Below are 111,240 nucleotides of genomic sequence, written 5' to 3' on the forward strand. Positions count from 1 at the left end.
ATCTTATAACACTTACATGAAAAAATCTGCAAAAAGAGACCAGAGTTGTGGCAATACAGCTCCATGACATATTGAAGAGAACAAGGACACCAAATAATCTATAAAATTAATAATAAAGATTAAAAACATAAACTTTGGTTATTTTCTGAACAGACCTCGTACTTATAACCAACTACATTCTTTATACGTTTACTTTTGTATTTTAGAGCCGTTTGTCAGACTTATATTTTTCATAAAATATTTTAAGAAAAAGAGAACAGTAACTAAATTTGGTTTAATACCTCTTATAGGTTTGATAATCTAACGTGTATGTAATAATAGATTGTATTGATGAATATAATCTAATAGTATTGTTAGTTTCTTGAGCATCAGACTGCCACAGAGTTAGTATTTTCCCTTCCATAGGAAGGTTGCAATTTGAGCAACCTTGTCCAGTAATAATTATACAGGTTATTAATTCTAGTTACAGCGTTCAAGTCCTAGTAAAGCCAGTTATTTTTACACGGATTTGAATACTAGATCGTGGATACCGGTGTTCCTTGGTGGTTGGGTTTCAATCAACCACACATCTCAGGAATGGTCGAACTGAGAATGTACAAGACTGCACTTCATTTACACTCATACATATCCATCCTCTGAAGAATTATCTAAACGGTAGTTACCGGAGGCTAAACAGGAAAAAAGAGAGGTTATTAATTCTGCTTCCTGGTCACTGTTTTGTGGTTACTGTCTAATTAATATTTCCAGACATAGTGACCAAGGAATGAATCGAACTGTAAGTACAATGAGTCTGAATTTTTTAATTGTAGTTTTCATACAGTGAGGGAACTATTCTACTATACTCCCAGAGGTGCAGGAAAATACACTCATGTGCTTGCCCCCAATGTATGCATGGGTGTGGGGTGGACCCCGATTCAACAAAGATCTGCAATTAATCCTTAGATTTTTGGATTATCAATTCGGGATATGATTTGATAATGCAAGTTTAATTTCAATTGATTCATCATAATTCAAATTAAAACGTGGTAAGGATTTTTTATACACTCAAATTTGTGTCTAACATAGTAAGAAGGTAAGACCTCTTTCCGACTTTCAGCAATTAATCATTGCGAAATATATTGGTAAAAAACGGTCGTAATAAATTAATGGAAACCGGTCACTTTTCCTTTGCTTTCCACTAAAAACTACTTTTCAGTTATCTTTTTTTTTTAATTATCAGTAATTGAGTTACTATTCGCTAGCAACAAAATAATCAAGGGCCGTTTATATACACATTTTTTTACTGATAATTGTATTTAATTAATAAAATTAAAAAATAACTTTATATTTTTGGTACGCAATTTCACCTATAGGAGCGTAAGGAATAAGTTATCTTCAGTCTAATGTTTCCAGCTGATTCTGATTCATTGTGCTCGGTGTGTGGTAGGGTTCGTAGTATATTACTTCTTAATTCGTTGTGGTCTTTGTATATATTACATTTTACTGTATTTAGATTGTTAATCAGTATTTTTTTAAATTGTGATTGCTGGTGCTTACAGCCAGATTTAATGAAGACATGAGCTGTTATTTTTAATGGGAATGTTATTAACTGGTTTAAATAGTTGTTTTTCGTTAAACCTCTTTAAAAAAATTGTGCAGTGCAGCAGTAATAGAATATTTTCTTCACTTAAACGAGAGTTGCATCTTACTTCGATTTGTTTACATGGTGAATATGAATGGCAGGATCCAAAATCAGAATCAGAAGTAGTGAATATTACTTACATTGATAGAGACGGAAAGAAGCACGCTGTACGTGGGAAAGTTGGTGATAATGTTCTTTACTTAGCACATCGTTATGCGATTGAAATGGAAGGAGCATGCGAAGCTTCCTTAGCTTGTACAACTTGTCATGTGTATGTTGAAGGCGATTATTTGTCAAAGTTACCAATTCCTGAGGAAAAAGAAGAAGATCTGTTAGATATGGCCCCATTTTTAAAAGAAAACTCTAGACTTGGTTGTCAGATTATTTTGAATAAGAGTCTTGAAGGAATGTGTTTAAGACTTCCTATAGCAACTAGAAATTTTTATGTTGATGGACATAAGCCTAAACCTCACTAAATGTAATCTGTGATAACAGAAAACATTGTAGTATCTCTAGCATATATTTACAAATAAAATTGTTATTGTTATAGCTTATAGTAATAAAACAAGTAATTCTATTAAAAGAAGAATTAGATAGTTGTAAAAGTGTCTTCTACTTCATTTTGTTGAACTTTTTTTTGTGTTGTAAGAAATCGCAACATTTTATTAATACTGGTAAGTGTTGCAGACTATTAATCTTTAATATCACTACACTTAAATGTTTATCATTTTTTGATGTTTGATATTTTCAAAACAGATTATACTTTTCTTTGCAGTTGGTGGTTTATTCATATTATTTTTTTAACAAAATGGATGAAGTTGTATCAGCTGCAAACAGAGCTGTTCAATTTGACCAGCAAGGTCAAAAAGAGGCCGCAGCTTACTATTATAGAGAAGCTTGCCGTTTATTAGAAGTTATTTGTCAAAGTGATACTTCTGCTGAGCCAGAAGAAATTAAGTCATGGCTTTCAAAAGCACAACAATATAAAGAGCGAGCTGGACAGATAGATATTCTGAGTGAGTGTATTTTTTTTTATAACTTTACTTTTCTGTTTAGGATTATATTATTTTCTTCAGATCTTTGTTTTCTTGTAGTCTTTTTTAATGGCTTCATAATATATTAAAACCTTATTACAAAAGTGCATGGTGGACATAACTCTGCCATGCTACAATTTTTTTTTTTGTCTTCAGTCATTTGACTGGTTTGATGGCGCTCTCCAAGATTCCCTATCTAGTGCTAGTCGTTTCATTTCAGTATACCTTCTACATCCTACATCCCTAACAATTTGTTTTACATATTCCAAACGTGGCCTGCCTACACAATTTTTCCCTTCTACCTGTCCTTCCAATATTAAAGCGACTATTCCAGAATGCCTTAGTATGTGGCCTATAAGTCTGTCTCTTCTTTTAACTATATTTTTCCAAATGCTTCTTTCTTCATTGATTTGCCGCAATACCTCTTCATTTGTCACTTTATCCACCCATCTGATTTTTAACATTCTCCTATAGCACCACATTTCAAAAGCTTCTAATCTTTTCTTCTCAGATACTCTGATCGTCCAAGTTTCACTTCTATATAAAGCGACACTCCAAACATGCACTTTCAAAAATCTTATCCTGACATTTAAATTAATTTTTGATGTAAACAAATTATATTTCTTATTGAAGGCTCGTTTAGCTTGTGCTATTCAGCATTTTATATCGCTCCTGCTTCGTCCATCTTTAGTAATTCTACTTCCCAAATAACAAAATTCTTCTACCTCCATAATCTTTTCTCCTCCTATTTTCACATTCAGTGGTCCATCTTTGTTATTTCTACTACATTCCATTACTTTTGTTTTGTTCTTGTTTATTTTCATGCGATAGTTCTTGTGTAGGACTTCATTTATGCCATTCATTGTTTCTTCTAAATTTTTACTCTTTTTACTCTCGGCTAGAATTACTATATCATCAGCAAATCGTAGCATCTTTATCTTTTCACCTTGTACTGTTACTCCGAATCTAAATTGTTCTTTAACATCATTAACTGCTAGTTCCATGTAAAGATTAAAAAGTAACAGAGATAGGGAACATCCTTGTTGGACTCCCTTTCTTATTACTGCTTCTTTCTTATGTTCTTCAATTGTTACTGTTGCTTTTTGGTTCCTGTAAATGTTAGCAATTGTTCTTCTATCTCTGTATTTAAACCCTAATTTTTTTAAAATGCTGAACATTTTATTCCAGTCTACGTTATCAAATGCCTTTTCTAGGTCTATAAACGCCAAGTATGTTGGTTTGTTTTTCTTTAAACTAATTGTTCTGTATTCTTCACATTTATCTGCCCCTGCTTTCTTTGGTATCATTACTATAACACTCTTTTTGAAGTCTGACGGAATTCCCCCGTTTTCATAAATATTACACACCAGTTTGTATAATCTATCAATCGCTTCCTCACCTACACTGCACAGTAATTCGACAGGTATTCCGTCTATTCCAGGAGCCTTTCTGCCATTTAAATCTTTTAATGCTCTCTTAAATTCAGATCTCAGTATTGTTTCTCCCATTTCATCCTCCTCAACTCCCTCTTCTTCCTCTATAACACCATTTTCTAATTCATTTCCTCCTTATAACTCTTCAATATATGCCACTCATCTATCGACTTTACCTTTCGTATTATATATTGGTGTACCATCTTTATTTAATACATTCAACTTTCCTGTATGCTCCGTCTATTTTACCAATGTTCATTTTACTTTCTTCATCACTAGCATTCTTATATTTTCTACGTTCATCCATCAGCTGCAATATATCGTCTGAAACCCAAGGTTTTCTACCAGTTCTCTTTATTCCGCCTAAGTTTGCTTCTGCTGATTTAAGAACTTCCTTTTTAACATTCTCCCATTCTTCTTCTACATTTTCTACCTTATCTTTTTTACTCAGACCTCTTGCAATGTCCTCCTCAAAAATCTTCTTTACCTCCTCTTCCTCAAGCTTCTCTAAATTCCACCGATTCATGTGACACCTTTTCTTCAGGTTTTTAAACCCCAATCTACATTTCATTATCACCAAATTATGGTCGCTATCAATGTCTGCTCTAGGGTAAGTTTTGCAGTCAACGAGTTGATTTCTAAATGTTAGCTTAACCATGATATAATCTATCTGATACCTTGCAGTATCGCCTGGCTTTTTCCAAGTGTATATTCTTCTATTATGATTTTTAAATTGGGTGTTGGCAATTACTAAATTATACTATGTGCAAAACTCTATAAGTCAGTCCCCTCTTTTATTCCTCTTGCCCAGCCCGTATTCACCCATTATATTTCCTTCCTTGCCTTTTCCAATGCTTGCATTCCAATCTCCAACTATTATTAAATTTTCATCTCCTTTTACGTGTTTAATTGCTTCATCAATCTCTTCGTATACACACTCTACCTCATCATCATCATGGGCGCTTGTAGGCATATAGACGTTAATAATCGTTGTCGGTTTAGGTTTTGATTTTATCCTTATTACAATGATTCTATCGCAATGCGTCTTGAAATACTCCACTCTCCTCCCTATCTTCTTGTTCATCACGAAACCTACCCATTACCTGCCCATTATTTGACGCTGAGTTAATTATCTAAAATCACCTGACCAAAAGTCGCCTTCCTCTTCCCACTGAACCTCACTAATTCTTGCTACAATAAGTATTAATATTTTTATTTATTGTTTAATTTTGATTGTTTAGTTAGGTAAATTTCTCATGTGTTGTATTTTTGTTTTACTCATTCAATACCTTAAGCTTTTTCATTTTAATTCATTTAGTTTTTTTGTTATGCTTTAAAATTATTTTGTTACTTGTGCATTAACCAGCATGCATATTTTGTTTTACATATACAGCTATTGTATAAACGACTATTGTATTGTACGCTATTGTACAGTTATTGTAAAAACGATGTATATATCGTGTTTTAATGATATATACTTGTAATGTTGTGCAATATCAAAAAGTACCTATAATTTGTATATTTAACATCAGTTAGACGAAGTTGGCAAGCGTACGTTATGTTCCTTTAGATTATGTTGATTCCATGAACTGACAAATAGTATGTATCTACATAACCTAATCAAATATAACCCATGCTTGCTAACCTCGTCAAATTAACGTTAAATATATGAATTATATACAACAATAAGTTCAGGTACTTTTGCAAAATGATATTTCTACATATATAAAATAATAGCTTTATATGTGTGTGTAATAGCTGTATATTTAAAAAAATAAGCATGCTGTTTAATGCTTAAATACCATTATTACACACATTTTTTAAAATGAAAAGAACATAAAATCTTATTTCATTAATAACTTCTGATATTTTTTTTATTTTTATAGTTATTGTTCAATTATTATTTATCATAAAACTTGTTTTACAATTGAAAGTTAATTGATTAATAAATCAGTATATTTAAATTAAAAAAAGCAGTTAAAAAAATGTAGTTGAATTCTGATTCGAACCGATTTGCCTTCCCCTTGACCCAAATATTTAAAAGTTCTATTATCTTGACCCAAATATTTAAAAGTTCTATTATCGTGACCCAAATATTTAAAAGAGTTCTAAAACTCTAGAACCAATGAAAATAAGTAACACTTATCATTGAAAAGCTCTCATGAGGGCTTATTACTGCAGTTATGCAAAAGTCCAAAATCCAAATTTTTTTTGGTTTTGGGCATTTTTGGACACTTTTGGTTCAGTCGATTACAATCAAAATGGGAGGTGCACAACTAAATGTTACAACAATCCTAAATCCACATTTTCAACATCTGTGGATAATTGTTTTTGAGTTATGCGAAATGTAGATGTACGTATGTACAACTCGCTAGTCAAAATGGATATTTCCATTGAAATCTGAAAACCAAAATTTTTTTGCGATCACAATATTTCCTTTACTTCGCACAAGGAAGTAATAGGAATGTTAAAAAAAATTTTAACAAGTTAAAAAAATTGCTGAAAAAGCTGTTTTAACAAAGGAATATTTTTTTAATATATTAGTAAGTTACATATAAGGCATTTTATAATTAAAATATAAAAAATGTTACGATGCATGACAAAAATCACAGACTTAATCACTCAAATATTTTCCTTTTTTCAAATTACAGTTATTGAATCGTGAAATCAGTAATAGTATTTTTAATTTTAATAACTAGATATAAATCTCACACTTACTGTTTAAATAAATAAACAATAAAAAATGAATGCTTTTTTATAATATGAAAACTATCTGTGAATGTGCAATTAAATACTTGCGCATAAACAAAAATTGGGAGAACTAATAATTTCTTTTCTAGCATCAGTTAATGAGCACAGAACTGTATAATGTTTAAAAGCATTTTCAGAAGACCATAGATAATTTAATGTTTTTTATGTGTGGTAAAAAGCAATTTTTACCCATTTCTATGCATATTGTGTCAAATACTCACATCAATTTCTGTGCTGATGAATTTCTTATTTTATGGATATTGATTAATATAATTATATAATATTATCATTTGTACCAGTTACACTAATTGGTAAAAGTTTGATATTTTGACATAAGTGAACACTGAATGTCATGTAGACTACATAATGTCAGGAATTATCAGGTAACTCTGACAGGTAATTTTATTTAAATAAATTGTGATCTTACAAAATGTAGTTTAATGTCTTATAAAAATCAGATACTTCAAGTATTAAGAAAAATGTATTTTTATAAATTTTATTTATGTCATAATAAAAATCTATTACCATTTACTTAAAATTGTAATCCCACTCAATTGCATTACACTAGTTTTATTATCATAGAAATTTCTTAACTCCTCCTCCAGTCTGAAAGAAAACCGCCCCATGTTTTTATTGATAAAGCCTTAGGTCAAGGATAGCATTGGTTTGATTTCATCATCTCATCTATAGGAATAAGTGCTCCCCAAAACTTCTTTTTGGCTGGGTGTAGGATGTAGAGGGTATACTGAAATGAAACAACTAGCACTAGATAGGGAATCTTGGAGAGCTGCATCAAACCAGTCAAATGACTGAAGACAAAAAAGAAAAAAAGGCTGGGTGTTTGGGAGCTTGTTGCAGATATGCTGGAATAGTAGTCTTCTCATCTGCTGACTTATAAATGTAGGCTACTCTGTTCCCTTGGATGAAGAAATGAGTGTTGTCTGAAAAAACCAATTAAATAAATAATTTTTCTACATATTTCCCTTTGCCCTTTGAAGTTTTTTGTCTTCATAATCTGTGTCAATAACTTATCTTTAGGTTTCTGAGCAATCCTAACCACTGCCAAAAATCTTCTACGAACTGTCATATCAGAAACATTAGTCCCATTCTCAAGTCCCTATTAAGGTCAACAGCTGACAATTGTGGATTAATTTTGCATTTTTTTATTAGTAATCAATCCTGTGTAGGCATTGTTTTATTTTTCCGTCTACATTTTCCTTTTCTGTTTGGAGAGACAGAACCTGTTTCCCTAAACCTTTTCATGATTTCATTTACAGTACCTAAGCCCACACTACACTCACTGGCTGTGAGTCTGAGTTCATTTGTATGTGTTGGGACAGAGTAACAGGTTTTGTAGGGTTATATCCATTGCATTAACTTAAAAAATATCCATTAATTAACAAATAACAAGCTTAGAAATTCACAAGGTCACCAAAAACTAATTGACAATGAATTATAGAACCAGAAAAACCACTAATTCTGTTTGTATATGAACTAACATATCTGAAACACCAAACAGCGGGCAGTCTGTCAAAGAATGAAAATTCCCTACAACAGAACAAAAATTCCCTTTGTTCAGATTAATTTGTTCATTACTGTAAACATTTTGAAATTTACAAATTCCATATTTTTGAGCATCAAAATTTACCAAAATAACCTGTTAATAAACAGACACAGAAATCAAATTGTTTTCAAATCTATGTGTAATATAGGTTGTTTTTATATTTGTTTGTATAGGACTCTGTGAGCAAGAACAACAGGTAAAAAATAAAAAGCCTCTTTGTGAAATAGAGAATCAGAAGTTACAGCGTTGTCGATTCCTGTCTATTCAAGCACTTGATGCTGATGAAGCTGGACAAAGTGACCTTGCCATTAAATTATATATGCAGGCTGTAGAGCTAAGTCTTGACACTGTAATATTTTTATTGTATTATTATATCAATTTAAAACTGAGTTTTTTTATTATTGTTAGTTTAATAAAATAATTTGTTTAATATATTATTTACAAGTATTGTCCATAATGTTGTAATTTGAAAAATATAATTTAGTGTAATGTAGCATTTTGTATTAAAATTTTTCACTGTAAGTCTTCTAAAATGTGTAGTGTTCTTGAATTTGTGGGTCTTCAAGATGTCGCCCGTTAGCGTCAGATTAGATATGAACATAAATTAATGTCAGAAAATTGGAAACTAATTTTTTAGAATTTAATCTTGAATTTAAACGGTCCATAGTTTTGTCCTCACTGAATGTTTATTTCAGACACTAATAGTTCATTTTCACACTGCTTTTTAATTAATTAGCTTGAGCACCTATGTGTAGTTTATTATATTAGTATTTTGCACTGTAGTTGACCCTGAAAATCAAATTTTTTTTGTATTTGCCTGTTTTTAGAAATAAATAAATTTTTCCTATGTTTATCGGATTAATTTTTTGTTTTGAAGTTACGCAAAATGCAGTAACACAGTTAATTGTACGATCTATTGTTTGTCAAAAACAAAATATCAATTGTAACCTTTAATATTCTGGTAATGGAAGTAGTATTCCAAGTATTTCTGCTACATCAAGTTTTATATAAATACAGTTGTGTAATTTATTTAAATAAATCTTTTTAGTATTTGTATGGGTTAGCATAACTTTTTATTTAGTGTATTATTTGTAAATTTCTAGTATTAACGACTGAATTAATTCTCTCCTAATATTGTATTAGGTGATACCTAATATTATATTAGGTCATTTATTAAGGTCTGTCATTTCTCTCTGCATATGTTTTTAGTTTTAACAAGACAGATTTCTTGTCTTGGCATTACTTGTCAATGACTTTTTCATATGAATACCATTTTTTCTAGGCTCATCCATATTTTAAATAAAAATAGAAATGGAACATTTAAAATATATTCTGTAAAAAAAAATAATAATAAATAAAGAATTTAAATGGTTTAAATTACTCCAAAAATTTCCCAAAAAAATTTTTAAGTTTGTGCCAAATTAGTAAGTTGGAAGTTATTGATTTGATGGCACTTTTAAAAGTCAAAATTAAAGAAAAATTGAATTATGTTTTTAAGTTGATTTTTACTTCAGATTTATTTTATTTGTATGTAAATTTTTAGCTTCAGTTACACAGGTGTCCCACATTTTTTTCAGGACGTGTTGTACAAGTGAAAATAAAGAAAAAAGATAAAGTTATAAATACAAACCTGGAAACAGTTTCTTTTCAAGTATGGCTTGGGAAACATTTTGGTAAAATATTTTGGCAAATCATGGTTCAAAGGGTAGATTGAAGCCTTATCTAATCTTGGAATTTAAAATAGATGGTAAATTAGATGATTTTATGTGGTTTTTGACCTGAATAAATTAATAAAACAAGTCCCAGAACTCAAATTATCAAGTCCCAAATTATTGCAAAATTTGGTGTCACAAAATACATATTTATTAAAAACTATTTCTAAATGATGAATATTCATTTTATATTTTTATTTAATTTCTTTTTTCTTTATTTTTGACAATTGATTGTGACTAGATATTTTACCAAGTTGAAATGATTCTTGTTTTGGTTTAAAATTAAAATACAGTTATTCAATTATATTTCATATTTTAATTTGTTTTTAATAAAAGTTAAGATTTCTTGAACTCTTCTTCATGTTCACTTGACGTTTCTTTTTTATCTCAATTAAATTCCCTACAAATTTTGTTACAAAATTCTATTTATTTACTGATAATTTAATGAAGTTATTGTACATTAAACCTAAAAAATTGTGTTTTCTGGCTCCATTTTTTTGTGTTTTACAAAAAGTTTCTCAAAAATTACTAGACACACAGTTCTGGGGTCGGTTTTACACAAATTTTCAAGTCGAAGACCATATGAAACTGTCAAATTTACCCCTTAATTTAACTTTTAACAATTTCAGTATGGCTTCATTTTACCCTTCAAGCAGAAATCAGGGCAACATAATAAAAGCTTATAATATTTAGCTCATAATAATTTTGCAAGCTTGTAATAAAAAAGCATTTTATGTTTGTTTTATTTTTTTCTTTATTTCCTCTTCAAAACTCATACTGAAATTCTTTCAGTTTCTTCATGACAACTTGTAAAACTAACCATTTTTATTTCTATTTCCAAGATAGTGTTATTTTTTCCACTTGATTAAAGTAATAACCCAAGTATATATGCAACTTTATTATTGAACTAGATTATAATTTTTATTGTTTTATTTGATAACAGAATGTTATTTCTTTTACTTAACTATAAAGGTTTGAATTTTTATTGTCATAAATGTTAACAGTTTTAACTTATTTATATAATTTTGTATAATGAATCCTTTAAATTTCCATCTTTGTTGTCTTTAAATATAATTAATGTAATAATAGTTTTCTTATTTAAATATATTTTATATACGTATTATCAAAGAAGTTTTCATAAAAATAAAAAATTTACACAACTGAAGATGGATTTACAATTCTGAAAAGAGCTTATTGTTGTAAAAAGATAGGTTTTTTTACTACTAGTATTAAATAATATTATTAGTAATTGGTATTGTCAAAAAAAACAAAAAAAAACCCGGTATGTTTGAAATAACCTCTGTATCTTTTTCTTTACAGAAAAAAGAAATATCAGATGCTGAAATTAAAAATAAATTGACTAGTTTAGCTAAACAGGCTTTAGATCGAGCTGAGGCGTTAAGAGGGATAAATAAGATTAATAAAGAGCTATCACTGTATGATATTAAAGAAGATCCAGTTTCACCATCTCAGCCTCGTACTGACAATACTTCAGTAATTAAAGGTAAATAATTTTATTTAAATAACAAAGAATTTTCAAGAATTGTTTGTTAAAAATAAAAAAACTAGTCTAGAAGTTTATTTCAGTTTTTACTTCTAAACCCTAGGTATTTTCAGAGTGAACTGTGTCTACAGCCAGAGTTTTTTTTTATCATTATTATTATTATTATTAATCCCTTTTTTCCCCATAATAATTACTTTTTTTAAAAACACGTTATTTGCACTAACAGCAACTGATTTCTACTGTTTTTTTTTTTTGTTTTTTTTTAACTTAGTTGGGCCTGCACATTATTCAATAATTGTACAAAATGTCACAAATAACCCAAAAGGATGGAATCCTCAATTATAAATAAATGCTATACTGGATAGGATAAATGTAGATGTAGTAGGAATTAGTAAGGTTCAGTGGGAAGAGGAAGGCGACTTTTGGTCAGGTGATTTTAGATCAATTAACTCAGCGTCAAATAATGGGCAGGCAGGAGTAGGGTTCATAATGAACAAGAAGATAGGGAAGAGAGTAGAGTATTTCAAAACGCATAGTTATAGAATCATTGTAATAAGGATAAAATCAAAACCTAAACCGACAACGATTGTTAACGTCTATATGCCTACAAGTGCCGATGATGATGATGAGGTAGAGTGTGTATACGAAGAGATTGATGAAGCAATTAAACACGTAAAAGGAGATGAAAATTTAATAATAGTTGGAGATTGAAATGCAAGCATTGGAAAAGGCAAGGAAGGAAATATAGTGGGTGAATACGGGCTGGGCAAAAGGAATGAAAGAGGGGACCGACTTATAGAGTTTTGCACAAAGTATAATTTAGTAATTGCAAACACCCAATTTAAAAATTATAATAGAGGAATATACATTTGGAAAAAGCCAGGCGATACTGGAAGGCATCAGATAAATTATATCATGGTTAAGCAAAGATTTAGAAATCAACTCGTTGACTAAAAAAATTACCCTGGAGCAGACATTGATAGCGACCATAATTTGGTGATAATGAAATGTAGATTGGGGTTAAAAACCTGAAGAAAAGGTGTCAGATGAATCGGTGGAATTTAGAGAAGCTTGAGGAAGAGGAGGTAAAGAAGATTTTTGAGGAGGACATCGCAAGAGGTCTGAGTAAAAAAGATAAGGTAGAAAATGTAGAAGAAGAATGGGAGAATGTTAAATTAAGGAAATTCTTAAATCGGCAGAAGCAAACTTAGGCGGAATAAAGAGAAGTAGTAGAAAACCTTGGGTTTCAGATGATATATTGCAGCTGATGGATGAACGTAGAAAATATAAGAATGCTAGTGATGAAGAAAGTAAAAGGAACTATCGGCAATTAAGAAATGCTATAAACAGGAATTGCAAACTGGCGAAAGAAGAGTGGATTAAAGAAAATTGTTCAGAAGTGGAAAGAGAAATGAACATTGGTAAAATAGACGGAGCATACAGGAAAGTTAAGGAAAATTTTGGGGTACATAAATTAAAATCTAATAATGTGTTAAACAAAGATGGTACACCAATATATAATACGAAAGGTAAAGTTGATAGATGGGTGGAATATACTGAAGAGTTATACGGAGGAAATGAATTACAAAATGGTGTTATAGAGGAAGAAGAGGAAGTTGAGGAGGATGAAATGGGAGAAACAATACTGAGATCTGAATTTAAGAGAGCATTAAAAGATTTAAATGGCAGAAAGGCTCCTGGAATAGACGGAATACCTGTAGAATTACTGCGCAGTGCAGGTGAGGAAGCGATTGATAGATTATACAAACTGGTGTGTAATATTTATGAAAAAGGGGGAATTCCGTCAGACTTCAAAAAAAGTGTTATAGTAATGATACCAAAGAAAGCAGGGGCAGATAAATGTGAAGAATACAGAACAATTAGTTTAACTAGTCACGCATCAAAAATCTTAACTAGAATTCTATACAGAAGAATTGAGAGGTGAGTGGAAGAAGTGTTAGGGGAAGATCAATTTGGTTTCAGGAAATGTATAGGGACAAGAGAAGCAATTTTAGGCTTCAAATTAATAGTAGAAGGAAGATTAAAGAAAAACAAACCAACATACTTGGCGTTTACAGACCTAGAAAAGGCATTCGATAACGTAGACTGGAATAAAATGTTAAAAATAAAGAAAGAAGCCGTAATAAGAAAGGGAGTTCGACAAGGATGTTCCCTATCTCTGTTACTTTTTAATCTTTACATGGAACTAGCAGTTAATGATGTTAAAGAACAATTTAGATTTGGAGTAACAGTACAAGGTGAAAAGATAAAGATGCTACGATTTGCTGATGATACAGTAATTCTAGCCGAGAATAAAAAAGATTAGAAGCTTTTGAAATGTGGTGCTATAGGAGAATGTTAAAAATCAGATGGGTGGGTAAAGTGACAAATGAAGAGGTATTGCGGCAAATAGATGTAGAAAGAAGCATTTGGAAAAATATAGTTAAAAGAAGAGACAGACTTATAGGCCACATACTAAAGCATCCTGGAATAGTCGCTTTAATATTGGAAGGACAGGTAGAAGGGAAAAATTGTGTAGGCAGGCCATGTTTGGAATATGTAAAACAAATTGTTAGGGATGTAGGATGTAGAGGGTATACTGAAATGAAACAACTAGCACTAGATAGGGAATCTTGGAGAGCTGCATCAAACCAGTCAAATGACTGAAGACAAAAACAAAAAAAAAGCTATACTGATAAGTAAAATATTTTTACAGATGTGCTTACTGCTACTTTTTTCTTTCTTTATGTTATGAGCATAAAATAAAATTATACATAAGCCTACTAAAAATACTAACTAGAAAATGTAGGCAAAATAACAATCCCATCTGGGGGGAGGGAATACCACATTCAAATAAAAAAATAGCATCCATATAAAAGTCAACTATAATTTCCAATAAAAATGAAATCAACTTACCTTATCCAATACATAATATTCTATATTATTCTAAAGTCAAGCCTTACAAGACCCATATCCCTTTGTACCAATATATTGTAAAGACAAAAACCAACTTGATCCACCCAAGTACAGAAATTAAAAAGTAAATGAGATGACAGCATTTTTGTATGGAATGTGGTGTACCATTTTAGATCCTAATAGTACAATAACTGGCCTATATTTCAACTTGAAACATAGCTATATTATGTTAGTAAACATAATAAGTAAAATTATACACTTATATGGTCCTGAGATGGATTTTGTGTTTAATAAAATGATTGAGGAAAAATGTACTTTGTCTTAATAAAAGGATACTAAAACAATATTTTATATATATGCAATTAAATGTAGCATTTCTTCCTTTTATTGACAAGGTTCTCAATTTAAATCCAGTCAGATTGACATTTTTCTGTTTTTAAGTTAAAATACATCATTTCCGATAGAGAATGAAATTGGGTATTAGCCTGTAGTCTCTGAAAGAAAATTAATTAATATTACTTATTCTTCAAATACTCAACCCACACGTTTTTGATTTTCTATTAATAAAAATTATCATTATGATTATCATTAATTAATTACATTATACTTCTTAAATGTTACTGTTAAGATTACTTATCCAGTTCTGATTGACAATAAATTATTTGGTTTATGATAAACTATGATTTTAATGAATTTGTCTGTTTTAATAATTGTTTAACTGTGTATATCTGCAAAAATAAAATATACAGTCCTCTCGATCTGCAAAAGCCTTGTCATCTTTCTGCTATGCTCATAACAACATCAACAGTTCAAGGAAAATATTCAGTCTCTTTACAAATTAATTTTTTATATTGTCATTGTTTGAATTTTATCTTCTCCAAAATTTATAAAAGTCTTTAAGTAAGAATTGAAGCTTGAAGTATGAATACATAAAGGGGAAGATACATTTTGATAATTGTACAGAATAACTATTCATAGTGCCATTTTTCAATAAAAATAAAGGCAAAAATTGTAGATATTATTCAAAATTGTTTAATAATAAGCAAAATAATTTTATACTATTTGTTAAAAAAAAAAGTTTTCTATTCCCACAAGATTGATAAAAGTAACTGGGAACACAAGAAATAAACTGTTTTAAAAAGTTATAAATGTCATTACTTCATCTACAAGCACATACTTTGAGCAAAGTTAAAGACAAGTTAGTGCTACTTAAAATTTCATTTTCTTGAAAAATTCATTCTTGTAATAAAAATATCTATTATTATTTATACCACTATCTGATCCCTTTAGCTTTAAAGTGGTTATCAGTCAGTAAAATTTATCCAGCCATTCACTTATAATTTCCGATATCACAGATCGGCTTATCAAATTTAAATACAAATATTCCATTTTAGTCATATTTTTATGCTTATCTAAATATTTTTTTATTATGACATTATAAATATAGTGATATAAAAAATGTTAATATTGCAGAAAGTTCTGGACATGTTTCACAAAAACCTAGTTTACATAGGGGAAGTAGTGGTCACTTAAAAGTGACAGGAAATGCAACATACACAGAAGAAGAAAAACGTGTTCTTTTAGCGACTTCACGTATTAATAGAAATGAATTTGTGCCTTTTATGAGTGTAGATTTACAAGAAAGGTATGTAATCTATATCTAATAAATAATCATACTAAAAATATAAAATCTGTTTTGCATTTTAGTAAATATTAAGTTGTTACTTATTTTCAGTTTTGTCTATGGTGTTGAGTGTAATTACACAAAATCAGGGCGGTGATAACGCCCAGGCATTTTCACCCACAAACACCAAAAGAAAAAAAAACAAACTTGTTAATTTGTAATATAATGAAAACTAATTAAAGTCATATACTAAAGATTCATTTACAAAATCATGTGCTACTCCTGCTTAAACATACACTTAGTTATTTTATTTCTGTAATATTGTTTGTGCTAAAATTAGTTATTTTCATTTATTTATTTTACAGTTAATTCCATTAAGTACTTTAGTAGAGGCCTCTCCTTCTTCAAATCAGATTTTTATAACAAAAAAAAAACATTAAATAATAATATAAAACTATAAACATTAATGCTTACTAAAATGTAATTAATCTTTATTTTTTTTTATAAAAGAAAATAATTATTATTATTATTATTATAAAAACTCACTCTGAATAAAGAAAGATCTTTATGAAAGTGCTTAATGGAGTTAGTGGAATAGAAAAAGCGGCTATTAAAAAGAATAAATTTTAACAAAGTAATACTCCCCTGCTAGGATGCAGTTGCCAAACTTAACATACAATACCCCAACGGGGAGTCTTACTTTTTAAGACTTTGGGAGTTGACAACCCCACGGCCCTAGCCTCTGCAGCTTTTCTTCTGACCACACACAGAGCTGCAGAACACTTTACACTGTACACAAACGTTATACAAATTACATTTACCCTTACACAATTACACCCTACACTATTTTTTTCTTATACTTACACTACAGGTGGTGTTGCAACCACTTACGAAACGTAACTGTAACCCAAGGTGGAAACTATCATGCCGATAGGTGAATGGGTTTACATAGTGTCTTGAATGATGCCCTCTAGGCACCTGGGCGAACCCAGTTGCATTTAGCTCAAGCTCCAGAATGCTTGCGCTCTGCTGGAGTGGTCTGTTATATTGCCAGTATTTATGGGACCAAAATTACTAATCCACAAAAAATCTCATGATTGTTGGTGGTCCAACTGAAAAAACCACCAAAAATAGTCTAGTGAAAAGGTCTTGCTCGGCATTGTTTGACAAGGATGATAGTTTTGAAGATAATGTTAATTTAAGTGGTGACAAATCAAGTTTGCAGTACAAGAACATCACATTTATAGTTCTTCAAAGTAATCAGGAAGGTGGCTCCCTTCATAAGGTCTCACCTTTCCTGATTAACAAAGTTGTAATGGGTTCAAGTGGTTCCCTGAAGAACATCAGAAAGTTACAAGATGGATTGATTTTGATCGAAATATATAATGACAAGCAGAGTCAATCTGTCTTATATCTTACTGATATGGGTGGTATAAACGTAAGTGTGGCATGCCACAAAACTTTAATATTACCCATGAGGTCGTATTTTGCCTGGTTATGGAAGTTACTGAACTAGCTGATGAGCTTCATCCAGAAGAAGTTATTGATGTTAAACAAATAATGAAAAGGCAGAGCGGAATGGACGAACCAACACCTTCCCTTATATTAACTTTCAATCTTCTTGAACCACCAGAGAAAAATAAATGTCAGTTACCTATTGGTACAAGTATAAACTTTCATCCCCAACCAACAGCAATGTTTAAAATGTCAAGCATGTGTTATCTGATCAAGTTTCTTCACTTACAGCCACTATTTCTGAGCTGATGAAGATGAACAAAAAATCTGAAGTTACAGCTAGTAAAATCAGTGGTGGAATCCCTCTGAAAGTTCCTGACTAAATCTTTACCTTTGCGAACAGGAGTAAATACAGCTAGCGGTACCATCTAATAAACTCTGTGTTAAGGGAAGCCACACAACCATTCCCTCTGGGATGTTGTCTGTGACTTCCCATTTTTCAACATCTCCATCTACATCACCTCATACACTGAAGGATATGGTTCAGTCACCACCCGACCCCAGGACATCAGAATTTTTAAAAATCAAAAATTCAAAAAAGAAAAACTGGATCACCAACTCATTTTTTTAATATATTTATCTGTATTTCTATATGTATAATTATTTTTATTTATGATCAATAAGCAGAACGTTAGAGGTATTTGGTCCTGCATTGAAGATGTTAGAGTGTTGATGCATACTCATGAATTATTAATAATATGCTTCCAAGAAATGAATCTACTACAACAAGACGCGGAAATAGACTATGCCAGATGTGGTAACTGGCTATAAGATACAGTAAGACTCGGAGACTATTTCTGTAAGAGATACCGACTGTCTCGAGGGCAGTAGAAAGAGGGGTGAAGTTGCTGTTTTTGTGCGGATTGAGGTGTTAGTACAAGGATCCCATTAGCTACTCTCCATTCCTGCTGTTGCTGTAAAACTCTTTGTCCTGTTTAAATTACATATCTGCATATCTCACGGAACTCTTCGAGTTCAATGCTTTAGACATATCAAATCTCCTAACACAGATTCCATCAACATCGGGACTTTTTAATGCCCATAATATTTCATGGGACTCATCTTTCTGCTCCTCTCAAGGAAATACAATTAAGACCTAGACCTCTGTCTACTGAATGATGGATCATGCACATTCATGTCGTTACATACATGTATATGTGGTCTAACATCAACCTTACCTTATGCTCACTGCTTTTACGCCCTCATCTTAATTGGTCTGTTTGTTGCGGCTTTAATAACAATGAGGCCAGTTGTTATATCTTTTGTAGTCGACCGCGGGGTGAACAACAGAGCACAGAGATGGATTGTTGAAAAAGCAGATTGGAACAGTTACCAAAAAGCCTTCCCATCACAGTATTTTGATGATGCAGATGCCCTTGATCAACTTACCTCTTTTACGTCCCTGGTTCTTGAGAATGCTAATAGATATATTCCACAAACATCTGGAAACCCTAAACATCCTTCCATTCCTTGGTGGAATGATGACTGCCAAATCGCCATTAAGAAACTATGCCAGACACTGTGCAAATTTAATTGCAGGCCTACAAATAAACATTTAGGTTTATATCATAAGTCTAGAGGTTGTGCCATTGAGTATTCTTGGATGCTAAGAAGAAGTTATGGATGAAATATGTAGACACCATCTCATGTACTACTCCCATGTCTACTGTGTGGTAAAAACTTTGTGCAATTTTCAGATCACCAAAACAGTCCATTCTCAGATCTTGTATAGAGGAGAACTCCTTTCATCATCTTCTGCAGTGGCAAATACCTTAGCAGATTCTTTCCACTCGGTGTCTCTCACGAATTTCTGAGATACAAGATACAGATAGAAGTATTATTGTTAAACGTTGGTGATTCAGTTCGTGAATTAAATGCTCTATTTACATTCAACGAGTTGTCACACACACTTAAAAACTCAAGTGACATCTCCCCTGGACCTGACAACTTTCATCTCAGTATGCTCGTACACCATCCTAATTCAGCACTACAATACACCTACTGAGTATTTATAATAATTTATTTTCTGCGCAAGTTTTCTCACCCGTCAGGTCAGAAGCCATTGTTGTACCAGTACTTAAAACCTGGTAAAGACAAAGCATGTCCCTCAGTCTACCACCCTATCTCCTTGACAAGTGTTGTTTGCAAAGTAATTGAGAGAGAATGGTGAACTGCAGGCTTATGTGGTACTTTAATAAAAGGCAGACATGGTCTTTTATTTCCAGAATAGTGTGGTTTCCACCAAGGAAGATCTTCTATTGACCATTTAGTGTCACTGGAAGCAGCTATTCAAAACACTTTCCTATTCACCAGCACCTCATCAATCTCTTCTTCAGTATCAGGAAGGCATGGTCTGGTCAGTACCAGACCTGGTCACAGACCAGGTGTTTAGAATTAAACATTCTAAAGAATAGAGAGTCAGGGACAATATGCTTGCTTCTGTTAGGGATTTCTTAAATGACCGAACTTTCTGTGTTCATAATGGAGATTCTTTGTTAGGTAGCACCACATTGGACAATGGAGTGCCTCAAGGAAGTGTATTAAGTGCCACCTATAGCCATCAACAGTATTAAGTGTGCTATAGCCATCAACAGTATTACTAAATGTGTGCAGCTACCTGCTAATGCTCTATTTTTTGATAATTTTTCCATATATATTATGTCCTGTTCAACAGCCACAGCAGAGAGATCACTACAAAACACTGTATCTCGCCTTGAAGCTTGCTGGTTACTGGCTTCATCATTTCAACTGAGAAAACAGAATGTGTAGTCTTTTCTCACCTGTGGGATCCTTTTATTCTGCAAGTCTTTCTCAATAGAGAACTAATTATTATCTCTCCTGATGTCAAGTTTTTAAGTTTATTTTTTGATAGCCGCCTTATGTGGGTCAAACAGATCAGACAATTAAAAACAAAATGTTCCAAACTCTTAGATTTGTTGCAAGCCTTAACCACCAATTGGGAAGCCAATCCATTTATGTTGCGTTTTTTATTATTCCTTAGTTCGTTCCCATTTAGATTGTGGTTGTCACCTACTCTTTAGCATGTCATACCATGCTTAAAATGTTGGGTGCTGTACATTATGCTTTCCTTCATCTTGCTACAGGTGCATTTAGATCAAGCCCTGTCATAAACATACTTGACTGTGGTGAACCATCATTTTGGGATAGACAGGACCAGCTTTTATCATCTTATATTGCCCTTCTTAAAGCACATCTGAATCGTCCAAATTTTAATGTAGTCCTTGCTAATCCTTACTTATATAGGTATTAGGACCATCCTTGTTATACTGCATCTATGGGTATTTGTACCTAGTGTTTATTACACCTTATAAATGTTACACAATTTTGATTTTTCCTATGTATCTCTGTTCATATCCTTCATGAAGAATCAGCCTTATAAATTTTATTTTTGACCTTACCATATACAATAAACAATCAACACCGCCTATCGTCTTTCAGCAAATGTTTCACCATGTTCTCTCCAAGATAAACCCAGACGTAGTAGTATACAGAGATGAATCAAAACAGAATGATACTGTTGGATTCGCATTTGTTGTAAATGAACAAACTTATATATTTGGTCTACGTAGTATTACAAGTAGTGTCTTTTCTGCTGAACAATATGCTGTCAATAAGGCTTTGAATATTATCAACCCAAAGTACCATCATATCCTTATCTGTAGCGACTTGTGTAGTGCACTCCAAGCCTTAGAAGGTTTGTATTCTAGACACAAGGGAATTCCAGGAAATGAATGTGCAGATTCCACCGCTAAAGATGCATGTAGTCAACCATCCTTCACCACTCCTGTTAAACATACGATTTTATTAATTGTGTAAAGCTCACTCTTCAGGAAGTGGCAAGGTGACTGGACTGCTACAGCGGATAATAAACTTGGCACATCAAAGACACTGTGTTGCCATGGAACTCCTCATGTAGAAAAATTCGTCAAGAGGAAGTGGTCCTCTGCCAATTGTGGTTAGGACATAACTAGAGTCATTCATGGGTATCTCATGTCAGCAGAAATCACGCCATTATGTATATGATGCAAGGATGCGCTGCATCCTTGTGGATTACATATGTTACGCGGACTTGTGTCATAAATTTTAATTGGCCAGGAACATCCATCAAATTGTGGACAATGATAATGAAGTTTTAGACCGGATGTTTCTATTTTTGCACCATGTTGGTTTTATGCATGAAATTTGATATTGTTGCATATATATTTTGTAGTGGGAAGAGTTTTAATGTGGTTGTTTTTCTTTTAACTTTTATGGTTTTTGTATTGGTTTTTATTTTGTTATCTGAGAAGGGGCTCTTTATATACACCTTTTTGGACTTTGTTAAATTTTATTTATGTTTATGTGAATTTTATATAGTTTTTGTTTTTAATTTTATTTTAAATTATCGTATTGTTAAGATTCCGACTGTGATATTAGTTGTACATATTTAGTGATATTTTATCTGTGTTATTTAAGTTTTATTTCCTTTTTAATATTTTAATTTTAATCCAACTTTAGTTTTAGGTTTTTAGTTTTATTTGTTATAATATGTTTGTTCCAGGTGATGATAATTCAAAAGCATTTTTCCCCCAAAAAAAAATATTAACAAACAATAACAGTTTAACATAATTTATTGCGAACCAATCTTTAATAACAAACCACATTTACTTAAAACTTTTAAGTAACTTTAATTAATAATGGTGTAAGTTTTAATTATACTCTTGTCTTGATTTTATGCTCAGTATTTATCAGCGTTACTATTTATTTCTATAGTTTCTGCTAATATTGCTGATATTTTTTTTGTAATGTAGGCTGAAAATTCAGTCACAATTAAGATATTTATTAAGTATTACATTATAATATCATTGTGAAATGTTGATATGTAAGTATTCCTGTGTGTAGCCAAGCAGTTACAGCAAGGCGCTTGTAGAGGGGAGTAGATGTACAGCTGTAGAGAAAAAAGTGCCTTGCTAGAACAGCTCTGTTATACCTACATACTATTTGACAAAGTGAAGTTTATATTCATGGAGGAGCGCAGCACTGTTGTTTTGTTTGGCTGTAGACAGAGATTGAGATAGACAAAAGTATAATCTGGGCTTAATCTCCTAAAAAAAGATTAAAAGTATAATCTCCTACTGAACAAAAGTGACATGCTTGTCAATCAATTCTGAACAAGAAATGTCCGTTTAAAATAGGTTACTGTATTTTATTTGGTTTTATTAGTAATAACACGTCTACAAATTACATAATGCTTATTACTACATGTCTATTTTAGACTTTTAACCCATAATTCTATGACTTGCACGTCTCTTTTTATCATAATATCATTACTTAAACCAAAATAGTTGATGTAAGAAATTTATACTTTATTTACTTATATCCTTATTGCGACCAGTCTTCAAAATTTGTATGTATGCACATTTGCGCATATGGGTAAATAATTACCAGTTATAATATTCATGTTTATTCTTTATAAGATTTCAGTATGCTATTCCGTTTACTGATAAAGATGGACCATTGGCATTATCACCTAAACAGAAAAGAGATTTTTCACGTTGGGCTCGTCCTGAGGAGTTCTGCTCTGATCCTAAAATGGTTGTTGGTCATTATGTTAGCTGCTTTTCTATTAAACAAACCGTAAGTTTATGAACTATTGTATAATTTTTTAATATATTGCTAGTAATTTTTTTATTTAGTTATAATAACCCAAAATGTTATGTATTGTTTGATGGATTGAAATTATTTCATTTGGTAAGTAAGGAGTGGACCTATATGACATACCTTTACTACTACATAACTCTCATAATGTAAATGATTCAGAAGTAAAGTTGTATCTATGTACTTAGGTATAATTAAAACTTTGAATTTTGAATCCCTTCTTAAAATATCTGATATTTTGAACTACCGTACATCTGGAAGATGACACTTAAAATGGTGGTTGGGTTACTTTCAGCAAACTCCTAAATGGAAGCAAAGTTTGTTTTGTTACAGAAGATAAAAATCCATTCTTCGAAAAATTGGTTATTCTTCAGTGGAAATAAGCATTTTTTTAATGTTAAATGAAATATGAATTTACTTATTTTTAATAAAAATAATAATAAATATTAAAAAATTAAATTTTTTAGTTTATTTCTTCTCTGCTGTAGGTTGTCTCAGACTGTTCATTTGTTGCTTCTCTAGCTGTAAGTGCTCTTTATGAGAAAAGATTTGGAAGACGGCTAATAACATCTATAATATATCCAAGTAATAGAAATAAGGAACCAATATACAATCCTTTTGGTAAGCAAGACATTTTTAAAGCTTCTTAGGCTAAATTTTATTTATTACTATAAGATAATAATAAATATATATATTATTTTTCCAGCTATAGCAATATATGCTACTACAGCTGTAATGGGAAAGCATGTAAATTGGTCTAAAAAATATTAGTCTTTTTTCAGTTTTGTCCCTTAACCTTTTTGGAACTGGTGTCACACTTACACAACTGCAGTAAACTGTCTGCACAGAGTATATATAGTTGCATTAACTTGTTTTAGAACTTTATCATTGAGTACTATCATCGTAGTATTTCAAGCAAAGAAATAGCTGATATTGCTAAGATTCAATCACATTAATTGTTACACATCCAATTTTTTTAAATAGGTTTACTTATCAAATTTTGTTAAAACAAATAAAAAATTCAAGATAACAGGCAAAATTGAAATAAACAGTGCCTTTGAAGCAAAAGCCCTTTTGCTTTAGTTGTGTGAGAACATTGATAGCTAGAGAAAAATTTAACTATTTTGCTACATGAAAAAGCAAAAAATTCAGTATTTTCTTTTTTTTAATTTTATTTCTGGACTAATTCCACAGGGAAAAGCTGTCTCTTATGGGCATAGTTTAGTTAACAACTAATAATATATTAAATTGAAAATTATATTATAAAAACTGACAATACTTTTTAAGCACAAGAAGGAATTTTCAGAGTTACTCCATCTTCAGTTTTTTTCTTTCATTCATGTTTTTACATTTTTGGATTTTATGTTCATTATGTTAAATTATTAAAATTTATTTTAACAGTTTACACTTTGTCATGTTAATGATATGAATATGTCAGTGGTACACAAGGTTTTCATTTAAAGATGTGCGGTTAGAGTATAGAGCTCTAATTTATTAATAAAAGGCTGTGAATGTTATGAGTTTATATTTAGTTAGATATTTATTAATTGATTTTGTCATTTGCCATCAGTAAAATTAAGGGTTTTTTTTCTTTGGAGAGTATAAGCTTGAAATAAGTGCAGAGTACTTACAAAATAAACTTGTTTTAATTTAACTTTGTCAGGTCAGGAGTTTTCATGTAACATAGAAAATTATTTTTATCAGCTTTAGTACTTTTATGAAAGTGAACTTTTACATTGCAAATTAGATGTTTTATATTGTGCATGTCTACATTAGCAACTGAATAGCTCAAAATAACATTCTGTTCCAAACGACAAATTTTTAGCTGTGCTTATATTCAAAAACTTATACAGGTAAAATGAAATAATTACGTAAAAAACTAAATTGAAATCTATGCTACTTTAAAAATATTAAAAAAAGTTATTTTATAGTTTGGCAATACTAACAGCTGGTCAACAGTGAAATTTGTGGACTTATTTTCAATGTATCAGCATTTATGAATGGAAGGGTCATTTCCAATGTTTCGTTTTCTGTTGAATGCCAAGTAAATCATCATTGTTAATGATGAACATCGTGTGTTCAGCATATTCCGTGTAGCCTAGGTACTAGTACAAGGCAAATTTCATGTCACAGTGGTTTGTCAAAAAACAAAATGTGGTGCATCCTATGGAAAGAAAATGTTTATCCTTTCCATCTTCAAAATTTGCAGCCAACAGATTACCCACAGCAGTTAAACTTCTGTCATTGGCTTCTAGACAATGCTGATAAGGTACATTCAATTTTATTTACTGATGAAGTCACTTTATGAAAAACTGAGTTTTCAATTCTAAAAATAATAATTTACAGAGCGAAGACAATCCACATTGTACTGGTGGAAACTAATTTCCAGCATAGATCGCTCATTAATGTTTGGTGTGGCATTATTTTGACAAAATTCTGAGACCATTTGTTTTCAATGAAAACCTTTCAGGAGATGCATACGTTCATTTCTTGAAAAATAATTTGCCAGCTTTTTTGGAGGATAGTACCTTTACAAACTAGATTGCAAATGATTTTCCAGCACATTTTTCTTCAGTAGCTAGAAATCACTTGAATGCTAATTTCTTAAACTGGATTGTACATGGTGGACCAATCAATTGGCCACCATGATCACCTGATTTAACACCTCAAGATTACTTCATTTGGGGCCATGTGAAAATGATAGTATACTGACAAAAATTAATACTAAAGAAGACTTACTCAAATACAAAATGCTATTAAATTTATACAAAACAATCCTGAGATGATACAGAAAGCCATCGGGGAATTATTTTGCATCACGCATGTTGTGTACATTTTAAAGGAGGAAATTTTGAACAGTTGCTGTGACTGATATGTTATTCTGTTATCATTTCATTTTATTTTAGGTAGATTTCATAAGAAATCTATCTATTGTAATGGGTACCATGATTCGGCTTCCGGGAAATTTCAACATATCTTCGCATTTCACATACCCCAGACCCCGAAACCACTGTCATTTCAAAAGTTTATATGTATATATATATATATATATATATATTTCACTTTCTTGTGGACTCAATAACTGCTGTAATTTTGCGCCAATCACTTTCAACTTGATACATAAAATATAACGACCCAAAATCTTAGTTGAGTTCGTTAATGGGCAAAATCAAACCATGGTGGGGGCTTTTTCAAAAAAACAAAATATTGCTATAACTTTCTTATTATGTAAAATATTGAATTCATTTAAGTTTCTACTATTCATTGGATAACAGCCTAAAAATGATCTACATGAAGTTTTTTTATATCACCAACCATTGGCCCAGGGGGCGGAAAAAGTGGAGTTTCAAAGACAAAAAAAAAATTATACCTCCTGTAATTGGCACAGTATCAAATCAATTTAAGTGATCATTAGTCCTCTTAAAATTATCTAAAACTTTTGTCTGAAACAATTTTTGATATGACTAACCCTTTTGGCAAGAAATAACCAAAATATTGCTGGAATTGTAAGATGGGGCTTGTCATATGATAAACATGTGAAACTTTTTTCACATGCAACCATTGTCATATTGAGTAAATTTGAAGTTTTTCTTATCTTTAAGGTGGAAAGCTTTTTTATCCTCTACTTAGCACCAGTGAAATCTACCTCTACCTTCCAGCGTGCCTAAAGGGATTTTTTTGTTTTACTATATTAATAATAATATTTATTAGGAATAGAAATAATAATATGATTTTCTGTCTATTTTTCAACTGTTTTGCTTCAATAGAAAAACAGATTTTTACTTTTTACAGCTGCATTTACATTAATTTTCTCAAAATTAAATTCTCCACAAGTTTTGTTACTAAATTTCCGCATTTTTTAATCATTTAATAAAGTACTACAAACCGAAAAAAAACACTTGTTTTTGATACCAAATTTTGTGTTTTATATCTGATATATTAAAAACTACTAGAATTACAGTTCTGGGTTCTGTTTTATCCTATTTCTCAGCTCAAATTACATAAGAAACCACCAACTTTACTCCTTAATTTGGATACCAAAAATTACAGTAGGGCTTCTTTTTATTAAAAAAGCTGAAATCTGGCGATATCTTCCGCTAGCCATAACCCTGAAAAAAAGCATTTCCAGACTATATTTATATCAACGTTTTCCATTATTTTTACCAGTAGGACATGTCCCGAAAATTTCTCCGTTTTTTCATGGAATACAACATGTATAAACTTCAAAGGAAATAAGGATTTACGTACACTATAATAAACCCGAATCATTATATTGTAAACACTTGCATCAGTGGCTGAATAGAAAAATATTAAATGCCTAGTCTCAAGGTATGATTCTGATTAGCTTCATTTAGTCCCCAATGTTTCAATTATTTTACCTAATAATATATTTTATATGAGATTATTTTTTTGTATTTTTGAGAGGAAAGCTATTTACAATAATGTAATACATTTTAAATTTATTATATTCCATTTTTCAGGTAAATATATGGTAAAACTTCATTTGAATGGTGTACCACGTAAAATTATTATTGATGATTATTTACCATTGGGCAGAAGAGGGGAATTATTGTGTTCTTATTCTACAAATCGTAATGAATTGTGGATATCTCTTTTGGAAAAAGCATATATGAAAGTTATGGGTGGTTATGATTTTCCTGGATCAAATAGTGTAAGTTCTTACATATATAAATTTTTAAAGGGATAAGTTATATTATACTTGAATTTTCTGCTGCATCCTTATTTTTCAGGATTTCATTTTTTTTCAGGTATGATTCTATATTTTTTAATTTTATGTTCTTATTTTAATTTACTTTTGTGTCAAAATTTTAATGGCATAAGAAATAGGATTGACTAGTAAATTTTGAATAGCATTCCCCGTGGTTCCTTTATTGCTAGATGTACACATGCACATATATACAACACATACATTATAAGATTATTATTTATTTATTATATATTCATGTGGACTAGGTTTCCCAAGACATTTATGTATTTATTACATTATAGATTCATGCGGACTTTGTTTTCCAACACAGTTATATATATGAACATTAATGTTTATAGAATAGTGCCCACCTTGGTTTTTCACTATTCTTTACTGTAAGGCACTGATTCAGTTTTCTATTAATTCAAACTTATTAATGTTCACATGTTTCAATTATTATTATGTTCAGTGTTTATTTACATTGTTGTACTCTTTATTAATGAATAATGAATTTACATTGTTGAACATTACTGTATGCATGTTTGAACAAGAGTGAACAGTATAATGAAAAATAATAAATTATAATAAATCTCAGCTGTAAATTAAGCCAACCGAATATATAGCTTTATAAAGAAGAAGACAAGACAGTTTATTTATTTATTTATAAGAAATAAAGAGGAAATGAAACATGAGGCTGAACATACTGCTTGTCAAAAAATCAAATAAAGATTTTTTCCTTCCTTGATGTTATAATAAAAATATTATATAAAGTTTTAGTGTACATATTGCTATAATACTATAATACAAGTAAGGTTTGAATCAATGTTTAAATTAAATTTTAATCACACTCAGCATTAATATTGTGCAGCATAACTGTAAATTTAATGAATAATAGTCATAATGCTCATATAAATTGAAGTTAGTTTACAAACCAACCATTTATCCTGCATATTTTTAAGTGATTATACAACTTGATCAATCTATAATCTGATCTTTTAATCAGTTTGTACCTAAAGTCGGATAGACAGGATATGTTTTTTTTATGTGTTGTTCTTGAATCCAACGTGAAGGTATATTCAATGGCCGGTATAATCTCGATGCCATTGATGATGATCGATGTGTATAAAATTGTCTTGGGCACCTAGTCTGCATAAATCTATCAAATAATAAATAAATAAAATTAATAAGAAATATTAAACTAATATTCAACAAGTGTAACTTTTCCTTTATAAGAAACATAGTTTTCCCCCGCTTCTCTTCTAATTGCTGCTTTCTTCTTCTTCTTCTTCTTCCATTCACTAGGATTTCTTTTTCAGGAGGTTTTCATTTTTTATTTGGACTTAAAGGAAGTTCTTCTCTTTCAAGAGCAGATTCATTTAATAATGTCTCATTAGATGCATCATTGTGGCATAGGCCTAAGTCATTGTTACTGAGTTTACCATAATCTGGCTTATACTACACTTGAGTCGTCTCTGAAAAAAATTAAGTAAATTAGAACCATTTTATAGAAAGTAATCTTTGATTATAAAACATAAAATGTAGGCCTAAATTTATAAGATTACTCTCGGTCTAGTATAAACTTTTTCTTAAAATTTAGCATGGTCCATTATAGCATGGTCCTTTATTTGTTGGGCGAACAATAAAAATGTTAGAACATTTGTTGTGAACAATAAAAAATTGCAGCACTTTAATAACCTCAGTGTAACTTTTTCAATTTATTCTAGAAATATGAAAATGAAATACAACTCTTTTAAAGAAACTATTAGTTTATATAAAGTTAATTTTTAGTTTTTGTAATATATCTTATGTTAGTTCTTTTATTTTGTAACCCATTTTTTTCTTAATAATGTACTTTATGAAACAGACAAATATTCTTAATACATAAAAAGTATAATTTTAAAAATACTATTTAATTTTCATATCATTAAATGTATAAAATTTATTTCCAAATAACCTAAATTTTAGGTTAATATATTTCCAAGGTATTATTTGATCTAGTTTATCTGCCTTAAAATGAATTATATATATTTTAAAACGATTACTTATTAGCATTATTATTTTTTCTTCAATAACTGAAGTTTTAGGTGAAGTTTGTGTTTCTTGTAGGTCAGTTTCTTTTGTTGATATATTTGTCAACATATCTAAAGTTATATCATTATTTAGCCCTTGCAAAGCTAAATTAAGTAACACTTTTCCTCTAAAACTCATAATTGCATTACAAAAGATAATTATTAATGCTGAAACTCAAATAAAACTTAAAAAAATGACAGGTAATGAAATCAAGCTACTTCAGCAAAACAGTAAGCTCTTGAGTGGATGAAAGAATTATGTAACAACTGTAAGCGCACTCCCTACTTGAAGAAGCAGTTATGGGCACATGACTCCTTCATTCTCTATGGTCATAGAGTAGATATGTTACACAGCTCCTTCATCTTTTTCATATCACTGTTGAACCAGCGACCTATGTGGATATAGAAGACCTATAGAGGACCTATGGATTCAGTAAGTCTAAACTTTACTGTTTATTTCTAAACAGTAATTAATTTCTAATTAGGATTAATTAGATTTAATTTCTAATTATGAATTAGAAACATTTCTAATTCATGTGTGTATGCTAAAAAGTTTAACTTGTACATATTTTAATTATTGATCAAAGTATGTATAAAAGTTTATTTATATAACTATCTTTCTTTTATTAATATAGAATATTGATTTACATGCACTCACGGGGTGGATTCCTGAACGTGTATCTGTACACCAGTCAGATGTAGATAAAGATGGATTATTTACAAAATTGTTAACTAGATTACATAAAGGTGATGTACTTATTACTGTTGCAACTGGAGAGATGTCAGATTTAGAAGAACAACGTACTGGTCTTGTATCAGCTCATGCTTATGCGGTATTGGATGTCAGACTTATTCAAGTAAATATTTTATTGAATATTATATTTTTACTTTGCATTTGAAGGTTTTTACTTGCTTTTCTTTAACTCACAATGTTTTTTCATGTTTGTTTTCAAATCTTGTAACCTTAATTTAATATACTTCCTGATATTGATGATTGATGAAATTTTGCACAGTTTCTAAGGTCGGGAGACTATACAATATTCCACCATTACTTTTGCAAACATCCCCCTATATGGGGAGGGTAAATTAAGGATGGAAATTAATGGTGCAGGTGTAAAAAATTGCAAAATCTGCAAAATGTCTGTGCGCAGTTTTTTGGGTTGCAGATGACAAATCTGATAGCTGTTTGACATAAAAAAATGACAAAAACTTGGTAATTTTGAAATCCTAGTTAAGCTACTAATTAAACTCATGCAATTTATGATAATAATTTGATTAAAGTATGACTAAAAAAGTATAAAACAAGTTTTTAAAAAATTTGAAAACTTTTTGTAATATTATTTTTATGTTAAGTTAATAACAGTTAAAAATTCTGTTTTGTCTGTATTTCATTTGTGTAAATTATACTTAAACACTATATAAAAAAAATCTGATGTGGACACCACATGACTTCCTTGTACACCTATTAAATTACATATACTAATTTTTTTTTTTTTTTTTTTTTTAAATGAAGAGTACATAAAATTTTATAACTTCTGATATTTTTTTCATTTTCTTTTGTTATTGTTACTGAATTATTTATTATTTATTGTAATTTTTTTTACAATCGTAGATTAATAATTATTAATAAATCAATATATTTAAATTAAGTCTTGATTCGAACCGATGTGCCTTCCCCTTGTAACTTCCAAATATTTCTGTAATTAAAATTTTATTTGGCTATAACTCTGGAACCAATGAAAATAAGTACCACTTATGATATATAGTTGAAAAGCTCTCAATGAGGGCTCATTACTTCAGGAATAAGTCCAAAATCCTATTTTTTTTGGATTTTGGGCTTTTTGGACATTTTATTCCAGTCAATTGCAATCAAAAGGGGAGATGCACAACCAGATGTTACAACTGTCCTAAATCCAAACTCTCAACATTCTACGACTAATTGTTTTTGAGTTATGCGAGATTGTATGTATCTCGCATACATACGTATGAATGTATGTATAGATGTCATGCCAAAATTAGTCAAAAGGGATGTTTCTGTTGAAATCTGAAGAGCGAACATTTTTGCAATCACAATATTTTCTTTACTTCATACAAGGAAGTAATAAATTAGATGATATGAGCACATGAATAGTGTGTTCATTAGCATTAATTATGTGTCTATGTAGCTTGACCTCAGCCTTGAATTTCAAAACTATTAAATTCCTCTCAAATATGCACTTTTTTCTGTGCAGGAATCTTCTAAATTTTCCTGCAACCAGTTTGTTTGAATGCATGCATGCACGGTAAGTGGCACAATATCTTCAGTTATGTGTTTGTTAATTACACTTTTTGCTTGTTACTTGAAAACTGTCGGATTGAAATCTACTTGCTGCTACTGAAAAGTCAAGGTGATAATCAAAGCCAAAGAAAATGGAAATATTCCAGTCATAAATACAGTCTCATCAGGTGAAAATTGAGGTTTTTTCTTCTACAAAGCAGGGGTCCTATTAAGCTTTTCATGGACACAATTAAGAATTCTATAAGTAAAAGAACAACCCATGTTGGCAGAAAGTTTGGCATATGTTTCATTCAACTAGGAAAGTATTAATGCAGAGGAACTTGACATGAGTATTTAAAAGCTACTCAGGTTTTCCATATCCAAGAAATTCATTATCTATTAGAAAACAGTTTTTGTACAGTTTTCCTCATGTAAATAAACAGATATTATTGCAGTTTCCTCGACACATGATAAACTTTGGCACAATTCAGATGCATATTATGATGATATTTATGTAATTTGTCATACAATATATTCAAAGTTCTCAGTTTTATTGTGATATTGATGCAAGTCATCAACTTTTTTAATGTTTATTATATTAATTAAACAGGTAAACATTAAAATCTGTTTCCCTTTCAAGCATCATAAAATATAGGTTAAGTTTATTCAATTAATATGATACTGCAAACATAAGAGGTCTGTAAATAAAATAATGAAACTAGTTTTTTTGGCAACTAAAGTGGCAACATTGTAAAGTTACTAGTAAACATATGGTTAAATGAACAACTGATTTATATTAGGTATTAATATTTTTAGTCTCTTGTTGCCATGTGAGATGTAAACTTTTTGTGAAACGAGTTTTTGTTCTGCATTAAAAAAATGATTGATACTAATTATGAGCAACATTGTGCAATCAAGTTTTGCATTAAACTTGGTAAGAATGCTACTGAAACTTTTTTAAAATTGAAAAGGGCATATGGAAATGATGATGTGTCACGAGCCCAAGTTTAGGTGGTTTAAAGCATTTTCAGATGGCTGGGAATCAGTTGCAGTCGATCCACGCTCTGGAAGACTGTTAACGTTAAAAAGGGACAATGTTGAGCGAATCAGAGACTTATACTGTTCGATCGGTGATTAACTATCAGAATGATTGTAGAACAATTGAATTTGAGCCATACCACAATCCATCAAATTGGACAAATGAAAAATGTTTATGCAAAATTGGCCCCAAAAAACCTTTATGTTGAACAAAAAACAACAGGATGAAAGTGTGCTGCAATCTTCTAGGGCAGATTGAAACTGATCCTGATTTTCTAAAAAATGTTATTACTGGTGATAAATCTTGGATATTTGAGTATGACCCAGAAACAAAAAGCCAGAGCAAGGAGTGGCACTTTTCAAACTCATCACGTCCAAAAAAACAAAAATGAGCAAATCATAAATCAAAACCATGCTAATTTGTTTCTTCAATAGTAATGGCATTGTCCATAAGGAGTTTTTGCCTACAGGACTATAAATCAGCATGTTTACCGAGAAATTCTTGAAAGACTGCGGAAAAGAGTTGCTCCATGAACCAGCCATCAAAGACAACTGGATGTTGCATTATGACAATGCTCCTTGTCACACTGCACTCTCACTCAATTAATGAGTTTTAGTCAAATAAAAACATTCCTGTAATTCCTGAAAGACCTTATTCACCTGACTTGAGTCCCTGTGACTTTTTCCTGTTCCCAATTTTAAAAAACACCTCAAGGACACCATTTTGGAACAGTAGAAAACAAAACAATGTAACCAACCATCTGCAGAATATATCAGTTTGCGTTCCAACACTGCCATGAAGAGTGGGAAAACCGTTTGAAGCGTTGCATGGCTTCCCAAGCCATGCTTAGATTAATTGCAATAAAATCTTAATTTATGTTCGAGGGATGATCAGAAAGTAAGTTACACCGCTTCTATGAAACAAACACATATTTATAAGACAATATTTTATTGAACAAAAAACCACATATTTTTATCTATTTTTCAACCTAATCACAAAGTTTTTCTAAACACTTTTCATTCCTTGTGACAAGTTTTTGAAATCCACTCCTAAAAATTTCATCCAGTATCCTTCAACCATTTAAGGACTGCTTCCTTCAAACACATGGTAGTCGCAGGGTGCTAGGTCTGTAAGGCGGGTGAGCCTACTCTTCCCACTTGAAATTTTGCAGTAACTCCTTTGTCGCGTGAGCTGAATGAGTAGTGTTGTAAAGAAAAACAACCCCATTACTCAATCTTCCAGGTCTTCAATCTTTAATGGCTTTATGCATTTTTATTAAAGACTCACAGTAAGATTTGTCGTTGTTGTTCCTTGGAACAGCAAGTTCCTCAGAATCAAAAAAGACTCAGCATAACCTTTTGAACATGTGGGAATGTTTTCACTTTTTTGACTTTGGCGAATTTTTATGTCTCCATTCATTTGATGCTCATTTAATCTCAGGAGTGTAATGAAGCACCCAGCTCTCATCCCCTTTGATGATTAGTTTCAGTAACTGTGGACCGGTCCTAGAATAATGTTAAAGAAAAGAAAGAGCAAATGCAAAACATTGATGTTTGTGGTTGTCGGTCAACAGATGTGGCACCCATCGTGCACAAACACACTACCATAACTGATTTTAAATTCACTTGCAATCTCTAATTTTAATGCGCCAGTTACTCAAGATCATTTCGTTCTGCATTACCCGTTCTGTTTGCAGTTGAAGGACACCCGGCATGCAGTTTGTCACTCACACTTGTTCTTGTGTTTCTGAACATTTGGCATCATTTTGTGATCATGGGGCATGACATTGCATTCTCATCGTATACCTCAACAACTTGGCAATAAATTTCACAATAACTGTAATTTTTTGCCCTCAAAAATTGGACTACTGAACACATTTCTATGTTGGATGAAACCTCTAGAGGACTCATCACAATGACAACACTACACGTGTACTGAATGTCATACAGAATTGCTGCCGGGGGAACGTGAAGACAATAACGCAACGAATGCTGCCACCACAAGAGATTTGTTCTTCAGTTCAAGAACACGGCAAGGGTACAACTTATTTTGTGATCCACCATTCGTAATATTTACTTATTTTTATTCATTAGTTATTTAACTGATTAAATAAGTGAATAACTTATTTAATTACTTATTCATTATCACTTATGTAAGTGATGATCACTTATTTAATTATTAATTTTCGTATATGTAGGCTGATTCACAATAATAGTTTTTTTTTAAGCTGAATTTTCAGAATATTAAAAAAGTCAATTCTAACTGGGTCTTCTGGATGATTGATGGTGATACTATTTCATTTACCTGCACATTGGATGATCTGCAGAAACCAGTTTGTTAAATATATTTTCAGCGATTGGTACTTTGCACCCCTTAAATTTCAGCGATGCTATACCATGAGATATTTTCAGTATGCTATTATTGCAAAAGTTATAGAACTATCAATTTGTAAGGAGTTTTTTATTATTATCAATAGGCTTAATTCTTTTTTTTGTTACAGGGCGTGAGATTATTACAGTTGAAAAATCCTTGGTCACATGTAAGGTGGCGAGGAAATTATTCAGAGTTAGATAATGCTCATTGGATTCCTGAGTTGCGGAGAGCTCTTGATTACGATCCAAATAGTGCAGCAATGTTCGATAACGGTGTATTTTGGATCGATTATGAAAGTATTTTACGTTTTTTTGATGTCTTCTACTTAAATTGGAATCCTAAATTATTTAGTCATACGTTTTGTATACATCAGTAAGTTATTCATTAAATTTGAGTAAGACTTTTGTTGTTATAATAATTTGATTTTATTACAACAACTTTGCAGACTATTAATTGTAAAAAAAATTAAAAAGTGAATGATATTCATTAGAGATTAGAGCACTAGGCCTATTTTACTTACCACAATTTTATAGTAGGTGGTCTGAATGAAGGGTGTTAGAAGGTCTTTACCTAGCAGGAACTTCAGTCATGAGGTTTGTTGTTTAGGCATATCAATCTAGATAAGGATAGTTTATTGTCTTGTTCATGACCCTTATCTCACTATTATAATTCAAAAAATTTAATTGAAATAAGAATTAACTTGTTTTTTTATTCTACTTTAATTGTTATTTTTGTTCTGCTATTTCTTCAGCATTAAACTAAACAAATGTTTTTGTTTTCATTGAATTTATATCTTCCAGACAATAACATGACCAACTAAGGCATTAATAATATATTAAATTTTCATTCTTGGTTGAATGTTTTCATATTCAAAAACAGTAAAATAAAGATTATGATTCCTTTTTTTTTAATATGTAGAATATAATATGAAATGAAATATTATATAGAATTCAACAAATATTTTTATTATTTGTAATTTTTTAAATTGTGATTTTAATATAAATTTGTAATTTCTAGGTCGTGGGAAGCTGGAACTGGCCCAATTAAGGATGTATACAACATTGGAGATAATCCTCAGTTTCAGTTGGAAGTTAAGTCAAATGTTGGTGCTGTGTGGATTCTTTTAACTCGTCATATTACATTAATTGATGATTTTCGTGAAAATACAGAATATATTACTGTTCTTGTTTATAAAAATGAAGGAAAGCGTGTTTATTATCCAAGTTAGTATACTTATTTTATCTTAAGTATTTTAAGTTACTTTGGACATTCTGGTTCTTAAATTAATAGAAAGGTTTTACATTAAGTTAGGAGTGCTGTCCATTTCCATTTTCTTTTTCAGTTACATTTCGATACCTGGGAGGAAGTATTAATGCATTTAAGAAATGTACTATGATCTATTATTCTTGCACACTTGCCTTCTATAATATGGATTTAGTTAATTGGAATTCTGCTATATATTTATCTTTGAGGATTTATGTAAAATTTCTTTTTCACAAATGAATTTTTGGGGGAATGTTTTTTTGTAAGAATGTGTTGTTTTTTTTTTCAGATGACCCACCTCCTTATATTGATGGAATTCGTATCAATAGTCCTCACTATTTGTGTAAAATTATATTAAATGAAAACAGTCCTCGTAAATTTACATTGGTCGTATCACAGTATGAGAAGATGCATACAATACACTATACTTTACGTGCATATGCAACATGTCCGTTTACTCTGACTAAAATTACAAATCCGTATAAGTACACCAAAAAGGTAAGTTAAAGGTTTGATAAAATCTATGGATTTGTGAATTTTCTAATTACGAGGCGTGTTTTTAATGGAAGGTCAATTTAGAAATAAAAACAAAACTGAAAAATATGAACAAACTTTATTGCTTAAGCATAAATGCTACATTTATTTACTACTTTTCTACAAAGCAACCTACAAATTCAATACATTTTTCATAGTGTTTCACTAGCTTCTTAATTTTTCAGTTCGTCTTGATTGTCGATCTTTGTGGTGCAAGCCACTGTTTAAGTTGAAAATCATCACTGAAAACTAACCACCTCAAAATCAAGATTTGGTATGTGGTCGGGTATTGTCGTGAAAAAACAAAATTCTACAGAATAGCATCAATGTTGTTGCTCTTCTAAGATTGTTTAACATTCTTCAATATGTGTCAGTATTCAGAGTAGTGCTGTGATAACTAAATTTTATAAGTAACATTAAGCAATTGAAAATTTTTAGGATCAAATAACTTTTCATAAATTATATTAAATGCTTTTTCTAGTGATTTAACTAGCTTTCTGTCATTTTTCACTAAAATGTTATTGCTACTGAGATTATATCTCCCTCCTCCCATAAATCATTCGTTTTCCATTAAAGGTGATAAATGTTGTATTTATTATTAATCGGTTCTTATACTGATACATTTCAGCAGTAGATGTTTGCAAGACGTTGGCTAAAGAGCTGTACATTAGAGCATCGTATGTTTATATATATATTTATAAATAGAGCAAAAAATACAATAATTTCAGATATTCAAAGCTGACCAAAAGAACTTTCTCAGTACTTTATTGATGAAAATAATTTGTTTTATTGCACAAATATTGATGAGCTTATGTTGCACTTAGGACAAGTTCATAAACCTGAGGACTGGCACCTTTTCACAGATTACTCCAAATATAGTTTAAAAGTGGTTCTACTGCACAATGGTAACAAATATCCTTCAATACCAACCACTTATGGTATTAATTTGAAACAAATATTCAACGTGTTGAAAGACGTTCGTGAAAAAATAAATTATAAAAAACATAATTGGTGCATATGTGATGATTGAAAGTTATAGCTATTTTGTTAGGCATGCAGTTAGGCTATACTAAGTACATGTGTTTTCTTTGCGAATGGGACAGCCGAGCTAGGGATAAACATTATGTTATAAAAGAGTAAAAGAAATGAAACAACTTAACTCCAAATGGGAAAAATTATTCATGAACCCTTAAAAAAAAATTAGTTAACCCTTAGTTGAACCCAAAAAAATAATTTTTAACCCCTCTCCATATCAAGCTAGGACTAATGAAAAATTTTGTAAAATCAATGAAGAAGGATAGCCCCAGATTTGTGTACATCAGGCAGAAATTTCCGAATGTAAGTGAAGGAAAAATTAATGAAGGAATATTTGTTGGTCCTTAAATAAGAGAGTTGGTCAGAGATGATGTATTTAACTCGATGTTAAATAATGTAGAAAGTGCAGCTTGGGCTTCATTTAAAGACATTTGCAGAAGTTTTCTCGGCAAACAAAGATCCGACAAATACCACAATATTGTTAATCAGCTTCTTAATTCATACAGCGCTGTGGGATGTAATATCTCTTTGAAAATACATTTCCTCCACTCGCATCTGGATTTTTTCCCAGACAACCTTGGAAATGTAATTAACGAATATTGTAAACGTTTCCACCAAAACATGTCAGTGATGGAAAACCACTATAAAGGGAAATGGAATACTAACATGCTAGCCGATTACTGTTGGACATTAATTCGGAATGTGCCTGAGGCTATTTATAAAAGAAAAGCATCAGCAAAATCATTCTAACACAGATATGGCCATGCAAAATTATAATTTTTACAGATTTGAACTTAATTTTTTAAAATTATTTTTAGTTTTATTTAAAAGTAAGTGTGATAGAGAAAGTGTATTTACAGATCTGTAATGAATGAAAAAAAGCAATTCAAGAAATGGTAACACACATACAGAAACATGAAAAAAAAATTTTTTTTTTGCCTATCAGTGTTATTTTAATAGCGGTCATTATAATGTCTTTTGTCAATTGAACTGAATTCTGGTTTTTACAGTTTAACTACCTGTAAATAAATCCTGACCTTACTTTAAGTTCTATTTTGTGTGTAATCATTGTTTATTATTATTGTTGTGGTGGTGGTCATGATTGCCACAACCGCCACCATATTTGTTTATTATTGTCATTTATTGTTATTACTGTTGTCATTATTATTGATTTGTCTTATTTTTTTACTTATGTTCTTAAACCTATAAATTGTAATTATATAAACATTTTCAATTTTTGATCTCTCAGTATCCAGATCAAGCCATGAACACACGACAAATACCTATTGTGATTAAATATCTACTTTATAAAACATTTACAAAGTTTGTCAAAAAATCGTATCACAGAAAAATTATAAACATAATGTTTTAAAATTACTTTTAAGAAAGAAAATGGTTCTTAGGTTAATTTCTTTCTTTTTCTATAATTATTAATGATGATGACATTTTCAAATTATGTATATTTTCTACATTTTTTGTTTGAAATATCAGAAGAGATTCATGCTGTTTCCTTTAATTATTTTAATAGCAATAGTAGAACAAGAGTTTTTTGTTAATATAGGAAAAATCTTCTTTTTTTTACATAATTGTTGATAATTCTGTTCTTTCATATTTTATCAATTTTATGATGGGTCAGCTAGTGGTAGAACACTTTTTTACAATTTTTTTTTAACTGCAGATATCAAATGGTGAATGGAAAGGAGTTACTGCTGGAGGATGTAGAAATCATCCTTCAACATATCCAAATAATCCTTGTTATAGATTGGTTCTTGATAATTTTGATGAGAACAATTTTCTTTTATTGGATCTTAAAGGACCAAAACAATATCAGTTGGGATTAGAAATTATTCCAAAATCACTGAATGATCCAAATAAAACGGCACCATTTGTTTCACAGTCTTCAGGACCGTACAGGTATAAAACTGAAAATTTATTCACTACTGCTGAAGTTGATAGAAATTTAATTAATGAAACATCAATTTGTCATTGTTATGAAATTTAATTGAACTGTTTACAGAGAAGTAAAATTCAAACTTAAATGTGTTGTTTTCTGATTAATTATAAAGTATTTAGATAAGGTTGTAAACCGTTTACTTTAAAATGTATTTACTTTATGCAATTAACTCTGATGAAGTTTAAATAAAGTAAATAATTATAAGTAATCATTTATTATATTATAAGCAGTTATTTATAATATAATTTTATTATATTATTTATTAAACATTTAACTTGTCTTGAATTTTCTTTTTCCTGTTTAGCCTCTGGTAATTACCATTCAGATAATACTTCGGAGAATGAATGAGGATGATATGTATGAGTGTAAATGAACTGTAATTTTGTTCAACAGTCTCAGTTCAACCATTCCTGAGATGTGTGGTTAATTGAAACCCAACCACCAAAGAACACCAGCATCTACGATCTTGTTTTCAAATCCATGTAAAAATAATTGACTTTACTAGGACTTGAACGCTGGAACTCTCGACTTCCAAATCAGCTGATTTGGGAAGACGCATTCACCACTAGACCAATCCGGTGGGTCAACTTGTCTTGATCTAGTTCAAGACAAGTTGACAAGTTAACTGCTGTACTTATAACAAATGATTATTATAAGTAATAATAATCAAAGGCTGGTAAAAGATTACCACCCTATTTGCTTGAAACTTGGTATTTCACCAGTATTTTCTAAATTCAATTTCAGTTAAGTAAATTGACAGTCCTTTTCTTGATGATTGGAAGGTTGGTGATTTTGGTCTTTAATCCAAATATTCATCTATTAAATTATTTGACATGACCCTGTCTTTTAAAAAAATTATTTGATGACATACTAGCAGACTTTAGATGAAATCTAAATCTAATATGAATGGCTTCTTATTTTGTCTCTTTTCCTTTAAAGTAGAAATATTGAAAACCAATTAAAATTTAGAGAACCCCTAAAAAATATTAAAATTGTTAAATACATTAATTCAATGCTTTTTACTCATATTAATTTGTCATTTTTCTTCTTCATTCTGTGCCTATGTCTGTTTTTTTTTTTTAGCTTTTATGAAAGGATTCATAAAAGCTGGTTGGTTTTATGACATATTTGTAAGTTATTAAAAAATTTAATGTAAACACAAGAATTTTAGTCAAAAAATGATTTAATAAATGGAATAATCTAATAGTAATAGTTATAAAAGAGTAAAAAATATTTTTTTTAAAACCTGTCTTACACAAAATAATTTTTTTTTGAATAAGCATAATACTAAATTTATGCTGATGTTATTGAAAGTTTGGTTCTGGCAGTTAATGTATCGTAGTCACATGCAGTTCTCAGAAGGAAAGCCAGGCGTCAAATTGCCAAACATATATGACCTTCTCTTTCTCATTGCCCTTATCTCTCTCACCGACACATTGTCATGGATCTAGCAATTCTTTTTTCTGAAAGTTAATTGTTGGCCATTTCCCGAAATATTTTTAATTTAATTTTTTTGGCATTATTTTTTCTATGTAGGTCTGTTATATAATATATATATATAATAATTATTTATAATAGGCTATAATGTATTATTTAATTTTTACATTAACAATTTACAATAGTTATTAATATTATAATAATCACTACAATATATTATTTAAATTGGGGAAAACTACTACCGTACAATAAAAATAATTATTATAAATAAATACTGACATTATTCATCAGAAAGTGGTTGAATTCCGTCGACTTCTTCATCTTCAAAGCCACTATCGAAACTGGAAGATGAAGCAGATGATTCCTTTTAAATTTATAATTAAATTGTCTATGTGCAAGGGAATTTCTCATTCTATGGCTTCATATAACTCCATTAACATATTGTACACTTTTCTCCAGTCTTGAGAGGTTACACTATTTATTCCTAGCAATGAAATTTCTTCTATTTCTATCATGTAAACTTTTTATTATTTTTTACATATCTTTTGATGTGACCACACATTTTCAATAGCATTCAAGTGATAATGATAGGGAGGCAATAGGATAACTTTGTTACATGTTTCTTTGCTACTTCATAGATAGGTCTTGAAAGTTTTTCTCTGAATAATTTCCAAAAGTTATCCTTTGATCATTGATCATTGATCATTGATCTGCATTGACCCCACGTGAAACTAGTCAATCAACTCATGATTCCAGTTAGCATTATTTGGTAATTTATCCAATTGCACTGAGTGATTTGAAGCATTATCCATTACTATGATGCTACTCAGTTTAACTTTTTTCAAAAGCGTTTCTTTGAATCATTTTGTGAATGTATGTTTCATTATTCATCTCCTCATGGTAGTCGTTCATTTTCTTTGATTTGAACATTAATAGCACTTCATTCACAACCCCTCAACTGTTCTGGCATGACAGACAATTAATCTGTCACCTCAACTTATAGGGACATGCATAGTACCATCCAGAGTTTCATTGTCCATGCTTTTGGATTTGAGTGGTTAGTATTAACCCAAGTTTCATCTAACCATACAATTTCATTAAAATACTTCAATAAAATACTGCAATGAGCGATAATATCTCCGTTTTCAAGTATAATTTTCCCGCTATTAATTTTTTGGTACTAGAAGCTGATATTATGCAATACTTTTAATAAAAACGAATATTATCCATAAAATAACTCAGCCTCCCAAAAAGAAACTAATAACTTCTTACTTCTTGGATTTCTTTCTTCAAGTAGTAGTTGTAAATGTGTTTGTGAATGGCATCAGCTGCAAACATATATCTAAATCAGTTACTGGAGAATCTCTTGGTTGTTGTTACCCGGTGTTGATAATTTGGATGAACCTTTCTGCAAAGTTAAAGACTTCTCTTTAGTAATATTGGAAACTGTATTGCTACTAATTTTAAGAGCAACAGCACTAAGTTCTCTAACTTTTTGAAAAGAAATTAAAGATTCATTCTTTTCTAAAATTCTTTTTGATGGCAGACCATTTCCCACATTTGGCTACAAACCATTACACCCCGACCAAAAGTCATTGCATGACAAAAAACCCCAAAACCAACAGTAACTAATGATTCATGAAAAATATTATATATGTTATACAATATACAAAAATACTATGTAGAAAACGTGCAGTTTTAAATAGACTAGTATAATTTCTGGCAGTAAAAAGTACTGTTTCATATTATTGATGAAACATGTTGTACAAACACAGGAAGAGTTAAATAAAACACAGACGCTCTCTACCACAGTAGCTAGTCATCGACTACAATTGTCAGCATCATGGTAGTTCTATCTGACAACAGAATGATGTATATATGTGTTGCTATGACCAGAGCCAATAATACTCTTCCGCCATTTTATTGAGAGAGAGAGAGGGAGCAATACCTCAACGGCCAGAACCAAACTTTAGATAACATTAATATAATAGAAAAAATGACCAAGGCTCACTCACTGAGCAAAGTGTAGAGAAGAACTAAAAAAGAAAAACAACTGTGGTGTGATACAGTAATTTGTATGAGATTTAAAATCTACTGCCAAACTATTGAGAAAAGAACACCTCAGTGTTATATTATATAGCAATTTTATACAGTTTACATACCCAGATTCTTATCAGAAGAAAATAGATAATATAAATTAATTCGATTTGGAAGATTGAATTATTTGAAAAGTCAAGAATGACTGTATTTAAGACTGTAAGTCAAGAACTGAATGTGTATTTTAAATATCATCTCTCATTTTTATTTTTATTATTATTTTTTTTTTAATTGTAATTATTTTAAGATACTCTTTACTTATCTACATTTCTGTATTCTGATGTTTTTTGCTATTTGTTTTATTCAATTTCTGATGTCTTGTTTTTCATTACCATGTGTACAAAATACTAATCTCTGTGTATCTGTTTCTTTGTGTTTTTTTTTTAATCAAAACTATAAAAATACACCAAACAGCAAGCTTAATTAATGTAAACTTAACAATTTGTATATAATCTTTTCAAATTTAGGGGTAAGTTATCATCATAAGTTATAAAATAGTATTTAAGTGAAAACAAGATGGCTCTTGTGATGTATAAAATATTGTTGTCACATAATATTAGTAATTTGTAACTATGAGTTTTTTACATGTGATGTGTTACTTAAAATAGTAATTTAAAACTTACGATTATTCCATAGATTCAAAAAATTTAGTGAGTTGTTAACTTATATAAGTTATTAATTTCTTATTACACTGTTATTTTGGTGTATTCGTAGGCGGATTTTATTAATTACCTACAGCACACTAAACAAAATGTAATGTGGTTTTGCAAACCATTTGCAAAATGTTTTACTAAATCAATAATACAATAAGCATTGTTTATAGTGACCTCCAAGGGACCGGTGATTTCAGTTCATTATAACCAATAGTCACAATAACTAATGTTTAAGTAGCTTAGTGATATTAATACTGTAGTAATAATAATAATAATAATTAAAAATAAATGCAATAATAAATACAAATACGGTAGAGTAAAAGAAGGTAGAGAAAAATTGTAAAACTTACTTTTTCTGCAAATAGTCTGTATTTTGCTTTATTTCAAACATTTTGTGTTATAATACAGTTTTTTAAGGTTCTTTTCTAAATCAAAACAAACACTCTTTGTTTTTCTTAGCAATTTAAATAAAACCGAGAAACTGGCAAATGGTTTTCATTGCTGTTAAAAATTCTGGAAGATTTAGTAGGTTGATATCCTCATCATTGTTGCTATCATTACTTCCGTTGTCATTACCTACATCTCCATCTATTTCTGTTAATTCTGAAGCCACTACATCATCATCTGTTACAGTTTCATGCATTTTTAAATCTTGATAATCTACAAACAATGCATTTGACTATTGGTTTTGCAGAGTTATTGCTCCTTTCTGCTAAAGATATTCTTCTTTGCATGCAACACAGTCAGTAACTTCGCCAGCCTGTGGTAAAAATCCTGCATGTCAAAAGTAATTTTTTACAGTCAGTGAGAAACCTCATTCCATGATCTTTCTAACATAATTATAGAATCCGAAATAGTTATTTGTGTTTCCTTTTTTTTTATCTAAATCCTGTATCATTTGTAAAATTAAGTGTTTTTTGTAATAGACTTTTATTGACTTGATCACGCATTGATCTAAAGGCTGTAAGACCACTGTTGTTTTCTGTGGTAAGAATAGTAACTTTATACACAAAAGATTTTCAATGTGTGTATGAGCCAGACAGTTGTCAATGAACAGCAGTATTTTGTCATTTTCAATCTTTAAATAACGGTTCCATTTTCATAACCAAGATTAAGGATATCACTTGTCATTCAAGCTTTCTTGTTACTTTTGTACGTAACAGAAAGCGATTTCAAATTTTTAAATCATTGGGGTTTAGCACTTTTCCCTGTAACCAGACTTTTTTTTTTGTCAGTTCCAGTCATATTTGTAGCAGTTAGTACTGTTAGTCTTTCTTTTGATAATTTTTCACCCAAACATGTTTCACCTTTAAACCAAAGGTTTATTTCTGGCGTCAGTTTAAAAACAAACATTGGGTTCATCAGCATTATATAGATTTCTTCATCCGAATAGCACTTAATTTTGGCCAAATGGTTTCTAGCTATTTTCCTGACACACCAGTTAGAGCTGCTGTGGCCTTGCTACTTATTCTCCCCCAACACAGTATCATGACACTGACGGAACCGTTGTATCCAAGCTGAAGTTATTTCACATGGTTCGCAGAATTTTTCAGAAAAATTGTTCGCCCTAATATCCCTATAGGGCTTGCAATATAGGGCCGTTAATACGGTTATTACTAGTTCTCTGGTATTTAAACCATTTTAACAGTGCTTGGTCTACATCATTATGTTTACTAGGCTGTAATTATTTTGATTTCAAAGAATTTGTTTCAAAATTTTTCTTAATTTTTTCAAGGTTCTTCCATATCACCAATACTGTAGAATGACCCACGCCTAATTCTTGGGCAGTGTCATTAGTTTCACCATTCTCTAATTGTCAAATGTGCATATTTTCCTCTATCATGAATGTTTTTCGCAAAGTCATAATTAAATCAATATTGAATGAGTTACACAGGATATGTAAAATAAAATACTTTACCCCATGTTATGATATGCTCACAGAAAAAGAATAATAACAACTGAATGTGACTGCTTCAGTTTACAATAAATCTAGTACAGGAAGAAGACAAAAAAAAGTAGAAATGTACATATGTAAGAAGAAAGGAATCATCAAAATATTTCTGTAACTACAATTTAGATATACTATGTTACTGATGAGTCACTTCTGTCCATCATTATAAACGATAAAATGTTTGATCGCAATAGGAAAAATAAGTAATAATAACCAGTATGTCACTACAACTGATGTTATTCTAAACAATGTGCATATTGTATTTATGCGTTAACAGCATGCCAAACCAACCAAGAGACAAGTTTTTGATCACCATATCCGATGTCCCTATGAACGATACTTACTAAATATATATATTTATACTTATTATTGAAAATTTTGTTTAGTGTGCTTTGTTAAGTGTTTTATAAATCTTTTTAAGATTCATATTATTCCACTGTATTGTTAAATTGTATTTAAATTCTTTTAAATAAATCACATAGTGCAGAATGTTGTGATAAGACTATATTTTTATTTTTTAGTATTTGTTGTCATTTTTTTCCTAAATAGTAAATTATATTAAATTGATGATTATTTATGATTAACAGATCTGGATTTGTTGCATTTGAATTGGATAATATACCTGGAGGAACATATGATATTATACCTTCAACATATCTTCCTGGACAAGAAGGCCCGTTTTTCTTAACTGTAAAGTCATCATGTCCTCTACAGTTGTTGTTAGAAAGATAGTAGAGAATAAACTTCCGTTGCTGTTTATTTAATTATTATCTTTAAAAAAGTTTAACTATTTTGTATTTTTTAAGTATATTTTACTTTTTTTAATTAAAAAAAATGTGATATTGAATATACGTTTGAGTAACAGAATAGTATTTAAAACCTGTTCTTAATATTGGCTTGTTAATATCTAATAGTGATTTGTTGTACCAGAGGTTCTGATTTAATCAATTATCTTTATATAATCAAATTTAATTTATTTTTTTATTGCATCTATTTTAAATTAGACGGCTAATATAAAACTTTAGTATAATGTAATATGATATTATTTTTATCATAAAAATAATTATTAAAATAAATGGTATGCAGTGGCACACATAAGATGGAATTAACAACCCAATAACTTGTGAATTTTTCAATATTAGAAGTTAATATTTTAAAATTTATTTTATTATATTTAGGCATTCCAGAAACTGCTTAAAAGAAAGTGTAATGTGTGTTTAAGAGTTGATTTTTATAGCTTGAAAAAATATAGCTTAACACTAGTAACCTATTCTATTTAATCCTTGCATTTTTAATTTAATAGTTAAAAGGTGGAGATACTTATGAAATACTTTTTTAAATAATACTATTTCTATTACTATTTGATATAATTGCTTATTAAAAATAGATCTTAGTTTTATTATTGTATAGTAAAAATTACCAGATTTAAAAACATTGAAATAAAAGATAAAGATTACACTCATTAAAAAAATTATTACTTTAGTAGTCATATCTTTTACTGAAAAGATATAAATTTTTCATATATAACTAAAATTTTGAAAAATAAATTTTTATTACATTTTCTAATGTTGTACATCTTTTTATTAATTTATAACAAAGCTTTCCGTTGCTTATTTTCTACACTACATGAATAATAATAAAAAAATGAGATACAAAACACAATTAAAAATAAAATGAATTAATATGCGTCATGATCACGTAAATATATTTTACAGAAAACCTCACTATAAACACATTGTACATTACTAAGGCAGCCTGTAAAAAAAATTGAGTAACAATTAAAATCAGTAAATACGCATCAGGTAAGATTGTAAAAAAAACTACCACAATTTAAAAAGTGTGTAAATTAATATGTGCAAACAACTATGAATCACATAATGGTGAACACAGCATGAAATCATCAGCCATGCATACTTTGTGAAACAAACAAAACTCTTAATAAAATCTCAATGTCAAAACAACATGAAAAAATAGTAAAGCAAAAATTAATGACATTCATATTTTTTTTAGATTTTCATCATTATACAGTTTGCATATCCAATTTCTTTGGAGGAACATGCTTAAAATGAAAGGAAACTCTCCTTTTAGGGGATATTTTACATATATATCAATATTTAATAATAAATTTAAAATTACCATTTCCTTAAAATCAAGGTATTATACATTTTTTTAAGGACTACGTCTGTTATAATGCACATCAAATTATTTCTTCAAAATCATCAAAGATTATTCCTGGCACAATCATCATAGTACAGCCATAAAATTTGATCACCTATAATTTGGTCATCTGATCCTCATTAAAATTAGAATTTTTGCAATGTCTACATTTACGTAAATTCTCACTCTACTGTTTTTTTTAGGGTAAAAATAAAATTGTACTACTAATTTTCTAAATCTTTTTTACAGAAACAGTTGAAATTTTTTGTAATGTCAGGAATAAGCTTTTCCCTTAGGTTTGAGAATATTCTCTTGCTGCTGCCATCCCATCTGCATTTCATTTTATTAAGAAGACCATCCTGACATTAAAAATATATCCACGACACATGTTCTCTTATAGTTAGTTCTGTAAATGGAAGGGTACTGATTCAAAGGTGTTATGATTTTTTTGTTATGTACGTTTCACTATGAAAATTTTGAGCAAAAAAATTTATGTATAATTTCATGCATTTCAAAAACATATATATATATATATATATATATATATATATATATATATATATATATATATATATATATATATGCACACATACAAATTTATTTTTAAAGTAATATAAGATAAGAGGTAAAAAGTTGTAGACCCTTAAGAACAGAATAAGACTTGGCACAGTGTCTAAATTTTGTTTTATCTGATATAATCTTGTTAGCACACTTTTTAAATTTTTCTACTTGAGGGTAGCTGTTAAAACAGATTCTGTAAGCAAATATAAGAATGCAATTGAAGAAAACCAAAACAAGAGTTTAAGCATGTTTGTGAACACCTAACTGTAGACATTGTGAATGATGGTGAATATCCTTGTTTATTTACACCATTAATCTCTGAATTATTAGTTCATAAAATAACATTTTTGTTCAATAATTTTTGTAAATAATAATAAGAAAAATGTTTTTGTAAATTGTAATAAATTTTTTCTACAGAATAATTATTTTATGATATAAAAGCTATTTTTATATTTCTATTTACTCACACAATATCAAATTAATAAATGCATATTATGGCTTATTTTGTTACAAATCTTATAATCCATTAATATATTATTAGTTTTAATGTTAATAAAGAGTTGTTACTTTAAAGTGTTTTCATTTCATACTTCATAGAACAGACTAAGAAGTACAATAATCCTAATAGTTAATAAACTGATGTTGAGGAGATGGAGATTTAAAGGCAAAAAGATTTATATCCCATAAGAAAGTGGTTCCTGTTTATAGTGAAAAGCAGTTAGCTTATAAATTGTGCTCATTGGAGTCAATAAATTTTCAGGGATAAAAATATCTTACATAGTACATTGCTTATTTATTGAGTTGTACAATTGTGACGCAACAGTAGCTAAACCATGCTGTGAAATTACTTTTCCTTTTTTTATTGTGAAATGAAAAATGATACAAACTTAAAAATCAAACATATCAATATAACATGAAAGATAAATCAAGAAGATTTTTTCATTAATCTTTCTTCTTTATTGCTCTCCTTTTTATCATCCATGAACAGAAGATTTGAAAGATAGTGCATGGTATACTGGAGGAACAAAACATAGACTTTTAGTATGTCTTTAGAAAGACTTTAGAATGGTGCCTTTTAGAATTTTTTAATCCTCATCTTTTTGGAAATTTTTTATTCAAAATGATATCTTCAGTATCTGAAAGATGTTCTTTAATCAGTTTACAAAAACTAAATTTTTATATATTCAGTTATATGTGAATATTTTTATATTCCATCTCACTGATATTAACCTTTCAATTTCTAAGTTTTGTCAAAGAAAGATTTTGTGTCAGTACCCAGACACAAAATTACTGTAGCAGATTATTATAAAAGCATATTGTAGTATTAATCAAATTTTTGAATCCAGATTTACAGCCTTAAGAAATCTTAGGATATTAGGCAAAAGCGATACATGTTGTCTAAGATAAAGTATATTTAAACTAGTCCCTAGTTTAAACTTCGGATGCAATGTCACATAACAGATACAATCTACAAATATGTGGTGTACTGTCAGTTGGTAGTCACAGCGAACGCAAACGGATGCATCAGTCTGAATGCCTAGTGTGCCCTACAGTATTTCCAAACAGCTAATAATAGCCTCCACATGACGGTTATTCCTACATGAAGAGCTTCAGGGTGACACAGTGTCCTTAACTGTGTTAAGTTTATTATTATTGATTATAGTATTCCATTTACTCTGCCATTCATCATGAACCACACTTCAGAAAACCACAAGATCATTTGAAACAATGCAATCAGTGAAAGGAGGCTGCAGAATTCACTGATTTTGAATATACTTGGAATTTAATTTTATTGTGTTTAATTCTTGAATTATTGACATTCAAATGTTTTATATCATTCTTTTTTATTTTGTGGTTTTTTTCTATAATACAATGAAATAATTATCCAATATTGAGTACTACTTTCTAGTGTATACAAAATATGAAGAAAATTTTTATATCAAGTATAATAGTGAAAAAAAAAAAACAAAACAATAAATAATATACATACATAATGATTTTTTTTCATAAAAGTGAAAAAGGTAACTCTCCCTGTTTTCTTCATGATTTTATTACTATTGACTACAATGGTTATGAATATACTGAAATTTAATTTTATTATGTTTATTTCTTGAATTACTGACATATATTTCCTATTAATAGAATAATATATTAAGGGTAACTATGTAATAATTAGTACTACTCTCTCATATATAACTGTATACAAAATATGAAGCAAATCATTAACATCAAGTCTGATAGCGAAAAAAAAAACAGTGAATTACACCTTCACTACTTTTTCGTAAAAGTGAAAAATGTAACCCCCCTTTTTTTCTTTCTGATTGCATTACTATAAACTAGTCTGATTATCAGTATACTTGCAGTTACTTTTGTGTTGTTTAGTTCTCAAATTTTTGATATTCAAGTGTAGTAAATGATTTTTTTAGCTTTTGCTTTTTTCCTATAATAAAATATATTAGGAATAACTGTAATATTTAGTACTACTATCTGGTATAATATAGCTCTGTACAAAATATGAAGCAAATCAAGTATGATAACAAAAGAAAAAACAATGCATTTATACAACATGATCTTTTTCGTAAAATGTAAACCATTTTTTTTTATTTATGATTATAATATAAATTACACTGATTATGAATATACTTGAAATTTTATTTTGTCATTTATTTCTGGAGTTACTAACATTCAAATATTTTATATTACATTTTTACTTCATGAGTTTTCCTATAATAGAATAATATATTTTTGATAACTATATTGGGTACTACTCTGTTACATAAATTTATACAAAATATTAAGCAAATCCTATATATCAAGTATTAGTATATAGCAAAAAAAAAAACAATGAAATATTTTTTTTGTAAAAGTCAAAAATGTACTCCCCTTTTTTATTTATGATTTTATTACTACAGACTACACTTATGAATATGAATGTACTCTGATTTAATTTTATTTTTTTATTTCTGGAATTATTGAGATTCGACGGATTTAAATGATATTTATAAACTTTTGGTTTTCTCTTATGAATATAATTATATATTTATCTAACTATGTAGTATTGTGTAGTGCTCGCTGGTATCTAGCTGTCTGCAAAGTAGGTGAAATACAAAGCTGTTATGACACACATTTTTATAAGAAATGGAGAAACTTTAGTAAAGGGATTTACCTTCTTCTTTATACCTCTTTTTTTCTGCTTAGCCTCCAGAACCACCATAAGGTAAAAATACTTTAGAGGATGAATAAGGATGATATATATGACTGTAAATGAAATGTAGTCTCACGTCGAACATTCCTGAGACATGTGGTTAATTGAAATCCAATTGCCTAAGAACACTGGTATCCACAATCTAGTATTCGAATGCATATAAAAGTCAAAAAATGAGCCTTAGAACTATCAACTTTGAAATCAGCTTATTTGCAATGACGAGGTCACTACTAAACCAACCTGGTGGGTTTCCTTCTTTTTTATATCTAACCACAAAAAACACATTAGATATTTTACCTCTCTCTGTTACATCTCTTGTTTCTTTATCATTTGTCACGCCTTTGGCTGACAAGGTCAGTCTTTTTAAACTCATGGGTTAGTTGGTTTTCAAGTGGACCAACAACCACTGAAGGATTAGAGATTGGGGCTGACATACATTCCCACTGATACTGGTGATTTAATGGACCACTCCAGCAGAGGAGGCACTGGAGCTAGGACTGTATACAACTGGGTTCACTCTGATAGCCAGAGGCCATCATTTGAGATACACTACATAGACCCATCCATCCATCAGCATGATAATTTCCACCTTGAGTTATGTTTATTTTAAGGTGTTGCAACAACACCAAGTGTTAAAGTTTAAGATATTGTTGTGTTGCTGTGTAAGGGTATTTTTTTTTTGTCTTCAGTCATTTGACTGGTTTGATGCAGCTCTCCAAGATTCCCTATCTAGTGCTAGTCGTTTCCCATTTCGGAATACCCCCTACATCCTACATCCCTAACAATTTGTTTTACATTTTCCAAACATTGCCTGCCTGCACAATTTTTTCCTTCTACCTGTCCCTCCAATATTAAAGCGACTATTCCAGGATGCCTTAATATGTAGCCTATAAGTCTGTCTCTTCTTTTAACTATATTTTTCCAAATGCTTCTTTCTTCATCTATTTGCCGCAATACCTCTTCATTTGTCACTTTATCCACCCGTCTGATTTTTAACATTCTCCTATAGCACCACATTTCAAAAGCTTCTAATCTTTTCTTCTCAGATAGTCCGATTGTCCAAGTTTCACTTCTATATAAAGCGACACTCCAAACATACACTTTCAAAAATCTTTTCCTGACATTTAAATTAATTTTTGATGTAAACAAATTATATTTCTTACTGAAGGCTCGTTTAGCTTGTGCTATTCGGCATTTTACATCGCTCCTGCTTCGTCCATCTTTAGTAATTCTACTTCCCAAATAACAAAATTCTTCTGCCTCCATAATCTTTTCTCCTCCTATTTTCACATTCAGTGGTCCATCTTTGTTATTTCTACTACACTTCATTACTTTTGTTTTGTTCTTGTTTATTTTCATGCGATAGTTCTTGCGTAGTAGGACTTCATCTATGCCATTCATTGTTTCTTCTAAATCCTTTTTACTCTCGGCTAGAATTACTATATCATCAGCAAATGGTAGCATCTTTATCTTTTCACCTTGTACTGTTACTCCATTTTGTATAACCTATCAATCGCTTCCTCACCTGCACTGCGCAGCAATTCTACAGGTATTCCGTCTATTCCAGGAGCCTTTCTGCCATTTAAATCTTTTAATGCTCTCTTAAATTAAGATCTCAGTATTGTTTCTCCCATTTCATCCTCACCAACTTCTTCTTCCTCTATAACACCATTTTCTAATTCATTTCCTCCGTATAACTCTTCAATATATTCCACCCATCTATCGACTTTACCTTTCGTATTATACATTGGTGTACCATCTTTGTTTAACACATTATTAGATTTTAATTTATGTACCCCAAAATTTTCCTTAAATTTCCTGTATGCTCCATCTATTTTACCAATGTTCATTTCTCTTTCCACTTCTGAACAATTTTCTTTAATCCACTCTTCTTTCGCCAGTTTGCACTTCCTGTTTATAGCATTTCTTAATTGCAGATAGTTCCTTTTACTTTCTTCATCACTAGCATTCTTATATTTTTTACGTTCATCCATCAGCTGCAATATATCGTCTGAAACCAAAGGTTTTCTACCAGTTCTATTTATTCCGCCTAAGATTGCTTCTGCTGATTTAAGAATTTCCTTTTTAACATTCTCCCATTCTACTTCTACGTTTTCTACCTTATCTTTTTTACTCAGACCTCTTGCGATGTCCTCCACAAAAATCTTCTTTACCTCCTCTTCCTCAAGCTTCTCTAAATTCCACCGATTCATCTGACACCTTTTCTTCAGGTTTTTAAACCCCAATCTACATTTCATTATCACCAAATTATGGTCGCTATCAATGTCTGCTCCAGGGTAAGTTTTGCAGTCAATGAGTTGATTTCTAAATCTTTCCTTAAACATGATATAATCTATCTGATACCTTGCAGTATCGCCTGGCTTTTTCCAAGTGTATATTCTTCTATTATGATTTTTAAATTGGGTGTTGGCAATTACTAAATTATACTTCGTGCAAAACTCTATAAGTCGGTCCCGTCTTTCATTCCTTTTGCCCAGCCCGTATTCACCCACTATATTAAAATAATCTCCAACTATTATTAAATTTTCATCTCCTTTTACGTGTTTAATTGCTTCATCAATTTCTTTGTATACACACTCTACCTCATCATCATCATGGGCGCTTGTAGGCATATAGACGTTAACAATCGTTGGCGGTTTAGGTTTTGATTTTATCCTTATTACAATGATTCTATAGCTATGCGTCTTGAAATACTCCACTCTCCTTCCTATCTTCTTGTTCATCACGAAACCTACTCCTGCCTGCCCATTATTTGATGCTGAGTTAATGACTCTAAAATCCCCTGTTCAAAAGTCGCCTTCCTCTTCCCACCGAACCTCACTAATTCCTACTATATCCACATTTATCCTATCCATTTCCCTTTTTAAATTTTCTAGCCAACCTTTTTTAAGCTTCTAGCATTCCACGCTCTGACTCGTAGAATGTTATTTTTTAATTTTCTGGTGAACCTTTCCTTAGTAGTCCCCACACGGAGATCCGAACGGGGTACTAGTTTACCTCCGGAATATTTTACCAAGGAAGGCGCCTCCATTATTGCTATGTGAAAATGCAGACAGCCACATTTTCTTGGAAAAAAAGCAGCTGTAGTTTTCCATTGCTTTCAGCTGCATAGTACTCAGAGGACTGAGTGATGTTGATATGGCCGTTTAAGTCATTGTGACTCACGCCTCTAACAACTACTGAAAGAGCTGCTGCCCTCTTTCAGGAATCATTCCTTAGTCTGGCTCTCAACAGATACCTCTCCGATATGGTTGCACCTTCGGTCCAGCTACTCTGTATCCCTGAGCACTCAAGCCCCCTCACCAACGGCAAGGTCTCATGATTCATAGAGGAGGTGTAAGGGTATATGTAGCAATTTGTGTAGTGCATGTGTATGGTGTCCAAGGTTCTGCAATTCTCTATGTAGTGGTAAGAAAAGCTGTAGAGATTAGGGCAATGGGGACACCAACCTCCAAAGCCCAAAGTCTTAAAGAAAAAGAAGACGTTGGGCAGATGGGGTTGTGAAATTTCAAATAAAATATACAATTTTTGTATTATCTAGACTAAACAGAATATTCATTGTTTCAAATGTATTTTCTATTACGTACGGAATTATTACAGTATTGTTACCTACGGTATAATTGCAATGGGGTCAGCTAATAAAAATGAAATAAAACAATTAAAATCTATACATAAAATAATAAAAATTCTTAAAAATATAAAATTACCATTTAATGTATTTGATATATATATTAGAATCATTGAGTCTCATTACAGTGAAATAGTAAATATATAAATCAGTACTAAATGTATTTACAAAATTTACTTATAAATACTGTGAAACACACTTCAAAAATAAAAATCTATAATTATACATACAATATATAATAATTTTTTTTTTTTGTTTTCTAAGCATCAAAGACAGTCAAAATAGTATATCAAAAACTTGCAACATAGCAGCTTCAGAATCCTCAAATTCATTATCAGCCAAATTAAAGTAATTATTACATGTTTCTTGCTGTAATGATAGGTCCAGAATTTGTTGCAGCTATTCTAAAGAACAGAAGTCAAAACATTAACATCAAATAATAAGTTTATAATTTTCTGTCAACTTGTTAAAATCATTATCAAATTTCTTCTGGTTGCTAATCAGTTTATTTCATAATTTATAAACCTTCTTCCACTGTGCCTGTATGTTCTGTAACAACATAGAACTGGCTATTTCTGCTTTAATTTTAACTTTATATATAATTTATTTTGGCTGATTATGCAATTGATGGCTCCAAAAGCAATACAGTTTCTTACTGTAATGTTTTGACATACTGTCCAGGTAGTAATTTGGAATTTAAAAAAAAAATGATAAAGATTATTTTAATTATGTACTTATGACTATAAATTGGCATATTTATAGTTTAAAATGTTGCCATATACTTTCTAAGAACAGTAGATTATCTTGTCCAAATTGAAATTTGATTTCTTTGTCAAAATGTTCATTCTGATTATTTGATAATTTTAATAAAGTTCCACTATTATTTTCAAAATTTACTTTCCACACAGAAGAGAAAAAATTATCAATCACAGATTGTAATATTCTTAAAGATGTTTCAGATGTAATACCAGCTAAAAGGTAAATAGGTTTATCAAAAGCTCTTCCCAGAGCATTTAAAGCATCTAAAAGCATCGCAATAATTAATGCACCTTTTGTTTCATCCTGAATATATGTTTCTAAATCTTGTAATATAATAACTTTTGGAAGCTTGCCTTGTCTAGATTGTACATACTGTAAACCGCATGTATATTCTAATAACTGATCAGGATTTTCAAAATACCTAAAACAAAAACACAATTAATTAATGATGCAATAAATTCAGATGAATATAAATAGCAAACAATTATGAACTTCTATGTACTGAAATTCTTTAGTACAAATTAAAGCTTGATGAAAGCTATTATTAAAAACTCATTTTCTTAAGACATGATAAAATAAATTTTGTCATAAAATTCTGTGTTCTTTCTTAAAGATGTTTTCGATAGAATTATAGCTAGAAGATAATCAAGTACATCAAATGAGAACATTTGAAACTTACAAAAATTAACCCAAGGTTAGGTACAGTTTGGAAACTTAGAATGTTATTGACATTTTATATCTTATAGTTGTTCTCATATAAATTCCCTCAAAGTGGATAAAAAACATACAATCTGAAATACATTAAAATATGGCATGTAAATTTTCCAGGAATTGTAAAATAAATACATTTAGCTAAGTACTAAATCAAAAACTTACTTTAAAGTTAATCTGCTGAATGCTTCTACTGTAGGTTTAGTACCACCATGAATTGTGAAAGGGATATTTTCAACCTTAGTTTTAGATATAAAGTGCACATGAAATCCATTGCTCAGAAATGATTTAGCACACTAAAATAAAAAAAAGGATTTACTAATTAATGATTATTAAAGATAAACTTACCTAACACATGCATGCACATATTCGTCTAATTTAACACATTTAAAATATATATGTCTTAAGTCAATATTGTTGCAGGATAAAATTTTTGTGCCAGTAATATAACCATGGAAAAAAGCAGAGCATGAAATCATATCACAATACATCATTATTCAGTCGAAAAAATTCAAGTGTGGCCTTTGACCAAGAACATAGTTTTAATTTTGAGATTCTACAGATTTACTTGCCACTCTGTATGTAGTCAAGTACTAAATGATGTTAAAAATCAATAATACAAATAGTTTGTAGCAATAAAATAGTTTGAAGGGTGCTAAACCCCTCATCCACAAGCAATGCCATTCATTTAAGAAATTTTGATTTATTCCTTACAAATTTGGCAACATCCATCTAATTTTCAACCATCAATGCTCAGTCATCTGAGTAATTATCAAAGACATGTGAAAATAAGTCTCAAGTTAGTAAATATGTTTCTGACTAAGTAATCACTACAACAACAAATAAATATGTTCATTTGTTATCAGTCAATGACAAATTTATTCTTTGTTTTAAATATGAACTTTTTTTTTTTTTGTTCATAAGATGTTTATCTTAGAAGTGCACAAAAATGTGTACTTCCCTATTGCTGTAAATTTCATAATTTTCTAATTTTGCTATACTCTGAAGAGGGAGGCCACCAACCTCAAAAAGAAATTGAAAAGAAATCTGTTTCCCTTTCAAGCATCATAAAATATAGGTTAAGTTTATTCAATTAATATGATACTGCAAACATAAGAGGTCTGTAAATAAAATAATGAAACTAGTTTTTTTGGCAACCAAAGTGGCAACATTGTAAAGTTACTAGTAAACATATGGTTAAATGAACAACTGATTTATATTAGGTATTAATATTTTTAGTCTATTGTTGCCATGTGAGACGTAAACTTTTTGTGAAACGAGTTTTTGTTGTGCATTAAAAAAATTATTGATACTAATTATGAGCAACATTGTGCAATCAGGTTTTGCATTAAACTTGGTAAGAATGCTACTGAAACTTTTTTAAAATTGAAAAGGGCATATGGAAATGATGATGTGTCACGAGCCCAAGTTTAGGTGGTTTAAAGCATTTTCAGATGGCTGGGAATCAGTTGCAGTCGATCCACGCTCTGGAAGACTGTTAATGTTAAAAAGGGACAATGTTGAGCGAATCAGAGACTTATACTGTTCGATCGGTGATTAACTATCAGAATGATTGTAGAACAATTGAATTTGAGCCATACCACAATCCATCAAATTGGACAAATGAAAAATGTTTATGCAAAATTGGCCCCAAAAAACCTTTATGTTGAACAAAAAACAACAGGATGAAAGTGTGCTGCAATCTTCTAGGGCAGATTGAAACTGATCCTGATTTTCTAAAAAATGTTATTACTGGTGATAAATCTTGGATATTTGAGTATGACCCAGAAACAAAAAGCCAGAGCAAGGAGTGGCACTTTTCAAACTTATCACGTCCAAAAAAACAAAAATGAGCAAATCATAAATCAAAACCATGCTAATTTGTTTCTTCAATAGTAATGGCATTGTCCATAAGGAGTTTTTGCCTACAGGACTATAAATCAGCATGTTTACCGAGAAATTCTTGAAAGACTGCGGAAAAGAGTTGCTCCATGAACCAGCCATCAAAGACAACTGGATGTTGCATTATGACAATGCTCCTTGTCACACTGCACTCTCACTCAATTAATGAGTTTTAGTCAAATAAAAACATTCCTGTAATTCCTGAAAGACCTTATTCACCTGACTTGAGTCCCTGTGACTTTTTCCTGTTCCCAATTTTAAAAAACACCTCAAGGACACCATTTTGGAACAGTAGAAAACAAAACAATGTAACCAACCATCTGCAGAATATATCAGTTTGCGTTCCAACACTGCCATGAAGAGTGGGAAAACCGTTTGAAGCGTTGCATGGCTTCCCAAGGGAACAGTTTGGAAAGTGAGTCCATGGATAATTGGATTGTAAATAAAAACAATCCACACCTGAACAGTCTCATTACTTTATTTACAGACCTCATATATTACAAAATATATTCTTTTAATTAGCTTATTTGTCAGTTTATAGATTAGATTAATTGCAATAAAATCTTAATTTATGTTCGAGGGATGATCAGAAAGTAAGTTACACCGCTTCTATGAAACAAACACATATTTATAAGACAATTTTTTTATTGAACAAAAAACCACATATTTTTATCTATTTTTCAATCTAATCACAAAGTTTTTCTAAACACTTTTCATTCCTTTGTCACAAGTTTTTCAAATCCACTCCTAAAAATTTCATCCAGTATCCTTCAACCATTTAAGGACTGCTTCCTTCAAACACATGGTAGTCGCAGGGTGCTAGGTCTGTAAGGCGGGTGAGACTACTCTTCCCACTTGAAATTTTGCAGTAACTCCTTTGTCGCGTGAGCTGAATGAGTAGTGTTGTAAAGAAAAACAACCCCATTACTCAATCTTCCAGGTCTTCAATCTTTAATGGCTTTATGCATTTTTATTAAAGACTCACAGTAAGATTTGTCGTTGTTGTTCCTTGGAACAGCAAGTTCCTCAGAATCAAAAAAGACTCAGCATAACCTTTTGAACATGTGGGAATGTTTTCACTTTTTTGACTTTGGCGAATTTTTGTGTCTCCATTCATTTGATGCTCATTTAATCTCAGGAGGGTAATGAAGCACCCAGCTCTCATCCCCTTTGATGATTAGTTTCAGTAACTGTGGACCGGTCCTAGAATAATGTTGAAGAAAAGAAAGAGCAAATGCAAAACATTGATGTTTGTGGTTGTCGGTCAACAGATGTGGCACCCATCGTGCACACACTTTATAGTAACCAAGCTGATCGTGAATAATCACAAACACACTACCATAACTGATTTTAAATTCACTTGCAATCTCTAATTTTAATGCGCCAGTTACTCAAGATCATTTCGTTCCGCATTACCCGTTCTGTTTGCAGTTGAAGGACACCCGGCATGCAGTTTGTCACTCACACTTGTTCTTGTGTTTCTGAATTTGGCACCATTTTGTGATCATGGGGCATGACATTGCATTCTCATCGTATACCTCAACAACTTGGCAATAAATTTCACATAACTGTAATTTTTTGCCCTCAAAAATTGGACTACTGAACACATTTCTATGCTGGATGAAACCTCTAGAGGACTCACCACAATGACAACACTACACATGTACTGAATGTCATACAGAATTGCTGCCGGGGGAACGTGAAGACAATAACGCAACGAATGCTGCCACCACAAGAGATTTGTTCTTCAGTTCAAGAACACGTTTTGTATACATCAAGAACGTTTTGTATACATCAGTAAGTTATTCATTAAATTTGAGTAAGACTTTTGTTGTTATAATAATTTGATTTTATTACAACAACTTTGCAGACTATTAATTGTAAAAAAAATTAAAAAGTGAATGATATTCATTAGAGATTAGAGCACTAGGCCTATTTTACTTACCACAATTTTATAGTAGGTGGTCTGAATGAAGGGTGTTAGAAGGTCTTTACCTAGCAGGAACTTCAGTCATGAGGTTTGTTGTTTAGGCATATCAATCCAGATAAGGATAGTTTATTGTCTTGTTCATGACCAGTGTGCAGTTTACCCTTATCTCACTATTATAATTCAAAAAATTTAATTGAAATAAGAATTAACTTGTCATTTTATTCTACTTTAATTGTTATTTTTGTTCTGCTATTTCTTCAGCATTAAACTAAACAAATGTTTTTGTTTTCATTGAATTTGTATCTTCCAGACAATAACATGACCAACTTAAGGCATTAATAATATATTAAATTTTCATTCTTGGTTGAATGTTTTCATATTCAAAAACAGTAAAATAAAGATTATGATTCCTTTTTTTTAATATGTAGAATATAATATGAAATGAAATATTATATAGAATTCAACAAATATTTTTATTATTTGTAATTTTTTAAATTGTGATTTTAATATAAATTTGTAATTTCTAGGTCGTGGGAAGCTGGAACTGGCCCAATTAAGGATGTATACAACATTGGAGATAATCCTCAGTTTCAGTTGGAAGTTAAGTCAAATGTTGGTGCTGTGTGGATTCTTTTAACTCGTCATATTACATTAATTGATGATTTTCGTGAAAATACAGAATATATTACTGTTCTTGTTTATAAAAATGAAGGAAAGCGTGTTTATTATCCAAGTTAGTATACTTATTTTATCTTAAGTATTTTAAGTTACTTTGGACATTCTGGTTCTTAAATTAATAGAAAGGTTTTACATTAAGTTAGGAGTGCTGTCCATTTCCATTTTCTTTTTCAGTTACATTTCGATACCTGGGAGGAAGTATTAATGCATTTAAGAAATGTACTATGATCTATTATTCTTGCACACTTGCCTTCTATAATATGGATTTAGTTAATTGGAATTCTGCTATATATTTATCTTTGAGGATTTATGTAAAATTTCTTTTTCACAAATGAATTTTTGGGGGAATATTTTTTTGTAAGAATGTGTTGTTTTTTTTTTCAGATGACCCACCTCCTTATATTGATGGAATTCGTATCAATAGTCCTCACTATTTGTGTAAAATTATATTAAATGAAAACAGTCCTCGTAAATTTACATTGGTCGTATCACAGTATGAGAAGATGCATACAATACACTATACTTTACGTGCATATGCAACATGTCCGTTTACTCTGACTAAAATTACAAATCCGTATAAGTACACCAAAAAGGTAAGTTAAAGGTTTGATAAAATCTATGGATTTGTGAATTTTCTAATTACGAGGCGTGTTTTTAATGGAAGGTCAATTTTGAAATAAAAACAAAACTATTTGTTTTAAAGCTATTTTGTTAGGCATGCAGTTAGGCTATACTAAGTACATGTGTTTTCTTTGCGAATGGGACAGCCGAGCTAGGGATAAACATTATGTTATAAAAGAGTAAAAGAAATGAAACAACTTAACTCCAAATGGGAAAAATTATTCATGAACCCTTAAAAAAAATTAGTTAACCCTTAGTTGAACCCAAAAAAATAATTTTTAACCCCTCTCCATATGAAGCTAGGACTAATGAAAAATTTTGTAAAATCAATGAAGATGGATAGCCCCAGATTTTTGTACATCAGGCAGAAATTTCCGAATGTAAGTGAAGGAAAAATTAATGAAGGAATATTTGTTGGTCCTTAAATAAGAGAGTTGGTCAGAGATGATGTATTTAACTCGATGTTAAATAATGTAGAAAGTGCAGCTTGGGCTTCATTTAAAGACATTTGCAGAAGTTTTCTCAGCAAACAAAAATCCGACAAATACCATAATATTGTTAATCAGCTTCTTAATTCATACAGCGCTATGGGATGTAATATCTCTTTGAAAATATATTTCCTCCACTCGCATCTGGATTTTTTCCCAGACAACCTTGGAGATGTAATTAACGAATATTGTAAACGTTTCCACCAAAACATGTCAGTGATGGAAAACCACTATAAAGGGAAATGGAATACTAACATGCTAGCCGATTACTGTTGGACATTAATTCGGAATGTGCCTGAGGCTATTTATAAAAGAAAAGCATCAGCAAAATCATTCTAACACAGATATGGCCATGCAAAATTATAATTTTTACAGATTTGAACTTAATTTTTTAAAATTATTTTTAGTTTTATTTAAAACTAAGAGTGATAGAGAAATTGTATTTGCAGATCTGTAATGAATGAAAGAAAGCAATTCAAGAAATGGTAACACACATACAGCAACTTTAAAAAAATTTTTTTTTTGCCCATCAGTGTTATTTTAATAGCGGTCATTATAATGTCTTTTGTCAATTGAACGTAATTCTGGTTTTTACAGTTTAACTACCTGTAGATAAATCCTGACCTTACTTTAAGTTCTATTTTGTGTGTAATCATTGTTTATTATTATTGTTGTGGTGGTGGTCATGATTACCACAACCGCCACCATATTTGTTTATTATTGTCATTTATTGTTATTACTGTTGTCATTATTATTGATTTGTCTTATTTTTTTTACTTATGTTCTTAAACCTATAAATTGTAATTATATAAACATTTTCAATGTTTGATCTCTCAGTATCCAGAACAAGCCATGAACACATGACAATACCTATTGTGATTAAATTTCAACTTTATAAAACATTTACAAAGTTTGTCAAAAAATCGTATCACAGAAAAATTATAAACATAATGTTTTAAAATTACTTTTAAGAAAGAAAATGGTTCTTAGGTTAATTTCTTTCTTTTTCTATAATTATTAATGATGATGACATTTTCAAATTATGTATATTTTCTACATTTTTTGTTTGAAATATCAGAAGAGATTCATGCTGTTTCCTTTAATTATTTTAATAGCAATAGTAGAACAAGAGTTTTTTATTAATATAGGAAAAATCTTCTTTTTTTTACATAATTGTTGATAATTCTGTTCTTTCATATTTTATCAATTTTATGATGGGTCAGCTAGTGGTAGAACACTTTTTTACAATTTTTTTTTAACTGCAGATATCAAATTGTGAATGGAAAGGAGTTACTGCTGGAGGATGTAGAAATCATCCTTCAACATATCCAAATAATCCTTGTTATAGATTGGTTCTTGATAATTTTGATGAGAACAATTTTCTTTTATTGGATCTTAAAGGACCAAAACAATATCAGTTGGGATTAGAAATTATTCCAAAATCACTGAATGATCCAAATAAAACGGAACCATTTGTTTCACAGTCTTCAAGACCGTACAGGTATAAAACTGAAAATTTATTCACTACCGCTGAAGTTGATAGAAATTTAATGAATGAAACATCAATTTGTCATTGTTATGAAATTTAATTGAACTGTTTACAGAGAAGTAAAATTCAAACTTAAATGTGTTGTTTTCTGATTAATTATAAAGTATTTAGACAAGGTTGTAAACCATTTACTTTAAAATGTATTTACTTTATGCAATTAACTCTGATGAAGTTTAAATAAAGTAAATAATTATAAGTAATCATTTATTATATTATAAGCAGTTATTTATAATATAATTTTATTATATTATATATTAAACATTTAACTTGTCTTGAATTTTCTTTTTCCTGTTTAGCCTCTGGTTTGTTTTATGACATATTTGTAAGTTATTAAAAAATGTAATGTAAACACAAGAATTTTAGTCAAAAAATGATTTAATAAAAGGAATAATCTAATAGTAATAGTTATAAAAGAGTAAAAAATATTTTTTTTAAAACCTGTCTTACACAAAATAATTTTTTTTTGAATAAGCATAACACTAAATTTATGCTGATGTTATTGAAAGTTTGGTTCTGGCAGTTAATGTATCGTAGTCACATACAGTTCTCAGAAGGAAAGCCAGGCGTCAAATTGCCAAACATATCTGACCTTCTCTTTCTCATTGCGCTTATCTCTCTCACCGACACATTGTCATGGATCTAGCAATTCTTTTTTCTGAAAGTTAATTGTTGGCCATTTCCTGAAATATGTTTAATTTAATTTTTTTGGAATTATTTTTTCTATGTAGGACTGTTTTATATATATATATATATATATATATATATATATATATATATATATATATATTTTATAATTATTTATAATAGGCTATAATGTATTATTTAATTTTTACATTAACAATTTACAATAGTTATTAATATTATAATAATCACTATAATATATTATTTAAATTGGGGAAAACTACTACCGTACAATAAAAATAATTATTATAAATAAATACTGACATTATTCATCAGAAAGTGGTTGAATTCCGTCGACTTCTTCATCTTCAAAGCCACTATCGAAACTGGAAGATGAAGCAGATGATTCCTTTTAAATTTATAATTAAATTGTCTATGTGCAAGGGAATTTCTCATTCTATGGTTTCATATAACTCCATTAACATATTGTACACTTTTCTCTAGTCTTGACAGGTTACACTATTTATTCCTTGCAATGAAATTTCTTCTATTTCTATCATGTAAACTATTTATTATTTTTTTACATATCTTTTGATGTGACCACACATTTTCAATAGCATTGAAGTGATAATGATAGGGAGGCAATAGGATAACTTTGTTACCTGTTTCTTTGCTACTTCATAGATAGGTCTTGAAAGTTTTTCTCTGAATAATTTCCAAAAGTTATCCTTTGATCACTGAATTATCTGCATTGACCCCGCGTGAAACTAGTCAATCAACTCATGATTCCAGTTAGCATTATTTGGTAATTTATCCAATTGCACTGAGTGATTTGAAGCATTATCCATTACTATGATGCTACTCAGTTTAACTTTTTTCAAAAGCGTTTCTTTGAATCATTTTGTGAATGTTTGTTTCATTATTCATCTCCTCATGGTAGTCGTTCATTTTCTTTGATTTGAACATTAATAGCACTTCATTCACAACCCCTCAACTGTTCTGGCATGACAGACAATTAATCTGTCACCTCAACTGATAGGGACATGCATAGTGCCATCCAGAGTTTCATTGTCCATGCTTTTGGATTTGAGTGGTTAGTATTAACCCAAGTTTCATCTAACCATACAATTTCATTAAAATACTTCAATAAAATACTGCAATGAGCGATAATATCTCCTTTTTCAAATATAATTTTCCCGCTATTAATTTTTTGGTACTAGAAGCTGATATTATGCAATACTTTTAATAAAAACGAATATTATCCATAAAATAACTCAGCCTCCCAAAAAGAAACTAATAACTTCTTACTTCTTGGATTTCTTTCTTCAAGTAGTATTTGTAAATGTGTTTGTGAATGGCATCAGCTGCAAACATATATCTAAATCAGTTACTGGAGAATCTCTTGGTTGTTGTTACCCGGTGTTGATAATTTGGATGAACCTTTCTGCAAAGTTAAAGACTTCTCTTTAGTAATATTGGAAACTGTATTGCTACTAATTTTAAGAGCAACAGCACTAAGTTCTCTAACTTTTTGAAAAGAAATTAAAGGTTCATTCTTTTCTAAAATTCTTTTTGATGGCAGACTATTTCCCACATTTGGCTACAAACCATTACACCCCGACCAAAAGTCATTCCATGACAAAAAACCCCAAAACCAACAGTAACTAATGATTCATGAAAAATATTATATATGTTATACAATATACAAATATACTATGTAGAAAACGTGCAGTTTTAAATAGACTAGTATAATTTCTGGCAGTAAAAAGTACTGTTTCATATTATTGATGAAAAATGTTGTACAAACACAGGAAGAGTTAAATACAACACAGACGCTCTCTACCACAGTAGCTAGTCATCGACTACAATTGTCAGCATCATGGTAGTTCTATCTGACAACAGAATGATGTATATATGTGTTGCTATGACCAGAGCCAATAATACTCTTCTGCCATTTTATTGAGAGAGAGAGAGAGGGAGCAATACCTCAACGGCCAGAACCAAACTTTAGATAACATTAATATAATAGAAAAAATGACCAAGGCTCACTCACTGAGCAAAGTGTAGAGAAGAACTAAAAAAGAAAAACAACTGTGGTGTGATACAGTAATTTGTATGAGATTTAAAATCTACTGCCAAACTATTGAGAAAAGAACACCTCAGTGTTATATTATATAGCAATTTTATACAGTTTACATACCCAGATTCTTATCAGAAGAAAATAGATAATATAAATGAATTCGATTTGGAAGATTGAATTATTTAAAAAGTCAAGAATGACTGTATTTAAGACTGTAAGTCAAGAACTGAATGTGTATTTTAAATATCATCTCTCATTTATATTTTTATTATTATTTTTTTTTTTAATTGTAATTATTTTAAGATACTCTTTACTTATCTACATTTCTGTATTCTGATGTTTTTTGCTATTTGTTTTATTCAATTTCTGATGTCTTGTTTTTCATTACCATGCGTACAAAATACGTAATCTCTGTGTATCTGTTTCTTTGTGTTTTTTTTTTTTTAATCAAAACTATAAAAATACACCAAACAGCAAGCTTAATTAATGTAAACTTAACAATTTGTATATAATCTTTTCAAATTCAGGGGTAAGTTATCATCATAAGTTATAAAATAGTATTTAAGTGAAAACAAGATGGCTCTTGTGATGTATAAAATATTGTTGTCACATAATATTAGTAATTTGTAACTATGAGTTTTTTACATGTGATGTGTTACTTAAAATAGTAATTTAAAACTTACGATTATTCCATAGATTCAAAAAATTTAGTGAGTTGTTAAGTTATATAAGTTATTAATTTCTTATTACAGTGTTATTTTGGTGTATTCGTAGGCGGATTTTATTAATTACCTACAGCACACTAAACAAAATGTAATGTGGTTTTGCAAACCATTTGCAAAATGTTTTACTAAATCAATAATACAATAAGCATTGTTTATAGTGACCTCCAAGGGACCGGTGATTTCAGTTCATTATAACCAATAGTCACAATAACTAATGTTTAAGTAGCTTAGTGATATTAATACTGTAGTAATAATAATAATAATAATTAAAAATAAATGCAATAATAAATACAAATACGGTAGAGTAAAAGAAGGTAGAGAAAAAATGTAAAACTTACTTTTTCTGCAAATGGTCTGTATTTTGCTTTATTTCAAACATTTTGTGTTATAATACAGTTTTTTAAGGTTCTTTTCTAAATCAAAACAAACACTCTTTGTTTTTCTTAGCAACTTAAATAAAACCGAGAAACTGGCAAACGGTTTTCATTGCTGTTAAAAATTCTGGAAGATTTAGTAGGTTGATATCCTCATCATTGTTGCTATCGTTACCTCCGTTGTCATTACCTACATCTCCATCTATTTCTGTTAATTCTGAAGCCACTACATCATCATCTGTTACAGTTTCATGCATTTTTAAATCTTGATAATCTACAAACAATGCATTTGACTATTAGTTTTGCAGAGTTATTGCTCCTTTCTGCTAAAGATATTCTTCTTTGCATGCAACACAGTCAGTAACTTCGCCAGCCTGTGGTAAAAATCCTGCATGTCAAAAGCAATTTTTTACAGTCAGTGTGAAACCTCATTCCATGATCTTTCTAACATAATTATAGAATCCGAAATAGTTATTTGTGTTTCCTTTTTTTTATCTAAATCCTGTATCATTTGTAAAATTAAGTGTTTTTTGTAATAGACTTTTATTGACTTGATCACGCCTTGATCTAAAGGCTGTAAGACCACTGTTGTTTTCAGTGGTAAGAATAGTAACTTTATACACAAAAGATTTTCAATGTGTGGATGAGCCAGACAGTTGTCAATGAACAGCAGTATTTTGTCATTTTCAATCTTTAAATAACGGTTCCATTTTCATATCCAAGATTAAAGATATCACTTGTCATTCAAGCTTTCTTGTTACTTTTGTACGTAACAGAAAGCGATTTCAAATTTTTAAATCATTGGGGTTTAGCACTTTTCCCTGTAACCAGAATTTTTTTTTTTGTCAGTTCCAGTCATATTTGTAGCAGTTAGTACTGTTAGTCTTTCTTTTGATAATTTTTCACCCAAACATGTTTCACCTTTAAACCAAAGGTTTATTTCTGGCGTCAGTTTAAAAACAAACATTGGGTTCATCAGCATTATATAGATTTCTTCATCCGAATAGCACTTAATTTTGGCCAAATGGTTTCTAGCTATTTTCCTGACACACCAGTTGGAGCTGCTGTGGCCGTGCTACTTATTCTCCCCCAACACAGTATCATGACACTGACGGAACCGTTGTATCCAAGCTGAAGTTATTTCACATGGTTCACAGAATTTTTCAGAAAAATTGTTCGCCTTAATATCCCTATAGAGCTTGCAATATAGGGCCGTTAATACGGTTATTACTAGTTCTCTGGTATTTAAACCATTTTAACAGTGCTTGGTCTACATCATTATGTTTACTAGGCTGTAATTATTTTGATTTCAAAGAATTTGTTTCAAAATTTTTCTTAATTTTTTTCAAGGTTCTTCCATATCACCAATACTGTAGAATGACCCACGCCTAATTCTTGGGCAGTGTCATTAGTTTCACCATTCTCTAATTGTCAAATGTGCATATTTTCCTCTATCATGAATGTTTTTCGCAAAGTCATAATTAAATCAATATTGAATGAGTTACACAGGATATGTAAAATAAAATACTTTACCCCATGTTATGATATGCTCACAGAAAAAGAATAATAACAACTGAATGTGACTGCTTCAGTTTACAATAAATCTAGTACAGGAAGAAGACAAAAAAAAGTAGAAATGTACATATGTAAGAAAAAAGGAATCATCAAAATATTTCTGTAACTACAATTTAGATATACTATGTTACTGATGTTACTATGTCACTACAACTGATGTTATTCTAAACAATGTGCATATTGTATTTATGCGTTAACAGCATGCCAAACAGACCAAGAGACAAGTTTTTGATCACCATATCCGATGTCCCTATGAATGATACTTACTAAATATATTTATTTATATTTTATTGAAAATTTTGTTTAGTGTGCTTTGTTAAGTGTTTTATAAATCTTTTTAAGATTCATATTATTCCACTGTATTGTTAAATTGTATTTAAATTCTTTTAAATAAATCACATAGTGCAGAATGTTGTGATAAGACTATATTTTTATTTTTTAGTATTTGTTGTCATTTTTTTCCTAAATAGTAAATTATATTAAATTGATGATTATTTATGATTAACAGATCTGGATTTGTTGCATTTGAATTGGATAATATACCTGGAGGAACATATGATATTATACCTTCAACGTATCTTCCTGGACAAGAAGGCCCGTTTTTCTTAACTGTAAAGTCATCATGTCCTCTACAGTTGTTGTTAGAAAGATAGTAGAGAATAAACTTCCGTTGCTGTTTATTTAATTATTATCTTTAAAAAAGTTTAACTATTTTGTATTTTTTAAGTATATTTTACTTTTTTTAATTAAAAAAAATGTGATATTGAATATACGTTAGAGTAACAGAATAGTATTTAAAACCTGTTCTTAATATTGGCTTGTTAATATCTAATAGTGATTTGTTGTACCAGAGGTTCTGATTATATGTACATTTCAGTATGAAAATTTTGAGCAAAAAAATTTATGTATAATTTCATGCATTTCAAAAACATATATATATGCACACGTACAAATTTATTTTTAAAGTAATATAAGATAAGAGGTAAAAAGTTGTAGACCCTTAAGAACAGAATAAGACTTGGCACAGTGTCTAAATTTTGTTTTATCTGATATAATCTTGTTAGCACACTATTTAAATTTTTCTACTTGAGGGTAGCTGTTAAAACAGATTCTGTAAGCAAATATAAGAATGCAATTGAAGAAAACCAAAACAAGAGTTTAAGCATGTTTGTGAAAACCTAACTGTAGACATTGTGAATGATGCTGAATATCCTTGTTTATTTACACCATTAATCTCTGAATTATTAGTTCATAAAATAACATTTTTGTTCAATAATTTTTGTAAATAATAATAAGAAAAATGTTTTTGTAAATTGTAATAAATTTTTTCTACAGAATAATTATTTTATGATATAAAAGCTATTTTTATATTTCTATTTACTCACACAATATCAAATTAATATTATGGCTTATTTTGTTATAAATCTTATAATCCATTAATATATTATTAGTTTTAATGTTAATAAAGAGGCGTTACTTTAAAGTGTTTTCATTTCATACTTCATAGAACAGACTAAGAAGTACAATAATCCTAATAGTTAATAAACTGATGTTGAGGAGATGGAGATTTAAAGGCAAAAAGATTTATATCCAATAAGAAAGTGGTTCCTGTTTATAGTGAAAAGCAGTTAGCTTATAAATTGTGCTCATTGGAGTCAATAAATTTTCAGGGATAAAAATATCTTACATAGTACATTGCTTATTTATTGAGTTGTACAATTGTGACGCAACAGTAGCTAAACCATGCTGTGAAATAATTTTCCTTTTTTTATTGTGAAATGAAAAATGATACAAACTTAAAAATCAAACATATCAATATAACATGAAAGATAAATCAAGAAGATTTTTTCATTAATCTTTCTTCTTTATTGCTCTCCTTTTTATCATCCATGAACAGAAGATTTGAAAGATAGTGCATGGTAAACTGGAGGAACAAAACATAGACTTTTAGTATGTCTTTAGAAAGACTTTAGAATGGTGTCTTTTAGAATTTTTTAATCCTCATCTTTTTGGAAATTTTTTATTCAAAATGATATCTTCAGTATCTGAAAGATGTTCTTTAATCAGTTTACAAAAACTAAATTTTTATATATTCAGTTATATGTGAATATTTTTATATTCCATCCCACTGATATTAACCTTTCAATTTCTAAGATTTGTCAAAGAAATTGACCTCTTTTTCCCTAAGCGCACAAGATGTCATTATCAGTACCCAGACACAAAATTACTGTAGTAGATTATTATAAAAGCATATTGTAGTATTAATCAAATTTTTGAATCCAGATTTACAGCCTTAAGAAATCTTAGGATATTAGGCAAAAGCGATACATGTTGTCTAAGATAAAGTATATTTAAACTAGTCCCTAGTTTAAACTTCGGATGCAATGTCACATAACAGATACAATCTACAAATATGTGGTGTACTGTCAGTTGGTAGTCACAGCGAACGCAAACGGATGCATCAGTCTGAATGCCTAGTGTGCCCTACAGTATTTGCAAACAGCTAATAATAGCCCCCACATGACGGTTATTCCTACATGAAGAGCTTCAGGGTGACACAGTGTCCTTAACTGTGTTAAGTTTATTATTATTGATTATAGTATTCCATTTACTCTGCCATTCATCATGAACCACACTTCAGAAAACCACAAGATCATTTGAAACAATGCAATCAGTGAAAGGAGGCTGCAGAATTCACTGATTTTGAATATACTTGGAATTTAATTTTATTGTGTTTAATTCTTGAATTATTGACATTCAAATGTTTTATATCATTCTTTTTTATTTTGTGGTTTTTTTCTATAATACAATGAAATAATTATCCAATATTGAGTACTACTTTCTAGTGTATACAAAATATGAAGAAAATTTTTATATCAAGTATAATAGTGAAAAAAAAAAAACAAAACAATAAATAATATACATACATAATGATTTTTTTTCATAAAAGTGAAAAAGGTAACTCTCCCTGTTTTCTTCATGATTTTATTACTATTGACTACAATGGTTATGAATATACTGAAATTTAATTTTATTATGTTTATTTCTTGAATTACTGACATATATTTCCTATTAATAGAATAATATATTAAGGGTAACTATGTAATAATTAGTACTACTCTCTCATATATAACTGTATACAAAATATGAAGCAAATCATTAACATCAAGTCTGATAGCGAGAAAAAAAACAGTGAATTAGACCTTCACTACTTTTTCGTAAAAGTGAAAAATGTAACCCCCCTTTTTTTCTTTCTGATTGCATTACTATAAACTAGTCTGATTATCAGTATACTTGCAGTTACTTTTGTGTTGTTTAGTTCTCAAATTTTTGACATTCAAGTGTAGTAAATGATTTTTTTAGCTTTTGCTTTTTTCCTATAATAAAATATATTAGGAATAACTGTAATATTTAGTACTACTATCTGGTATAATATAGCTCTGTACAAAATATGAAGCAAATCAAGTATGATAACAAAAGAAAAAACAATGCATTTATACAACATGATCTTTTTCGTAAAATGTAAACCATTTTTTTTTTAATTATGATTATAATAATATAAACTACACTGATTATGAATATACTTGAAATTTTATTTTGTCATTTATTTCTGGAGTTACTAACATTCAAATATTTTATATTACATTTTTACTTCATGAGTTTTCCTATAATAGAATAATATGTTTTTGATAACTATATTGAGTACTACTCTCTGTTACATAAATTTATACAAAATATTAAGCAAATCCTATATATCAAGTATTAGTATTAGTATAAAGCAAAAAAAAAACAACAATGAAATATTTTTTTGTGAAAGTCAAAACTGTACTCCCCTTTTTTATTTATGATTTTATTACTACAGACTACACTTATTATTTATAAATTTGAGATTAAATTTTGTTTATTTCTAGAATGACTCAAATTCAAGTGTTTTAAATGATTTTTTTACTTAATGGTTTTTCATGTAATACAATTATATATTTAGTATAATTATCTAATACCGAGTACTGCTCTCTAGTGTATAGCTGCAACAAAATATGAAGCAAATCATTAACATCAAGTATGATAGTGAAAAAAAAACAATGAATTATACATCATGATTTTATTCATACAATGAAAATATAACCCAAGTTTTTTATTCACACCTTTGGCTGACAAGGTCAGTCTTTTTAAACTCATGGGTTAGTTGGTTTTCAAGTGGACCAACAACCACTGAAGGATTAGAGATTGGGGCTGACATACATTCCCACTGATACTGGTGATTTAATGGACCACTCCAGCAGAGGAGGCACTGGAGCTAGGACTGTATACAACTGGGTTCACTCTGATAGCCAGAGGCCATCATTTGAGATACACTACATAGACCCATCCATCCATCAGCATGATAATTTCCACCTTGAGTTATGTTTATTTTAAGGTGTTACAACAACACCAAGTGTTAAAGTTTAAGATATTGTTGTGTTGCTGTGTAAGGGTATTTTTTTTTTTTTGTCTTCAGTCATTTGACTGGTTTTATGCAGCTCTCCAAGATTCTCTATCTAGTGCTAGTCGTTTCCCATTTCGGAATACCCCCTACACCCTACATCCCTAACAATTTGTTTTACATTTTCCAAACATTGCCTGTCTGCACAATTTTTTCCTTCTACCTGTCCCTCCAATATTAAAGCGATTATTCCAGGATGCCTTAATATGTAGCCTATAAGTCTGTCTCTTCTTTTAACTATATTTTTCCAAATACTTCTTTCTTCATCTATTTGCCGCAATACCTCTTCATTTGTCACTTTATCCACCCGTCTGATTTTTAACATTCTCCTATAGCGCCACATTTCAAAAGCTTCTAATCTTTTCTTCTCAGATAGTCCGATTGTCCAAATTTCACTTCTATATACAGCGACACTCCAAACATACACTTTCAAAAATCTTTTCCTGACATTTAAATTAATTTTTGATGTAAACAAATTACATGTCTCTCCTTTTACATGTTTAATTGCTTCATCAATCTCTTCGTATACACACTCTACCTCATCATCATCATGGGCGCTTGTAGGCATATAGACGTTAACAATCATTGTCGGTTTAGGTTTTGATTTTATCGTTATTACAATGATTCTATAGCTATGCATCTTGAAATACTCCACTCTCCTTCCTATCTTCTTGTTCATCACGAAACCTACTCCTGCCAGCCCATTATTTGATGCTGAGTTAATTACTCTAAAATCCCCTGTCCAAAAGTCGCCTTCCTCTTCCCACCGAACCTCACTAATTCCTACTATATCCTCATTTATCCTATCCATTTCCCTTTTTAAATTTTCTAGCCAACCTTTTTTAAGCTTCTAACATTCCACGCTCTGACTCGTAGAATGTTATTTTTTAATTTTCTGGTGACCCCGTCATTAGTAGTCCCCACCCGGAGATCCGAACGGGGGACTAGTTTACCTCCGGAATATTTTACCAAGGAAGGCGCCTCCATTAATGCTATGTGAAAATGCAGACAGCCACATTTTCTTGGAAAAAAATCAGCTGTAATTTTCCATTGCTTTCAGCTGCGCAGTACTCAGAGGACTGAGTGATGTTGATATGGCCGTTTAAGTCATTGTGACTCACGCCCCTAACAACTACTGAAAGAGCTGCCGCCCTCTTTCAGGAATCATTCCTTAGTCTGGCTCTCAACAGATACCTCTGTATCCCTGAGCACTCAAGCCCCCTCACCAACGGCAAGGTCTCATGATTCATAGAGGAGGTGTAAGGGTATATGTAGCAATTTGTGTAGTGTATGTGTATGGTGTCCAAGGTTCTGCAATTCTCTATGTAGTGGTAAGAAAAGCTGTATAATTGCAATGGGGTCAGCTAATAAAAATGAAATAATACAATTAAAATCTATACATAAAATAATAAAAATTCTTAAAAATATAAAATTACCATTTAATGTATTTGATATAAATATATATATATATATATATTAGAATCATTGAGTCTCATTACAGTGAAATAGTAAATATATAAATCAGTACTAAATGTATTTACAAAATTTACTTATAAATACTGTGAAACACACTTCAAAAATAAAAATCTATAATTATACATACAATATATAATAATTTTTTTTTTTTGTTTTCTAAGCATCAAAGACAGTCAAAATAGTATATCAAAAACTTGCAACATAGCAGCTTCAGAATCCTCAAATGCATTATCAGCCAAATTAAAGTAATTATTACATGTTTCTTGCTGTAATGATAGGTCCAGAATTTGTTGCAGCTATTCTAAAGAACAGAAGTCAAAACATTAACATCAAATAATAAGTTTATAATTTTCTGTCAACTTGTTAAAATCATTATCAAATTTCTTCTGGTTGCTAATCAGTTTATTTCATAATTTATAAACCTTCTTCCACTGTGCCTGTATGTTCTGTAACAACATAGAACTGGCTATTTCTGCTTTAATTTTAACTTTATATATAATTTATTTTGGTTGATTATGCAATTGATGGCTCCAAAAGCAATACAGTTTCTTACTGTAATGTTTTGACATACTGTCCAGGTAGTAATTTGGAATTTAAAAAAAAAATGATAAAGATTATTTTAATTATGTACTTATGACTATAAATTGGCATATTTATAGTTTAAAATGTTGCCATATACTTTCTAAGAACAGTAGATTATCTTGTCCAAATTGAAATTTGATTTCTTTGTCAAAATGTTCATTCTGATTATTTGATAATTTTAATAAAGTTCCACTATTATTTTCAAAATTTACTTTCCACACAGAAGAGAAAAAATTATCAATCACAGATTGTAATATTCTTAAAGATGTTTCAGATGTAATACCAGCTAAAAGGTAAATAGGTTTATCAAAAGCTCTTCCCAGAGCATTTAAAGCATCTAAAAGCATCGCAATAATTAATGCACCTTTTGTTTCATCCTGAATATATGTTTCTAAATCTTGTAATATAATAACTTTTGGAAGCTTGCCTTGTCTAGATTGTACATACTGTAAACCGCATGTATATTCTAATAACTGATCAGGATTTTCAAAATACCTAAAACAAAAACACAATTAATTAATGATGCAATAAATTCAGATGAATATAAATAGCAAACAATTATGAACTTCTATGTACTGAAATTCTTTAGTACAAATTAAAGCTTGATGAAAGCTATTATTAAAAACTCATTTTCTTAAGACATGATAAAATAAATTTTGTCATAAAATTCTGTGTTCTTTCTTAAAGATGTTTTCGATAGAATTATAGCTAGAAGATAATCAAGTACATCAAATGAGAACATTTGAAACTTACAAAAATTAACCCAAGGTTAGGTACAGTTTGGAAACTTAGAATGTTATTGACATTTTATATCTTATAGTTGTTCTCATATAAATTCCCTCAAAGTGGATAAAAAACATACAATCTGAAATACATTAAAATATGGCATGTAAATTTTCCAGGAATTGTAAAATAAATACATTTAGCTAAGTACTAAATCAAAAACTTACTTTAAAGTTAATCTGCTGAATGCTTCTACTGTAGGTTTAGTACCACCATGAATTGTGAAAGGGATATTTTCAACCTTAGTTTTAGATATAAAGTGCACATGAAATCCATTGCTCAGAAATGATTTAGCACACTAAAATAAAAAAAAGGATTTACTAATTAATGATTATTAAAGATAAACTTACCTAACACATGCATGCACATATTCGTCTAATTTAACACATTTAAAATATATATGTCTTAAGTCAATATTGTTGCAGGATAAAATTTTTGTGCCAGTAATATAACCATGGAAAAAAGCAGAGCATGAAATCATATCACAATACATCATTATTCAGTCGAAAAAATTCAAGTGTGGCCTTTGACCAAGAACATAGTTTTAATTTTGAGATTCTACAGATTTACTTGCCACTCTGTATGTAGTCAAGTACTAAATGATGTTAAAAATCAATAATACAAATAGTTTGTAGCAATAAAATAGTTTGAAGGGTGCTAAACCCCTCATCCACAAGCAATGCCATTCATTTAAGAAATTTTGATTTATTCCTTACAAATTTGGCAACATCCATCTAATTTTCAACCATCAATGCTCAGTCATCTGAGTAATTATCAAAGACATGCGAAAATTAGTCTCAAGTTAGTAAATATGTTTCTGACTAAGTAATCACTACAACAACAAATAAATATGTTCATTTATTCTTTGTTTTTAATATGAACTTTTTTTTTTTTTTGTTCATAAGATGTTTATCTTACAAGTGCACAAAAATGTGTACTTCCCTATTGCTGTAAATTTCATAATTTTCTAATTTTGCTATACTCTGAAGAGGGAGGCCACCAACCTCAAAAAGAAATTAAACTAATAATATCTGCATATTACTTGATAAATGATTGGACAAAACTTATGTGAACTTCATAGTTTTAATACAAAAAAAAAAGTTTTCTTACTGTTCAGGATAATTCTAACCAAACATTACAATATTAGAATAACAAAAAAATGAATAATTATGCATAAACTTCTGAATAATATTAAAAACCATCTTTGTTAAATCTTATCTGCATGTTAAAAAAAGTTAATAAGTAATTTGGTTATCATAAACTTTTACTGTCTATGCACTAAACTTATATGCAGTTACAAATTCTTGATATAGATCTACTAAGAGAATACATCAAGCTTAATTACCAAATCAAAGAAAATATACTTTTAACTGATAACAACATATTAATTAGATGTGTATTATGGTTAAAACCTTAAATGATCTCATTATTACCAATAACCATAATAATATAAAAATCTTGATTTTGAAGCCTGAAATGAAATTTATATCTTGAATCAATTAAAGATCTCAGAATTTAATTAAAACTATTTTTATTGTAAAATAAAAACTTTTAAGAAACAATGGAAACTTAAGTTGGGAACTTGAAATTGACATACAGACAACACCCAATTGAAGGACATGCCTTTTTTGGGCCATATTAGTGCCTTGAATTTGGTTACACTTAAGACAGCCAGTGTAATTCTACTCTTAACAACAAATGAAAGTTAATATAGAAAATAGCTCTTTGTATAAACTTACTGCTGCAATATTTTATTATAAATAAGCTGTTATTATTTTTTTTTGCGTTTTAAATTCCGAAACACTATTCTGAACAGTTAAACGAAAATTAACTACACGACTTACCTACTACATTACCAATATAATTTTGAAAAAATTTTACACAAACCTCAAAAAGAAATGAAGCTAATAATGTCTGCTTATCACTTAATAAAAGATTAGACGAAACTAAGGTGAACTTCATAGTTTTAATAAAAAAAAATACTCGTTTTCTTACAGGTTAGGATAATTCTAACCTAATATTACAATAAAAAATTACAAATAATTACAGCATAAAAGATGGATTACGTTATAATCCATCTTTTTTAAATTTTGTCTAGATGTAAATAGTAAAAGTTAATAATTTTTATTAGCAAGAAAAGGAACAACAAAAGATCTGATTGCGGGAATTCGTAGCGTGAAATTCGCATTACAAATACAAACTGGTTCTTTTAATCTTCATATACTAGTGTTGACAGCAAAAGATAAAATTGAAGTTTTTCTAGTTCATCAATCATTAAAGCAAAAAATTATTGAAAATTCAATATTCAAATTTTTTACAGGTCACTAAAAAGAAATAAAATTAAAACAATTAACCAAATTCTTTGATTCTAAACAGCAGTAATAAGCCACTTTTAATACTTGTATAATCTGAACTAAAAATGAAATAGTTTTTAAATCTGCCAAAAAAACAGTAAAAAATAAAAATATTTCAATTCTTTAAATTTCAAATTTTAATTATCTTCTTTAAAAAAAAAAAATTGGACTAACATTCAGCTGATATTATAAATAATCTTAGAATTAGCTAGTAAGTTTTAATAGGTTATGTCTACGCAGGCCAACCAAATGCAACCCACCGGGTTGATCTAGTGGTTAACGCGTCTTCCCAAATCAGCTGATTTGGAAGTCGAAAGTTACAGCGTTCAAGTCCTAGTAAAGCCAGATATTTTTACATGGATTTGAATACTAGATCGTGGATACCGGTGTTCTTTGGTGGTTGGGTTTCAATTAACCACACATCTCAGGAATGGTCGAACTGAGAATGTACTAGACTAACACTTCATTTACACTCATACATATCCTCCTCATTCATCCTCTGAAGAATTATCTAAACGGTAGTTACCGGAGGCTAAACAGGAAAAAGAAGAAGAAGGCCTACCAAATGCAATACGCATTGGTATAAGTGAACGGGAATTCCATTCAAAAAATTTGTTGTGAACACTACATGACTTCCTTGTGCGCCTATTAAATTACATATACACTTCTTTCTTTTTTTTTAATGAAGAGTACATATAATTTTATTTCATTAATAACTTCTGATATTTTGTCGTTTCGTTTTTATTGTTACTGAAATATTATTTATTGTAAATTTTTACAATCAGAGATTAATAATTATTAATAAATCAATATATTTAAATTTAAAAAAAAAGAGTTAAAAACAAAAGAAGGAGATGAAGTAAGTCGGATTCGAACCGATGTGCCTTTCCCTTATAAGTTCCAAATATTTCTGTAATTAAAATTTTATTTGGCTATAAGTCTGGAACCAATGAAAGTAAGTACAACTTATGATATATCGTTGAAAAGCTCTCAATGAAGGCTTATTACTGTACTTAGGAATAAGTCCAAAATCCAATTTCTCTATAGTAATAAGCTCTATGGTATAGTCGAATTTTTAGAGTGACCCAATTGAGTCAATATGTTATTTCATAGTTGAAGTTTTATTTTCGGCAATTTTTTTATAAAAAGAGGTATTTATCCTAGCTTTTATGTAGAATAAATGTCCCTTTAATGTAAAAATCGTTTTAGAAAGCACCTATGTTTATACTCGTATAAGGCTGGTTAAGCAACATTTAAGCTTCGTGAATTTTATGTAACTGAAAGCAGTAGCTGTGACCTTTTTAATAAATGTTTTGTGCACTAAAATACATTTTCTTTGAAGAATTTACCGAATGCAGATTGAATAAAAACCTCAACTTAATCCTAAACCTCTTGGTAAATGAAAAGAATTCACCTAAAGAGCTACAGGATAACGTGGTGTAAAAAATTTAAATTGAAAATGTTATCAATTAATTTTGTTTTTTTTTTTTAGAAAGCATAAAAGTGCTTGAAATAAGAATTACAGTAAAATATATTCACTTACTCCAGCGTTTCTCAACCTTTCAGTATTTGCAATCATAATTTTCATCGCGCCCCCTCTCATACAATAATAATATATGTTGACTCTAAAACTACGCTACGACCTTAATTACAAACCTTATAAATTAACGAGAATAAGTAAATTTGTACTTACAGATCTGTAATGAATGAAAAAAAGCAATTCAAGAAATGGTAACACACATACAGAAACATTAAAAAAAATTTTTTTTTGCCTATCAGTGTTATTTTAATAGCGGTCATTATAATGTCTTTTGTCAATTGAACTGAATTCTGGTTTTTACAGTTTAACTACCTGTAAATAAATCCTGACCTTACTTTAAGTTCTATTTTGTGTGTAATCATTGTTTATTATAATTGTTGTGGTGGTGGTCGTGATTACCACAACCGCCACCATATTTGTTTATTATTGTCATTTATTGTTATTACTGTTGTCATTATTATTGATTTGTCTTATTTTTTTACTTATGTTCTTAAACCTATAAATTGTAATTATATAAACATTTTCAATTTTTGATCTCTCAGTATCCAGATCAAGCCATGAACACACGACAAATACCTATTGTGATTAAATATCTACTTTATAAAACATTTACAAAGTTTGTCAAAAAATCGTATCACAGAAAAATTATAAACATAATGTTTTAAAATTACTTTTAAGAAAGAAAATGGTTCTTAGGTTAATTTCTTTCTTTTTCTATAATTATTAATGATGATGACATTTTCAAATTATGTATATTTTCTACATTTTTTGTTTGAAATATCAGAAGAGATTCATGCTGTTTCCTTTAATTATTTTAATAGCAATAGTAGAACAAGAATTTTTTATTAATATAGGAAAGATCATCTTTTTTTTTACATAATTGTTGATAATTCTGTTCTTTCATATTTTATCAATTTTATGATGGGTCAGCTAGTGGTAGAACACTTTTTTACAATTTTTTTTTAACTGCAGATATCAAATGGTGAATGGAAAGGAGTTACTGCTGGAGGATGTAGAAATCATCCTTCAACATATCCAAATAATCCTTGTTATAGATTGGTTCTTGATAATTTTGATGAGAACAATTTTCTTTTATTGGATCTTAAAGGACCAAAACAATATCAGTTGGGATTAGAAATTATTCCAAAATCACTGAATGATCCAAATAAAACGGCACCATTTGTTTCACAGTCTTCAGGACCGTACAGGTATAAAACTGAAAATTTATTCACTACTGCTGAAGTTGATAGAAATTTAATTAATGAAAAATCAATTTGTCATCGTTATGAAATTTAATTGAACTGTTTACAGAGAAGTAAAATTCAAACTTAAATGTGTTGTTTTCTGATTAATTATAAAGTATTTAGACAAGGTTGTAAACCATTTACTTTAAAATGTATTTACTTTATGCAATTAACTCTGATGAAGTTTAAATAAAGTAAATAATTATAAGTAATCATTTATTATATTATAAGCAGTTATTTATAATATAATTTTATTATATTATGTATTAAACATTTAACTTGTCTTGAATTTTCTTTTTCCTGTTTAGCCTCTGGTTGGTTTTAATAGGTTAGTAATAGTTATAAAAGAGTAAAAAATATTTTTTTTTAAAACCTGTCTTACACAAAATAATTTTTTTTTGAATAAGCATAACACTAAATTTATGCTGATGTTATTGAAAGTTTGGTTCTGGCAATTAATGTATCGTAGTCACATGCAGTTCTCAAAAGGAAAGCCAGGCGTCAAATTGCCAAACATATCTGACCTTCTCTTTCTCATTGCCCGTATCTCTCTCACCGACACATTGTCATGGATCTAGCAATTCTTTTTTCTGAAAGTTAATTGTTGGCCATTTCCCGAAATATGTTTAATTTAATTTTTTTGGAATTATTTTTTCTATGTAGGACTGTTATATATATATATATATATATATTTTATAATTATTTATAATAGGCTATAATGTATTATTTAATTTTTACATTAACAATTTACAATAGTTATTAATATTATAATAATCACTACAATATATTATTTAAATTGGGGAAAACTACTACCGTACAATAAAAATAATTATTATAAATAAATACTGTGACATTATTCATCAGAAAGTAGTTGAATTCCGTCGACTTCTTCATCTTCAAAGCCACTATCGAAACTGGAAGATGAAGCAGATGATTCCTTTTAAATTTATAATTAAATTGTCTATGTGCAAGGCAATTTCTCATTCTATGGCTTCATATAACTCCATTAACATATTGTACACTTTTCTCTAGTCTTGAGAGGTTACACTATTTATTCCTTGCAATGAAATTTCTTCTATTTCTATCATGTAAACTATTTATTATTTTTTTACATATCTTTTGATGTGACCACACATTTTCAATAGCATTGAAGTGATAATGATAGGGAGGCAATAGGATAACTTTGTTACCTGTTTCTTTGCTACTTCATAGATAGGTCTTGAAAGTTTTTCTCTGAATAATTTCCAAAAGTTATCCTTTGATCACTGAATTATCTGCATTGACCCCGCGTGAAACTAGTCAATCAACTCATGATTCCAGTTAGCATTATTTGGTAATTTATCCAATTGCACTGAGTGATTTGAAGCATTATCCATTACTATGATGCTACTCAGTTTAACTTTTTTCAAAAGCGTTTCTTTGAATCATTTTGTGAATGTTTGTTTCATTATTCATCTCCTCATGGTAGTCGTTCATTTTCTTTGATTTGAACATTAATAGCACTTCATTCACAACCCCTCAACTGTTCTGGCATGACAGACAATTAATCTGTCACCTCAACTGATAGGGACATGCATAGTGCCATCCAGAGTTTCATTGTCCATGCTTTTGGATTTGAGTGGTTAGTATTAACCCAAGTTTCATCTAACCATACAATTTCATTAAAATACTTCAATAAAATACTGCAATGAGCGATAATATCTCCTTTTTCAAATATAATTTTCCCGCTATTAATTTTTTGGTACTAGAAGCTGATATTATGCAATACTTTTAATAAAAACGAATATTATCCATAAAATAACTCAGCCTCCCAAAAAGAAACTAATAACTTCTTACTTCTTGGATTTCTTTCTTCAAGTAGTATTTGTAAATGTGTTTGTGAATGGCATCAGCTGCAAACATATATCTAAATCAGTTACTGGAGAATCTCTTGGTTGTTGTTACCCGGTGTTGATAATTTGGATGAACCTTTCTGCAAAGTTAAAGACTTCTCTTTAGTAATATTGGAAACTGTATTGCTACTAATTTTAAGAGCAACAGCACTAAGTTCTCTAACTTTTTGAAAAGAAATTAAAGGTTCATTCTTTTCTAAAATTCTTTTTGATGGCAGACTATTTCCCACATTTGGCTACAAACCATTACACCCCGACCAAAAGTCATTCCATGACAAAAAACCCCAAAACCAACAGTAACTAATGATTCATGAAAAATATTATATATGTTATACAATATACAAATATACTATGTAGAAAACGTGCAGTTTTAAATAGACTAGTATAATTTCTGGCAGTAAAAAGTACTGTTTCATATTATTGATGAAAAATGTTGTACAAACACAGGAAGAGTTAAATACAACACAGACGCTCTCTACCACAGTAGCTAGTCATCGACTACAATTGTCAGCATCATGGTAGTTCTATCTGACAACAGAATGATGTATATATGTGTTGCTATGACCAGAGCCAATAATACTCTTCTGCCATTTTATTGAGAGAGAGAGAGAGGGAGCAATACCTCAACGGCCAGAACCAAACTTTAGATAACATTAATATAATAGAAAAAATGACCAAGGCTCACTCACTGAGCAAAGTGTAGAGAAGAACTAAAAAAGAAAAACAACTGTGGTGTGATACAGTAATTTGTATGAGATTTAAAATCTACTGCCAAACTATTGAGAAAAGAACACCTCAGTGTTATATTATATAGCAATTTTATACAGTTTACATACCCAGATTCTTATCAGAAGAAAATAGATAATATAAATGAATTCGATTTGGAAGATTGAATTATTTAAAAAGTCAAGAATGACTGTATTTAAGACTGTAAGTCAAGAACTGAATGTGTATTTTAAATATCATCTCTCATTTATATTTTTATTATTATTTTTTTTTTTAATTGTAATTATTTTAAGATACTCTTTACTTATCTACATTTCTGTATTCTGATGTTTTTTGCTATTTGTTTTATTCAATTTCTGATGTCTTGTTTTTCATTACCATGTGTACAAAATACATAATCTCTGTGTATCTGTTTCTTTGTGTTTTTTTTTTTTTAATCAAAACTATAAAAATACACCAAACAGCAAGCTTAATTAATGTAAACTTAACAATTTGTATATAATCTTTTCAAATTCAGGGGTAAGTTATCATCATAAGTTATAAAATAGTATTTAAGTGAAAACAAGATGGCTCTTGTGATGTATAAAATATTGTTGTCACATAATATTAGTAATTTGTAACTATGAGTTTTTTACATGTGATGTGTTACTTAAAATAGTAATTTAAAACTTACGATTATTCCATAGATTCAAAAAATTTAGTGAGTTGTTAAGTTATATAAGTTATTAATTTCTTATTACAGTGTTATTTTGGTGTATTCGTAGGCGGATTTTATTAATTACCTACAGCACACTAAACAAAATGTAATGTGGTTTTGCAAACCATTTGCAAAATGTTTTACTAAATCAATAATACAATAACCATTGTTTATAGTGACCTCCAAGGGACCGGTGATTTCAGTTCATTATAACCAATAGTCACAATAACTAATGTTTAAGTAGCTTAGTGATATTAATACTGTAGTAATAATAATAATAATAATTAAAAATAAATGCAATAATAAATACAAATACGGTAGAGTAAAAGAAGGTAGAGAAAAAATGTAAAACTTACTTTTTCTGCAAATAGTCTGTATTTTGCTTTATTTCAAACATTTTGTGTTATAATACAGTTTTTTAAGGTTCTTTTCTAAATCAAAACAAACACTCTTTGTTTTTCTTAGCAACTTAAATAAAACCAAGAAACTGGCAAACGGTTTTCATTGCTGTTAAAAATTCTGGAAGATTTAGTAGGTTGATATAGGAAAGATCATCTTTTTTTTACATAATTGTTGATAATTCTGTTCTTTCATATTTTATCAATTTTATGATGGGTCAGCTAGTGGTAGAACACTTTTTTACAATTTTTTTTTAACTGCAGATATCAAATGGTGAATGGAAAGGAGTTACTGCTGGAGGATGTAGAAATCATCCTTCAACATATCCAAATAATCCTTGTTATAGATTGGTTCTTGATAATTTTGATGAGAACAATTTTCTTTTATTGGATCTTAAAGGACCAAAACAATATCAGTTGGGATTAGAAATTATTCCAAAATCACTGAATGATCCAAATAAAACGGCACCATTTGTTTCACAGTCTTCAGGACCGTACAGGTATAAAACTGAAAATTTATTCACTACTGCTGAAGTTGATAGAAATTTAATTAATGAAAAATCAATTTGTCATCGTTATGAAATTTAATTGAACTGTTTACAGAGAAGTAAAATTCAAACTTAAATGTGTTGTTTTCTGATTAATTATAAAGTATTTAGACAAGGTTGTAAACCATTTACTTTAAAATGTATTTACTTTATGCAATTAACTCTGATGAAGTTTAAATAAAGTAAATAATTATAAGTAATCATTTATTATATTATAAGCAGTTATTTATAATATAATTTTATTATATTATGTATTAAACATTTAACTTGTCTTGAATTTTCTTTTTCCTGTTTAGCCTCTGGTTGGTTTTAATAGGTTAGTAATAGTTATAAAAGAGTAAAAAATATTTTTTTTAAAACCTGTCTTACACAAAATAATTTTTTTTTGAATAAGCATAACACTAAATTTATGCTGATGTTATTGAAAGTTTGGTTCTGGCAATTAATGTATCGTAGTCACATGCAGTTCTCAAAAGGAAAGCCAGGCGTCAAATTGCCAAACATATCTGACCTTCTCTTTCTCATTGCCCGTATCTCTCTCACCGACACATTGTCATGGATCTAGCAATTCTTTTTTCTGAAAGTTAATTGTTGGCCATTTCCCGAAATATGTTTAATTTAATTTTTTTGGAATTATTTTTTCTATGTAGGACTGTTATATATATATATATATATTTTATAATTATTTATAATAGGCTATAATGTATTATTTAATTTTTACATTAACAATTTACAATAGTTATTAATATTATAATAATCACTACAATATATTATTTAAATTGGGGAAAACTACTACCGTACAATAAAAATAATTATTATAAATAAATACTGTGACATTATTCATCAGAAAGTAGTTGAATTCCGTCGACTTCTTCATCTTCAAAGCCACTATCGAAACTGGAAGATGAAGCAGATGATTCCTTTTAAATTTATAATTAAATTGTCTATGTGCAAGGCAATTTCTCATTCTATGGCTTCATATAACTCCATTAACATATTGTACACTTTTCTCTAGTCTTGAGAGGTTACACTATTTATTCCTTGCAATGAAATTTCTTCTATTTCTATCATGTAAACTATTTATTATTTTTTTACATATCTTTTGATGTGACCACACATTTTCAATAGCATTGAAGTGATAATGATAGGGAGGCAATAGGATAACTTTGTTACCTGTTTCTTTGCTACTTCATAGATAGGTCTTGAAAGTTTTTCTCTGAATAATTTCCAAAAGTTATCCTTTGATCACTGAATTATCTGCATTGACCCCACGTGAAACTAGTCAATCAACTCATGATTCCAGTTAGCATTATTTGGTAATTTATCCAATTGCACTGAGTGATTTGAAGCATTATCCATTACTATGATGCTACTCAGTTTAACTTTTTTCAAAAGCGTTTCTTTGAATCATTTTGTGAATGTTTGTTTCATTATTCATCTCCTCATGGTAGTCGTTCATTTTCTTTGATTTGAACATTAATAGCACTTCATTCACAACCCCTCAACTGTTCTGGCATGACAGACAATTAATCTGTCACCTCAACTGATAGGGACATGCATAGTGCCATCCAGAGTTTCATTGTCCATGCTTTTGGATTTGAGTGGTTAGTATTAACCCAAGTTTCATCTAACCATACAATTTCATTAAAATACTTCAATAAAATACTGCAATGAGCGATAATATCTCCTTTTTCAAATATAATTTTCCCGCTATTAATTTTTTGGTACTAGAAGCTGATATTATGCAATACTTTTAATAAAAACGAATATTATCCATAAAATAACTCAGCCTCCCAAAAAGAAACTAATAACTTCTTACTTCTTGGATTTCTTTCTTCAAGTAGTATTTGTAAATGTGTTTGTGAATGGCATCAGCTGCAAACATATATCTAAATCAGTTACTGGAGAATCTCTTGGTTGTTGTTACCCGGTGTTGATAATTTGGATGAACCTTTCTGCAAAGTTAAAGACTTCTCTTTAGTAATATTGGAAACTGTATTGCTACTAATTTTAAGAGCAACAGCACTAAGTTCTCTAACTTTTTGAAAAGAAATTAAAGGTTCATTCTTTTCTAAAATTCTTTTTGATGGCAGACTATTTCCCACATTTGGCTACAAACCATTACACCCCGACCAAAAGTCATTCCATGACAAAAAACCCCAAAACCAACAGTAACTAATGATTCATGAAAAATATTATATATGTTATACAATATACAAATATACTATGTAGAAAACGTGCAGTTTTAAATAGACTAGTATAATTTCTGGCAGTAAAAAGTACTGTTTCATATTATTGATGAAAAATGTTGTACAAACACAGGAAGAGTTAAATACAACACAGACGCTCTCTACCACAGTAGCTAGTCATCGACTACAATTGTCAGCATCATGGTAGTTCTATCTGACAACAGAATGATGTATATATGTGTTGCTATGACCAGAGCCAATAATACTCTTCCGCCATTTTATTGAGAGAGAGAGAGGGAGCAATACCTCAACGGCCAGAACCAAACTTTAGATAACATTAATATAATAGAAAAAATGACCAAGGCTCACTCACTGAGCAAAGTGTAGAGAAGAACTAAAAAAGAAAAACAACTGTGGTGTGATACAGTAATTTGTATGAGATTTAAAATCTACTGCCAAACTATTGAGAAAAGAACACCTCAGTGTTATATTATATAGCAATTTTATACAGTTTACATACCCAGATTCTTATCAGAAGAAAATAGATAATATAAATGAATTCGATTTGGAAGATTGAATTATTTAAAAAGTCAAGAATGACTGTATTTAAGACTTAAGTCAAGAACTGAATGTGTATTTTAAATATCATCTCTCATTTATATTTTTATTATTATTTTTTTTTTAATTGTAATTATTTTAAGATACTCTTTACTTATCTACATTTCTGTATTCTGATGTTTTTTGCTATTTGTTTTATTCAATTTCTGATGTCTTGTTTTTCATTACCATGTGTACAAAATACGTAATCTCTGTGTATCTGTTTCTTTGTGTTTTTTTTTTTTTTAATCAAAACTATAAAAATACACCAAACAGCAAGCTTAATTAATGTAAACTTAACAATTTGTATATAATCTTTTCAAATTCAGGGGTAAGTTATCATCATAAGTTATAAAATAGTATTTAAGTGAAAACAAGATGGCTCTTGTGGTGTATAAAATATTGTTGTCACATAATATTAGTAATTTGTAACTATGAGTTTTTTACATGTGATGTGTTACTTAAAATAGTAATTTAAAACTTACGATTATTCCATAGATTCAAAAAATTTAGTGAGTTGTTAAGTTATATAAGTTATTAATTTCTTATTACAGTGTTATTTTGGTGTATTCGTAGGCGGATTTTATTAATTACCTACAGCACACTAAACAAAATGTAATGTGGTTTTGCAAACCATTTGCAAAATGTTTTACTAAATCAATAATACAATAAGCATTGTTTATAGAGACCTCCAAGGGACCGGTGATTTCAGTTCATTATAACCAATAGTCACAATAACTAATGTTTAAGTAGCTTAGTGATATTAATACTGTAGTAATAATAATAATAATAATTAAAAATAAATGCAATAATAAATACAAATACGGTAGAGTAAAAGAAGGTAGAGAAAAAATGTAAAACTTACTTTTTCTGCAAATAGTCTGTATTTTGCTTTATTTCAAACATTTTGTGTTATAATACAGTTTTTTAAGGTTCTTTTCTAAATCAAAACAAACACTCTTTGTTTTTCTTAGCAACTTAAATAAAACCGAGAAACTGGCAAACGGTTTTCATTGCTGTTAAAAATTCTGGAAGATTTAGTAGGTTGATATCCTCATCATTGTTGCTATCGTTACCTCCGTTGTCATTACCTACATCTCCATCTATTTCTGTTAATTCTGAAGCCACTACATCATCATCTGTTACAGTTTCATGCATTTTTAAATCTTGATAATCTACAAACAATGCATTTGACTATTAGTTTTGCAGAGTTATTGCTCCTTTCTGCTAAAGATATTCTTCTTTGCATGCAACACAGTCAGTAACTTCGCCAGCCTGTGGTAAAAATCCTGCATGTCAAAAGCAATTTTTTACAGTCAGTGTGAAACCACATTCCATGATCTTTCTAACATAATTATAGAATCCGAAATAGTTATTTGTGTTTCCTTTTTTTTATCTAAATCCTGTATCATTTGTAAAATTAAGTGTTTTTTGTAATAGACTTTTATTGACTTGATCACGCCTTGATCTAAAGGCTGTAAGACCACTGTTGTTTTCAGTGGTAAGAATAGTAACTTTATACACAAAAGATTTTCAATGTGTGGATGAGCCAGACAGTTGTCAATGAACAGCAGTATTTTGTCATTTTCAATCTTTAAATAACGGTTCCATTTTCATATCCAAGATTAAAGATATCACTTGTCATTCAAGCTTTCTTGTTACTTTTGTACGTAACAGAAAGCGATTTCAAATTTTTAAATCATTGGGGTTTAGCACTTTTCCCTGTAACCAGAATTTTTTTTTTTGTCAGTTCCAGTCATATTTGTAGCAGTTAGTACTGTTAGTCTTTCTTTTGATAATTTTTCACCCAAACATGTTTCACCTTTAAACCAAAGGTTTATTTCTGGCGTCAGTTTAAAAACAAACATTGGGTTCATCAGCATTATATAGATTTCTTCATCCGAATAGCACTTAATTTTGGCCAAATGGTTTCTAGCTATTTTCCTGACACACCAGTTGGAGCTGCTGTGGCCGTGCTACTTATTCTCCCCCAACACAGTATCATGACACTGACGGAACCGTTGTATCCAAGCTGAAGTTATTTCACATGGTTCACAGAATTTTTCAGAAAAATTGTTCGCCTTAATATCCCTATAGAGCTTGCAATATAGGGCCGTTAATACGGTTATTACTAGTTCTCTGGTATTTAAACCATTTTAACAGTGCTTGGTCTACATCATTATGTTTACTAGGCTGTAATTATTTTGATTTCAAAGAATTTGTTTCAAAATTTTTCTTAATTTTTTCAAGGTTCTTCCATATCACCAATACTGTAGAATGACCCACGCCTAATTCTTGGGCAGTGTCATTAGTTTCACCATTCTCTAATTGTCAAATGTGCATATTTTCCTCTATCATGAATGTTTTTCGCAAAGTCATAATTAAATCAATATTGAATGAGTTACACAGGATATGTAAAATAAAATACTTTACCCCATGTTATGATATGCTCACAGAAAAAGAATAATAACAACTGAATGTGACTGCTTCAGTTTACAATAAATCTAGTACAGGAAGAAGACAAAAAAAAGTAGAAATGTACATATGTAAGAAGAAAGGAATCATCAAAATATTTCTGTAACTACAATTTAGATATACTATGTTACTGATGAGTCACTTCTGTCCATCATTATAAATGATAAAATGTTTGATTGCAATAGGAAAAATAAGTAATAATAACCAGTATGTCACTACAACTGATGTTATTCTAAACAATGTGCATATTGTATTTATGCGTTAACAGCATGCCAAACAGACCAAGAGACAAGTTTTTGATCACCATATCCGATGTCCCTATGAATGATACTTACTAAATATATTTATTTATATTTTATTGAAAATTTTGTTTAGTGTGCTTTGTTAAGTGTTTTATAAATCTTTTTAAGATTCATATTATTCCACTATATTGTTAAATTGTATTTAAATTCTTTTAAATAAATCACATAGTGCAGAATGTTGTGATAAGACTATATTTTTATTTTTTAGTATTTGTTGTCATTTTTTTCCTAAATAGTAAATTATATTAAATTGATGATTATTTATGATTAACAGATCTGGATTTGTTGCATTTGAATTGGATAATATACCTGGAGGAACATATGATATTATACCTTCAACGTATCTTCCTGGACAAGAAGGCCCGTTTTTCTTAACTGTAAAGTCATCATGTCCTCTACAGTTGTTGTTAGAAAGATAGTAGAGAATAAACTTCCGTTGCTGTTTATTTAATTATTATCTTTAAAAAAGTTTAACTATTTTGTATTTTTTAAGTATATTTTACTTTTTTTAATTAAAAAAAATGTGATATTGAATATACGTTAGAGTAACAGAATAGTATTTAAAACCTGTTCTTAATATTGGCTTGTTAATATCTAATAGTGATTTGTTGTACCAGAGGTTCTGATTATATGTACATTTCAGTATGAAAATTTTCATTGTGAATGACATTGTGAATGATGCTGAATATCCTTGTTTATTTACACCATTAATCTCTGAATTATTAGTTCATAAAATAACATTTTTGTTCAATAATTTTTGTAAATAATAATAAGAAAAATGTTTTTGTAAATTGTAATAAATTTTTTCTACAGAATAATTATTTTATGATATAAAAGCTATTTTTATATTTCTATTTACTCACACAATATCAAATTAATATTATGGCTTATTTTGTTATAAATCTTATAATCCATTAATATATTATTAGTTTTAATGTTAATAAAGAGTTGTTACTTTAAAGTGTTTTCATTTCATACTTCATAGAACAGACTAAGAAGTAAAATAATCCTAATAGTTAATAAACTGATGTTGAGGAGATGGAGATTTAAAGGCAAAAAGATTTATATCCAATAAGAAAGTGGTTCCTGTTTATAGTGAAAAGCAGTTAGCTTATAAATTGTGCTCATTGGAGTCAATAAATTTTCAGGGATAAAAATATCTTACATAGTACATTGCTTATTTATTGAGTTGTACAATTGTGACGCAACAGTAGCTAAACCATGCTGTGAAATTACTTTTCCTTTTTTTATTGTGAAATGAAAAATGATACAAACTTAAAAATCAAACATATCAATATAACATGAAAGATAAATCAAGAAGATTTTTTCATTAATCTTTCTTCTTTATTGCTCTCCTTTTTATCATCCATGAACAGAAGATTTGAAAGATAGTGCATGGTAAACTGGAGGAACAAAACATAGACTTTTAGTATGTCTTTAGAAAGACTTTAGAATGGTGTCTTTTAGAATTTTTTAATCCTCATCTTTTTGGAAATTTTTTATTCAAAATGATATCTTCAGTATCTGAAAGATGTTCTTTAATCAGTTTACAAAAACTAAATTTTTATATATTCAGTTATATGTGAATATTTTTATATTCCATCCCACTGATATTAACCTTTCAATTTCTAAGATTTGTCAAAGAAATTGACCTCTTTTTCCCTAAGCGCACAAGATGTCATTATCAGTACCCAGACACAAAATTATTGTAGCAGATTATTATAAAAGCATATTGTAGTATTAATCAAATTTTTGAATCCAGATTTACAGCCTTAAGAAATCTTAGGATATTAGGCAAAAGCGATACATGTTGTCTAAGATAAAGTATATTTAAACTAGTCCCTAGTTTAAACTTCGGATGCAATGTCACATAACAGATACAATCTACAAATATGTGGTGTACTGTCAGTTGGTAGTCACAGCGAACGCAAACGGATGCATCAGTCTGAATGCCTAGTGTGCCCTACAGTATTTCCAAACAGCTAATAATAGCCTCCACATGACGGTTATTCCTACATGAAGAGCTTCAGGGTGACACAGTGTCCTTAACTGTGTTAAGTTTATTATTATTGATTATAGTATTCCATTTACTCTGCCATTCATCATGAACCACACTTCAGAAAACCACAAGATCATTTGAAACAATGCAGTCAGTGAAAGGAGGCTGCAGAATTCACTGATTTTGAATATACTTGGAATTTAATTTTATTGTGTTTAATTCTTGAATTATTGACATTCAAATGTTTTATATCATTCTTTTTTATTTTGTGGTTTTTCCTATAATACAATGAAATAATTATCCAATATTATACAAAATATGAAGAAAATTTTTATATCAAGTATAATAGTGAAAAAAAAACAAAACAATAAATAATATACATACATAATGATTTTTTTTCATAAAAGTGAAAAAGGTAACTCTCCCTGTTTTCTTCATGATTTTATTACTATTGACTACAATGGTTATGAATATACTGAAATTTAATTTTATTATGTTTATTTCTTGAATTACTGACATATATTTCCTATTAATAGAATAATATATTAAGGATAACTATGTAATAATTAGTACTACTCTCTCATATATAACTGTATACAAAATATGAAGCAAATCATTAACATCAAGTCTGATAGCGAAAAAAAAAACAGAGAATTAGACCTTCACTACTTTTTCGTAAAAGTGAAAAATGTAACCCCCCTTTTTTCTTTCTGATTGCATTACTATAAACTAGTCTGATTATCAGTATACTTGCAGTTACTTTTGTGTTGTTTAGTTCTCAAATTTTTGACATTCAAGTGTAGTAAATGATTTTTTTAGCTTTTACTTTTTTCCTATAATAAAATATATTAGGAATAACTGTAATATTTAGTACTACTATCTGGTATAATATAGCTCTGTACAAAATATGAAGCAAATCAAGTATGATAACAAAAGAAAAAACAATGCATTTATACAACATGATCTTTTTCGTAAAATGTAAACCATTTTTTTTTAATTATGATTATAATAATATAAACTACACTGATTATGAATATACTTGAAATTTTATTTTGTCATTTATTTCTGGAGTTACTAACATTCAAATATTTTATATTACATTTTTACTTCATGAGTTTTCCTATAATAGAATAATATGTTTTTGATAACTATATTGAGTACTACTCTCTGTTACATAAATTTATACAAAATATTAAGCAAATCCTATATATCAAGTATTAGTATTAGTATAAAGCAAAAAAAAAAACAACAATGAAATATTTTTTTGTGAAAGTCAAAACTGTACTCCCCTTTTTTATTTATGATTTTATTACTACAGACTACACTTATTATTTATAAATTTGAGATTAAATTTTGTTTATTTCTAGAATGACTCAAATTCAAGTGTTTTAAATGATTTTTTTACTTAATGGTTTTTCATGTAATACAATTATATATTTAGTATAATTATCTAATACCGAGTACTGCTCTCTAGTGTATAGCTGCAACAAAATATGAAGCAAATCATTAACATCAAGTATGATAGTGAAAAAAAACAATGAATTATACATCATGATTTTATTCATACAATGAAAATATAACCCAAGTTTTTTATTTATGATTTTCTTACTGTAGAATATACTGAATATGAATGTACTCTGATTTAATTTTATTGTTTTTATTTCTGGAATTATTGAGATTCGACGTATTTAAATGATATTTATAAACTTTTGGTTTTCTCTTATGAATATAATTATATATTTATTTAACTATGTAGTATTGTGTAGTGCTCGCTGGTATCTAGCTGTCTGCAAAGTAGGTGAAATACAAAGCTGTTATGACACACATTTTTATAAGAAATGGAGAAACTTTAGTAAAGGATTTACCTTCTTCTTTATACCTCTTTTTTTCTGCTTAGCCTCCAGAACCACAATAAGGTAAAAATACTTTAGAGGATGAATAAGGATGATATGTATGACTGTAAATGAAATGTAGTCTCACGTCGAACATTCCTGAGACATGTGGTTAATTGAAACCCAACTGCCTAAGAACACTGGTATCCACAATCTAGTATTCAAATGCATATAAAAGTCAAAATATGAGCCTTAGAACTATCAACTTTGAAATCAGCTTATTTGCAATGACGAGGTCACTACTAGACCAACCTGGTGGGTTTCCTTCTTTTTTATATCTAACCACAAAAAACACATTAGATATTTTACCTCTCTCTGTTACATCTCTTGTTTCTTTATCATTTGTCACACCTTTGGCTGAAAAGGTCAGTCTTTTTAAACTGATGGGTTAGTTGGTTTTCAAGTGGACCAACAACCACTGAAGGATTAGAGATTGGGGCTGACATACATTCCCACTGATACTGGTGATTTAATGGACCACTCCAGCAGAGGAGGCACTGGAGCTAGGACTGTATACAACTGGGTTCACTCTGATAGCCAGAGGCCATCATTTGAGATACACTACATAGACCCATCCATCCATCAGCATGATAATTTCCACCTTGAGTTATGTTTATTTTAAGGTGTTGCAACAACACCAAGTGTTAAAGTTTAAGATATTGTTGTGTTGCTGTGTAAGGGTATTTTTTTTTTTGTCTTCAGTCATTTGACTGGTTTGATGCAGCTCTCCAAGATCCCCTATCTAGTGCTAGTCGTTTCATTTCAGTATACCCTCTACATCCTACATCCCTAACAATTTGTTTTACATATTCCAAACGTTGCCTGCCTACACAATTTTTCCCTTCTACCTGTCCTTCCAATATTAAAGCGACTATTCCAGGATGCCTTAGTATGTGGCCTATAAGTCTGTCTCTTCTTTTAACTATATTTTTCCAAATGCTTCTTTCTTCATCTATTTGCCGTAATACCTCTTCATTTGTCACTTTATCCACCCGTCTGATTTTTAACATTCTCCTATAGCACCACATTTCAAAAGCTTCTAATCTTTTCTTCTCAGATACTCCGATTGTCCAAATTTCACTTCCATATAAAGCGACACTCCAAACATACACTTTCAAAAATCTTTTCCTGACATTTAAATTAATTTTTGATGTAAACAAATTATATTTCTTACTGAAGCCTCGTTTCGCTTGTGCTATTCAGCATTTTATATCGCTCCTGGTTCGTCCATCTTTAGTAATTCTACTTCCCAAATAACAAAATTCTTCTACCTCCATAATCTTTTCTCCTCCTATTTTCACATTCAGTGGTCCATTTTTGTTATTTCTACTACACTTCATTACTTTTTTTTTGTTCTTGTTTATTTTCATACGATAGTTCTTGCGTAGGACTTCATCTGTGCCATTCATTGTTTCTTCTAAATCCTTTTTACTCTCGGCTAGAATTACTATATCATCAGCAAATGGTAGCATCTTTATCTTTTCACCTTGTACTGTTACTCCATTTTGTATAACCTATCAATCGCTTCCTCACCTGCACTGCGCAGTAATTCTACAGGTATTCCGTCTATTCCAGGAGCCTTTCTGCCATTTAAATCTTTTAATGCTCTCTTAAATTAAGATCTCAGTATTGTTTCTCCCATTTCATCCTCCTTAACTTCTTCCTCTTCTTCCTCTATAACGCCATTTTCTTGTCTCTTCGCAATTTCCACATGCCACCCGAACTTTCACCACTAATCTATTGGGAGAACCTTTCCCAATTCAGCGGTATCCTCGTAGGAGGTTGTTTTAAAAACATCAGTGCATAAAATTAAGGCTCTGCGCTGAGCACTCCTTAAATTTTGAATAAGTTCTCGATTTCTTTCTCGAAACGGACGCCGCATAAGAGGTCATACTTTTGAAGACACCTAGATACACCATGTACAAATGACGGCCCGACAGCCTGTAATTCTTTCGAGTAATCCTCCTAAGCTTGTGCATTACAGAGACGGCGTCCACCGCTACTTGCCTAATGTGGTTGCTAAACAGAAAATTTTCATCAAACAAAACACCAAGGTACACCAAGGTACAAGGTATTAACTCTAACTCGGCTGATTACACAGCCTTTATACTTAATATGGGGGTTACGACTGTATGATAATTTGTCTGCACCCTAGAGAAGCATAAACTTCGTCTTGGACACAGAAATCTTTAAATTTTGAATGCCCATCTATCCCTCTGCGGTTGACAAAGCCGTCTGCGCTCGGTCTTTTAGCTGCGGTCGTGAGTTTCCATGAACTAACAGAAGACAGTCATCGGCAAAAGCCTGGGCTGTGACCCCTTCCGAGAATGTCAGTCCCAAAAATCCGTCGAATACCAGGTTCCACAGCAAGGGACCGAGAACGGAGCCCTGCGGGCTTCCCCTGGTGACGGATTTTTCACAACTAGGTGCGCATCCTTAAACAGAGCCGTGCGATCAGACAAGTAGTCACGTACTACGGCCTGCAGGGCTACAGGAACATTGCGGCATTCATTACGGGTGCGCCGGTAGATCCGTAGACCCTCAGCGTGCACGTCATCAACGATAATTCCCGTTAGGGGGCGACGTTGGTATCTTCTCCTAGTGGACCTAACTCTTGTGCGCAGCACGCTAAGGTCAGAGGACCACCACTTTTTTCCAGGTTTTCGCCTGCGTTTAACAGATGGTTCAACCAGAATCAGTGGTCATGACGGCTACAGGCACTCTCCGATCAGTGAACTGGCCACTACCTAAGGGTCCGTCTGTTGGCCGTGGCCGCCATAGGACCCGACCCTATCACAGCCAGTCTTGATGGCCCGGTCGAATTAATCAGTCACCAATTCCACCTCCTCCTTGTGCTCCATGCGCCATTCCAACCCCTGTATGGCAGCCGCACACTCGCACCGCAGCCTCTCCTGATCCAGGCCACTTAGGTTTTAGAGACCCGAATCTAGAGCTCTTAGACCGCCTCCGTAAGCGATCTCATAGGTTATAAGCCTGTGATCACTCACACTGGCCTCGGGTCAGACAGTCCAACTATTTGTACACCAAAGCAGATCGCCCGTCACCAAGGTGACGTCGATGTAACTTTCCTCCAGTTTGGAAGAGAAAGTCGGCGGTTGTTCTGCCTCGTTAAGCAAGTAGAGGTTCCTGGCTTCAACGAACTGAATAGGATCAGCACCTCTCGGGTCAGTGATTGGTGAAACTCAGGTGAAAGACTTGGCGTTAGCATCCACAGCAACCAGCACTCTGATTCCCGGGAGACCGTCAAGAGTCCGCCCCAACTTCGCCAAGTCTTCGATACTCCATCCAAGCTGGAAGTATCCCGATACCAGTACAACATCGAGCGTATCCCTCATCACTCGCACGACGGTGAACCGCTCGTCAGAAAACTGAGGCGTCTAGAAGAAACCCAACGAGACCGAGCCGACCACGATCGCAGAGTGCAGCCGTTCCCCACGAGAACATCTACCCCGTGGAAGCCGACCACCCTATCCCCGACCGTGTACGGCTTCTGGACCAAGAGAACCTCAAGGATCTTCATAGCTTCATTGGTGGCCGCCCGGGAATGGTGAAGGTTTAACTTCCCCAGGCGCAAGCGTTCAATATGGTGACGGCCGTCCTCGAAAGCTTCCCCCAATTCAGGCTTGCCCCCGACCCGGTGTCCGGCATCAAAGCCTTTCACCAAGGCACAAGAACCACACGTTGCAGGCACGGTCTTACTAGGGTAATTAACTGCCCTGTGCCCTGGAAGGGCGCACAGACTACACATCTCCGACTGTGTGCTTTACAGCGGAAAGAGGTGTAACCAGAGCCTTGACATTTTAAGCACCGGGGTACTTCTGTATAGTCAACAAACTTGCAGGAGGTCCGCCCAAGGAACAGCCGGCCACCAGTCACCAAGACCTGCCAGATCTTAGGCAAGGTCTCAATCACCCAGAGGCTCTTTGAATTGAAGCTTCCTTCCGCCCCAACTGCCGTACCACCCTGGTCCCCTTGAGAAAGACCTCGGCAGCCATATCCAACGCTGGATTTTGGCTGTGTATCGCCTTGAGGATTTCGGGCTCCTCTGCCCTTTGTAGGTAAATCATTTACCAATATTTGAGGCCTCCGCTCGGCCAGCAACTGTGCCTTCAGCTCGTTCTTCTTCAGAATGTCGGCCTCCAGCAGCCGCTTCGCCTGCTGCTCACTTACGATCTCCAGGATCACTCCATGGTCCCTTGTGTTCGTGATCCGGGAGATCTGGAACGTTTCAGGGTCAGCTCCGTCATCGCAGACGAGGCCCTCGGACCAGGCGTTACTGGGACCACCTTGACAGTGGCCCGCTTAATTTTGTTAGCCGACGCCTGCACTGGCGGTGAGGGACTAACCCGCTTAGGCTCAGACGCGGCTGTTACTGCAGCGAAAGAGACAGGCTTTTTCACCTTCTCCTCCACCCGTTTTAAAGAGGTGTGGATCTGCCAAGTACCCTCCCCGTTACCGGTTTCAAGTCCCTGATTCCTTGCACCACCTGGTCCACCATCAACAACCGAATCTAAAGCTCGGTTAGCGCCCTAGAATTTCAATGCCAGCTCGGAAACCATCAAGGCACAGTCAGAAAGGTACGAGTCGACTAACTGTCGAAACTCGAGACTCCTTATTGGAGGACATTTTGGCTCAAGCGGACCACATACCCTCGATCCGACCAATCCCTTCAGATCGCGAGCTAGACCTCTGCAAAGGAGGCTTCCGCCTCCTTTGCAGTGAGTTTCAGCCGACCATCTCACTGCTGTGCTCCGCCACCCTCGACTTCGCAGGGAGCTGCCTGTCAGCCTTGTCTCGCCCTCCACTGCCGTGCTCTTCCTGCACGGTTCCGACCGAAGTCTACCCCTCACAGTTCGACGCAGAGGTATTGGCAGAAGTTTTTGTGCAATCCGCCGGTGCACGAGAGGGTAGGGCCTCCCATCTCGTGAAGGCCTTCGCGACCTCCTTAGAGGACCGTGGCCTTGGCAGAGACCTGCCCAGTGACTTTTTCGACAGGAAGGGGTCACTGGTAACCAAGCTCCATAGCAGCTTACGAACAAGAAAATACACCTACTGCACTGCCAGGCACTACAGCTGCAGTTTGAAATAATCCTATCACCTATCACAAAACAGGTGGAGCAAGGTCGCCTGACCTTACGCAACCCCGTTCGAAACAGTCAAAGCTTAAAAGCCTCGGACCTATACGAACAATCGTTATGCTTGTGGCCCTCCTCGCCACACACCAAGGCAAACTTACAAAATTTAGCTCTGTGACCATATCTGCAGCACTTGAAACATCTTTGGACATTCACGTACTCTTTTACTTAGCAGGACCCTAAATCGATAAATAGTCTGCCAGCAGATGTAAATTTTAGAAAGATACCAGAACTTACCTCAAAGACTCGTGATATTTCTGGGTATCACCTACCCGTTTTAAAGTCCAACCTGCAGTCCCGCCGGAAGGCGGCTTCATCCAAATCAGTGTTCTGCTCACTAATGAGGGATAAGACATCTTCATCAGTAAGGTTACGGTCAATATCATAGACTATAATACAGGGCGTACGTGTTCTCTTCGGGTCTATTTTTACATTCAATCGCTTAACCGCCGTGGAATCTCTAATTGCCTGAATGGTCTCTGTATCATCCACTACCACAACTAATCCCTTGCCGATCTCTTTAATGTTCCTGATTTTAACACCTCTCCAGTCACCTCGAAGGGCAACCTGGAGTTCTTTCTTCAGCTGACTGCTGGACACAGTCGAGCCCTCTGCTCTACTGACAAACGCAACCTCAGGTTTCTTGGACTGGCTGATTTCACGTCGATGAGGCGGGTGCTTGAACAAATCGTGCGCCAAATTGTCTGAATCCCCATGAAAAGGGTATGAATCGTTTTAACAATAAGGGCGCAAAACCGTTGCAACAGTTCACAAACAGCAAGATTGTAAAACTGGGGAAGGTACACACTTAACCACCAGCTCAAAAATAGTTGCTCTAAAAGCAAGTTACAAGTGGGTTAGGGATCCATTTCAAAATACTCCCGAAGGGCTCTCAACTGCTGAAGAAGAAATCTTCAAAGACTTCTCAGCAAGTGGCAAATAAAAAGACAATTTAGTAATAAACCAATTTTTGAATTTTGGGCAGGGGTGGATCATCATCCATCCCTGCCCAAAATTGAGAAAAATCATAAATCAATCAAAAATGAGAAAACTCATCAGTTTTCTGCACTGAAACCTAGAGCATTTCAAATAGTATTACCATTTTCAACAACCTACATTTGCAAAATTGAACTTTCTGCGGTAGCTGCTTTGAAGACCAACTTGTAATATATATATATATGGAGCTTCAAGTCAGGTTGGGTAGCTACTGGCAAAGTAGAGCTGTTGTAGTGATTAAGGCTGCTGCACCAGATCCCTTCTGTCCCCCAGATTCAATTTAGTCTTACCAAAATTTTTAAAATGTTACATTTTATATTATACATTCTCTACAAAATATTTTTATCACTTTCATTACATATTACTTTTTTCTGCACTATTAATGATATGAATCATTTAATAAATGAACCATGTGAACCATTACAAGTTTTTTAACACGTCAGTATATTAATAGTAAATGTACACATTAATATATTTTTCTGCAGATTAATTGTATTTGAATATATGTGTATTTCCAATAAATTGAAGGAATAATTTACACATTATAATCAATCTGTACACCTTACTCTACAGATCGTATAGTTATAACAGCTGATAATTTTTTTCAGGAATATGTATAAAGCAATTCATACAAATTTTTTTGGTATTTTAACTGCTGAATAATTTCTCTTAAACTCAGGAAATGGGTACATTGAACAAAGTAATATTTAATAACCAAATACAACCCAAGTTATTCCAGTTTTGAGTATAATGGACAGAATAGAATATGGTCATCCATTTCAATATTTCTTTCAAGAATAAATTGTATTTAAACATTTCACATTATCCATTAAATATAAATATCTATATACCTACCTATATATACCTGTGAAATACTCAATTTTTTGTTGCTTACAATTCAGTTCCTTTTTCAAATGCATAAATTAATTCTAGTTTCATTTAAATTGTTAACTTAATCGCTCAAGAATTTTTTCAGTAAACCGTAGCACTATACAGTTTTTTTCAAAGCAGCAATGCCTACAAATAATTTAACTTAGATTTGTTAAAAACTGTCATGTAGTAGAATTACAAACTGCATTTGTTTTCTTATTTTAAAATATGTTTCTTGACTAGGTTCGGAGATTGTAGAAAAATGATTTAAATTATAAATATTCTTTTTTTAATTCTGAAAATTCTAAAATAAAACCAGGTGCATGTGCACATAAACACACACATGTTTAAAATAAAAGTGTTACCTTTATGTACCTAATTTTTTTACAGCATTTTCTAATAATTTTAATTAATCACATTCTCTTTATTCATTCAGGCAGATGATGGGGCAATTCCTTCATTACGTCCATGATGTATTAAAAACCTACTTCCTACATTATTACATAATCTATATAGCATAAAATATGTACCTATATCTGAATTAAATATTTATTTATTTCGGGAGAAGGAATTAAACCACTGTATCGCATCAGTCATCATGACTACAGGACCTAGTAATAAAATTAAAGAAAGGAGAATATAAATAACTTGAAAAAAAATACAGCTAACATGAAAAATAAAATGTGTTTTGGTTTTTATTTTATTTCTACAATATAATATAATCTTTCACAATCATTTGTATTTGTTTTCTGGCAGATGACAAGTATCACCATCAAAGATCAATCAATCAACATTAAAATATGTTTAAAAATATTAATTAATTTAAACCTCAATAATTTTTATCTTTATCATAATTTATTAATTTTTTTTTTTTTACTTAAGAATTTTTTTTTACAATAATTATATTTATAACAATGTAATCATATAATAATAATAATAATAATTTTAAATTAAATAACAATTAATTCTAGTTATCATATTACAATAATAATCTGATATATATATTTAAATATAACCTAAATTTACTAAATACATTTTTTTCTTAATTAAAATAAAAATAACATAAGTTATGATGTGAGACGAGTCATGCAACCAGGAACAAAAAACTTCTAACATTTTAGCATCCTTATAACGGATACCGAGAGACACAATATGTATTTACATAGCAGCATAATATCTATATATAATAATTAATAATAATAATCAATTAAATGATTCATCATAATAAATGGTAATAGTGGTGACTTGTTAACATGGTAAAATACAAGTACTTAATAAAATTGAGGTAACAAAATTTGTTTCTTAATTAATAATAATATAATAATACAAAAAAAGATAATAAAATAAAGAGAAATAAGATAAGGGACTAAGGGATAAAAATAAAAAAGTTTATATGACATACGTACATAACAAATGAGATACAACTGGACAAAATTATAACAAAATAATAATAAAAAATAGCCTTAAAGGAAAAATAAATACTTCATCCAGTAAAAAAAAAAGTAAATTAAGTTATAATAACAGTAAAAATAATAAACCTTAACTGATGTTATCAACACAAAAGCATTACTATTAAATAGTTAATTAATAATAATATAAAAAAATAACTCATAACAATCAATAAAAAAAACTAATGAAATAAATGAATATAAAGGAAACAAATTTAGAAATTGAAAAATTAAAAAAAAATTATGATGAAATGATAATAATATTAACCAAAATTGATCATGAAAACTGGCAAATTTAATTAAACAGTTAAATGAACGATAAAAATAAATAAAACAGTTTTCAATGATTTGAGTATTTTAATGGTATTAAAAATATTATTTATTATTAATATAAAATAACAACAATAATGTTTTTAATCGAACCTTGTTTTAAATTTCTGCATCACAGTCGGTATACATTAATAATATATACATTCACTAATCTTAAGCCTTCATATTACATATCTATATATTTTTTATCTTTTTTCTTAGTTTTTAAATAAATAAAAAATAATATTAACTTAAATTCTGTAAACAATCTACATAAGTATTAATTACTTCAGTAATAATACAGTAACAATAATAATACTCGATTTAAATTATTTCAATAATAATAAAACAGTAATATAATAATAATGATGGTATAATTTTCAAAGGAAAAAATTCTAAAAATTAAATTAAAAAAAAATTGTGATGTCATGTTGAAAAAAATATTAAACAGGCTATCAATCAATTTAATGGAAATTAGGAAAAACACCAACAAAAATATTATGAATCGACGATTAAAAAATAGAATAAACCTTATAAAACAAACGTATTTTTAATAATAATAATTAATCATTTGATAACAGCAATAAAATCTGTACAACAACCGGGTTCAAAAAATGTATTAATAATAATAACTTTGATATCATTTATTTATTACTTCTTTAAAAATAAATTCTCTTTTTTTATATAATAATATTTTACAATACTTTACATAATATTACATTACTGCATCACATTTTTAAAATCACGACCAAGTTTTCTTATTTATTAAAAAAAATTAATTAATTGATTTTAAAAACAAGAAAACTCCAAACATTATAGTTTATTTTTTTCTTTATAGTTTATACACGTACTCTGCAATCATAAAAAAAATATATATCTTCTTTTTTTTTAAATATTATACAATACCAAAAATATTTTCTTTTATTTTAATAATAATAATTACAATAATTAATTATCATTCTAATTAATTTCTAACACATTAAATAACAAGTAATAATTTATTCATCAATAAAAAAAAATTATACATACGGTATTATATAATGATAAATTTTGTTTAATAACAACAATATTAATCAAACCTACTTGCCAGATCCATTAATTGTTAATATTTTTTGGCAGTGAATTAATTATAATAATCTCATGATAGTAATAATGATAATAGTATTAAAATTCTGCCATCATTATAACATTAATAATATATTTGATAATTATAACTTGAGCGGTCAGTAAAATAATAAAATATTAAGGAGAAAATAATTTCATAAAAATAATTCATTAAAAAATATTTACAGCAAAGTCCATTTATCTTAACAGGTTTAAATCTAAATTCTAAATTAATTTTATTTTTCAAGGTGTTGTATTTATAAAAATAATGTAACGCTCAACAGTGCAAGCTTAAGGTTAGATATTAACTCATCAAAAAAGTCTGCAAGCAATTTTATTACAAATAGTGTTTCAGTTTATTTGATATTTTTAACATCTGGAAAGATGCTGGCATTTAAAGATGGCTTAATTTGGTTATCTGTTAATAAGACTTTCTGGTATGATACAATATATTAAAGAATATATACCATATGTTAACAAATTCAGTGAAAGATATAAATTTAAAAAAAAAATTGAAGAGTGAAGATCAAAACCCATTACTGGATGATGAAATATTCTCCAAAAACTATTCCTTCCAATATAATACTATTATTTTAATATTAATTTATTTTGGCAGATTTTTCAGAAACAAAAGATACAAATTTTATAACAAAAAAGTTAAGAAAAATTAGAACAAAGTAAAACAGACATATAGAATTTAGAAAAATAACAATGACCCAATTAAAGAGAGCTCAGAAGACACCTACACAGGGAAAAGTCATAAGGATAATGATAACTACAGGAACGATATAATTGAGAAGAGACTGAAAATAAGTGAAAGAAGAAAATTAATTTAACTAATCATTTAAAGTGACTCTCTGTGATCTTAAATCTACAATTTGATGATTAGATAACCTTTGAGAAAAAAAGTGTTAACTGATAACGTATAAGAAGATTAGAATTTTTCAAAATTTTATGAAGTGCAGAAATTTGTAAAATATCACTTTTTAAGAACAGATCAGAAACATCAGTTCATTAAAATTAAACTGATTTTAAATAGCTTATTACACTAAATTAAACAAAATTTCCTATATTTAACTTCATAGAATTTAAAAAAATAAATCTGCTTTAATTTTATTAGTTTTTACAACTAGATAAATAATGAAATAAGTAAGCTACACTTTCCACCACATCATGACGCACAAATGTTTAGATGATACCATAAAAAAAAAAACTACATCAATTACACCAAAAAACGTGCACTTCAGGAGATGTAAAATTAATAGTTTACTGGAATAAGATTTTTATAAAGGATTTAACAGATATTGTTTTTTACATTATCTATAATTTGTGTATATTTAAATTGTAATTTATTCATAATTGAAGGCAGGATCCATCTAATATTTTGATAAGAAGGACTTTACTGAAATTCCATATTAAAAAAAAACATACCTAAATACAATTTAGCTAACAGAAGAATTATAATTGCATCCGCTGTCATCAGGCAGTTAGGTTTTTCTTACTTATTTTCTAATTGAAAACGTTTACATTAAAATTTTTTAATAAAAACAAACACACAAAATTAGAAGCAGCACCCATTTATCAAATAAAATTGTTATTAAATAAAAGAAAAAATACATATATCATTGCCTAATCGGTTATTAAAAAATGAAAGAACAACAACCACTCTTACCTAAACATGACTGATCATTCAACAAATATTATTTAATTTTGTGCATTATTAAAAAAAAAAATTAAGACAAAAAATATTATATAAACTTGATTTTTTCTGAATAAAAAACCCACTAACTTTAATTTTAGTTAATAATTAACAATTCCTCTAAATATAATTTAATGTGTTGATAATCAGTATCTTTTCTTGTTTTTCTTTAATTTTAAAATATATTACTTTTCGGCACATTATAAAAATAAGAATAGAAACAAAAAATCTAAAACAATACTTTATTATATTACATACATAATTAATTAATTAACAAATACATAATCCTATATACTGTAATTATAACAATAACTGTTAACAATATTAAAATGCCCATGTTTTTTTCAGATTGAAAACAAATTAAGTTTTATAAGTATTTATTTATATAAAAGATTCCTTTTATATTATAAAGGTTTATCATTTATTTAACAATTAAAAAATATACAAATAAATATTAATAAATAATATACCATTCAATTGAATAAATATAAAACAACGAAACAGTTCAATTATAAACATTTGAATTAAACGTAATATATAAAAATTAATTTTAAAAATATTGCTTGTTAATTTTTAAACAAAAAATAAACCAACCAGAAGCACAATTTAGATTGGATTTCAAAAATTAACTTTCTTGAAGTAAAAATTGCAGTTCTAATAATAAAATATGAAGAAGATGAAGAAAGATTACTTTGTTCTTAATAAGTAGATAATCGCCAGAAAAGTGGCATAAAACAGCAGTTTACTATTACTCAGAAACCAAGAAGGAACGTCAATAAACCATTGAAACAATACTATGACAAATATGCTATTTCATGTCATAAGATTCTATTTACACATACATATGTAAATGCATATGTTTCATTCATCTATTAGAATACAGTTAACCAGCACATAAAAACTATATGCTATAAGAATTGAACTGAAAACCTAATAATTTTCAATAACTACTCACGTGTATAGAAAAATACTGACCAAGAAATAAAGATAATGCTTTAAGAATACTAAGATTACGAGTTTTGAAGTAAACAAATTAATAGTATCGTATTAAATTGTGTGTGATTATTCAATAAAAATAACCTGTGGTACCCGAAAAACAATGCTGATATAAGTAATATGTAGATTTGATTTCATCACAATCATAATGAAAATGTTATTTTATATTTAAAGAAACAGATAACATAATTTTAACAAATTAATTAGTTTACAAAATCAAGTATTAATTTCAAATTTTTTTATTTTAAAATTTTATTAACACCAAGTACAAATGTTTAAATTTAAATGCAAAGCATCATCTCATATAAAGAGATAAGAAAAAAAATTTTAGAATTATAAAAAATTATAAGTAACACTTTACTGAAAGCAGCAGAAGTTCTCAGAAAACGGTCTAGTAATTTGTCAACTTTTTTAAATACAAGATTGTATTTGGGTAAATAGTATTAATAAGTACATTATTAATATTCCAAATTAATGTCCATTACAAATAAATGCAAAAAATGATGATTTCTACAGACATTTTTAGGAATGGTAATGGTAACTTAAAAATACAGAATAATTTTTCTTTTCTTGTACTGAAAAGATAAACATTAAAAAATGTGAATAAGTAACTGCAGGTCTGTGACAATTAAATGATTTTATATTCTGTATGGAAAGTAACAGATTTCAAATCTGATTTTTTGTAGTTTCAAACCGGCTCAACTTTATCCCTTTCAACAAGCTTTTATCTCGAGTACAGCATTTTCTTATCGGCTTAATTAAAAAGACAATTATTAAATAAAATAAAAGAAAAAGTTAAATCATTGCACGCTTAATTAAGGGATGAATTAATGAAACCCAATCTACACTTTTCAACAATGACATAGCGTACAGTATAAAATGGACTATTTTGTTTCATTATTTAAAAAGAAAAAAAATGTTATTGTCAATTAAAGAAAATGAATGAATTATCTCAGATAGTAAAAAAATCTGATTGGTCCATTGAACAATGTAAAAAATAATGATCAAATAGACAAGGGGCAGGTGAAGAGAAGATGAAAAAGAAGAAAAGTAAATTAATTCATGTAATAAGGTAACTGTGACAAATAATAGTTAGTTATAGAGTCTTTCCTTATTCACAATAATAATAATAATAATAATAAAGCATAATAATATAATAATATTTATACAAATTTAAATACATACATTACTTAAGTCATTCATTCAACTTATCAATAAAAATTAATAATAATAATAATAATTAACAAATCAAGTACATTATACAATAATAATAATATACTTGGTTTTCTAATAAAATTACGACAAAAAATTAATAACATATGAACAAAGCCAACAATAGGCTATAGCATCTCTCAAATTTTTTATACATATTTATGTGTGTGTGTATATATAATAATAAAAAAATTATATCATTAACAAATAGTAAACAAATCTAAAAGAAAAAAAAAGAAAAAATAATAACATAAGGAATTGTTTTTCGTGTCCCAACACCAACCCTAATTAAAAAAAGAAAAAACGTAAAAAAACACAAAAAAAAAATAGTATAAAACAGAAAAATACAGATGATAAAAGTGCAATAACAATAATGATATTAATACGGTGGATATATTTAAAAAAAACACCAGCAACCTAACTTCTTTTTGTCAAATTAATTTAAAAAATTTATTATTACAGTTATAAAAATAATTTTATCAGGGGACACAAAAATAAATATTGGATGTAAAATTTCTGAAGTAGCTCATTAAGAAATAAATAAGTGGTTGCAAACGCTGGAATGTAACTTAAAAAAAAGAAATGAAATTAAAGAAGCAAGAGACAAAAAATAAACTTAGACATAAAGACAGAAAAGTATTAAATAATTATATTGATAATATCTTAAAAATAAAATATTAATTTTTTTCCAAGCAATTATTATATATTACATTACATAGAAAATTTGAACCGACAATCTTCGCCTTGTCAGTCCAAAATCAAATAATAATGATATAGAAATAATAACAATAATAATCATAATTATATAATAAAAATAATACAATACATAATAAAAATTAATGCTTGATGCCCTATATCCCTTCCAGAGCATGCAATTTCGTAAAGCATCTGGAATGTTAATTAATTTATTTTTTCCTTAACTTTTTACAAATAAAATTAAAAAAATTATATATATAAATGAGCAACAACTGTTTTGCTGTAATCAG

At 30.0% G+C, this 111,240-nt stretch overlaps 5 protein-coding genes across 6 annotated transcripts; 3 read left to right on the forward strand and 2 right to left on the reverse strand.

Annotated features, from left to right (window-relative positions):
* The first annotated feature begins 1,412 nt into the window (after positions 1-1,412).
* On the forward strand, positions 1,413-2,236 carry Fdx1 (Adrenodoxin-like protein 1, mitochondrial Ferredoxin 1). The gene has a single exon (XM_075374223.1). It carries the CDS (start codon positions 1,573-1,575, stop codon positions 2,095-2,097), a length of 525 nt encoding a protein of 174 aa, XP_075230338.1. The 5' UTR covers positions 1,413-1,572; the 3' UTR covers positions 2,098-2,236.
* Positions 2,167-47,549, forward strand: LOC142329553 (calpain-7-like). The gene is made up of 14 exons (XM_075374222.1): positions 2,167-2,295; positions 2,397-2,637; positions 8,577-8,752; positions 11,436-11,619; positions 16,009-16,180; positions 23,152-23,311; positions 23,821-23,953; positions 27,814-28,004; positions 30,745-30,966; positions 35,906-36,150; positions 36,796-37,001; positions 37,331-37,539; positions 40,289-40,524; positions 47,290-47,549. Exons 2-14 carry the CDS (start codon positions 2,430-2,432, stop codon positions 47,432-47,434), a joined length of 2,487 nt encoding a protein of 828 aa, XP_075230337.1. The 5' UTR covers positions 2,167-2,295; positions 2,397-2,429; the 3' UTR covers positions 47,435-47,549.
* An 8,826-nt stretch (positions 47,550-56,375) lies between these two features.
* On the reverse strand, positions 56,376-61,143 carry LOC142329493 (uncharacterized). The gene is made up of 3 exons (XM_075374166.1): positions 61,114-61,143; positions 57,910-58,040; positions 56,376-57,454 (listed from the first exon to the last, which is right to left on the reverse strand). Exons 1-3 carry the CDS (start codon positions 61,141-61,143, stop codon positions 57,031-57,033), a joined length of 585 nt encoding a protein of 194 aa, XP_075230281.1. The 3' UTR covers positions 56,376-57,030.
* Positions 61,144-61,366: 223 nt separating this feature from the next.
* Positions 61,367-63,827, forward strand: LOC142329494 (calpain-7-like). The gene is made up of 4 exons (XM_075374167.1): positions 61,367-61,443; positions 62,104-62,309; positions 62,639-62,847; positions 63,813-63,827. Exons 1-4 carry the CDS (start codon positions 61,367-61,369, stop codon positions 63,825-63,827), a joined length of 507 nt encoding a protein of 168 aa, XP_075230282.1.
* A 10,279-nt stretch (positions 63,828-74,106) lies between these two features.
* LOC142329155 (uncharacterized) lies at positions 74,107-80,022 on the reverse strand. 2 transcript variants are annotated; one of them, XM_075373504.1, is made up of 4 exons: positions 79,499-80,021; positions 77,779-77,909; positions 77,193-77,323; positions 74,107-74,312 (listed from the first exon to the last, which is right to left on the reverse strand). In XM_075373504.1, the coding sequence occupies exons 1-4, from the start codon at positions 79,571-79,573 to the stop codon at positions 74,302-74,304; spliced, it is 348 nt and encodes a 115-aa protein (XP_075229619.1). In that variant the 5' UTR covers positions 79,574-80,021; the 3' UTR covers positions 74,107-74,301. The 2 variants fall into 2 exon arrangements, with proteins under 2 accessions (XP_075229619.1, XP_075229618.1); XM_075373503.1 differs by lacking the exon at positions 74,107-74,312 and having other exon boundaries at positions 76,245-77,323; positions 79,499-80,022.
* Between the last annotated feature and the right edge of the window lie 31,218 nt (positions 80,023-111,240).

Source organism: Lycorma delicatula, chromosome 8 (genome assembly GCF_047948215.1).
Source record: "Lycorma delicatula isolate Av1 chromosome 8, ASM4794821v1, whole genome shotgun sequence".
NCBI classification, from domain to species: Eukaryota; Metazoa; Arthropoda; class Insecta; order Hemiptera; family Fulgoridae; genus Lycorma; species Lycorma delicatula.

Bases quoted from the DNA above. Each gene is read 5' to 3' on its own strand.
- LOC142329493 (XM_075374166.1), bottom strand. From the start codon at position 61,143: ATGGTGCCAAATTCAGAAACACAAGAACAA. The intron at 58,041-61,113 runs GTGTGAGTGACA...TTTTTATTTTAG, and splicing joins ATTCAGAAACACAAGAACAA to TGTGCTAAATCATTTCTGAG. The intron at 57,455-57,909 runs GTAAGTTTTTGA...TTTTTGTTTTAG, and splicing joins TTCAGCAGATTAACTTTAAA to GTATTTTGAAAATCCTGATC.
- LOC142329155 (XM_075373503.1), bottom strand. From the start codon at position 79,573: ATGAAGTTCACCTTAGTTTCGTCTAATCTTTTATTAAGTGATAAGCAG. The intron at 77,910-79,498 runs GTTTGTGTAAAA...TTTTTATTTTAG, and splicing joins TAGCTTCATTTCTTTTTGAG to TGTGCTAAATCATTTCTGAG. The intron at 77,324-77,778 runs GTAAGTTTTTGA...TTTTTGTTTTAG, and splicing joins TTCAGCAGATTAACTTTAAA to GTATTTTGAAAATCCTGATC.
- LOC142329553 (XM_075374222.1), top strand. From the start codon at position 2,430: ATGGATGAAGTTGTATCAGCTGCAAACAGAGCTGTTCAATTTGACCAG. The intron at 23,312-23,820 runs GTAAGTTTATGA...TCTCTGCTGTAG, and splicing joins GCTTTTCTATTAAACAAACC to GTTGTCTCAGACTGTTCATT. The intron at 30,967-35,905 runs GTAAATATTTTA...TTTTTGTTACAG, and splicing joins TGGATGTCAGACTTATTCAA to GGCGTGAGATTATTACAGTT.
- Fdx1 (XM_075374223.1), top strand. From the start codon at position 1,573: ATGGGAATGTTATTAACTGGTTTAAATAGTTGTTTTTCGTTAAACCTC.
- LOC142329494 (XM_075374167.1), top strand. From the start codon at position 61,367: ATGCTGCCACCACAAGAGATTTGTTCTTCAGTTCAAGAACACGTTTTG. The intron at 61,444-62,103 runs GTAAGTTATTCA...TGTAATTTCTAG, and splicing joins AGAACGTTTTGTATACATCA to GTCGTGGGAAGCTGGAACTG. The intron at 62,310-62,638 runs GTTAGTATACTT...TTTTTTTTTCAG, and splicing joins AAAGCGTGTTTATTATCCAA to ATGACCCACCTCCTTATATT.